The sequence below is a fragment of the Vigna unguiculata genome, chromosome 2 (genome assembly GCF_004118075.2).
Source record: "Vigna unguiculata cultivar IT97K-499-35 chromosome 2, ASM411807v1, whole genome shotgun sequence".
NCBI lineage: Eukaryota > Viridiplantae > Streptophyta > Magnoliopsida > Fabales > Fabaceae > Vigna > Vigna unguiculata.
In genome coordinates, this window is record NC_040280.1 from 4723865 (window position 1) to 4868043 (window position 144179).

At 33.0% G+C, this 144179-nt stretch overlaps 7 protein-coding genes and 1 long non-coding RNA gene across 10 annotated transcripts in view; 5 read left to right on the plus strand and 3 right to left on the minus strand.

The window, feature by feature from the left end:
* The first annotated feature begins 11190 nt into the window (after nucleotides 1-11190).
* On the plus strand, nucleotides 11191-17294 carry LOC114168743 (probable 2-oxoglutarate-dependent dioxygenase At5g05600). Its single transcript, XM_028053659.1, has 3 exons — nucleotides 11191-11744; nucleotides 16464-16791; nucleotides 16916-17294. Exons 1-3 carry the CDS (start codon nucleotides 11284-11286, stop codon nucleotides 17171-17173), a joined length of 1047 nt encoding a protein of 348 aa, XP_027909460.1. The 5' UTR covers nucleotides 11191-11283; the 3' UTR covers nucleotides 17174-17294.
* A 31467-nt stretch (nucleotides 17295-48761) lies between these two features.
* LOC114169090 (probable N-acetyl-gamma-glutamyl-phosphate reductase, chloroplastic) lies at nucleotides 48762-59078 on the plus strand. Its single transcript, XM_028054114.1, has 13 exons — nucleotides 48762-48998; nucleotides 49221-49352; nucleotides 49799-49906; nucleotides 50170-50256; nucleotides 50367-50417; nucleotides 50526-50597; nucleotides 50954-51073; nucleotides 51811-51871; nucleotides 51983-52063; nucleotides 57968-58047; nucleotides 58126-58215; nucleotides 58428-58556; nucleotides 58673-59078. Exons 1-13 carry the CDS (start codon nucleotides 48936-48938, stop codon nucleotides 58778-58780), a joined length of 1182 nt encoding a protein of 393 aa, XP_027909915.1. The 5' UTR covers nucleotides 48762-48935; the 3' UTR covers nucleotides 58781-59078.
* An 8468-nt stretch (nucleotides 59079-67546) lies between these two features.
* Nucleotides 67547-71641, plus strand: LOC114168208. The gene is made up of 4 exons (XM_028052950.1): nucleotides 67547-67856; nucleotides 68667-69095; nucleotides 69707-69946; nucleotides 71167-71641. The coding sequence occupies exons 1-3, from the start codon at nucleotides 67746-67748 to the stop codon at nucleotides 69899-69901; spliced, it is 735 nt and encodes a 244-aa protein (XP_027908751.1). The 5' UTR covers nucleotides 67547-67745; the 3' UTR covers nucleotides 69902-69946; nucleotides 71167-71641.
* Nucleotides 71642-72874: 1233 nt separating this feature from the next.
* LOC114173338 (probable mediator of RNA polymerase II transcription subunit 37c) lies at nucleotides 72875-75254 on the plus strand. 2 transcript variants are annotated; one of them, XM_028057658.1, is made up of 3 exons: nucleotides 72875-73094; nucleotides 73532-74471; nucleotides 74856-75254. In XM_028057658.1, exons 1-3 carry the CDS (start codon nucleotides 72875-72877, stop codon nucleotides 75166-75168), a joined length of 1473 nt encoding a protein of 490 aa, XP_027913459.1. In that variant the 3' UTR covers nucleotides 75169-75254. The 2 variants fall into 2 exon arrangements, with proteins under 2 accessions (XP_027913459.1, XP_027913458.1); XM_028057657.1 differs by having other exon boundaries at nucleotides 73532-75254.
* An 8221-nt stretch (nucleotides 75255-83475) lies between these two features.
* Nucleotides 83476-86022, minus strand: LOC114173340. The gene is made up of 3 exons (XR_003602494.1): nucleotides 85950-86022; nucleotides 85437-85873; nucleotides 83476-85293 (listed from the first exon to the last, which is right to left on the minus strand). It is a non-coding gene; the product is annotated as an uncharacterized LOC114173340 (long non-coding RNA).
* A 1065-nt stretch (nucleotides 86023-87087) lies between these two features.
* Nucleotides 87088-92148, minus strand: LOC114173339 (serine/threonine-protein kinase SRK2E-like). The gene is made up of 9 exons (XM_028057659.1): nucleotides 91317-92148; nucleotides 90460-90534; nucleotides 90260-90361; nucleotides 90122-90175; nucleotides 89918-90010; nucleotides 89613-89705; nucleotides 88620-88724; nucleotides 88447-88545; nucleotides 87088-87609 (listed from the first exon to the last, which is right to left on the minus strand). Exons 1-9 carry the CDS (start codon nucleotides 91491-91493, stop codon nucleotides 87313-87315), a joined length of 1095 nt encoding a protein of 364 aa, XP_027913460.1. The 5' UTR covers nucleotides 91494-92148; the 3' UTR covers nucleotides 87088-87312.
* A 23331-nt stretch (nucleotides 92149-115479) lies between these two features.
* Nucleotides 115480-117194, minus strand: LOC114174397. The gene is made up of 9 exons (XM_028059237.1): nucleotides 117036-117194; nucleotides 116928-116944; nucleotides 116678-116739; nucleotides 116504-116594; nucleotides 116308-116429; nucleotides 116148-116232; nucleotides 116017-116077; nucleotides 115773-115861; nucleotides 115480-115618 (listed from the first exon to the last, which is right to left on the minus strand). The coding sequence occupies exons 1-9, from the start codon at nucleotides 117192-117194 to the stop codon at nucleotides 115480-115482; spliced, it is 825 nt and encodes a 274-aa protein (XP_027915038.1).
* Nucleotides 117195-141294: 24100 nt separating this feature from the next.
* LOC114168217 (myb family transcription factor EFM-like) overlaps nucleotides 141295-144179 on the plus strand; it is a 2970-nt gene continuing 85 nt past the window's right edge. Inside the window, exons 1-6 of one of the 2 annotated variants that reach the window (XM_028052961.1) lie at nucleotides 141295-141746; nucleotides 142082-142323; nucleotides 142416-142746; nucleotides 143101-143177; nucleotides 143404-143584; nucleotides 143701-144179. The exon at nucleotides 143701-144179 is cut by the window's right edge and continues 85 nt beyond it. In XM_028052961.1, coding sequence (XP_027908762.1) covers nucleotides 141530-141746; nucleotides 142082-142323; nucleotides 142416-142746; nucleotides 143101-143177; nucleotides 143404-143584; nucleotides 143701-143744 — 1092 coding nt within the window. In that variant the 5' untranslated portion in view covers nucleotides 141295-141529 and the 3' untranslated portion in view covers nucleotides 143745-144179. The remainder of the gene's footprint in view (nucleotides 141747-142081; nucleotides 142324-142415; nucleotides 142747-143100; nucleotides 143178-143403; nucleotides 143585-143700) is intronic. The other variant, XM_028052969.1, reaches the window with a different exon arrangement.

The window sequence follows — 144179 nt, forward strand, 5'->3', positions numbered from 1 at the left end:
ATTTTAATTTATTCCAAAAATCATGAAGAACATGAGAGACATTTGAGGATTGTGTTACAAATTCTAAGAGAGAGACAATTGTATGGAAAATGGTCAAAGTGTGAATTCTGGTTGAGAGAAGTTCAATTTTTGGGTCATGTGATATCACAAAATGGCATTGCAGTTGACCCCTCAAAGGTTCAAGCGGTATTGCTTTGGGAACAACCAAAGAATATCACAGAAATACGTAGTTTCTTAGGATTAGCAGGCGACTATAGAAAATTCATTGAAGGATTTTCTAAATTAGCAATGCCTTTGACTAAGTTAACACGTAAGGGACAACCTTTCGAATGGAATGAAGCATGAGAGTTTAGTTTTCAAGAATTGAAGAAAAAATTAACATTTGCACCTGTTTTAATCCTTCCCGACCCTACAAAAAATTTTGAGGTATATTGTGATGCATGCGGACAAGGATTAGGATGTGTGTTGATGCAAGAAAGAAAAGTTGCAGCTTATGCTTCACGACAACTCAAGCAACATGAGCTTAATTATCCTACACATGATTTGGAATTAGCTGCAGTGGTGTTTGCATTGAAAGTATGGAGACATTACTTGTATGGAGCAAGGTTTGAAGTTTTCAGTGACCATAAAAGTTTAAAATACCTTTTTGATCAAAAAGAGCTAAACATGAGACAACGTAGATGGATGAAATTTCTTAAGGATTACGACTTTGAGCTGCAATATCACCCTGGGAAAGCAAATGTTGTTGCAGATGCTTTGAGTCGAAAGTCTATACATGCATCCATGATGATGGTGAAAGAATTGGATTTGATAGAATCATTCAGAGACTTGAACTTAGCTGTAAAGCTTAGACCCAATAGCATATGCTTAGGAATGTTAAAAATATCAAGTGAATTCTTAGAAGAAATAAAGAGAGCTCAAGAAAGAGATCAATTATTGCAAGAAAAGTTGATAGCAAAAGTTGAAGGAAAGGAATCTGAATTCCACAAGGATTCAAATGGAATCATCAAATTTAGAGATAGAATTTGCATACCCGCAAAAGAAGAGTTGAGAAAGTTGATAATGGAGGAAGCTCATAAGAGTAGCTTAAGTATTCATCCGGGTACTACAAAGATGTATCAAGACTTGAAGAAAATGTTTTGGTGGTCTGGGATGAAGAAAGAAATGGTGGAGTTTGTTGCACGTTGTCTAGTGTGTCAGAAAACAAAAGTTGAACATAGAAAGCCTTATGGGGAACTACAATCCTTAGATGTACCAGAATGGAAATGGGAAAGCATATCCATGGATTTTGTGACAGGGTTACCAAAGACTGTGTCAGGTCATGATGCAATTTGGGTCATTGTAGATAGATTAACAAAATCTGCTCACTTTCTACCTATTAACATTAGATTTTCCTTTGAAAAGTTAGCTCATTTGTACATAAAAGAAATTATCAAGCTACATGGAGTACCTTCTAGTATAATTTCTGATAGAGACCCTCGTTTCACATCTAGATTTTGGGATAGCTTACAAAAAGCCTTGGGAACAAAAGTTAGGCTTAGTTCAGCTTATCACCCCCAAACTGATGGACAATCAGAAAGTACTATCCAATCTTTAGAAGACTTGTTGAGAGCCTGTGTTTTAGAACAAACTGAAAGTTGGGAGAAATTTCTACCACTTATAGAGTTCACTTATAACAACAGTTTCCACTCAAGCATAGGAATGGCCCCATATGAGGCTTTATATGGGAGAAGATGTAGAACCCCGTTGTGTTGGTATGAGAATGGAAATTCCTTAGTTTTGGGTCCAGAGATAATTCAACAAGCAACTGAGAAGATTAAAATGATTAGGGAAAAGATGAAAACTTCTCAAGATAGGCAGAAAAGTTACTATGACAAACGAAGAAAACCCCTTGAGTTTGAAGAAGGAGATCATGTTTTCTTGAAAGTTACACCTGTAAATGGGGTTGGTAGAGCTCTCAAATCTAGAAAACTTACACCCAAATTCATAGGTCCTTATCAAATTCTTAAAAGAATTGGTTCTGTCGCATACCAAATTGCTTTACCTCCAAACCTTTCAAAACTTCACAATGATTTTCATGTGTCTCAACTTCGTAAATATATTCATGACCCTTTTCATGTGATAGAACCTGATGTAGTACAAATACGAGAAAACCTTACTTATGATGGGCTTCCTGTAAGGATTAGAGATCGAAGGATTAAACAACTTCGGGGAAAGGACATACCTTTGGTAAAGGTATTGTGGAATCAACAAGATGAAGGTGATGCAACTTGGGAATTAGAAAGTAATATGAGAGAGATGTATCCCCATCTTTTTGCAACCACGTGAATTTCGGGGACGAAATTCTTAAAAGGAGGGGAGAAATGTAACATTCCTTTTTTTTAATAAACTGTATTATTTATTTTAAATAAAGCAATTAGAAAATCTTATGTTTTTACTAATGTTTCATATATTATTATGATGTAGTTTAAACAGTAAAAAAATATATTTTATCATGTTTTTACTTATTGAAAATAACAACAACAAAAAAACAACTAATAAAATATATATACATATATATATATATATATATATATATTTAAAAAAAAAAGTTTTAGGTAAAAAACAAAATATATATATATATATATATATATATATATAAATTAAAATATTATTAATAGGTGTGTGTAAAAAAAAATGAATGAGATAAGAAGAAGATAAGAAGATTATGAGAAAAGATAAGAAGGAAAGAAAAAAAAAAAGAGATAAACATTATCTCTTAATTAATGAAAGTCATGATGATTTGGATAAAAACAACCACATGCACATGATTTGGCTTTTATATATATATATATATATATATATATATATATATATATATATATATATATATATATATATGTATGGAGTGAGGTTACGTGAAAGTGAAAGAGAAAGGAGAAAGAAGGAGAAAGAAAAAGAGAAAGAGAAAGGAAGGAGAGAGAGAAAGAAGAGAGAGAAAGAGAAAGAAGAAAGAGAAAGAGAAAGAGAAAGTAGAGAGGGAAAGAGAAAAATAGGAAAAGAAAGTTTAGAGCAAAGATTCAAAGAGATTTTAGTCCTCTTCAAATATTATTAGTGTGCTCTTCAATCAATAAGGTAAGGGGGAGTGAGGTTAAGCTCTTATATATTAATCTTGATAAGCTCATGGGTTTTATATTAATCTTTTATTTATTTTGACTCATATATTATTCTATTTACTTTTATTTAACTTATTTTCATTTATTATCCTCTTATTTTTATTTTATTTAATCTCTAATTATACACGGATCTTGTTTACTTATTTATTTTATTTAATCTCCAAATATGTATTGATCCTATTTATTTATTTTATTTTATTTATCTTCAATTACGCACTGGTCCTATTTATTTATTTTATTTTATTTATCTTCAGTTACGCATTGGTCCTATTTATTTATTTTATTTTATTTATCTCCAGTTACACACTGGTCCTATTTATTTATTTTATTTTATTTACCTCCAGTTACGCACTGGTCCTATTTATTTATTTTATTTTATTTACCTCCAGTTACGCACCGGTCCTGTTTATTTATTTTATTTTATTTATCTCCATTTACGCACTGGTCCTGTTTATTTAGTTTATTTTATTTATCTCCAGTTACGCACTGGTCCTATTTATTTATTTAATTTAATTTAATTTATCTCCAGTTATGCACTGGTCCTGTTTATTTATAACGTTCTTACCCTTATCTAATTATTTATTTAAAGTTCTTGCTTTGATTCTTATTTTATCATTATTTTTACAATTAAAAATAAATAAATGTGAAGTGAAAGTATATATTATTTTATTCAGTGAGCTTGGATATAAGAAAATTGTATGTACATTTTATCGTTGTTTTATATTCTTTGTATAGTTTATACAATGACATGAATTGATAGTCATCACATTTAATGACCTTTGAAAATATCCAAGAGTATGTCAGTTAAGTAAGAGTTAAGTCTGGTTTCAATAAGTTGAGATTAAACCAGTGTCAAAGTGTTTGTATTTGGGAAGTCACAGTTTGGTACACTGCGGGATGAAAGGCAAGGACCATGGTAGGGTCTAAGGAAGTTTTACCAAGTAGGTGAATATCTGGATAGTTCAGAATAGCGCCCTGGACTAGGATATTCATAGGCCAAACTTGGGACTATCCGATACCTGCTCGGCATCGCCAAGGTTAGGTAGTAAGTATATATCTCTTTTGTGAGCCGATGAATGGCTAATATTCTCGAGAAAGAAATAATTATGATTGTACCAATGTTTTATGGGAAATACTCAACTACCTAATCACTTTCCAAAGTAACTTTTGATGTTCAGATTGGATCATCAAAAGTGAAATATGGATCCATATGTCTGGTAAAACAAGATCAAGTTTTGTGGTTGTAGGTCCAAATCTAGGCCCCCAGTGTCTGCATTGTTTGTTGAGTTTATTAAGATTGATATTTAAGGCTTATAAAGACCTCACTCCTTTCATATTTTTCTTTCATATGTACCTGTTGCATGAGCAGAAGAGGAACCTGCTCAGTGAGAGTTGTTCGGGATATTATTGGTGGATCTTCTGAAGATTGACTCATGGATAATTTCTATTAATATCTTTAGGAGATGTTAAAAATATAGAAAATCTTCTATTCTGATGTAGGACTCTTAATATTTAACAAATATATATTTTTGTAATATTTTATGAACAATTACATAGATGCAAACTACATATATGAATATGAAGTTATGTTATTATTAATGTTCTCTCAAGGATAATCTCTAAAAAAAAAAATTAATTCCATATCTTTTTATCCAATAATAATTATTTAGTATAGCAGTCGGGGTGCCACACACACGAACCTGCCCGCTCGTGGTCCTGCCTCTACGAACCTCCCCGCTCGTAGTCCTGCTCTACGGACCTACCCGCCCGTAGTCCAACACACGTGATCCACCAGCTACGTACCTCCCCGCACACAGCATCTCTCAAGTGTGAGCACGGAACATACGAACCTACCTCGCTCGTATCCCCACACGAGAGTAACATGATATGAACCTCCCCGCTCATATCATCACGTGTTCACCACCATCCATAAACCTACCCGCTCATGGCACAGCATTCCCTGATCCAAGTTTCACAACACAACATGATAAAGAAAACAAGGAAAGCACACCACCCTACATAAGGTATATAATCAAGCTAGTCTTAGGGATTCTAATGCTTCCACGAACCTGCCCGCTCGTGGTCCAACTCTACGAACCTCCCCGCTCGTAGTCCAACACACGTGATCTACCAGCTACGTACCTCCTCGCACGCAGCATCTCTCAAGTGTGAGCACGGAACATACGAACCTACCTCGCTTGTATCCCCACACGAGAGTAATAGAATATGAACCTCCCCGCTCATATCATCACGTGTTCATCACCAGTCATGAACCTACCCGCTCATGACAACATCAAGCATATCCCAGACCAGGACCCACACCACAAACCATGCAAAACATATCACAATGCACCCTACCACTACACCATCGCCTAGCGTAGCCTAAGCGCCGCTAGGCGAAATGGCAGTACAGACCGCCTGGCGGTACCACATCACCGTCGGGCACCACAACTTATAAAACATTCCTGTTTCATACTATCGCCTAGCGGTTCAGTCTACACCGCTAGGCGCTACACCAGTAATGTGACACTACTGGTTTTAGGTACTCTAATTCATTTCCTACAATTCAACCATTTAATTCTCAAACATCCAGAAATCAACATACACATTCATATATTCCAAATTACAACATCACAACACATATGCATCTTTCAAGTATAAGCACACATTCCTCTCTTTTATAATTCATATATACTTACCTCTTAAATCAATTCCAGCACACATTTTATTTTCCCCTTCTCATTTTTCCCAACCCTTTGCATGCTTACAATTCCATTACATTTAAAGTATGATTATCATGTTCCCATACTTTTCCAAAACCCTTCATGATCATGCAACACTCGGTCATAGTGATATCATCAATTGTGGCATTATTCCCACACTTATAACATCTTATGTTCGAGCTAACATATATAGGTTCATATATTCAACATGTCTCAACAAGCACTACCAAAAACATACTCATCAATCATGCATCAATATATTTATATATATACATTCACCAATCAAGGCCATACCAGCACTTGATCACACTTAATCATCCATTAGTAATCATACTATTAGGGAATTCAACAACCAATCATGAGTGACGTATATCTCCCTCTTGAGGCATCCAATTTGAATCTCCACCGTTCAAAGTGAAGAACAACATGTTGTTAAACACCTTACAAAATTTCACCCAAATCGGACAGTTAACGAAGCGAGAAATACAGTTTTACGAAACCTGCGCAAACCAGAAAAATCGGTGGCGCCTGACGGCATGAACAAGCGCCGGGCGGTTCCTGTTTCACGAAAAGTACGAAAAACAGCGTTTTTCATGAATCAGACACCACGCTTCACTGATATGGCGCCTGGCGGTAACCAACGTGCCGCCAGGCGGTTCCTGCTGTTCCAGGGACCCCAACATTTTTTTCTTTGCACCTGCGAATCTCAACCCTTTCAGAACAACTCTGAGTTCAACCAATTTATAACTCTATAGGATACGATTCCATCTTTTAGGATTACAATTCATTCTCTAACACTTCCCATACCCGAATTCATTCACCTTTTCCATTTAGATTAGTGTCGTTTTCTAAATCCCCAATTCATCAACCCTAAGATAACCTTCATGCAATCTTCTTCTCAATTAAACCCCAATTCCACGAATTTACAATGAAATACTATGTTTAATCATTCATAAATATTAGAAAGCAATTTCTCCTTGATTACAAACCTCCCAAAACCTGTGAAACATCAAAATCGAGCCAAAAGTGGCTCGCGTCGCCTAGCGGGTATTCGTCACCGCTAGGCTCTTCATAAAACCTAGAAAACTGGGTACTCTAACATGCACCGCCTAGCGGTTAAGCCCGTGCCGCCAGGCGGTTCCGTCTCCAAAACCCCCAATTACCCAAAAATAAGATGAGTTGCCTGGCGGTGATTCATCACCCGCCAGGCGATTTCTGGAAAATTGCAGAAAATACGAAAATACATGAAATAGCAGAGTACATGCATTCAAATTCTCATACATTTCATACAAATAAAAACAAGAAATAAAAGATTCGGTTCCAGCTCCCCTAACCTCTGATCCTCGCTCCAAACACGGATTGCACGTGACTTTTAATTCAAACTCACCCTTGCTCTTGCCTCACTCTTCCACAACGGTTTCCCACTCCAATTCTCCTCTACAATTCGTGCCAATCGCCCAGAAGTCTGTGATTCCGCATGCACTCCCCTGTCTCAGACCCTTAATCCCTTAATTATCCTCTCTCACTCAATTCATTCCACCTTTAATTTCACTTAACCTTTTAAAACGAAAATTACAATAAAAGTGTGTGTTAATGTCTGCTCAATATCCCTCACAGTGTATTTTTCCAGCACTCACGACTGCCTTCTTGGCTACTAGGTTTTCCAAACCTTTTCACATTCATGCCAAAGGAAAAATTGGCAAAAAGAAATTATTTAGTTCTTAACAAGGTTTGAACCCACACCCATGCACATACCAAACCAAGACCAAACCATTCAACCAATCCAGATTTCATGATAACTCCTACAATTCTAGGAATTTATCATCACCCCATGCATTCAATATATAAACACACAAAAACGCATAATTTAAATAACACCCAAGTGGCACACATAGGACTCGAACCCAAGTCCTCACACACAATAAAGTACTCTCAACCACTTGAGCTAGTACTTTTCCATGTCATAGTTCCTCACATTAATTGCTTTAAATGTTTCTATTACCCGCCATAATTAAATAATTATTTAAATAACTATTTAATTTTCTCGGGTCTTACATGAGCGACCGATGATTGAGCCTTTTAGTCGAGGGTAATATTTGATTATCTTAAATACTAATTTGTATGCCATGACTTGTTATTTGCCTTGCCTTCTTTTTGATGACTTTTATGCATTTATATTTAGGTTTGTTCCTTCTAGAGTTGCTTCTCAGGCCATCACAAGATATATTAAGCAACAGTTCCTTTCGCCTTGGCCATCATGGGGAGCTATACCTCCAGAAGAGAAAGGACCTTTCTGGCAACGATTTAAGGTAAAACGTCATGAAACTTATTTTCATTCCGTATTTATGTATATATTTCAAATGAAAAATAGATGTTAACTGTTATTAGACTTTAAATACCATGCATATTGTGTTTTCAAGATCATATGTACTTGATTTATTATTACAAAGGTCGGTTCAGTGGAGACCTAAGCACGAAGGTCAAATTAAAAAAAATTTCCACACCAGAGTATCTCATAGGCTATGTGAGATGTTTAGAGATGCCCGGATTGTAGAAGAGTGCCCTTATGGGATTGGGGACCATATCTGGAATTGATTGCTAGAACATTTAAATTCTCTTTCTTATCGCAATAAATGTATTACAGCCCAGAGGAATAAAGCTTCAAAAAAGGGTGGGACCCTACACACATGTGGTTCCATTACCACTCATGAGCATGCCATTCGTATGGTATAAACCTTAATGCTTTTTATTTTCATATTATGATATAATTAACTTCTTTTACAACTGATGTATATATATAACTCTTTATGTTGTTAAAGGCAAAAGAGCTAGGGAGAGAGGCATATATTGATGAGGTATTTTACCAAACTCATCTTCGCAAGGGGTCTGGCCAGTTTGTTGATGAAAGGTCTCGAAGAACACATGTAAGGAAATCCTTTTACTGTTTATTATTTCCTTTAAACTTAAATGATGTACCTTATTTAACTAATTTGTCATTGTTTTCTTTAACAACAAGAATTTTCAACTAGACTCTCACAGGTCAGATATGAGCAAGGGTCATGTGCTGATGCGTCAAAGCATAATGATGATATTGATAAGGAAGACGTCATTAGGACACAATGCTGGGTTGATGTTGTCGGTGGAAAAAATAAAGGAAGACTTTATGGCACTAGAGAACTTGGCAAAGGTTTCACTACTGGAAGTGGTATCCATAAACAACAAGTATCAACTTCCAGCAATGTTGAGGAGGTCGTGAACCGACTCACACAACGACTAAAAGAACGTGATCAGGCTTATGAAAATTTGAGAAGTCAGTTTCAAAACTTCCAAAATCTAGTCATGGCCTTTCTACCTGTTGAATGCCACAACCGTCTTCAACAACAGTAGTCCGACCCAACACCGCCCCAGCAACAACCCACTACAGTCCAGCCCACTCTGGTCTAGTCCACTCCAATCCAACCCACTCGAGTCCAGTCCACTCTAGTCTAGTCCACCGCAGTCCAGCCACAAACTGAGCAACAAGAAGACCCACAGAAGAAAATCATTCAGATGATTATATAGATTATTAGGAATTTTTTCTATATTGAGTTTTTTACTTATGTCTGCTTTTACATTAGTTAAACATAACCTATGAGATTGTGATTAATAGATGTTTACCTTTATTTCACTTTCATATGCAACCTCTTAGAATATATGCGTGTGATGTCTGTATAAGATACCTGTTTGGATTGGCTAGGGATATAATTATAAGACTGGCAAGTCTGATTGTATTTGTGAAATTGTAGGTCTGATAAATTTTGGAAGCTGTGCGAAAACAAAATGCACTTTAAAATGCAAATGAAATTACCGACAGATTATTCCGTCGCCAAATTCGTCGGAAAATGATGCGCCAAACTCATGAAATTTCTAACAGATAATGCCCGTCAGTAATTACCGACGGTATTATCTGTCGGTAATTACAGACGGATAATGCCGTCAATAATTACTGATGAATGCAGGTCCTCAAAAATTACCGATGGATAAGACCGTCGGTAATTACCGAAAGACGTTATTTGTCGGTAAATATTAGCTACACCTCTTTTACTGACGAATTTTGGCTCGTCGAAAATCTGTCAGAAAAATTAGATTACTAACGGATATGTGTTGATATCGACGGATCTAGACCGCCGGTAATAGCTATTTTTTTAAAATTGGGATGTTACATATAAAATATGTTTGAGATAATTTTTTTTGAAAAAGGTTAATATTTCATAAGGTGGTAGAGAAGTTAATTTTAATATGTAACACATTTGAAAGATGCCTTCTAATTACAAGAAGCAAGATGTTTTTTAGACAACTCTTATATGATATATGTTACATATTAGGGTTAAATATGTTTTTGGTCGTTCAACTTTTAGTGAAAATTGGAATTAGTCCCTCTTGAAAACCTTGAACTAATTTAGTCTCTCAGTTTCAGAAAAATGTGAATTTAGTTTTTTAAACCAATTTTTTTTAAGTTTATTTGATATTTCAAACGTGTTTCTCAGCTAATATTGAAGTGAAAATGTGTCAAACGATGTAAACAAACTAAAATACTATAATGAAATGTGTTTGAAGCGTCAAATAAACTTAATAAAATTTGGTTAAAAATACTAAATCCACATATTTATAGAGTTCGGGAACTAGATTAGTTCAAAAATTCCAAAAAGGACTAATTTCAATTTTTACTAAAAATTAAAGAACCAAAAACATATTTAACCCTAACAAACTCATTCCTCTGAATGGAGTTCAAACACCATATACATCAATACACTCTGACGAAGACTATATACAAGTATAACAGGAGACAAAAAAGAACATTATTATTTTGGTACTCATAAAATTTTTACAACCACTTCACATACATTATTTTGCCCCTCACTCTTTTTTTCTCTGTTTCTTTCTTTACAAGTATAAAACTTTACTTTCTAATGACTATTTTATTCCTAAAAGTGGGTCGTCTGGGTGTCAAAAATCATTTTCCAGACAAAAAAAAAAAAAAACACAAAACACTAGTGCTGTCATACGAGTCTCAAACGCACAATATGCAAGAATGTGAGCATTTTCAAATGATGTTTCACAGGAGTTGATGGGTCTTAAAAGCAAAAGCGAAATACATGTGTTAGGCAAAGACCAATCCATAAGACTTAATTTATTATTTTAATAATATATCATATAAAATAGTGTTAAACTATGAGGTCTTGAATCTGGACTAGTTCTTAGGCATAGTGAAATTAATCTCATCTCATTGAACCAGATACCAACAAAAAACATGTCAAATTCATTGTCTGTATGTATTTATATTATAAATAAGCCGAACAGATACAAATGCGATATCTCCAACTGTTCCACACCATTGAATTGCAACAGCAAAAAAGTGAAAGGGCATGGGAGAGATAGATCCAGCGTTCATTCAAACAGCAGAGAACAGGCCAAAGCTTGGTATCATTGAAGAAGAGAGCATCCCTGTGATAGACCTCTCCCCTTTGTTTTGTGCCTCTTGTTCTTCTTTTGAAGAGGTTGTGAGGCAAATAGGAAGCGCATGCAGAGAGTGGGGATTCTTCCAAGTGATCAACCATGGAATCCCAGTTGAGAGCAGGCAGAAGATGGAAGCAGAAGCAAGGAAGTTCTTTCATCAGAGCAAGGAGCAGAAGAATGAGGTGAGAAGAGATAGCGTGCATGTTATAGGCTACTTTGACTCTGAGCTTACCAGGAATGTTAGGGACTGGAAAGAGGTGTTTGATTACACTGTAGAGGAACCTACCTTGGTGCCTGCTTCACCTCATCCTCATCACCACACAATCACTCATTGGTACAACAAGTGGCCTCACTACCCACCACATTTAAGGTATTTTAATCTTCCTAATCACTTTACCCACATACTTTACGTATCTCACTTGTTTTATATTCTTCCTCTGCTCTATCTTTTAAATATATTGATTTTCATATATTAAAAAGGCCTTTAATATATTTTAAAATATTAAAATCAGTTTGTTTTAAGAATATAACATAAATGTAACACTACAAATTTAACTGAAAAAATCAAATTTCAAAAAGTTTAAAAAGCCCATCATGTTTCATGATTTCTTGTGTAGTGAGGATAGAAAACAAATTTCCTGTTGTGTGGAAATCATATATTCTATAGGTTTAATAGGTTTTTTCTTTATATATTTATAAGATTTATTCAATATGAACTCTTAATTTTTTAATTTTTATTTGTTCTCAACTTTTTATTTTATTTAACATGAGTCAATGTGATTTATATGTTAAATATGACATGGATATTTTTTGAAAAAATTTATATTTCTCCGATCTTCATTCTCTCGGTTTCTACTCACTTCATCTAAATAAAAAAGAGACTGAATTAAAAAAAAAAATTAAGAGGTCACATTAAATAAATTTATGAAATATTAGGATGAAAAACCTATCAAGCCTATTCTATGATACATCATGTAAGGGAAGAAAATATTATGATGTGAAATTGTCATAATTTAGGGTAATTTTGGTGCGATGTATAGTTAGATATTATTTGTTATGAATGAAAATTTAACAAAAAATAGTGAGAATCGCATAAAAGGGAAAAAAGAGTGGATACTAGAGTTTCTCAATAATATCAAACACTACGTTTTCAAAATATAGCAGAGTTTACTTTAAGTGAGATATCTAAAACAAATAGGATTAAGCTCATTTATGTCATTTTGGACACACCTTTCGTATGGAATTACTTTTATTTCTTATTTAACATAAAGTATGGCTGAGTAAGAAATAAGAATTTTTGGAAATCTGAATAGCAATTTGTTAAGACTCCAAATCGAATAAACTAATGCATTATGTATATATAATTTTATACAATTTTACAGAAAAAGAATAATAAAATTAGAGTGTCGATAAGTGTTTACTTAATTATTTATTGTGCATGTCGTTCTCCCTTGCGTATGTATAATTATGTATTAATGTATTAATTAATTAATTACTGAAATATCAGAAGATTTAAAATTGACAGTGTTAACACTCCATACTAACTTTCACCACACTGACAGATAAAAGTAAAAAAAATAAAAATAAGAGAAATTAAATTATGATTGAAAAATCATTTCAGAAATATTACAAAGAAGATAGAGAAAAGAAAGAGCTGTAGAGGAAAAAAAAAGTTAGAAAAAAAAAGGCACATGGGTTTCCCAAAGAACATGTAGCAGGGGCGAATATTAATTACTTAAACTATCTCTGAATTATGCTATGTGAATTTGAAAATAAAGTATCGTAATTAGTTATATATTTTTATAAGTATAATGAAAATATATTAGAAAGTTTTAATTAAGATAAAACTAACGATATAAAAAATTATTTAATTATTGACAGAATTTTATCAATAAAAATAAAAATTATCGGAAAAGTAAGATTTATTGATGAATTTTATTGATAAAAATAAATTCGTGAATAAAATTCATCGATAAATTACAATTTGAATTATCAAGAAATATTTTGTTGATAAATGTTTGTTGGTAAATTTTATCGGTAAAATCCATATATAATTTACTATTGTTATTATCGAAAGATTTTCTGTCGATAAATTCTGTCAATAAAATAATGCTACATTTCTTATTTTTTGTTTTAACTATTTTGTTATAAAATCCATCGATAAAGAAATTATGTTTGTTAATGAAAAAAATTTCATCGGTAAATCAGTTGATAAATTATTATCAAATTTTTTACTTAATCTGACAAAATATATTTATAAATTAATTAGAGAAGTGTTAGAGAAAAAAAGATAAGTAGTATAGAAGAAGGAAGAGGAAAAGAAAGTGGAAGAAGAGGAGAAGGAGAGAAGCCAAAGGCACTACAACGACAAAGTGGTGACAGTAAAACATCGATAGTGGAAAAGGTGGTGTTGGCAACAGAGGAGAAAAACAAATAGTGGGAAAAGGAGAAGGAAAAGGAAAAGTAGGAGTCAATGGAGACGTCAAAAGCAGGGGCGGAACTAGCATAGGAGGGGGAGCCGCGGCTCCCTTTTTTTTTTATTTTTTTATATATATTTATATATTTTTTAAAATTATATTCTATATTATTTATATTAAAATTATATTATAGAAAATTATAATAAAAGATAAAATAAAATAAATTAATAGAGACATTAATTTATAAAAGAGATTAGAATTTTTTTTCTGATTATAAGATCTTTCCACCGTGTAAATTATCATGAAAATGTATGAAGAGAGATAAATACAAATAGATAGGTTGGAAACACATAGATTGAGATTCATGTATACATTCTTGCATGATCTCTCACAAATCAATGTTAGTATCTTATTATGATGTATGTATGTTAGTTTATGATTCTTTTTAGGATGTTTCTTCCAAATTAAGTTTATCCCAAATTAATATAAACCCTAATTATAATTTTAGGGATTCTTTTATGAAATTGGTATGAACCCTAATTATAATTTTTCTTAAATTATTATAACCCTTAATTATGAAATTTAGGAATTTTGTATTTTTCGCTACCTATGGTAAATTTTTTTTTAAGTTTTGAATTTATACAATATAGCTTATTTAATTAAAGTAGTATGAGTTTTGTTATGTTTTGCATTGTGATAATTGTGATTTGTGAATATAAAATTTATTTTTTTTAAATAGGTAAGAGGTGATAAATTTATATTAGAAAGATTATGATAAAAAGTAAAAAAATTGATTCCTTTTTTTCAAAGAGAAAGGTTTGTGATGAAGATGAAAAAGAAATGCATTTACCTTAACTAAACTTGAGAAATTTAATAAGAACCAAGAATTTAAGACAATATAAAACAAATATCTAAAGTTCTTAGAGTTACATATAATGAATTTAACAATTCATTATAACGTGATCTGGGAAAAACGACATCAAATTTGACAATACCACCAAATCAAATTGATGAGATACGAATGACTTGTCTAAAATAGTATTCATGAATTGGTATCATGATATAATAGCATGATATAATAGCGAATGATAGTAATATTTTTTTGAATTCTACTATTATGTGTGTTTGTTTTAAGAAGAGGAAATGAAGAGAAAAAAATGAATAATTTTTCTTCTAAAAAAAAATTATATATAACAAATCTAATTTGGCCCCCCTACAATTTTAGTCCAAGTTCCGCCACTGGTCAAAAGATCCAGAGGAGCCATTGGCGAGAGGAAGAAGGAAAAAGAGATAAATAGATAAAAGGAACAAGAAGAAAGGAGGAGAATGAAGAAGAATCTCTTCACAATATTTACTGATAAAAAATATTTGTCGATAATTATCGACGAATATTTACTGATATTTTTTTTCTGTCAGTAATTACCGACGATTTATCGAATTTTTCAATCTATTAGTTAAATTTATCAACAAACATTTTATTGATGAATTTTTCAACCATCGGTAGACCATGAGTAATTTCTATTTATCGACGAATTTTAAGCATTACCACCAAATTTTGATTGTCAATAATATCAATTTTTCTTGTAGTTTTTTTTTATCATGAAAGAAATTTTAAATTTATAGTAGAGCACTTGGTGTACTCTAACTTATTTACACAATTTACATACAACAAACTCCACACTTTAGTTCTAACTACTATTAATTCATATTGCTATTTACCCTACTAAAATAACATGTAACTATTATGAAGTCCCGTAGCATAAAATCCCAAAATTTGTAGCATGATTGATAGTACAAACCCCAACATGATATTTATAGAAAAACTCTGAAATTGCAATATCTCTGATGACATATGGCTTTTAATTCCATGTAGCTTGTCATGTTTCCTTATTCATATTAGGTGCTTCAAGTCATTGTGTGTATATGTATCTTTTTAGTTCCTCCCTTTGGAGTACACCTTATATGTCTTCTTTTATGATTATTCCCACCTTGATAGTTGTCTACACATGCACAAAAAGAAAACATCACCAAGTTGCCCTACATATCTTATTTTGCTACAATCCTTTCTACATAACCATACGCTTCTCAATCTTTACTTAAGTGTACACTTATTTATAGGACACTTGTCATATGAAACAATCTCTTACATGGCCTGACACCATTTTGTGTATAAAAATGCTTTAGTTGACATTTTGTTTTTATCCATAGCCAGACGTTTAGTTGTATCATTGTAAAATTGTCCTCTGTGTCAATTATATCTTGCTTAAATAGTACCCCATTTCTATGATTTTAAATGGCCCAATTATTGCTACTCATACTACTTTCCAAGCTTTGTTTTGTTTTCCATTTAATTTCAATAAGTAAAAGTGTTGAAAATGTGTCTAATGATGGTTATGATGCGAAAGCTTATACTCACCCACCTATCACACAATTGTTACACTAGGTTAGATATAAGTAACAAAATAGGTGCTCAGTGTTCTTGTAGTGTAATATGCATTTATTTAATTTTTATATTTTTATAAAGCTTTATTTATGAAATATATAAATTTAACAAATTTTGTCATCTAAATTTCAAAATGATAACCTTTTTATTTGTGATAAATATAAGGTTTTAGTGAAGATATTTGAATAACAAAATCCAAAGCATTGTATGATTAGAAGTTGTTGTGCAGGGAGGCATTGGAAGAGTACGGTGAGCAGATGGAAGAGCTAGCACTGAAGTTAATGGAGCTTATTGCTTTGAGCTTAGGTTTGGCACCAAAACGTTTTCATGGTTTCTTCAAAGACCAAACAAGTTGGATAAGGGTGAACTTTTATCCACCTTGTCCTTCACCTCACCTTGTTTTGGGATGTGGTCGTCACAAGGATAGTGGTGCTTTGACCGTGCTTGCTCAAGATGATGTTAGTGGCTTAGAAGTAAAGAGAAAATCTGATGGCCAATGGGTTAGGGTTAAACCACCACCTAATTCTTATATTATCAATGTTGGAGCTGTAATCGAGGTACTCTCTGCTTTCTATTTATCAATTAAAACTTTAACTCTAAAAAATTGTATTCCAATCCGATCGAGTTAATTAGTTTTGATATATTGATGACAATTATTAATTATAGATTATTATTTTGCAGGTTTGGAGCAATGAAACTTATGAAAGTGTTGAGCACAGGGTTGTATTGAACACCGAGAAGGAAAGGCTCTCGTATCCATTCTTTCTCACGCCTGCACATTACACCATGGTGCAGCCCTTGGAAGAGCTCGTAAATGACCAAAACCCTCCCAAATATAGGCCCTACAATTGGGGCAAGTTCTTTGTTACAAGGAAACGTAGTAATTTCGTCAATCTTAATGTAGAAAACATTCAAATTGATGATTTCAAGATTAATTAGATGTTTTTTCGATAATGTTGTAATCAGGATCCTAAAGGAACTTTGTCCATCTATTATGATAATGTATTATTCTTAATAAGCCGCCTTTGGCACATAATAAAATTCAATTTCAGAACCCAAAGTTCATCTGATCTTTTATTATTCTTTTTTCATTACTACATGTTTTATTCAGGTGAACGAAACAAATTTTAACCAAATTTACCAAAAACTATTAAGTGATACAACATGCAAAATTAAACTAATTTTTAAATTAAAGTTATTCAAAACAATATATATATATATATATATATATATATATATATATATAATTTTGAGTTTATAGAAGTTTGGTAATTCTTTTTATCGTCAAAATTGGATATGTTTCTTAAATAATGTAGTATTACAACGACTTCGAATAATATTGCCGACAAACAAATATTTTAAATATTTTATTTTTTTTATTTGAATCAAATTTATAACATATAAATACTTGTAAATATCATAAGACTATTGTAAAACCCATTTTTTTTAAAACTTATCTCAGCTACCAAAGTTTCTAAGAGAAAGCATGTCTCTCTTTTTCTTTCAAACTCATAAACATTCTTTGTTTAACTCAACCTTGTTCTTCCTCTTTCTCATCTTAATCTTCATCCTTTCTTGAATCAAAGGGTTGATTTGGTTTCGTGGCGAATTTCTCTTTGAATCCACCCAAACAAATTCTTCCTTCGAGTTGAATTGGGGTTTACAATTCAAAACTCATCTTTGGAGTTCTTCGTTGTCTCAGTTTTTGTCTACGTTTGAGACGAGGGAAGCTATTCTCTTTTGATGGGAATAAATTTGTCTTGCATGTTATAATTTGGTAAATTGAATTGCTTGAAACTGTTGTGTTTGATGGTTTGAGGTTCTAGTTTTTGCATGTTAAGAATAGTGAAAATCTGCTATTTTAGCTTAAGCGAGAGCCTTCTAGCTTAAGCGAGAAAACCACTGAAACTCTTTTTGTTTCTGTTTAATTTTAGCTTAAGTGATAATCTTTAGCTTAAGCGAGAGTCCCTTTTGCTTAAACGAGAATCTCTATCTTAAGCAAGAGTACTATCGCTTAAGCGAGAATTGTTGCCGAATTTTAAATTCCTTATTTTTAACCTATGATTGATTGAGTTAATTTTAAAAATATAATTTATGAAGCTATCCATGAATGATGTGGTATTTTTTAGACTTGACTTGGTATGTTGTTGCAAAATATGTGATTGTTTGATATTTGGAATTTGAGATGGAATTATTGATATGTAAATATGAAAATATGATTAAGAATGTATATAATTGTTAAAGTATTATTGTGAAACTATGATGATAATGGGTTTGTGAATATATATATATATATATATATATATATATATATATATATATATATATATATATATATATATATATATATATATATATATATATATACGAGCATTGTATGTGTTTAACGTAATTCCATAGGTCTCGTGAGGAGATTTTATGGTGGTGTTATTTTAGTGTATGCATTGGACTATTGATTCAAGTAAGGTAATATCTTGAAACTCTAATGATCATTTACACTCAAATAGAGTAGAATGGTTCATGTGGTGAGAGTAGTAGGAGGTCCTAGTCTAAGGCAAGATAATGACCTTAGATGATCATGGATTTTCCTTGTGTGTGATAGGGTGAAACCCATTGGCAATGACTTTGTAGAGCAGTAGAGGCCACCACAAGTGCAAGTCTCTAGTGATTCTAATTCCAATTGGATGTATCTGAATAATCGAGTTTAATGTCAATTGTTTGTGTGTAGTTATGTGAATTAATTGTAGTTACCCATGTATGAATTATAATTGATATGATTTAATGGTCTTAGGACAACTCTTTTGTAAACTAGCTTACCATTACACTTTGTGGTCTTGTGTTGTGTTCTTCTTTTGTGATGATCACCATCCTGGTGGGAGCAGATGAAGATGCAGGTTTAGAGGCACCTTTGAAAGATGAGGAGTTCGTAGTTAGAGTAGTGAGATTGTGGCAGAGGTATGAGTGGTTAGTACGTTCGATATAGGGTTACCTTTAAAGTTTTGTTGTTGTTGTTGTATAAATATTATATTTTTATCGTTTGAACTCTTAAAGGACTATATTAATATACATTTTATTCTAAAAAATCTGCCTTTGAATATTATTATGAAATGTCTTATTTTATTAGTTTTACACTACTAAAATGGGATGTTACAATTATAATAGAAAATATTTTGAATTGTTTGGTTATAATAAATAACTTATATTGGTATATAGCGTTAACTATGTTTTTGGTTTTTAAACTATAAAGCGATATTGACTTTCGTTCCTATTTCAAATTTGATCTTGTTAGGTCTCCATACTTAATAAATGTATGAATACAATCTTCCTTGCTCAACAACATGAAAAGAATTATTCTTCCATCTTATCTTATGTTTCTCTCTTTTCTCCTTAGTTTCTCCTTCACAACTTAGGACACCCTCACTCTTCCATCATGGGTGACCTAGCAAAGCTTCCGTTCAACTACCGCCACTCATCGTGCCTGCAATTATGGTCATTGTCGGTGTGAGGAGGAAGAACAAGGGAGAGGATTTGAGAATCAATAGTGATTGTAGTCTGCTATTCACGAGACAACCAACTCTTTTCTCTCTCTTTTTTTAATTTCTTCTTTCTCATTTTATTCTCTTTATGGAGGAATAATTGGGGGATGGAGGTACTTGGATGAGTTTTGTGTGGCGTTGTTGATGGATTAAGTTCTGATTTATGGGGATTAAAGGGACGGATCTCGATTTTTGATGAATTGGGGCAATTGGGTGCATAGAGATGATAAATGTTATATATTGTAGGAATTTTTTTACATTATTTTATTTATTATTATTATGCATTTATTATGCTTTACTTATGTGTATTTTATTTTTGTTTCTAAAATTGTTCGGTAGGATTCCAAAATTGTTCAAAAAGATTTGTGTATATATTCAATGTGTATAATGAGCAGAAGTGAGAATGGTATCATAGCTTTTGATCCTTGGAAGCCTTTAACTATGATAAATTGAGCAACCTTAATTGATGTCTAAACCTAATTGCAGCCTTCATTGTTGCTCATTCAACCTCTGATCTATGTTGTGTGTTTTGGGGTCCATTATCGTATACAATTACAACTTTCATTGTTGTATTTTTATTTTATTCAAGTGTATCAACTTTTTTGTTACGGTCGAAATCGAAAATGGAGACAAGCCTCAGGTTAGAAGAGAGCTACATAATGTGCATTCAGCCTATCAATTGGATGGAAAAAATTATCTCAAATGGTCTCAATCTGCTCATGTTTTTGTTGATCCTGAAAATAAAAAAGGGTCTATCCCACAACTCAACCATGAGGGGTTAGAAAGAGTAAAATCATTCCTTAGTAACATCAAAAAACCAATAAGTATAGGTTCATTGACATATTCTGATAAGTTACCATATTTTGTTAGATTTAATGTCTCAAGATACCCCTTTTACCAATCATTGGATTTTAGACTTTAGATCACCAATCACATGACACCATTTTGTGAATTCTTTTCCACATATTTTTCATGTCCTAATAATGAAAAAATCTTCGTAGCTGATGGAAACATGATAACTATAGTGGGTCAAGGACATATATAAGTAAACCCAACCATACTTTTGAAAAATGCCCTTCATGTTCCTAAATTATCCATAAACTTGATATTTATCAATAAACTTAGAAATGACCTCTCTTATTATGTGATTTTTATAGTAATTCTTGTATATGGAGGACAAGAAATTAGGGAGGACAACTGGACATGTTAGAGGGTGGAATGGCCTTTACTATTTTGGATTGAACCAGCATGTTATGAGTCACTCTTTGATGATTGAATCTTCAATACACAACCAGGAAAATTTTCAATTGTATCATTGTCGTCTTGGACATCAATCATTTCATGTTATAATAAAACTTTTGTTTCCTTCTTTGTTTAAGGATTGAATTTGAATATGCATAATCATCATTGTGAGGTTTGTGAATTGGCAAAACACAAATGTGTTATGTTTCCTCCCACTTGCAATTAAATGAGTTGTAATCTTTTTTATGTGGTGCATACTAATGTGTGGGGTCCTTCTAATGTTTCAAATATTTCAAGAGGTAAATGGTTTATTACTTTTATTGATGATTGTATGGAGAAACTTGGCCTTTTCTCCTTAAAAGAAAATATGAGGTTAGTTCTGTTGTTATAAAATTTGTGGCATTGAGTAAAAATCAATTTGGGGTGATTATCGAGAAATTTAGGTATGATAATGCTAAAGATTATTTTAATCATTAAACTTTCTTTTTTTCAAAATGAAGAGATTATTCATGAATCCTCATGTGTTTATACACCCCCAACAAAATGTAATTGTTGAACAGAAAAAAGAATATCTTTTAGCACAAACAAGAGCACTTCTATTTCAAAATAATACTACTGAAAGATGACAAGTTTGTAGATGAGTTTATATTTCCAAATCTATTTTCTGAAAGAAAAATAATACTACTGAAATTAAACTTGTTTAGAGAGAAAAAATGGTAAATCAAAATCTTCCTAAAACTGAATAAGGTAAAAATTCCACTCATACAAAAAGGCTATTCCAAGATTTGCTCGTGTTCAAGAGTTCAACCCGTTACCATTACAAGAAGTAAATATATCTAAACCGGTAAATCCTAACTCTATTAACCATGATGAATCTCCTTGTGATGAGTTTGTTACATAGAATTTATACCTTACAATTGGCCTTGGAAAATGAACTTGAGTTGTGACTAAACCTTCATATCCTTTAGTAAATTATTTATGCTTTGAAAAATTCTCTCTTACACATAAAACCTTTCTCACAAGCCTAAACACTACAACCACACCTTCTTCTATATCTGAGGCATTAATTGACAAAAAATGGAAACAAGTCATGGATTTGGAAATGAAGGCTTTAGAGAAGAATAATTCTTGGAAGCTAGTCACTCTACCACCTCAAAGAAAACTTATTGGGTACAAATGGATTTATACAGTAAAATGCAAGACTAATGGAACCATTGAGAGGTACAAGGCTAGGTTGGTGCTAGAAGGATTCACTCAAACACATGAAGTAGATTACTTGGAGACTTTTGCACTAGTTGCAAAAATGAACATGATTAGAGTTATATTATTATTGATAGCAAACCGTGATTGAATTTGTTGCAATTTGATGTGAAAAATGTTTTTCTACATGAAGATCTTGAAGAAGAACTATACATGGAGGTACCACCTGGATATATAGGATAGGTTAAGGCAAACACAATATGCAAACTAAAAAAGGCATTGTATATGCTAAAATAGTCACCTAGAGCATGGTTTGTGAGGTTCACCAAAGTCATAATGAGTCTCCAATATAAATAGAGTCAAGGAGATCATACCTTGTTTATTAAGCATTCTAATTCAAAAGGGTGACAATTTTGTTCATCTATGTAGATGATATTATTGTGAATGCTAATGATGAACATGAAAAATAAAGATTAAATTGATATCTGGCTAGAGAATTTGAAATTAAGACATTGGGGAAATTGAAATGCTTCCTAGGAATTGAAGTTGCTCACTTCAAGAAAGGGATTTGTATATCTCAACAAAAGTATATTACTGATCTATTGTAAGAAACTGGTAAAATGGCCTACCAACCAACGAACACGCTTGTTGATCCAAATGTAAGGTTGGGAAATTAAGAGGATGGTGTGGTTGTTGATAAAAAAAAGTATCAAAGGTTTGTAGGAAGACTTATTTATTAATCTAACACTAGACCTTATATTACTTTTGATATGAGTTTAGTAAGTCATTTTATGCATCAACCAAAGGAAAACCATTTACAAGCTATTATTAAGATTGTTAAGTATTTGAAAGGGACACCAAGAAGAGGAATTTTATTTAAAAGAAACAAGAATGTCAGTCTTGAAGCATATATTGGTGTTGATTTTGCAAGTTTAGTTGTCGATAGAAGATCGACTACTGGTTATTGCACTTTCCTTGGTGAAAACTTGGTAACTTGGAAGAGTAAAAAGCAAAGTGTGGTAATCATGTCTAGTGTTAAAGTAGAATTTCAAGCAATGGCTCAAGGGATATGTGAGCTATTGTGTTCAAAATTTATATTAAAAGACTTGAATATAAAATGGGATGGACCTATGAAGCTATACTATGATAAAAAGTCTACAATTAGCCTAGCCCATAATCTAATTTAACATGATAAAACCAAACAGATTGAACTGGACAAATATCTTATTAAAGAAAAACTTAATAGCGACATGATTTGCACATCATATGTTTCTTTTCAAGGACAACTTGCAAATATATTTACCAAAGGGTTGAACAATAATAATTTTGAAAGAGTTATATCTAAGAAAGGAATGAAGAAAAAAAATTATTCACCATCTTAAGGAAGAGTTTTGAGATATTTTAGGAAATTTCTAAAGTTATTTTTATGTATATAATTTTTTTTATTTCTAAAGTTGTCCAGAAGGATATATATATACATATATATATATATATATATATATATATATATATATATATATATAATGTGTATAATGAGAAAAATTAAGTGAGAATAATTTTTATTCTTGAGATCTATCCTTTGAAGTGAGTGCAAACCTCACCTTATAAGTTGTTTTTATAAGGTTGAATTAATTTTAAAGTCCACTTCTTAACATGGTATCAGAGTCATGAGTTAGAGTCTATCCTAGCGAAGTTGTTTGTTGGGTCTATTGTTCCACTCGTTATCGGACCACCCATTAATATCTAGTCCCACGCTTGAGATGTATATGTCTCGATGTGAAGGGTTATGTTAGAAGTTTCACAATGTCTAGAGATAAGGTCAATATTTTTAGTATATAACTGGATGCAAACCTCTCATTATAAGTCAGTTTCGTAAGGTTGAGTTAGGATCCACTTCTTAACAATAACAAATATTCAAACCATGCTTTTGACCTTATTTTCGCTCAAGTGGAAATATAGCTAAAAATAATCGTATTCTTGGTAATATTTTCGCTCAAGTGAAGAATTTTTCAATTAGACAAAAGTGACATGCAACTCAACTCCTGGATCTACTAAATTTTCACTCAAGCTATTTTTTTTTTGTAATTTTTCTCTTCTTGCCTATTTGATGAATTGTATTTGAATATATATTATAAATGTAAAATGAATATTAGTCTGTATATTAAATTGATTTGTGATTTTGTTTAAGTGAAATAATGTTGTATGAAAATGATTATGGAGAATTATATAAGACTTGTATGTATAAGTGATCACATATTTGGGATGATGTGTGAATTATCATTTGATTTGGGTATTAAGTATTGACATCTATGTTGAGAGAATTCTCATACTTCACTAATGATTTAAGTCATATAGACAAAGATATCATGTAGTGAGAATTTCATAGGAGAGTTTTTTGTACATTGTACATGTGTAAAAGTGCGACTTGAGTTGTAATAAACTTATCCTAATCCTTTTTCCTAAATTCACTTGTAAATATAAGTTTTAGTTATTTGATCATATGTTAATCTCTATTAAGACATACTTAGTAAAATCTTTCAAAAGGTGTCAATATATAGATTCAGTAGTTGTTATATATTGAATTTTTAATGAAAATATATTTTTTATTTGTTTTGTAAATTGTAGTATCACTACTAAAAAAACTCATATTTCCTGCCAATTTTGTTTTGAAATTTTTTTTGTAGGAAATACTTATAAATTTTGTTATGAAAAAAAAATTGCAGAAAATTACTGCCAATTTTTTTGCAAAATATTTTTTATAAAACACTTTTTGCAACAAATTTTGTAAGAAATACTTGCGAATTTTATAATTTTGTAGGAAATAATTACCCACGAAGAAATTACCTGTCAATTAAAATTCTTAGAAAAAATAGCAGGAAAAAGCCTTTTCTTGCAAATTTTTTTAACAAATTTGCAAGAAAATTACCATGTAATATGAGAATTTGTAGTAGTGTATATTTAATACAACAAAAGCATATATAAGTATAGATGTAGGTAGCGAAAATAATATAGATATTTTTTTTTATTTTAAACTACTCATATATAAATATTTCATATTTGTATATATTTTGTATTTTATATCATATTACCTATTAATATAAGGAAAATGATTGAATGACTAATGCATTTTGACTCCCACCATACTCCCTGACGTGGAAAATGAATTTTCAATTTTTTTATTTGCAAAAGTGGGAGTGGCACGTGAGGGAAGGAGAATGTTAATGAAAGGGAACATTTGAAAATGGTGAGAGAACAAAAAATAGAAAGCCAGTTTTGCTCTAAAACCACTCTCACACCATTGAAAGAAAGGCCTGAATCCTTGGAAACTCTCCAACCCTACCTGCGAAATCCACCATGCTGGTCAGAAAATCTCCAACCTCCTTGTGAAAGGCAAAAGTGAGAAGAGTGAGAGAAAAGAAAGGCAAAAGGGAAAACAAGTGAGAGAAGAGAAAAACAGTTTTCATAAAACACTCCCAAGCATCAAAAGGAAGGGTTTCTCGTGTAGGGGTAGGGAGAAGTGGTGAAGACGAAAGTGAGAGGAAGAAGACGACATTTTATGGAAATCCTCTTTTCCAAGTTTTGTCATTATTGTTGAACCCTAAGGGCAACCCATTTTGTTCAAAGATTTGTGTTGTCGCTCCTCTCCGTTAGTTGGAAACTCGTGGCAGGTTCGATATCTTATTCTTTCTAAATTCATTTATGTAGGTATTTGCCATGAAATTGCACGATTGAGATATGTTGTATGTATTAAATTTGAATGTGTTTTGTGGTATTTGGTTTGTCTCAAATGGATTCATGTGACATTTTGCCATTAAGTGAGAAGTTGTTTTGGTTCATATTTTAGTACTGTAACAAGGTTGATTTTGTCATTGAGGGAAGGTTTATACCGTTGTTCTTCAATTAGGCTACCTAGAAATTTAGTGACCTAAAAGGCCCCCAAATTCATAGGTTATGTTATGTTGAATATAGTCAATGATTTTTCAGTTGTTGTGATTAATTGTTTTGAGTTAAGTTTAGTTGTGATACCATTTGTGAAGTCATGAAGTTTTTATAGAGGAGTGTGGACATATGTCTGACATTGTTGCAGTAGCTTTTAAGGTTGACATAAGTTTTTCATTAATTTTTTATCCAAAAATTGTTATGTGTGGAGTTTTTAAAGAGGTTGTGAAACTAAATAAGAAGTAATTCATGTTTTTTTTTTCTGTGTGAAGAATAGTTAAAAGTGATAACAATTGCATTAATGTAAGTTTCACTTATAAATTTGTGGTGACCTCAATTATGTATTCAGGTGAGAATTATGAGTGAAGTCAATGAGGGAAGCGATTTTAGTGGTGACGAGAAGGTATGACACATTTTTTAATTGATTTGATTTTGAATGTGGTTTTGATTACAATTGCCATAAGTTTTTTTTTTTGTTCGTTGTTCCATATTTGTTTCAGGCATTCATGTCGGACCAAATTTATTGGTAGTTTGAATAAGAAGTTAACAAAGGATGAAAAGTCATTTATTCAAGCAACATCATTTGGATGGTTGGTTAAGTTGAAAGGGTGTCAAGATATCTAGGAATCTTTTGAGTCTCTTAGTTAGTAGGTGGGTTGAAAGGTTGGGGGGTTTGACATGGGTACAGAAGTTGTTGCATTTAGCTTATTAAACATATGTCTTGGTCTTGGTTTGAGGGGGTCAGAAAATTGATTTAATCCAAGAAGGGTTAGATAGTGATTGCAAGAAGTTATTTGGACCTAACAAAGTTGTTGATTTTGAAATGGTATATGATTACCTATTAAAACATAGTAAACATCTTCAAGTTAATGATTTTTGTAAGCTTTATCTTTTGTTAGGAATTTCTAAGTTTTTGTTGCCCAATCGTAATGGCATAGTTTTTTTCTATTTTGTTTGACATTGTTGATGACGTTTGTAATATTGGGAAATATAATTGGGGTGGTGTGGTGTATGAGTATTTGGTTGGAAGCATTTTTAAAGTTAAAATGTTGTTGAAGGAGAAACCAAGTTTGAAACACTTCCATGTAATTGGATGTATTTACTTGTTACAGGTACCGTATGTTTAATTTAGTTGATTTTCCATTTCATGAGTTAAAAGTACGTGCTCATGAGTTGTGACTAATTTTCCTTTCAAATGTTTCAACTTAAAGGAACGACATCCGACCACCAAGTTCTCTAGAATCTTTCATTGGATGGAAGTGAAAGTAAGGGACCGTGTGTAAGACCCGGGAAAATTAATTAATTAAATAATTAATAAATTAATAAATGCGGGTAGAAGACGCCTTTATGACATTAATTGTTGTTTAATGTGACGTGGAAAAGGGCTAGCTCATGTGGTTGAGAGTATTTTGATTGCGTGAGAGGACTTGGGTTCGAGTCCTAAGTATGCCAATTATGTGTGATTGTTTTGTTATTAATTTTTAAGAATATGTATGAGTAGGTGATTGGTATTGTAAACTTATGCTGATTGTGTATATCACCAAATGGAATTTGGTATAGTGGTTGTACTATGGTCTTGTGAGTGGAAGGTCCCGGGTTTACACCTTAGTAGACAGAACTTAACCTTTATTTTTATTAAACTTGGATTGGAGTAAATGTGGAAAGGTAGAGAACCTAGCAGAGGCAGCCAAGAGGGTTGGAAAAACTATTAAATAATTGACATATGGGGGCAGCCAAGAGGGTTGGAAAAACTATTAAATAATTGACATTAAGAGGAATTAAAACCCACCCTAAGCCCAAACTCGTTTTATTTTTTTACCCATCTTAAAGGCACCTATAAAAGCCAAAAATTAGGTAAAGGGAAGGGTTTTGGCATTGCTGGGAATTGACTTTTGAGAGGAGCACGGGTTTGAGAGTGTGAACTGAGTTTTGAGGTGCAAGGGTTGAAGCAAGAAAGGAAATCGTGAATCAAGGGGGGGTCCTGTCTTCATAATTTGATCGCACATTCCAGGTTAGGGGAGTTGTCTTTGCGCATGTGATTTATTGATGTGTGTGCTATGAGTATTGACTTATGTGTTTGCTCACATGAATTCTGGATGGTGTATATTTTCGTATTCCATGTACTATGAATGCAAATTGGTTGGTTGGACATTTGGGTACAAAGTCTTATGTGAATATATTGGGTATATTGAGGGTTTTGGTATGGAATTTGGTAAAGATTATTCAATTTCGAATTGGGGTAATGTGAATGGATGAAGTAACCTGTTTGATGTGTGCCAACTATTGTTTTATGTTGGGTAATGTTTGAATGTTGTTTTGGAATGTGTTGGTATGCGAATTGGGCAAGGTTGGGGAAATTTCGTGCGCGATCAAAATTGAAACTCTACAAGTCTCGCCCAAGCGAGTCCATCTTGCCTAAGCGAGAGTTGCAGAGTCTCATGTGTAGTTCTGGTACGCGTATCTCGCCTAGGCGACTCTGGACGAATTGAGCGACTTGGTCTCTCACTCAGGCGAGAGACACTCACCCAAGCGAGATCGCGAAGTGACTTGGGAATTTTGAGCGCGATATCTCGCCCAAGCGAGAGGTTTTTGGGTTTTGAGCGATGGACACTCTCGCCCAAGCGAGAGTGACTCGCCTAAGCGAGTTTTCGAAGTGCATTGGTGTTGTTTTGTCGAGACTTCGTCTAAGCGAGGTCTGTGTGTTGTTTTGGGCGAAGATGTGACTCGACCAGGCGACAGGATCTCGCCTAAGCGAGATAACTTGATGTGATTGTTGTTTTAAGCTCGCTCAAGCGAGGCGAGCTAGCTTAAGCGAGGCTGAGGGCTAAGCTTGGGCGAGAGGTCCCTAGCTTAAGCGAGTTTGTGTGAATTACTATGTTTTATGTGCTTGTGAGTGTGGCTTGGTTGTTTATACCAAGTTTAGATTGTATATGCATGTGGTGTGATGTTTGGGCTTGAAGGACTAAGTCCAATAGGGGTCTGGGATGTGCTCGGTGGTTGGACACATGATGGGCATGGAACTGGTTGAGTTCCCGTCGGCTACTAATCGGCGAGGAGTCCTTAGTATGGTGATTGCATGTGTCGGGCGCACGATGGGCAAGGAACTGTGATGTTCCCGTCGGCTACTATCGGACGAGAAGTCAATAGTATGGTGATTGCGTGCGTGCCAAGGTCCAAGTGTGAGACTTGGATGTTTTTACTATAGACGAGGAGTCTGTAGGGCAGGACTATGAGCGGGATAGGCTCATAGGGTTGGACCACGAATGAGTCAATTTCGTGGGAGCACAGGGAAGTCCCAAGACCTAGTTCATGCATATGACTCATGAAGGACTATGAGGTCATGGTTGGGTGATTATGAAATATGAAATTAGTTATGTTCTTGTGGGTTGGGAAACATATTTATACTCATGTTTTTCTTTCTATATGTTGTGCATAGCTCACCCTTTCTCTGTGTGTGTGGCGATGATCGGGTAACTTGTTATCCAGGAGCAGATGATGTGACAGGTGGGCCAGGAGATGCTTAGACTTGGAGCGAGGGCTAGCATGAGATATTTTGTAGATATACATGTATTATATTTATCATTTTATCTTTGAGAACATTATGTAAACTTGGCAGGAGCCATTGACTTTTATTTCAGTTTTATGAATTATGGACTCCTGGTTTTTATGACTCGTATATTTTAAGTTTTAAATTTCCCGTGTTTTGGGAAATAGTTCATATTAAATGTGACCCTTATTATATTTTGAATTTTATTTATTTTATATCAGTAATATTCCATAGGGATGTTACACCGTGTAATTAAAGGAGTTTGCATAGAAACATGGTAGGTTGTCTTACATGTAAGATATTAAGTTTTGCTGAATAATGTCATTTGTAGTTATTGATGGTGTTTGTGAAATCTTGCAGGTTGTTTCAAATGTTCTTGTCTATGCAAAGGAGCGTAGCAATTCCGTCGTGAAAGAAGATTTTGAGGAATATGGACATGGAAGTATGGGTCTCAAAGAAGGTGACCTAATGGAAGTTGTTCAACTTCAAGAAGAAATGTTGGGTGAAATGCAAAAATAACTTTTTGACTTGAAAGCAAAGATGAGTGATAGGAAGAAGCAAGGTCATAAGGATGAGGTTGAAGATAATTTTGGTCAGTGGGACGAACCTAGTCTTGGTCACAAAGGTGAAGAAAAATTTAGTGAAAGTGTTGAACAGAATATTGGTCAGACTGGTGAACAAAAAGTTGGGGACATTGATGAACAAAATTTTGGGCAGTGGGCTTCAGATGTGCATACACCTCATTCCACCGTCCCCAAGGATTTACCTAATTTTTGTTCTTTTGGTTAAACTGGTGTTGTTGGTTACAATGTTGATTTTGCTGACACATCCTTGAATCAATTTGGCAAAGAAAAAGATAGTCTACATGAGGAAGACAAGGAAATCCAACAAAGCAATATGTATGTAAGACACAGGATGGTCCACGGAAGCGTTTCAAGAGTTTTTCAATAAGAACTCCTTTTGCAATGTATAGCAAGAGGAAACGCCATAAATAATTTATTTAGATGAATTTTGTTTTGTGTAGTTAGGATTTTTATGGTTCAGTTTGGACTTTCTTAAGTTGATATTTACTTATGTTAGTTTTAAAACAATTGTATTCATTACAACTTTTATGAAATTGTCACTGACTTATGGACAATTGTAGTTACTGTTATTGAATTTTTTTTCTTGGGATACAACTTTTAGTTTATGAAAGTATATTGGAGTGGATATAGCATATTGTGTTCCATAATTGTTTGTCATGGATTGGATCCATTGCAGAATACTATTGTTGTCAGCAATCCACTAAAAATGATTTAGAGGATCAGTACCCTAATAGCAAACCATAATTGATATTGTTGTGTAAAAATTAATGGGTAGGTCACCATGTAATACATCAGGGATCACTAGTTAATGCATTCATTGTTATCATGTGTGTGAGGTGGAAGTTATGGACCAATTATTCCAGACCAATTTTTCTTAGGAGTAAATATACCTTTCATACATGTTATTCAGGTCTTCTAATAAACTATAAATGTTTTAGGTGTGGACTTCCTTAAAACAAGGTAGTGGTTATACTATTGTGCAAAAAGTTCAAAGCCGTTCACAAGTTAATATTTTAGTGTTTAATAGTTATTCCATCCAGAGTTATTATATATGTGAGCTAAACTTTGTGGACCAATTCTCTCACACCAATATTTATTAGCTTCAATATATCTTTCATACATGTTGTGAAGGTCATCTGATTCACTGTAAATGGTTTACATGTTTAGTACCCTAACAATAGAACACATTTGATATTGTTATGCAAAAAATAATGGGTAGATCACCATGTAATACATCAGGGGTCTTCAGTTAATGCATCAACTATTATCATGTGTGTGAGGTCGGAGTTGTGGACATATTATTCCAAACCAATTTTTCTTAGGAGTAAATATATCTTTCATACATGTTATTCAGGTTTTCTAATACACTATAAATGTTTTACTTCTAGACTTCCTTAAAATAGAGTAGTGGTTATATTATTGTGCAAAAAGTTTAAGGGCGGTCACTAATTAATATGTTAGTGTTTAACAGTTATTCCATCCAAAGTTATCATATATAATACAATTTTATCAGTGAGTGTAGGTTAGGTGAATAAAAAAGTGCACATAATAACAGCAATGTCATATTGTCATATAAATCAAAGTACAAATGAAAAGCTTAAACCCTTAAGTAAAATTTAAATACCATAGAAATAAAACACATTAAATAGTTATGGGTTACATAAGTGAAATATTATCCAAAGTAGATGATCCATCCTTGAAGCTCCCCCCAACTTCATAACAAGGAGTTTGAGTGTAGGGAGGAACCATCCTCTATAGTATTTCCTCCACATTGAGAGACACTGGTGGTGGGTTTTTGTTGTCGACATTTGGCGGCACATTAGGATCCATATTTGTGTTTTGATTTCAGTTTACATTAGGCTGCATATTTGTCTTTAGATTGGCGTCCATAGTTTGTTTCACAACATAGTTAAGTCGCATTACAGGCATAGAAGCCTTCACTTCTTCAATTGGAGGACTAATGTCATATTTAAAAACCTATTAATCACAAAAATCATGAAATTGTATCAAATTCAACCAACAATACAAGTAAAGAAAAGAGATAATTATGTGTAGTTATTTTATTTGCCTTCACAATGTTCCTAAGTGTGATGTTGAAATATTGAATCCATCAATCAACTTTAAAGAAGCCTACCTAGACAATCAATATGCATGCACTGTTAGGATAAGTAGTTTGTGATCATGACAAACAATAATTAAAAAAATGTGTGTCTTGTTTTGGTACTTCTTTCAATCATAGGGCAAATCCAACAACCACATATGAACCAAATTATGCATCCTTTAGCACTTCATTATGGATGGTAGCCTTCGAGGTATCAGATTGGTCCTGATACAGTCTTTTTCGACGTCAATGTATGGCAAAGTGGGATTGCAGCATAATGGCTTAATCAAAACTAACCTTCAGAGTGATGAGCATGTCACCAAGGTCGTTTGGCTTACATTCTTTGACTACACAAACCATAATAGGGCATTCTTTTCAATGATTTCCTCTTTGAAAATGGAGTTATATTTTTAATGTCTCCATCCTTAACTAGAGCTATGGGTTATACGATGAATTATTTCATTAAAATTATATCATGAATATATATATATATATATATATATATATATATATATATATATATATATATATTTATATTGGAAATTCATTTAATAGTAATAAAAGAAGGCTAACCATGGTGTTTGATGAACTTCTTTACCCACTTCCAAGCATATGAATAAAAATCACGTGCATGACTCGCAGCAACCATTTTCTTCATAAAATCTTGTGTATTGTGTGCTTCATCTAACTGTCTATTAAGGATAACAACTTGGCGTTTCCAGTTGTTCTAGGGATGAAATTTGTGGCTGAGTTGTAGCATTCCAAAAATTCTTTGAGAACTTTGTCATCTATTACCAATGCCTCCCACAGATTCATTACTGAAACAAAAATGGACTTCCCTTCACAAGTGGGTTGAGAAAACTCCAAAGTATACCTTGATACTTGGAGTTCTAGTTACCAAGTAGTGAATTCATTAGTCAGGTCATCTTACTTTTATATGACGCAAGAGATAAGCTGAAATGACAAGTATGCCTTTCACTTGCTTTTTATACACGCTAGAATTAATGCATTTCATTCAACCTGTCTTCAGTTTCATTGCATTTACGCATCCCCCACCCACCACCCTAAAATCATTTTCGTAACATTAAATGGATATTATTCCATTGCATTCAGCCTCCGTCTTAAAAAATAGGGTTTCATTGGAGCTCAATCTAACCATGGGAACGAGCAATAAATGTTGAAGGCATATCTGCCACCTGCACAAACAATATTGGTAGAAACCCTCTAACAAGGTAAGTGTTTCCTTTTATTTTTTCATTGCAAATGGCATTTCGTACCAAAGTTGATTTTATAAGACTAAAGCACTAAATGAAGCAAATGATCGTAGTCCTTGGGTTTTTTTATATACTTATTTCAATGGATGTCATGTGATGGAACTTTTCACAGTTCTGAATGACCTACTAAAGCTCATCGTTAAGATCAAATCTTTCTTCTAGAAAAAAAGGAATCCATTGAATACATTCAGTTTTAAGCAACGTATGTGGTCATGTTTTATAAGATAACTAACCTCATTGGGCACATGATGAAACCTTTTACACCTAAGTATGCTCTGATGCATTCACAACCCAAAGTTAATTTTTGTACAATTAGTATTGCGTTCATCATCATAATCGATGTATTAATTATAGAAGGAGGACGTCAAAGAAAGCAACATCATGGGTTTGGAGTACACAACTTTATTAGACGTAGATGGGGTTATAGGAAGTGTGAATGAGGACCACTACATTGATAACTATGACAATGGAAAGCACTGTGATGAAGTTCTTTGTCCATATGTCGGGATGATTTTCAAAACTGTTAATGAACTCAAGAATTATTATAGAGACTATGCAATCAAATATGGTTTTGGAATGTCTCTTAACCTACACAACGACGGGACGACGAACTAAAAATAAATTGATTTGGAAAAAGAGATGAGAAGTCGCCACAAAAAGTTTTATTCTGGAAAACTTTGGAAAACCATAAAAATAATATAAAGTCTGCGAAAATCAAATTTAGGGTCTGGGAGTCGGTTACGCGTAGGGAAGGTATTAGCACCCTACATCGCACCTTTAATTAAATTTGCAAAAGAGATGTATTTATTTTAAATATTTATTTTTCCCATAAATAAGAAAATATTAAACAAAATTATTTTTGGAGTAAAAAGGACCCAACAAGAGATTAACCTTGGTCCTACGTATTCTCATTAAAAAAATGAGAAATCAAGCTAAGTAGTTCTTTATAAAATTATTTGAAACAGATTTGGAAAACCTTTTAATTTTTTGAAAGTGAACTTGACAAGGACTTGCCCTGCTCCTACGTATCTCCATTCACAATGGAGAATCAAGGATAACGTAGTTCTTGATAAAAAAAGTCTAATTAAAATATTTAATTTTTAAAGTTCTCTTTTGACATTTTTAAAATTAAGTGTCATGCAACGCGTGTGGTCGGATTGACACAAAAACATTTTTTATATTTTGTATTTTTGAAAAAGAGTGTCGTGTGACGCGAGCGGTCAATTAGACACCCAAAACATTTATATGATTTTTTATATTTTTGAAAAGAAGTGTCGTGTGATGCGAACGGTCGATTAGACACCAAAACTATTTATATGATTTTTTATATTTTTGAAACGAAGTGTCGTGCGACGCGAGCAGTCGATTAGACACCAAAACTATTTTTATAATTTTTTTATTTTTAAAAAGGAGTGTCGTGCGACGCGAACGGTAGATTAGACACTAAAAGAAAGAAAAAAATAATTTAAAATTTTTTATTTATTCTTATTTTTATCATTTTTGAAAACTATGTTAATTTTTATTTCAATTTAAAATATTTTTGTTATTTTGAAAAAATGATGTGATTGAAATGTGAGATTTAATTAAAAAAATGGTAAAATTAGAAATAGAAAATGAGGGTGCATAAGTGAATATGTGGGTGCAATGAGAAAAACTACACATATGAGAATGTGGTTCACATAGAGAAACATGTGGTTCTTAAAGTAAACGCATTCTAGACTAAAAAAGAAATTAAAGGAGTGGGGTGTGTGCTTAGTGAAAATACAGGTACATAAGTTAAAATAAAACTTAATGTAAGGGGTGTGGGGTTATTACACCGGCGGCGACGAGGCCACCAACGGCGCTGGCCGCCACCGTCAAACCATCACGAATGGCAGCGCTTGCCACCACCTCTTCTCGTGCTAGGGTTATGTTTTTCAAGATCAAACATCAAGGGTTTCTTCTCCAATTCTCTTCACGGTGCCATTCCAGCAACAGAGGAAAGAAATACCCCAATTCTTCTGTTTCCAATCTCCTTTGAACCCAATCCTCTTGTTATTTTAATTTCTATATTTGGATGATTTATTATCTCATGTAAACCATAATCTTCAATTTTATTCTTTTCTTATAAATTCATATTGCAATTAACGTACACTATCAAAACAAACAACAACATCGTAACATTTGACTAGAAACTATGCACCTTATGTATGCTTCAAATTTGTCTTTGCATTTACTGTTCTTGATTCTTAACATATCCTTTGTTGCAATTCTGGTTCTCGTTGCACTTATTGTGTTTGCTTTCTATTTTCCACTTCCTTTGCCAATGTGTCTTTGTGAATGAGTGTAAAGGAAGAATGATAAATTAACGTGTTAGTAAGAAGATCCTTCTCTAAGGTGTAAGTGTTTTCCTTTTCCAAGAATGAATATCTCCCCTGTAAATGAATTTCAATGTAAATTAAAAGATGGCTTGAGCAGTAGTTGGAAGAAGTTGAAACTAGTAGTTGGAGGAAGTTGAGGCCAATGAGAAACAGTTCTTTCAAAAACTATTTTTATATTTTTTTAATTTTTGAATTTTGAATTTTGAATTTCTGATTTTTATTTTAATTAAACAAAACGAAAATAATTAATAATATTTTTTTATCTTACAAATAAAAACCTTATTTTACTTAAAAAAAACATAAATTAAACAAACATTTTTTAATTCCTTTTTATTATAATTAATTTTTTTTAAGAAAATTTATTTTTATTCTTTTTATTTAACATTTATTTTTGGATTTTTTTTTAAATAATTTTATTTGCCCGAACGAAATTGAGTGTTGAAAATAGACCTACATAGCAACGAAATGTGAATCATAACATCTAGAAAAAGACGATGACAACCAAATGTGTTACTTGAAGTTAGTTTGTTCCCGTGAAGGAAAGTCCATGTCTTCCATTCCACTTGAAATGATTACTTTACCTACACAAAGTAAGCAATGTCCTGTAAGCATCACAACGGTTAGAAAGCAAGATAGATTGATCATTAGCAGTGTGGTAGATGAACATAATCATGACGTAAGTCCTACCAAATCTAGGCTTATTCGTAAGAATATAAAGCTCAATATGAAAGTCAAAAGAACCATTGCCTTAAAAGACTAAGCCGGTGTGCGCATTAACAAGAACTTTCGGTCCTTGGTGTGTGATGTAGGGGGATTTGAAAACTTACAATTTGTCAAATGAGACACTAAAAACTACATCGGTAAGTAGAGACGTGCATTAGGGAATGAAGGTGACAGACAAGCTTTGTTAAACCACTTTTCTGCTATGAGCGGCTTGAACAAAGATTTCTTTTTCGAAATTGGTATGGATTCAGATAATCAAATAAGCAACGTATTTTTGGCAGATGCCAGGAGTAGGGTTGCATGTGTGGAGTTTGGGGATGTTGTCTCGTTTGATACAACGTACTTAACCAATAAGTACGACATGCCTTTTACACCATTTGTTGGGGTTAATCGTCATAGCCAATCAATCTTACTAGGATGTGGACTCCTGTATGTAAAAGATAGTAGTACATTTGTGTGGCTATTTCGATGTCGGTTGCGATGCATGGGAAATAAATCCTCTAAAGGCATTGTCATTTATCGGGGCAAGGCGATGCAAAATGTCATCCAAATGGTCTTCCCCGACACACGACATTGTTGATGCCTTTGGCACATCATGAATAAACTTTTGAAAAAATTGATTGGATATAGAAACTACAAAGAAATCAAGTATAATATGAAGCAATTGGTGTATGAATCATCTACTGCTGAGGATTTTGAGAGTGGATGGGGAAAGTTCATTGAAATGTATCAACTACAACTAAAAGAATAACTTTACACCCTATTTGAAGAAAGGCATCGATGGATACCATGTTATTTGAAATGTGATTTTTACGTTGGCATATCAACAGCACAAAGAAGTGAGGGGTGAATGCTTTTCTTTGATGGGTTCATCAACTCTACAACCACACTCCAACAATTTGTGGTTCAATATGACAATGTCCTTCGTTCTAAAGCAGAGAAGGAGTACGAGGCGGACTTCAGTTCTCTTAATACTACCATTCCTTGTGGATCTCAATCATTTATTGAGAGACAATTTCAAGAGAAATACACTCATGCAAAATTTGGGGAAGTGCAAAACGACTTTAGGTGCAAAATGAATTGTAACGTGAAAAATGTTGCATTTGATGGGATTAGGACAACATATTTTGTCAAAGAAGCTTTGATATGGAAAGACAAAAGTGCAGACAAAATGCAGGAAGTTTTATTTCATCCTTTGACAAAAGACATTGAATGCTCTTGTAAGTTGTTTGAGTTTAAAGGTATTCTTTGTCGACACAACCTAATGGTCCTTGCATAGGAAGATGTGGAATATGTTTCACAAAAGTATATTTTGGGTCGGTGGAGCAAACGCATACGCAGAAGGCATACTTTGATACGAGCATCATACAACACTAAGAAAGACAAACCAAATGTTAAGAGGTATGACTTATTTTGTAAGAAATTTTATGAAATTGTTCAGGTTGCATGTGAAAGTGAAAGTGGAACAGAATTCATATTTGACTAATTGGAGTCAATGTCAAAAAATTCATCCATAACATGCTCCAATCTAGGGGCTACTTGCCTAGAGCCTCAGAAGCACATGTCTTCCACACCTAATACGGTGGTTCAACACAACAATATACTAAGCATAGTTCATGTGAAAAGAAAGGGTCAACCACGAGCATCAAGGATGCAATCAATCGTTGAAAAGGTTTGCAAAAAAAAAAATATAAGGCTGTAAGGAACAAAGCATCTACGGATGGGAACTCACTCCACGACAGTGACCTTGGTACTTTAACTTCATAACCTAATCATGGAGGAAAACATGAAAGAGAGAACACAAACAACATGGTTAATATTCTTTTAATAATTAGGTATTCTTACGTTATAGAAAATCATTAATTATTTTAAATTATGCCATGGGCAGGTTTATAATGTGCAGTGCACATGCTTCTGAAAGTCAAGATATATTTAGGTAAACTTAGCAATTGACATCTTTAATTGCACTTACACTTCATGACTTCTACCTATTTTGACCGTAAGTTTTGTTATGTGCAGGAACTACTTTGCAAAGAACACCTACTTTTGGATTGATTGGTATGATGAACATGGCATAACCAAACACCTTTTGATATTAGATTATGTGTTTGTGAATGACATGTTTAGTTATGGATGTAATGGTTGCACTTTAAATTTTCATGTGGGTGAAGTTCACTAAAGTGATTTTTTGTACAAAAATATTGTCATGGGTCACCACTTATTTCATCAGAAGGCATCACATTCTATAAATAGTGACAAATGTTATTAAAATAGTTTAGCCTTCAAACTTTTTCATGCACGTATTTTATTGCAGTCAAAGTGCATCTCAAAGCAAGCACAACATGTTATTTAGTAACATCTATGTGGGGTGATAGCTTCCCTCATTGCTCTCACTTACACAACATGGAAATTTGTATTCTAATAATTATTGATACTCATATTTTATTTAAATAAATGGAATAATTAATTAAAATGATTTCACTTCAATTTATTAATACTCATTATTAATACTCACTTTATTTAAACGTCCTGACCATTGACATTGCATAACTGGTTCAAAATGATGTCACTTCAATTTAGTTAAAATGAGAATGTCCTAGTGATTGTATGGTTGGTTTAATTTATTTCCCTAACTAAATTAACTATCTCTTAGGTAAGAACTTTTTAAAGAACCACAAAATAATTAATGTTAACAAGGTCATTATGATTTCACTAACGTTAGTGAAGCTAAGAAAACAACACAAATAAAGGTCATGTGATTTTAATCATTCCACATGAAATAAATGATTGAATTGGGTATGAGAACGCCCTCTAACATGTTAACTGAACATCATGTTATTCATAGTCATCATAATACACCCTACAAGAGCACTTTTAACAAGTTTGGTCATAAAACTAACCTTCATTTAAATTTATAACACAACAAAATCATTTTCAAGCAACACAATATTAAGATAGAAAGTTGGACTTCAATTTAATATGCCCATAAAATTACATAAATAATTGTTCTCAAAGCATTTAAAATGTTTCATATCAATACTTATAAACCTTAGCAATTTACAACCTATTCAAACAACCAGTGCGCACCCTTCCCAATGACTGATCTAATTACACAAAACTAGGGATTTCAGATTTAATATGTTAAGTGATATGAACTTGTAAAGCCTACTTCAACTACATATATGGACCAACTTCCATATACCACTAATTCCTAAGGTATGGTTGAAATCTTTGAAGAACACAAGATCTGTCGTTAATATTTCTTGAATGGAACACAAATCACGAGGAAGGTAATGCATATAGTTGTCCACACACCACACATGTCTATTGATCTTTCTCTTGTTACAATCGATGATACATTCAGCAGTAAAAAACATATTAGATATTTGAAACTAAGATCATCATAAATATTAAACATATACACTTACCATATAAAGGACTGAATATAACTATATTTACTCTCCTAGTCTGACTTTTCTCTTTGTATATGAAGTTACTTGCAGCAAACAAAACAGACTACACACACTCACACACGTACACACACAATTAATGATCATTATATTCCATTCCTTTCAAAAAGTAGATAAATTTGTAACAATTTGAACTGACAGAAGTTATCGTGTTATCAATCCAACCCCGAGAATGAAAGCCATGACACTCATTGCTTCTTAATAATTTCCCTTTGATTTTAGCGTAAACAATTCTAAGAAGTCAAATTAAACAAGTCAGAATATATCCTATTCAATTTAACTATATTTGTAGAAAGTAAATGAATTCCCTACCTACTACTAACAACAACGGTGACATCCCTATATAATTTACACATATCAATAACCGTTGTACTAGTTTGCCCTTCAATGTAAGGGACAATGGTGTTGCAATCACGACGGTCATAAAAATTTGATGATTCTCTATTTTGAAGGCTCTTTTCCTGACTAGGAGTAAAGATGTCAAACTCTACACACTCCTTCTTTTCATGTTCATCACACTTCTCAGGTTGGTCACACTTTTTCTACTATGAAGGGAAGCCTTAGCTTTGTCAGACTCCTACTGGTGTTTCGGAGAACCCATACCTGAATTCAAAACATTTCCTTCACCAACACAATCCTGAGGTTCACCAGTAGAAAATAAATGACCATGGAAGTTATTTTCTTGTGTCGATTCAGATTTCTTCTGTTGAGAAAGGGGACACTAATCTTCATTAAAGTCATTTGCTTCACTAACACAAGTAAGTGTCAGTTGCAACACTTCCAAGGTATTTAGCACACATCTTTTTCATTTATGCCTTCATCTCCTTAATTAGCATTTCATACTTTTGTATTTTCTCTTCTAATTCCACTTTAGCTTTAGAACGACGTTAACATCCATTGTCATCGTTTTTGGTAGTGGCTTCATGCAGAACACTGAGTGCACTTTGAACAATTGGGTTCTTCTTCTCATCCTCACTTAGGGACCAATAAAAAACAACCTACACAAAAATACCAAATAATTTTCAAAAACTTTAAATAGAAAAACAGAGTAACAAGCACAACCTACAAACACTATGTACATCATCATCATCATCATCATCATCATTACTACTAACATAGTTCTTAATCTTGTTAATTATATCTTATACTGTAATAGGTTTGTTCTCAAAAAGTGAACCTACTAACCGACTAACTTCATTATCAAATGGAACAGATTTACCAACCATACTAAGACCTAAGCATATACAAACATCATATACTGATAAGAGAACTAAGTGTTGGCTAACACGAAGGAATTCCCAATCTACAACCCATTGATTCAAAACTTCCCTTACCAAGGGGCAATTTATTTCCAACACCTTGTCCATCTCCAAACACCATCTAAATGGTGTTCCTTCAATTCGCTTACGGTGGCTCACTTTGACTATATTGTTCACTTCAACAATGTATTTTATTTCACAACGATGCACGATTCTCACCTATAATACACAACAAAAAAAATTTAGCTGAACTATTAATAAACAAATTTCATTTAAATGGTCACAAGGCCTGAAAATTGACCTATTGATCCTTATTCTCCATTTTGGTCTTGTTGCTCTTATTGCATGAATTCGGAGAAGATTTCACTTCACGTTTACCAGCAATCTAACTATTTCAACTAATGAACAATTGTAATCACCTAAGAACAAAATAAATAAGTCACCACAAACAAATCTTACACAATACTTTTACATCTCCATATTGTGCAACTAGTGAACTCATTAAAGCAATTAAATGGGCAAAAAACTTAATCCACGAACATCCTTCAAATCTAATAATTCAAGCATCTATCAAAAAATTTTATTCCTGTAATTATCCAATCCATATTATAACAATTCCTAAATCACAGACAAAGTTTATTGAATTCCATGAAATTAATAAAGGATCACATATGCATCAAACTTGTACGCATGCATATCAGGAAATCATAACATTTTAAACTTACACCAATATAGTTGAAATTGAAATATAGATAACTTTCATTATGGTTGAATTTTTAACCATCAAATTTTATTTTTATATTTGTGTTGGTACATCCTAAGAATCAAGACCAAACATGAAGAGTGTGCTAAGAATGCTCCTAAATGCTAGATGAATTCAGATTCTTCAAGGTTGGAATGCATATGTGAGGGATATTTCTTTTAAGGTGATGCTTTTAAGTCTATAAGATATGAGAGGTAGAATACATAATTCAACAGGATTTTCTAAATATTCGTATGGTCTATGAACAATGTATAGTGAATCAGTTTACTAGTGATAGAAATATAGTTTATCCAACAACATTGAATGTCTTATTGGTTGGTTTCTCGAATGGATATAGTAAGGACAGTTGGTATCTAAGTTGAGAAATGTTGATTTGATGAGCCTCGACTCATGAACCAATCCATAATCACTTATTCTTTTGTGTGGAGAGTTAGTGAAGTGTTAGCTCAAGTTTTAATGTTTGTATTCACTTATTTTAGAATAATACTTGGCTCAAGAAAATTAAATCAAACACCACAACCAATACCCAACATCGAAAGTGCAACAATTTAAATCTTAGAGAAGTAAATTCCTTTGGTAAACAGAAGACTAATTATAGTTGCAAAATTAGCATCAAACACAACCCTTTTGGCGCTGCTATTGTTTTTGTAAACACAAACTTCATAATCAAAACGATGCATGGAAATATATTTCTACATTAGGAACAAAGATTACATAGAAGATAAAGCAAACCAGTAAGCTCAAATCCCACAAGCATTCGATTAAATGTCAATATGAGCTCATCTAAAATCATATTTTAACATTTAGTATGAAAATTTGGTAAGCTGACCCCTTAAGTTTTAAAAAATGAGTTCAGTACTATTATCCATGATTATTAATAGATTACAATACATTCCTAAAAACTTCAACACCTTTGATTTTGATTGTGTTTCTATAATATTTGCCAAAATGCCAGTCAACGAAACTCATTGCCTAAAAGAACCACAACTCATTTACCTAGTGCAAGTAGCATTGTTAATGTTTATTTCATTGTTTGGAAGGGGACACTCCTTATCTTATGTCAATTACAGCGAGGCTTGACATTGAAAAAAGCATTTAAAGTTAAATAATAAAACCATTCAAATTCTTGTCGAAAGAAAAATCCTTCTAAGTCAACCACAAATGGAAAGCCACAAACATTATAATCTAAATCAAGCAACTTATAAAGTAATAAAGAATAAACAATTAATGATCATCCACAACATAAGCTCTCACATTTCTAATTGTCTCACCCTTCATTTCCTTCACTACAGCTAAAGGGGATAACTATTGATACTTTTTATATACTCGTGTTAAAATCCTTTCATTCTTTATTAATGACAACTACAACAACCACCATCTGTATATACTTCTTGAGCAAATCAAATGAAATATCAGAAGCCAAAGCGTAATGATGGAATATTCTAAAAGACATTTTTTTAAGGAGAAAATTGGATTAGTTGTAGCACGAGAGAATAATAAAAAATTAACGTGCAATTATAAGTGAAACATATATTCTTTTCACTTAACCTTTACATGTTTTGTCATCTCTTACACTTAGTTATTCTTTTGTGCAAAAAAGAGGAGCTCACCCTTGGAGATTTCATATAATTCTTTACTACATGAGTTTGAACTGCTAAGTCTTAAGTAAATTCCTACATCAAGACTTAAAGCATTATTTGAGATGGATATTATGGTCCAAAGCAGTCACATAATTCTATAATCTTTACATACAAGTGGCTCTATCCTGTGATGAATTTTAAAAATAGAAATGATTTGCAAATTAATGTTTGAAGCAGTGTCTATCATTCCATGTGCTAATGTTAGGGAAAAGAAAAGAAAGCCAGCAAACAATAACAAGATATTATACAAGCAATACCTTAACCTAAAACTTCTATTTATTCTAATAATTATTAATTAAATCAGGTACTATAGCAATTTTGAAAATCCCTAGTTCACTAATAGATTGAAACCCACTAAAATAAGGAAACAAATATAAAACGATACTTAAATGTTTCTATTGTTTGTAATATACTAATTTACTTGTTTTGATTTCCATTACACTTTATTTTATGGTTTTAGTCCTTGTAATTAATAATTTTGATGTGGCAACCATCTACTACAAAACACACTTGATGTTTCTTAAATAGTAAAGACTAAAACACACCACATACACTAAAACTCACAATATACAAAACCTTACAATTTTCACGCAACATATGAAATTGCAATACAAAATTAGTTTTAACAAATTGAAAAGGAGGAAAACCCAAGTTATAATAACGAAAATAAAATCAATGGTTAAAACCTCAAGTCGCGCCCAAAACGTTTGTCGTTTTGCCAAAAACATCGCTTCAATGCCACACCAAAACGAAACAACCACGACCACCAATATTTACACTTCAAAAGAATAAACGCAAACATTCACCATTTTTTGCTTCACCACACCACAATGACATTGGTTGGGGAAAAGAAAAAAGATTTTACCTTTAACAAAACGGAACAAAAGCCTTGGCCTTGATAAAGAGGAAACACAGTGATAACGTCCAAGCAAAACAAATGCAGAGTTCGAGCCGAGAAGAATGGATGCAGAGACCAAATGTTGCACCCCTCCCCACGTGTTCAAAACCCCCTTTTAGTGGATTTCGCAGGGATCACTTACCATTTATGGAACAGAACAAACACCGTCGATTTTGCATGGAGGTTGGAGATTTTCCAAGGAAGATGATTGACACGGTGGATTTCGCAGGGAAGGGTGGAGAGTTTCCAAGGATTTGGGCCTTTCTCTCAATGGTGTGGGAGTGGTTTTAGAACAAAACAACCTTTATGTTTTGTGTTCTCTCACCACTTTCAAATGTTCCCTCTCATTAATGTTCTCCTTCTCTTACTTGCTACTCCCACTTTTGCAAATAAAGAAAAATTAAAATTCATTTTCCACGAGGTGTAGGAAGAAGTGTTGACTTCCACTTAGTCCACCTTGGCTCTTTTGATAGCTCATGGCCAAATCTCCTATTGGGCTTAGTCAAGCCCAATTTTATCAATTGAACTACTCATTGTTTGACTTATTATTCTAGAAAGCAAAGCCTAAACCATGGGCCAATATTATTGCTATTCTATTGCTCTTTGAGACACCTCTTCAAATCTTCACATCTTCTTTGGCCCATGTGAAGAGTATGAGAAGCCCATGTGGGTTTGGGCCATCTTGAATGAAGCCTAATTGGATCTTTTTGAGCATGCTCCTTGTTATTGGGCCTCTTGATGGGCTTGGGCTTAAAGGTGCATATGGGTCATGTATTGGGCCTTAAACATGATTTGGGCTTAGGCGTTGAGTCAAGCTATAAGCCTTGTTGGGATCACATCATCCCCTCCCACTTAAAGAGGATATGACCTCAGATCAAGAGGGTAATTTAAGGCTCACAGCAACTAAAGTTGGGTTCCACCAGGATCAAAAACATATCTGCAATAGTCATCAAACAGAATTGGATTAAAATCATGAAGACCATGCAGTATAATTGATTGGGGAATATGTGAAAGTGGGCTTATAAATTTGGAAAAAGTTGGTATTAGGCCCACTTCACAAAAAGAGTGTTTCACACTTTGACTTGGATGATTTTTGAAAAGAATTTTAAAGTCAAAGTGTATTTTGGCACTATATTTTGAAGAGGATGAAATAAGGGAATGAGATAAAGAACAAAATTTTTGAGAAGGAAACAAAACAAGAGATTTAATGAAAAAGTGAGAAGAGTTTAAAGATGGGAAAACTCCCTTTGGAACTTGGGTATTCATGAAAGGAATTGGTGAAGGATTACACACCAAATCCCTAACAATGAGTTTCCTTGAGGTTGAATTACTCTTTAACTCGACCACTTTTGATTTTCTTTCAAACTCACTCTCTTTTTTTAATTTCTCTCTTGCTTCAAAGTCTTTTCTCTCATTCTCTTCTTTGGCTTTTCTAATATTATCCTCTTTTGCCTTTTCTTCTTCATCTCTTTTCTTCTTCTCAATTCTTTCATTTTCTTTTCTCAACTTCTTTTCATACTCTCGAAGCTTTCCAAGTTTTGCTTGCTCTCTCTTATATTGTTCTCTCTTTCTTTGTTCACTCAAGAGCAAGTCCAAATTGTGCTTAAAATCCTTTTCTAGTCTAGAAAACTTAGCAATGTTTTGGATGAATGCATCCCCAATGTTAATGAAGTCTTCTATCCTAGCTTGTTGGGCTTTAGTGATCTTGAAAGAAGGGGGAATGAAATGTTTCCACATGCATGTTTTTAATTCATAAAATGTATTGATGCATGATGTTCTCCCCTTTTTGACTCTATATTGTCTCTCTTGCCACCACTCGGATGCACGTCCTATAAACCTAGAAGTAACATGCCTAAGAATGTCAAATTGACTATATTTACTAAACAATGGTTGCACCAATTTCTCTGTATCCCATATCCAATCTCTAAATGATATTGGTCCTATATCCTCCCCAAAGAATGGAATGTCACTATGAAATGTATGATGCAACTCATGACTACCATGCTTATGCAACCTAGGACTATATGTAGAATATGTACTCATGGTGATTGAATGAACTTATGCAACTTGAACAAAGTGTGGTAGAGGAAATCAATCACAAGTGGACCTCCAGGTTAGGCGAGGTGAGTCTTTAAGACTTCTTAAATACCAAGGCCAATCCTTGCCAATATACACTTGTAAAAGGTGTCAAAGATCACACAATTGTCTAAGTGCTAAGTAAATAGAATCACTTGAGTCACTAAGCACAAAACAAGCAAAAAAGACTCAAAGAAATGTAACACTAAAAACGGACCCCTAAATGGCAAAAGATTAGAAACTTTGGTCTCACAAATCAAGTCACTATGCAACGTGAAAACTTGAATATAAGCTAGGCGGCCTAATGTAAGGTGAGAAAGCACTTAGAACTTTCAACACACTTATAACTAAAAGCGAATTACTAATGGATGAGAAAGGTTCTACCTAGGAGATGGGATTGAACACCTTGTGGTTCCCCAAGACACCTAAGTAGGCCAAAATACAAGTTCAAAGAGAGTTAAAATTGGTACACAAAATTTAGGCAAAGAGGAGCAACCCGAGAGCACCAAACTTTTAGAGAACTTTGAGTAGAAAATAAGGCACAAAGGATGCTCCAAATTGACCAAAATAAGTGACCAAATTGTAGAAAAACTAATAAACTAAAAAGATGCAACAATTAGAAGCCACAATGACCAACAAAAATGCTTGAAATCGGTGTTAGAAGCTACTCCCGAGGCCAACTTGAACACCACAATTTTGGAAAGTTTTGAGCCATCAATTTCTTGCTTGAGTGAGAGCTAACCAATGCCTTTGGCATAGTTTATTTGCTATTTTTGTTCATTATTTTGGCCAGGTTTTGTTGCTGTTTGGTGTTGCATTTTGCATCTACAAGGGGTCCAAATATTCCTCCAATTGGTGTATACTTCAAAGCCATCAACTAAGGCTTCATTTGGCACCAAAGTGCTCTTGGGAGTGCATCACTTTGTTGTCCAAAATAGTGGTATTCAAAGCCACTCGTTCGTGGACCACCGTGAGATAAGTATTCTTTGTCTTATCTCTACTACTTCTTCTTTTCTGTTCGATTCCGTTTTGTTCATGATTGATTGCGTTTTTTGAGTTTGCCTCTCTGTTGAATATGTGTCGTGGTGAACTTTGTGCTGAAATTGATTCACTGTCTTGTTCTAATTGTCTTGAATCAATACAGCTGAGATGAATGATAAACTTAGGTTGAGAACACTCCCCTTTCGTCTCTGCTTAAACCCTAAACCCTAGATTAGGTTTCACCTCGTCGGGTTTACCAATCCAGTGAGAAGCTTGAGAGAATCGAGCGTTAACTTCCATTTCCGATCTTCCGCTGCGTTTTCCAATCGTTTCCACTGAGCGAACGACTACTGGAGACCGTTTCTATCGAACGAAGTCCATTTTCCGCCGATCAACGGCGCCGATGGTCTCATCAAGTGATATAAACCTTGTTGGGATCACATCAACAACTTGATAATAGTTATAATAATAATAAACTAATGATTATTTATCTATTATTATGATAAGTTTATTATTTTATATACACTTTATATATCAGAATATTATAATGACAAAAAACTAATAAATACATTATCATAATTTAATATTTTATTTACATTTTTATATTTTATTAAAAGTTGATTTTTCGTTAGAGATTATTATTTAAGTCCAAATATGGTAACATCTGACAATTTAATAATTGATTTTTTAAATAATTTATTAGAATGTGATAAAAGTTTTATAAACTCATGCAATAATAAATTTTTAAATGATTTAATATAAATAATATTTCATAAAAACTATTTATTTTAATTTTATAATGTTCTTTATTTTCTGTTCTTTAAACTTTTATAATATTAAAGCAATAAAGTTTTAAAAGAATAATTATTCTTAGATAAACAACAAAATAAAATCCAATTCAATTTAATTAGAATATTTTTTCAGCAGACGGTGCCAGTTTTTCGTACTTAAGCTCTACTACATAGTAGAGTTAAACCCCAAGGCTGTATTCGGTTATTGTTTCAGCCCGAACCGAATGTAAGAAGGAAGAAATTCGCAGTTTCACAAATTGTGAACACCCAATTCTCTGATCCCCTACCCTTGTTTGCTTCTTCGCTGTCTAGAGAAAATGAGCGCAGTCTCTTCCAGTTCTCTTTGTATTCACACTGGCCATTCTTGGAACAACCCCAAGGTATCCTTTTTATTTTTATTTTTTTGTTTTTTGTTTTGTAAAATGTTGTCTTTGTTACCGTACAATGTTTTGTTTGTATTTATTAGAATACGGAGCACAATTTTGTTTTGATTCTGTCACTTTTTCTTTTGTGGGTAAATGTGCTTGATTCTCAAGAGTTTATGTTGTTACTTTTGTGGGTAAATGTGTTTGATTCTCGGTGTTTATGTTGGTGTTGTTCAGGAGTTTGGAAGGGGGAGAAAGCAACAAGATAGGAAGCTACTTGTGAAGTGTTCCAGCAAGAGTGGGAATCCATCTTCACAAAATGCGGTTCGTGTTGGTGTTCTTGGAGCTAGTGGCTACACTGGTTCTGAGGTGAGCCTGCATGACGCACAGTGGTTCTAACTGTGTTTGGTTTAGTGTGAGGAGAGGTTGGAACATGGAAAATTAATAAATAAATATTTAAATAAATAAAACAAGTAACAGTGATTTTCAACACAAGTTATGGCTTAGAGTGAGATGGGTATAATCAAGAATTTGAAAAAAATGATTTTTTGTCACAATGTCAAGGTTTCTCGGATCACTGCAACTACAATTGCGACCACTTCAGCAGCATTGTGGTGACAATTTCCCGCAATATCAAGAATCTTGACGTAACTGTGATCACAATTTTAAACCTTAGTTAGAATTAATTTATTCTGTTTTTTTTTTTCTTTTGCTTGTGCTTTTAGTGTATCCAACTTAGGTGTAAACTGTGAAGTGGCTTTCGTTCCAACTTAGGTGTTACTGTTTTTGTGAGATTGTGAAGATTTTTTGGTTAGGTTTTGCGACTCTTGGCGAATCATCCACAATTTGGGATTGCACTGATGACTGCCGATAGGAAAGCTGGGCAGCCGATCTCTTCTGTATTCCCACATTTGAGCACTCGGGTATGGCTGGTTTTAGGAATGATGATATGTACTTTAAAGAGATATTTTTGTTCATTTTTTGTTATTTTTTATGGAGGGTGTCGTGAGCTATCTGTTTTGCTTCTTCTTAGTGAAATTAGTATACCATTTTTATGATGATCATGTAGGTTGTTGTTATTCTTAATCATCATTTTCTTGAACAATCCTCTGGGCGTGATTTGAAATATGCATATTGATGTACTGTTATGTAAATTACATAATTTGAACTTAACCCATGTTTACAGGACTTACCAGATTTGATTGCAGTAAAGGATGCAAACTTTTCTGATGTGGATGCTGTATTCTGTTGTTTGCCTCATGGGACTACTCAGGTTCTTTATTACGTGTTTTGACATTTGTAATTTCCATATTGGCCAAGAGAGCACTGGATAAAGTATATCGGTGTTTAAAATTATTCCTTAGATTATCTTCTTGTTAACAGGAAATAATTAAAGGTCTACCCAATCACTTGAAGATTGTTGATCTTTCAGCAGTATGTTTTAAATAACTATTTTCTCTCTTTTTTTTTTTTTTGAAAAATAAATCATTATGAACAAAGCTTTGCTTCATATCAAAATTGTAAACAAGAGGGATTTTGTAGGATTTTCGTCTAAAAGATCTTTCTGAGTACGAAGAGTGGTATGGTCAGCCACATAGAGCACCAGATTTACAGGTGGGAAATCTTGTCCTCTTTGATTACAAAAGGGTCTAAATTATCTAGGTCTACCATCTGTTTTCTAAATCAGTATAGCACATTATCAACTTATACTATAGGCTTCTATGCTGTCTTTCATTTCATTGAACTTTGCTTAGCAAACTGTTGAACCCCTTATAAATTATAATTTCAAAATGAATATATTTTATGAAGTACAATGCCTTCACTGTTTATGAATTTGACCTGTCAACATTTATTTCTTTTCAAGTGTTCATATATGTAATATATGAGAAGATTGAGTGTCAGGTTGAAACCTCTTCCTTGTTTTATAATTTGATTTTAATGCATGAGTTAATCTAGTTACTTCTATCCAGAAAGAAGCTGTATATGGATTGACAGAGGTTTTAAGGGAGGAAATAAAGAATGCACGTCTAGTTGCCAATCCTGGTTGTTATCCAACTTCTGTTCAACTTCCCCTTGTCCCACTGATAAAGGTCAGGATGTTTACATTACAGTGTACAATGCATATGTTCAAAAAGTGAATTTTCCTTTCAAGAAAACAGTCTCATCAAAATGCAAATAATGGTATTAATTTGTGTTCTAAGGATTTTGTTCTGTGAGTTTTATCTAGTCTTTTCTTTGCCTAGTGGTTTGAAATTTATGGTCTAGGATATTAAGCTTGATAGGTACCATTCACTTTAAGCATATTTCTATGGTGCTTAGTTCATGGTCTTCTTTTAAGCTTATTTTCAGATATGCGGAGGAACTGGATAGCTCTTTATTATTACTAGTTTTTAGGAGCTCCTTTCTAATTTATTTTTTTCTTTTACCCCTTTGTTTTTACTCCTTGTTGATTTCTTCTCCTTCAACCTTTTGTATTTCTATCCTTTTCTCTAAATAAATTTATTCTTTTATCAATTAAAAAAATGTGCATATTGGCATTTATTCAATAACATGAACTATAGACCATAATATATATGAATTGTTCTTTTGGATGTCCTCTTGTCGTAAACTCACTTATCAAGTTTTTCTACCTTGACTTGACTGGACTACTCAAGATGTCAAATCAAGAGGTGTATTCAGGGGTGGAAGCATTTTAGGCTCAGCTTTATGCTTACTATTTTAAAAACTGATTTTTCTGTATTTATTGATTTTATCATGCTTGAAGTGTTTCATATCCCCTTTAACGTTAAGTTTATTCTTTCTTTCTGAGTTTTCTTTATTTTTTCAGGCTGGTCTAGTTGAGATAAAAAATATTATCATTGATGCTAAATCTGGTGTCAGCGGAGCAGGTTAGAATTTTGATGCATCTCTTTTGTATTTTATTACGATTATTCCACAAAAATATTCTCAGCTGTAACTTCTCATTTCTATGTGGTTCTATTACTTGATTCTTGTTGCAGGGCGTAGTGCCAAAGAAAATTTATTGTTCACTGAAGTAACCGAAGGTCTCAATTCTTATGGTGTTACTCGTCATCGCCATGGTAAGTTTAGTTTGGTTGTTATAATTAGATTTCTGTATTTCTATCTGACAACTCCAGCTTAACTAATAAAAACCCTGTCATCTTGTTACACTTTTGTATGTGACAATGAAGTATTGAGGGATTAGTTTTTTGTAAGAGGTATGCAATTGTAAAATAACCAGTAAAGGCAGAACCAACCAATAATACATTTTACATATGAAGGTCAAATATGCCTCTTCAATGGCGTGTCCCCATATCCTACATGTAGCCTACACGTATCCACACCATGTGTATGACACTTCTACAACACATTTTAGACACTATTAAATTGTAGCTTCAAAAACATCTTTTTTGTCTCCGACACAACTCTAACATTACTTTTGCATTAAAATTGTTGAATATAGAGAAAATAGGGATTGAGGTAACTTGGTGGGGAAAAGATGTAAGGACTATTTTGCAAAAAACTATCATATAAGTTTTTTTTGTTATAGTCAAATTGTACTAACTCATAAGTTAAATATATGCTAATATATTTATGACACTCACCTAACTAAGGGACTTCATTTTTCCTTTTAAAAAAATTGTTGAAAACGCAGACTTTGACTCGTGAGAAATCACAAGTCTTTTTTATCTTTTCTATGTGGTTTCTGCAATTGATTGCAAAAGTAAACAATACAAATAAGAAGTGTTAGCATAAACTAAAAAAGGCACTCAACTTGGTTTGTTAAAAATAACAGCTAAGAAAACAAAATGGCAAGTGTGTTGCTCCTCCAACGTGATTGTGTATTGATGAAGCTATTGCTAATGCTTATTCTTATAAGAAGTGGCCGCGCTCATAACGAGTGCTATGAGAATTTGTCTTGTTACACTCAAGCTGGAGCATACAAATCGTATGTGCCAAACTTGTTACAAATATAATCAATTCTAAGTCATCGTAAAGACTTAGTAAAAATATCTGCTAACTGATTAATTGAGTTAACAAATTCAGTCTTGATGTCTCTAGACATAATCTTTTCCCGAATGAAATGACAGTCAATCTTAATGTGTTTGGTCCTCTCGTGAAAGACAAGATTAGTGCTAATATGAAGAGCAACGTGATTGTCACACACAAGTGTCATTTGAGTGATATCTCCAAATTGTAACTCTAAGCAATTGCTTGAGCCAAACAAGTTCATAGGTAGTTGAGGTCATAGCTCTATATTCTGCTTCTGCACTAGATCTTGCCACAACACTCTGTTTCTTACTTTTCCATGAGATCAAGTTACCACTAATGGAGACACAATACTCAGATGTAGATCTTCTATCAGAAGGTGATCCTGCCCAATCAGCATCTGAATAACAAACAACTCTTGTATGGTTATTAGAACCATATAACAATCCTTTTCCATGAGATCCTTTAATATATTTCAAGATACGAATGACTACACTCCAATGATCTTCACATGGAGAATTAAGAAATTGGCTTACCACACTGACTGTAAAGAAAATGTCAGGACGAATAACTATAAGATAATTCAATTTCCCAACCAATTTTCTATATTGCTCAGAATCAGATATAAGCTCTCCCTGATTTGGTAGAAGTTTAGTATTGGGATCCATGGGTGTATTAACAGACTTTGCACTCACCAACCCAGTTTCTTCCAAAATATCCATGACATTCTTCCTCTGAGATATAACAATACCATCATTGGACTATGTCACCTCAATACCCAAAACATATTTGAGTTTGTCAAGATCTTTGGTCTGAAAATGGTGACAAAGATGTTGTTTCAACTAAGAGATGTCATGGTTGTCACTACCTGTAAGAACGATGTCATCAACATATACTATCAAGTAAACACATCCAGCACTCGAATGTTAATAAAAAATAAAATGATCTGCTTCACACCGAGTCATATCAAATTGTTGAATAACATTGCTAAACTTTCTAAATCAGGTCCTAGGAGATTGTTTTAGGCCATATAGGGATTTGCGAAGACGACATACCATCCCAGAAGAGTCCCCCTAAGCAACAAACCCAGGAGGTTGCCCCATATAGATTTCTTCTTGCAAATCACCATTGAAGAAAACATTTTTAACATCTAATTGATGAAGAGGATATTGTTAAACAGCAGCCATGGCGATAAATAAACGAACAGAAGTCATCTTCGCCACGGGGGAAAAAGGTATCTCCATAATCCAATCCAAAAATTTGAGTATAATCTTTGGCCACAAGATGAGCTTTGAGATGATCAATAGTACCATCAGTTCCAACTTTGATAGCAAACACCCACCTGCAACCAACAATAGATTTCCCAAACGGTAACGGGACCAGTTCCCAAGCTCCACTCTTGTGAAGAGCACTTAGTTCATCTGTCATGGCCTGACGCCAACCGGGATGGGCTAAAGCTTTACGGATAGTTTTTGGAATGGTCACAGAAGAAATAGAGGAAAGACAAGTATAAAAAAGGTAATGACATCGATGATAACTCAAAGCAATATAATGGGGAGAGGGATTATGTGTAGAACGCATACCTTTTCGGAGGGCAATAGGAAGGTCGGACTCAAGTGTCAAAGCCGAAAGAGACAAAGTAGTTGACACTTGAGTGGAGTCACGTGGTGGTGGTTAACTGTGGAGTAGGAACTGATGGTAAAGAAGACACATTAAGAAGGTCACAAACAACAGGAACATTAAATGTACTAGTAGTGTTGACAGGATTGGATGGAGACAGAGGTGAAGACTGACTCTTAAAATAAATGGAGAACTCATCAAAGGTGACATCTGTAGACACAAAATACGGTTAAGACAAGGAGAAAAACATTTGTATCCTTTTTGTGATCTTGTAAACCCTAAGAAAACACACTGATGTAATTTAGGATAAAGCTTGTCAAAACCAGGACTGAAATTATGAACAAAATATGTAGACTCGAAAACTCTTAGAGGTAAGGGATGAAGAGGTTCATGAGGGAATAAAATGAAATGAGGTATGTTATTATCTAAAACCGAAAAAAGCATGTGATTAACGAGATAACATGCAGTAAGAATAGCATCACCCCAAAAATGTTCAGGAACCTCTCCATAAATTAAAAGAGTGTGAGTTGTTTCAATAAGATGTCTATTTTTACATTCAGCTACACCATTTTGTTGAGGTGTATAAGCACAGGTTTGATGCAGAATACCGTGAGAAGCCATAAATTGTTTAAAAGAATGAGAAAGATATTCACAACCATTATCACTGCGCAAAACTTTAATAGAAACACCGAAGTGAGTTTTAATTTCATTAAAAAAAGATTGAAAGATATGAAATAATTCAGAACGATTTTTCATCAAAAATAACCAAGTACATATGGAATAATCATCAATGAAAGTAACAAAGTATTGAAAACCTAAAATAGACTTAACGCGGCTAGGTCCCCAAATGTTAGAGTGAACCACGACAAAAGGGGACGAAGCACCACATGTGACACTACGAGGAAAGGAAGTATGACTATGCTTGCCTAATTGGCACGACTCACTCCAAATGATACAACTTGGACAAGGTAGGGACAAGTTGCTGTAACTTGGCAAGGCTTGGATGACCTAACTGAGCATGAAGAAGAGAGGGAGACTCCATAATTGCACCAACATGTGTAGATGGGCGGAGATGATAAAGACCATGAGACTCACATCCTGTGCCAATCACTTATTTCGAACTCCGATCCTGTAAACACATAATTGTTGGTAAAAGAAATAACACAATCAAGAGAATGAGTTAGACGACTGATGGACAACACATTAAAAGAAAACCCAGGGACATAAGGAACATTATGAATGGTTAAAGAAGGAAAAATTTTTATAGTGCCAACACCATGAGATGATACTCTAGAGCCATCAACCAATGTAACAGAAGGTAAAGGATTAGGAGAGGATAAGGAAGAGAACAAATATTTGTTACTAGTAATATGATCAGTGGCTCCTGAATCAAAAACCCAAGGACCAGGAGAAGAAGATTGCGTTAGACCAGCAAAAGATGTACCTGTGTGTGCAACAGACGCAGTGAAACTAGAAGATTGTTGATCCTTATACTACCATTTGAGAAATTTGTTGAACATAGCAGGTGTATCAGATGAAACAGAAGGAGGATCCCCAACAGATGAAGGTGTGGAAAGATCGGTCTGAACAACTACAGTAGATCGAGGAGGACGACCATGTATGCATAACACTTGTCAATCTTGTGACCTGGCTTGCCACAATGTTCATACTCATGTAATGCATAACAATTGTCAATCTTGTGACCTAGCTTGCCACAATGTTCACACTTAGGATGCTCTTTTCCCTGTTTGTTGTTATAATGGTAAGATGCCAATGCAGAAGAATCATCAACAGAAGCAGGTGTATCAATGTTGGGTTTTTCTAGTACACGCTAAAGAGTAGAGCAGGTTGAAGTCAAGGTTGGGACAACTGGGGAACCCAAAATTTGATCACAAATATGTGAATATTTATCAGCAAGTCCGTGTAATGCCCATAGCATGAAGAACTTTCATCGTTGTGCGATCTCTGGGACAAGGTCAGGGGAAGGAGGCAATAACTCATTGAACTCATGAAAAAGAGCATGAATTTTGCCTATATAATCAGTCATAGAGGCTTGATGTTTAGAGGCAATAAGATCTGCAAATTGAGAACAGACACTATAGAGACGTTGAGTATCATTGGTGTCTAATAACTTGGCATGCTCCCAGATTTGAGCACACGTTTCGTAGGAACAAAAAATCTGCTTTAGCAAAGGATCAAGAGTACCCTTGAGAACCACACATAATTGAGCATCAACTGTATCCCAACGATCGTCCTCAACAGGAGTGAGAGAAGGTGCTTTCGGGACAAGATAATCAAGATACCTCTGACTCTTAAGCCATAACCTAACGTCTGATGACCATGTGGCATAATTAGGGCCGGTTAACTTGTCAATGGATAAGTGCACATTAACATAGTTAGTGTACACGGAAAGATCAGACGCAGCACTAGCAAAAGTGGAAGTAGTAGAAGAAGCGGTAGAAGTGGAAGAAGTCATGAAGGGAGGTAGAACAAACCCTAAAAAAAAAACAATGCCTCAAACTAGAAAACAAAGTTGCAATCAGGTGAAATCTGAAAAAAAAAATTGCGAAAGAGGCTTAGGACTTAGGGCTAAAGGCTAAGGGTATAGGAAAGAAGAACTACTGCAAGGATCCCTTCTCAGTCATGGATCGTTTAGAGCTCTTGATACCATGTTAAATATAGAGAAAATAGGGATTGAGATTAATCTCCCTTGTGTATAAAGTACACATAGGGTAATCTGTTTATAATGGAGAGAGGTATAACTAAAAAGAGTAACTAAAAATAAATACAGTAAGTAGAAGATATTGTTTGATATTGTGATTAACAATATCTTAACAATATCTAAACAATATCTTAACAATATCAAACAATATTAACAAAAATTATATATGGTGGTATTATATTTCTTTTGACCGCAATGTTTCCGTCATAACCCGTTATAATTTCCATTATAACTTTACAAAGGAGTTTTGGATCATATAATTTCCATTATAACTTTACAAAGGAATTTTGGATCACTGATATTTTTCATTATCTGATATCGATAACAATGCTTTGAGTATATAAATCTAGATTGTCAATTTAAATAATTCATAATGATCCCCTCCGGGTAACACACCAGTGTGAAGAAGAACCGAGAGTGATTTCTGCTAATTAGCCTTGTATTCCTCCATTAGGAAAAAAGAGATGTGGGGATTGGCTTGTTGTGGCCTTATGGGGCTTCATAACGAAAATTAACCATAACTTGATTGTGGGCTACTAAACTCTTACCCTATTTTTGTTGCATATAGCTACTTAGCTAGTGATTTTATCTATTGGGAACAAATGGCATCTGAATTTGAATAGATCTAATAATCATATTTTGCTGTCTGCAGTCCCTGAAATAGAACAGGGACTTGCTGATGCTGCAGGTTCAGAAGTCACCGTTAGTTTTACACCACACCTAATTCCAATGGTAAGTAAAGCTTAGAGTTCTGATCTATTTTCTTGCTTTTCAAGAAAATTAACAAAAATCTACTTTGCCATTTATCAGAGTCGTGGAATGCAGTCAACTATTTATGTGGAAATGGCTCCAGGAGTGAGAACTGAGGACCTGCACCGACAACTGAAGCTCTCATATCAGGTTAAAATTTTTGTCAGTGCTTGTCACCTCCTCACTATACATGTCATTACCACTACTTTACAAAAATGTAATGTATGAATTGCTTATATGCCTACAAATACGAAGAATGCAGGTCTGAAAATGGTACTTGATGGTTATTCTTCATTGTTGTGGAAAATGTTTTCTCGATTTGTCCCTTTCTCAACTTCTCTTTCTAATTTTTGGTGGTTCAGGAAGAAGAATTTGTTGTGGTGTTGGAAAATGGCGCCATTCCTCGAACTCACAGTGTGAAGGGGACTAATTACTGTTTAATCAATGTCTTTCCGGATCGAATTCCTGGAAGAGCAATAATTATATCTGTTGTATGTTATATAAGTTTTTTTCCCTCTTATATACACTTTACTTTAGCTAAAATTTTATGCATTTAACGGTATTATGATATTATAGTTGGCATGACTATTTTGATGTGTTGTTGCAGATTGATAATTTAGTGAAGGGAGCTTCAGGCCAAGCTTTACAAAACCTTAACTTGATAATGGGATTTCCAGAAAATTTGGGACTTCATTACCTGCCTCTGTTTCCTTAGAGTACTTCTTTTGTCCTGCTAGAGCTCCAACACTGTCGTTACAGTTTCACCTATTTTTTTTCCTTTGTGTTGTTGCTCTGTAATCTTAAAATAAGTCATTGAGTTTAAGGTGGTTGTTTTTTCAAGCATGAATTTTGGCCTTTCTGTAATGCCTATGTTTAAGTGGACTATGAATTCTCTATCTCACGTTTCGTTTATGAGATTTTATTTTATTTTATTTTTTGACTCGCTGCCTTTCTGGTTTTCTCTAAAATCACAGGACAGTGGACTGGTTGGTCCAGTTCCTTTGTTTGGATTATATACTTGCATTGAACGAAATTGATGTAAAAATAGGTTAATTCATTCTCTTGGTATATAGTTAAACAGGTTTTACCTTTTCGGTCTTTATATGCAAAAGGTATTCTTCAGTTTTTATACATATTGTTTTTAATTTCTTTTAGTTTATTAGTAATTAAAACCAAATGTTTAGTATTTGCATTGGCTCAAAGCTCTTTAAAAATCTTAACCAAATCGGTGATATTAAATCTCGGTCATGGAAGTGCTATTAAATATCGGTCATGGAAGTGCCAGGGTAGAAATTGGTAACGGTTTTCCAGCTTGTTGTCACAATAAGGTGGAGACGAATTAGGTGGAAGAGAAGAGATGTGCAGATTGAACGACAACGTGGTGGGAGAAGGGGGGAAATAAGATAACCTGAAACCCTAGTTTGATTCTTTTGTCTTCTAGTCTATAACCACTTAAATATTTATTTAAACATACCAACCTGAAACCCTAATTTGATTCTTTTGTCTTCTACTCTATAACAAATTTTGCCCGACCCACTTAAATATTTATTTAAACATACCAACGTGCATATTGGTCTCCACTCATTCTTTTATCTAATTTTATTCTTTTACCTAAGTTACTACAATAGTCACAGTAGTAAAGTTTTCTTCGACCTTAAGTTTTTTATATTATAAAAAAGTAAAGCATGTTATGTTATTCTTCCCATTCCTTCACCATGTTACTACACCATGTTACCTGCCGTGGTTGTTGCCAATTGTCGCTAGTTTCCATTGGCGGCCACCACCGCCAGCAGTCACTCGTCGCAAGCCACCACCAAGTTTTTTTTTCTACTTCTTTACTTTCACTATAATTATTTTACAAAAAAATATATCTATTTTCCAACAACAATAATGGCCAATGATTAAGATACTTCAAAAACATTTCATAGAAGTGACCTAAGTTGGAAATATTGTCATCCAATGGATAAATCGAATTTAAATAAAATTGTTTACAATTATTAAGAGAAAGTTATGAAAGTAGGAGTTATTAGAGCAAAAGAACATTTAATGGCAAAGAAGGACAATGTTGTTGCTTGCACCAAGACTCCGAAAAATGTGAGAGAAGAACTTTTGAAATTATATAAAGAAAGAACAAATAGTTCCTCTTTCAATCTTGGATATAGTGCAGCCAATGATAACCATGAGAGTGAAGATAAAGTTGAAATTTCCACGACTAACAATGATAAAGGGAGAAATAGTGGTGGTAGGAAAGGACCAATGTATATGTTCTGTAGAAATCTAGTTGTTGCAATAGAGAAGAGAAAAAAAGGAAAAACTAAGGCAAACTAACATCAAAGAGGTATGTGACAAAATAAAGACCTTGGTTCATTGATATATTGCTCGATTTTGGTACAAATCAGGCTTGTCATTTAACCTTGTGAAGTTGAAAAGTTTTCAAGATATGATTGATGTCATAGGTGCTTATGAACCTAATTTACCCGCTCCTAGTTATCATGAAATCAGAGTTCCACTTCTCAAAAGGAAGTTGAGTATATTGAGAAGTTGTTGTAAGATCATAAATTACAGTGCAACAAACATGGTTTTTCTGTTATGTTAGATGCATGGAATGACCGAAAGCAACGATGCTTGATTAACTTTTTGGTGAGCTCCCTAAGATACAATGTTTGTCAAGTCCATTGATGGTTCAAACTTTGTGAAGACAAGAGAAAAACTATTTGAGATGCTTGATTCCTTTGTGGAGGAAATTGGAGAAGAAAATGTTGTTCAAGTTATAACTGATAACAGGAGCAATTATGTGTTGGCTGATAAGTTGCTAGAAGAGAAAAACCTATCTCTATTGGACTCCTTGTGTTGCCCATTGTATAGATTTGATGCTTGAAGATATTGGATAGCTTCCTTTGATAAAGAAGACAATTGATAAAGGAGTTAGTCTTGTTGGCTTTATCTATAGTCATTCTACTACCTTGAGTTTGTTGAGACAATTTACAAATAAGAGGGAATTAGTAAGACATGATGTTACAAGGTTTGCTACCTCTTATTTACCATTACAAAGGTTGCATCAAGAGAAGGGGAATTTGAGAAAGATATTCACTTATGATGAATGGAGCAATAACAAGCTATCTAAGGAAGCCAAGGGGAGGGAGGCTACAAAAATTGTTCTTATGTCTTCCTTTTGGAATCAAATCGTATTTACTCTCAAGGTCATGGCTCATCTTGTTCAAATCATATATGGGTTATATATATGAAGCAATGGAGAAAGCAAAAGAAATAATAATGAAGTCATTCAACAACGATGAAAGTAAATACAATTATTTATTTACAATAATTGATAATAGATGGACATGTCAACTTAATCGTCCCTTGCATGCTGCTAGTCACTTTTTGAACCTAGAGTTTTTTTATTCCAACCCAGACATGGAATATAATTTGGAAGTTACAAATGGATTATATGATTGCATCAAAAGGTTGGTGCCAAGTAAAGATGCGCAACATTTTTTTTTAACTAAGTTGCCTCTTTATAAGAGTGCAAATGTACTCTTTGGTGATGATTTTGCCAAAGAATCAAGGAAAACCACAACCTCAGGTGAGACACTTAAACACTTTTTAAATTGTGCTAAGATATAATGGTTACATTCTAAGTTACTTTCTTTGCTTGTGTAACTCAATGGTGGAAGAATTATGGGCATGCAGCTCCCAACTTACAAAAGCTAACAATCAAGATTTTAAGTTTGACATGTAGTTCATCGGGATGTGAGCGAAATTGGAGTGTTTTTGAGCAAGTAATAAGACATGACTCATTTCATTATTATCTTATTTTTAGAGAGTAGAAAGAAATCAATTCACATATTACTTATTTATAATGCATATTCATTCAAAGAAAATGAATAGGTTGGACCACAAAAGGTTGCATGATTTGGTTTACATAAAGTATAATCAACAACTTGCTCAAAGATACGATATTAGGGATGAAATAAACCCTATTCTATTAAATGACATTGATGAATGTAATGAGTGGTCAGTGAAAGAAGTTGATGACGATAACAATAATGAAGATAGGGGCAATGAGTTGGTTTTTTATGATGATCCCACCCTTAATTGGGCAACTGTTTATGAAGCTTCAGGTATTGGAGAACTAGTAGTTTATACAAGGAGACAAGCAAATAATAAAAGAAAGCAACCATCAAGTGGTGGTATTGTTATTGGATTTTCACATGCTTCTTTGAAAGGTCCAGGTTCAACTCCAACTCCAACACAAACTAAGAAGGGTAAGTAAAAGACTCAAAGTCAAGTTCAAAATGAATTGCATAATAGTTCTGATTTCGAGTTTGAAAGATTATTTAACTTTGAGAAAAGTCTCTCAGAAGGGGAAGAGGAGGAGGGATATGTCCCATTAGATGATGACATTGAAAACAATTACGTTGGAATTGAAGAAGAATCTCATGATTAGAAAGAAACTCAATACATTTATTTTATGATTTGTTGTTATTTTATCTTTTGAACTTTAAATTTGTGGTGTTTTGATATTATGTCATTATTAATTGAATTTTTAGACATAGTATCATTACTTTTTCATTAAAATTATATGCGGTGGTATTATATTCTTTTATCGTAATATTTTCTCCATAACTTGTTATAGTTTTCGTTATAACTTCACAAAACAATTTTGAATTGTCGATATTTTCCGTTATCTGATATCAATAATATTGAACCAAATGGATTTTGATGGTTGGTACGGTATTCACAAGATGTTCTCAATCATACAATAGTTGGATTTTGATGGTTGGTACGGTATTCACAAGATGTTCTCAATCATACAATAATTGATTTCTTTTGTTAATGATTTTCTATTCTTGTGTAGGTTAGACACGTAAAAACTTATTTGTTTTGTAATTTTTTTCTCATTTATAGCATATAAAATATCAGGATATAAAATTTTAGTAATCTTATTTTTATTAAATTAAATTAGTAGAAATAATAAATTTTATAAATTTATTTATTAAAATAAGTAGTATTTTCAGTTTTATAATTTATATCTTTTAAGTACAAGTATGTTAAAAGTTTCATGTCAAATATATATAACTAAAGCAACAACATAAACTAATTTTTAAGTAACTAAAGCGGTTAAAGAGAAATGGGAATTGATGAAAGACTCTCCCAAAAACAAATTTAATTAATGGCAAATTCACACTAAGTGTTAAATATATTTTTAATCCCTAACCTTAGACACAAAAATAGAATTATTTTTGTCCTAAACTTTAATATATTTTTGTCTTCAAACTTTAAAAATTAATCGATATAATCCTTTTAATCCAACGATGTTAATTTATTTGGGTTTGTTAAAAGATATTATAAACTAGCATTTGAGCTGAAATGTGTCAAAATGGTATAAACAACTCAAACATCATCCTAAAACGCATTTGACACGTTAAAAAAATTAACATAGTTGGGTTAAATGGACTATATCCATTAAATTTTAATGTTTGAGGACTAAAATGTATCAAAATTTGAGAGAGGAACGAATTTCAATTTTGAATACAAGTTTAGAAACTAAAAACATAGTTAACCCTTCATACAATCCAGGCTATATGGGTCACTTCGTCCTATCCACCACATCGCATTGTTATCCCACATGGACTTTAGGTATATTGGCCATCGGGTCAAAATATCCCCGCACTTTTATTTCTAAACCAAATTTTTATTAAAATCTTATTGATTTTGTTGAAGACTTTCTATATTGATTGATCCATAAAATTTTTGAATTATTCAATTCAAAACATTATAGATGAAGTAAAAAAATAGTGAGTTTCATAATTTAGAGATCTATTTCAGATTGGTCGGCTCAAGGATAAACTAGGTAAAACATTCGGTTTAGACCTCCAAAAAATAAGACTTCAAATTTTTTTTAGTACTAATATTCCTCTACTAAGTTAATTATAAAAGTATGTTTAAGAAAAAAAGGTCTCAAATTTTTTAAGTACCAATATACCTATACTAAATTAATTATAGAATTATGTTTAAGATAAAAAGGCCTAAAAAAATTTGATACTATCTCTATTAAATTAATTATAAGTTTATGTTTGAGAATAAAATTTAATTTAGTTATTATTAGTATCTGCTAATTTTTATTGGTATTAAAAATAATATTTAATGAGTTAAAACCTTTTTTCAATAAATTATAATTTTGTTTAGAAAAATATATTAGTTATCTTTATTCTCTTATGGTCAATTTTGATTCTATTTTCTTCTTTTATCTTTATGTAACTTTAATTTTTGTTCTATTTTTTTCTTTTATTTCTATGTGACTTCAATTCTGATTTTATTTCCTTGTTTTATCTCTATGTAACTTCAATTTTGATTCCATTTTCTTCTTTTATCTTTTTATGACTTCAATTGTGATTTTTCTTTTCTTATTTTATTGCTTTGTGACCTCTCATCTATTGATTTCACTCCATGTCTCTCATTGCTTTCTTCTATTATATATAAAGTTATTCTTTTAAGGGTTTGATATATTCCCTTGATTCTCATATTGTCTTGTGTACCAATTTTTTGTATTTTCAATTTTTGTTAGTATGTATTTCTTTTTATTTTTGTTGATGTTGTTTTTATTCTATTTGTTGAATTTATATTATGATTAGAAATATGTTTTTCTTGTCTGAATTTGTTTAGGGATTAGGGTTTATGATTATAGCCGAGAAGAACAATCATTTTTTAATTGTTTTTAGTAATAATTAATCTCAAAATAAATTTTGTAGGTTTATGAAAAAGTTGAGACTTGAGAAAGAGAAAGAGACTTGAGACTTTAAGATACTACAAGTCTACTATCAAGATTACTTTTTGACCGCCATAACCAAGTTCTATTGTTTTAACTCATTTTTTTTGTATACTTATTTTTAGTAGTGTTTTATATATTATAATTTTTTTTATTTCATATAAAAATATATAGATATGTCAAGTATAAAATTTGAATCAAGCTATTCAAAAATCCAAAAGTAAAGAAAAGTTGAAACTTTAATTGCATCATAGAAAGAAACTATGAATAAATTTATAAAAATAGATAAAAAAATGAATTAGAAAATACAAGTGGGTCTTTTTGAATGAATAAGATAATAACAATATAAATATCGGTAAAAACAACTATAAAGAGAGAAGTAGTTAGTGATTAGGTTAAGTATGATTCTCAAAACTCATGTTAACTATTAAAAATATATAAAAAGATGAAACAAATTAATCTTATTATCTATTTAAAAAAATATAAATAAAATTAATTTTGATAATTTAATAAATAATTTTGCATAAAAAAACTTGAAAAATAAATTTTAAATAAGAATGAACCAAATTATGCTATTTAGACATTTTCAAATTCCATTTTTAAACTAAACCATTTGAAATTCATTTTAGGTTAAATCATTCCAGAGGTCCTCATTTTTGTAACGAAATTTCAAGTAGGTCCCTTTATTTTTATTTAACTAAATTGGGTCCCTATTTTGGAAAATTCATTGCAAGTAGGTCTTTTCCGTTAGTAGTACTCTAACTGTGTTAACTATGTGGCACACACATGGTTTTTTATTTTAATTTTTTAATTTTTTAATTTTTTTAATTTATAATTTTTTTAATAATTTAAAAAATAAAATAAAAATTACCACATGTTAATCTGATATTGTGCCACGTGACAGAGACAACGTGATGTGATAGTGGTAGTGTCACGTGTCATGATTGAATGTAAAAAGTGTCAATGCAGTCCTTGTATTTGTTATTTTGTCTCAATTTAATTCCATTTTTTTTAAAACTGAATCAATTTCATCACATATCAAAATTAATTTTTATATAAATTTTACAATGGTATTTTTATTATAATTGATATTTTTAACAAAATTAATTGATATCCTATCTATGAGGCACCATCATGAGCTCTCACCAAGAGGGTCATGGAATTATGTCCTAACTATGAGGCACCACCATGAGCTCTCACCAAGAGGGTCATGAAATTACGTCCTAATCATGAGACACCACCATGAGATCTCACCGTGAGATTCATGGAATTACGTCTTAAACCATACCAAAATCATGTCGCACAACCAACCATAGAATTATCATGCATACCAATCTCATGCCAATATTTATAACCAACCATCATATCATGTTCCATACGAAAGATCATACCAAACTCATCAATTCCAGCCCATAAACCATTTAACACATGCATATTCACTCAGTTCATGCTTTAGCGGAGTAACTCAATCAAACATATGACCATTAACAAAAAACAAAGGAAAGAACAATTATAGAGCCATTTCTACACCAGTTCTCGCTCAGGCTAGAAGACATTGCTCAAGCGAGAGAGGTTCTTTCGCTCAGGTGAGCTCCTTTCACCTAGACGAGAGCTCGAATAGTGGAACAATGGCACTTTTGCGTTTTCTCGCTTAGGTGAGACCTCCTCGCCTGAGCGAGATGAACTCTCGCTCAAAACTGGAGCTCGTCGCCTGAGCGACAGCTTGCGCAAGCACCTGAGTTTCTGACACTCTCGCTTAGGCGAGACCCACTCGCTTGGGCGAGAATATCAGATTTCCTCCACTGTTCACGCATGCCAGCACAGAGATGCATCAACAACAATGCACAATACATGTTCATATCATTTTAAACACCATACAATCACCAAAAGCCCGAAACAGAGCTGAAAAACAAGCAAGATACATTAAAAGCGCGAAACCCTAGCTTTCCTTACCTAGACAGATATTAACGGAAGGATGCACTCAATAGACAAGCACAACAACTCTGTGAGCCGATTCGTGAGCTGGAAATACTGACCCAGAAAGAGAAACGAGGTTATCCAGATGAACCTCTACTAGACCATGAAAAATAGAGCTAAAGAGAAGAAGTTAGGGGTTGAAGATTAACTTACGTAGAGTGGAAATGGGGTTGAGCTAGCTTGAGGAGAACTAGAAGCCAAACCCTAGTAGAGCGTTGTTGTTGCATGCTAAGAGAGTGTGGGGGGCTGTTTTCTAAAAGTGATAGAATAAGAGTATTAGGACTAGTTTAGGAGTTTTGGGCACCCTATAGGTCATCTTTAGACCCAACAGATTAAGGCAGACCCTTAAACTTTGGACAGAAAAATAAGTGAGGCTTATAAAATCCAATTTCGAAAATAAAAGTTCGCAAATTAAAATCACACCAAAGGTCAACATTATAGGTTTTTAGAGGATGAATGCGTTATAAAATAGTAAGGGTAAAATTGACGTTTTAAAAAAGTGCTGTAAGCAAAAGCTTTGTAATTTATATATTTTTCGGCCAAGATGCTATGCTGGTAAAAATATGTAAGAGTTCAATAAAGATAAAATTTAATAATTGAACTCAAATAACAATACACGTAATATTACAAAATACTGTATGCAATAAACCAGTTAATAAAGTATAAATTAATATAGAAAAATCAACATTGTTTTATGTACATATTTTTAATCATTTTCACACATTTCCTAAAAATTAATTTTGCTGCATGTATGTTATCTCTAGTTTTCAGTTTTCACTGGAACAGACCTAGAAATGTTCCTTTTATGGTTACTCTCCACTATGCTGCTATTATCGTAGTTGACACCACCGCAAAACCCACTTGTTGAATTGCAATCCCTTTCAAAAGGGTATTCGGATTTGGTTTCAAGTTTTCATCTTTCATCTACGCGAACATGTCTCTCCCCTCTTCCCCTCACCTCCTATCTACTACTGCTTCTTCTCGTTTCCAACCCTTGATCCTCAACAGCACCGTCTCTATCGAACCTCCCTTTCTGGGTTTCAAGGTACTCTTTTCAACATTTTCTCTTACAACATGCTCTTTCTTTCTCTTAGGCAATTGTTCGTATTCTGTTGTTATCTGAAGCCAAAATGTTAGTCAAGGATATTTTAAAATAATATAATAGTAATTTGTGCAAAGTGACAAATCAAATGTTAAATGTAAGAAGTATTATTCATTTATTAAGTTATTACAGTTTCTAGGGCAGGAAATTTTGGATTTTACTACTTGTGGATAATGCATTACTCAATCTGTAAATTGCCTGTTATCATTTGTTTTTGGAGTTTTTGAATTGAATGAGTGTCTGATTGGGTAAATAGCTTAATTAAGGCGTCATTGAATGAGTGTTTATCGTAGAGGCATGTGTGTATTAGTTGTTTCTACAATTGAAAAAGAAATTAGATTGAAATATTCCATATAAATTGTAAGCTGTTTTCACAAGTTGTCTTAGAAATCTTATTGGAAAATGTTGAAAATGTCATAAGGACTTCCAAATGTTTGCACAAGTTCTTATACCTTGAGATAGTTCAAATAAGTTGTAAACAAGATATTCCAAATGGACCCTAAATAATATGTGTACTCTCAGTGTAAAGGTCTTTTACACTATCATCCAATTACAGACCACCATGTATGGCAAGTGCATTGACTTTTATAATAACTCCTTTAAAAATGATTCAATGGATAACTTGTTTTTTTGTTTGATTGTGTAAAAACTTCTATATTGGCAGTGCATGCCTGTTAAAAACTTTTGAATATTTGACTAAGGTCTGGTTACTGGCTTCATAAGTTAAAATTTCCCCTATCTGCTGTTGCACAGGGTACACCATGTTTTGTTGAGAAGCATAATTGCTGCTTAAGTGTTAAACCATTTGGTGTATCTCAGAAGAGAGTTACCAAGATCTCCTGTTCTATGAATATGTCTGCACAACAATCAGATGATCATGGGAAAATGAAGCTTGACCACTTAATAGACAAAGCACGAAAGCTTTGGGACAATTCTCCTGAGTCAGTGAAGATTTTCCCGTGGAACAAAGCTTTGGACAACTTCATTCAACTTATTCTTGATCTCATTTTGGTTGTTGTCAAATACCTAGCTGTGCCTGTATTCGCGGTTACCTCACTGAGTGAAATGTCCTACTGTGCACATGAAAGGAAGCTACGTCTGGTTCCTATTCCAGTTCTCTTTGGCGTTGCTGTTGCTGGGATTCTTAAGGCGACTGCCCTTGAGTTATCTCCACATCTAAAGGTATGGTCATTGGTTATTCACCATTTTATAATCTAGATATCAGAGAGATTTGTTGGATGTAGTATTAAGCTGTTGTTTTTTCAATAATTACTTTCCCTCATTCAGAATGAAACAGTTGTGATGCTTGATCTCTATAGACTCTTTTTTTCTTCCATTCACTCCGTAAAACATTTTCAACTGCCTCATTATCTCCATATTTTGAACTTCTAACAACAGGGCATGGTCATTTTGGATTAGTTAATCTCACTGCACTTGAAGACTTTTCTTTGGGAATTTATTACAGTGTATGGACAAAATGGTGACTACCTTAGATGTTGACTAATTTGAAAATTCCAGTTTAGCAATCCAGCTTGCAAAAAGAAGTCAGATGAATGCATAATATATTTCAAAACTAGATGTCTTGTTTTCCAGACGTTTGCCTTGTTTTTTAGGTGCCAATCTCTTAGGGACTCTTCTGGTATTTATATTTTGACATCATTTTTATTGATCATAATAAAGCAAGATATGAGAAACTTAGTCTGGTTGTCCACCCTTCCTATTTACTGTCTTGGAGTCTATGTCTTGTTTGATTTCACCCTTTTACCATAGCTTATTACTGGTCTTATTTTCAGGATGCAGAAGTTCCGTGGCATTTAATTGCCATTGCAATTTTTTTCACGTTAATCAAATTGCCAGGGCCATATTACCCTTACTGGGGACGTATAATCATTCCTCATTTTGCAAATGGGGTTCTTTTGAGGACTCTATGGTTTGCAATATTGTGGTATAGAAGACCAAAAACAGTGAATATGCCGGGTTCTAGTTAGTTATCCTCAAGTTATGGTACTAGCTCGCAGAGTTACTCAGTTTTTGTAAGTATTAATAAATCCTACAACTTACTATGCTAAATCCAATACATATGTGAAATGTGATTCTTGGGAATTCGAATGAGGGTATAATGTGTTTCTTTGCTTTATGAGCAAATGCTATATTATGGGAATTTAACCATGTGGAAATGCTCGAGTCTAATTCAAGTTTAGTTTTATCAAAACTACAGCTCCATTTTAATAACTATTTTTGAGTTTTTGCTCTTTTTTTCTTGGTTAAATCATTTTTTAAGTTCCTATAGTTTCACTAATTTTTTAAACTGGTTATTATAATTTAAAATTATGTAATTGGCCCCCATCCCACCAAATATTGTCAAATAAGTCTTCACCTCACCAACAGTCATTAGATTTTTCTAAACTACAATGATCTATTTGAAAACATGTAGATAAACCTTGTTACCTATTCAATTTGTATTTGTCAAATATAGTTTTTGAGTTTTCAAATGTGTCCCTATGGTTCAGCAAAAGTTAGCAGCTTTTAGTGAGGACTAATTTGAAAAAAATTGAAAGCATAGGACCCTAAGTTAGTTCAAATTTAATGTAACTATAGGTATTATTGAGTAAGTTGATCTTTTTCTTCCCTTTACAACTTTTAAATGTTAACTTATGTAATGAGAGTTGCCATAACTTTATAAGCATTTTGATACCACTTTGACATCAAAATAATAGTCCAAAAGATTCGCCAAAAATAATACACCAAAAGCTTCTGTGTACCAGTATATGTGAGCAAATGGATGAAAACAATTATTTAAGGACCAATCTTGTGCAGCTAATGGGTAATTTAAGGACCAAAAATCTTTTATTGAGCAATATATAAAATTTTATTTATGTATTTATATAAATAGTCCCCTATCAGATTGTAGTTTGCAGTTGTTTCATTTCACATGCTTTAGTCGAGATCTAATCATTCAACATTTGTAACATTTTCTTTCAAGAGTAAAACTGATTTCCCAGTACATGTTACTGTTAGTAGATTGTTTAGTAAATCAGACCCAGTGAAAATGTTTTGTGAAATAATAGTCCTAGTAACAGCAATTAACCAATATATTCAAGTTTGCTTATATTAGTCCTGCAATTCAATATGGGAGTACTTTGATAGTTTAATATCTTGTGCAAGCTGGCTTCAGTTGTTAATTCAACAATATTTTGTATTAAAATGCTCTTATTCATGAATCAATCATTTACTTTTTCTTACTCTTATACAGGATACCAGATTTTTACTAGTGAAGACCCGAGTGGCGTTAAGCACTGCATTTAGATTTTTACTGAATTTAGATTTCACTTTGTTGAGAAATAATGTAAGTGCTGTAGTTAGTCACTATAGTTTGTCTTGGGAATGGAAGATATGGTTGTGTTGGATACCCCATATGAATAGTTGTAGCTGATACATATGAAGAAATAGATGGCAATGGTGACTTCACTTTTGGTATAAGAAAAATAATTCTTAAACCTTTGCAAGAGAAATATCAAAAGGATTGGTTGAGTGGAATGACACATGGTTTATATTTGATGGGGATTTCTTGTAGGTGACATGGTCTACACGTCTTTCCGGAGTTCATAAATGTTGCTCCCGAAAATCATTTCACCATCAAATTTTATGTAGCAAAAACCTATGTGAAATGCTGTGATATGTTCAGATTGGAGCATCTATGCACTTTTTTAACTGAATTCATGCATAAACTAGTGAATAAACTGTTTTACATTTATTTTTCCTTAAAAATATTCATTTCTTAGGATGACATGACGACTCTAATCCTTTGGTTAGAGACTGATATAACTTATGGTATTGAAATTACAGTTGACTTGTACAAATTGTCATACAGTGATCAAATGCAATTTTTTCTATTATAAGGATCTTTGTTACGACATGTGAGCACAATGTGTTAAAGTAATGTGAATTTTGTCTACACTATTTTTTTTTTTTAAATGACAAGAATACGTTCTTTCAGACACTTTTTTATTGGTTTCACATCTTTTTTAATGGTCTTTTCTTGATTTTGTAATTTTTAATAAATTTTAATCAATAAAAAAGTAGTATTAAAATAATGTATTATGAATAATCTTTTCGAAGATTTTCTTTCTTACTATTATCTCAACGTGCATGGTTAATTATTAGTTTCGGATATGCATAACCATTTTTATAATAAATTTTAAATGTTAATAGAGGTTTAAAAATTCAATCAACCCTTTAAATACCGAAAGTAATATATAAGTATTTAAGCTATTTATTGCTAGCATTACAACGGTAGAAAAAATGGAAAATATCTAAACAATATGTTCAACCATATACCACCATAAAACTGTTCATTTATATTTAAAAAAAAAGTATAACATTTTATTTTTTACTGTATATTTTGAAATATAAAAAAAAGACTATGAATTGGTAAATATAATTCACGGAAATTACTATTTTGGTCTTATATCACAGAAGTCATAAACGAACTTGCTATTCATTTGCGTTGGGATTTTAAATGGTTAATTCCAAGCATGATTGAAGTTACAAAACTGTAGACTAATAAAAGATTACCTCACTTTATTGGATGATAATTTTCCAACTATACCTAATGGATATTAGGAGGAGAATTTAATGAAACAAACTTTTCAGTTATCACAGTATGACTCAAAAGCTTCCAGTCTTTTGGTTTTCCAAACGAGTTATGGTAGGTTAACAAAATGTTTTTAACAACATACAAATGCACAGTGCACGAAGAGACCCTATTAATGGGAATAATTAAGTTGTGATTTCTGGTTGCTAAGCAGGTTGTGAAAACAAGATGGATACATGTATATAGTTTAAGTATTTCAGTTACTGTCATTTTTGTATTTTCCATAGTATAAATATTAAACTCTAACATTCATCCAAGTGTTTGAATTCGGTTTTGTGTATTATACTCTTCATTCAGCTGAGACAGAATGGCCAAAGAAGACCAGAAATTTGCCATAGGAATCGACCTTGGTACAACGTATTCGTGCGTTGCAGTGTGGCTGGAGCAACACAGCAGGGTGGAGATAATCCACAACCAGCAAGGCAATAAAACCACACCTTCTTTTGTTGCCTTCACAGACAAGCATAGATTTATTGGTGATGCTGCTAAGAATCAGACTGTCACCAATCCTGAAAACACTGTTTTTGGTATGATTTCATTCTCTACAGCATTGAGTTGTTTTCTCTCATGATACATAGTTGTTTCAACGAATAAATTTACAATTGTTTGTTGTTATGAAATTCTAAATAACTAAACTCAAATTAAGCCGTGCCAATGTAAACAATGCTAACTGATGTTCCAATGTTGAAACCAGTTTAAGACCGTTGCTTAATTCTAAGAAATTGCTGTCAGAGGAATGTTTGTTAGAAACACACTGTTCTTTTTATTGATTGAATTTTATTGAATACTGAAATTAGTAGAGAGATTCATTTAATATAAAACAAAGCTTTTAAAAAAATACTTTAGAGAATGTTGTTAACATTCTTTTGTTGAGATAAACAACTCGGTTAGAGTTGCTCTTAACAATTGCCTTCCATTTTATTATCTGTCTATTGACTTTTTCAGACGAAAATTCTTTTTGCAGATGCTAAGAGGTTAATCGGTAGGAAATTCAGTGATCCCATTATTCAAAAAGAGAAAATGTTATGGCCATTCAAGGTTGTTGCAGGTGTTAATGACAAGCCTATGATCGTGGTTAAATACAAGGGTCAGGAGAAGTCCCTGTGTGCTGAAGAAATCTCATCTATGGTTCTCATGCAGATGCGGGAGGTTGCTGAGGCGTATTTGGAAACACCTGTGAAGAATGTTGTTGTCACAGTGCCTGCTTATTTCAATGACTCTCAACGTAAAGCCACTAAAGATGCGGGTGCCATTGCTGGCCTCAATGTTATGAGGATAATCAACGAGCCTACTGCTGCAGCTATTGCATATGGCCTTGACAAGAAGACTAACTGTGTTGGGGAACGAAATGTTTTCATTTTTGATCTTGGTGGTGGTACTTTTGATGTGTCTCTCCTTACAATTAAGGACAAAGTCTTCCAAGTTAAGGCTACCGCCGGAAACACTCATCTAGGAGGAGAGGATTTTGACAATGAAATGGTGAACTACTTTGTGAAGGAGTTCAATAGTAAGAACAAAGTAGATATTAGTGGAGACCCAAGAGCCCTGAGGAGGTTGAGAACTGCATGTGAGAAGGCAAAAAGGATACTGTCATATGATATCACCACGGACATTGAGTTAGATGCTTTATTTAAGGGCTTTGACTTCTGCTTCTCAATCAGTCGCGCAAAGTTTGAGGGAATTAATATGGAGCTCTTTGAACAATGTATGGAGACAGTTGAAAGATGTTTTACTTATGCTAAGATGGACAAGAGCATTGTAGATGATGTTGTGCTTGTTGGTGGTTCCTCTAGGATCCCAAAAGTGCAGGAACTATTGCGAGACTTTTTTGATGGAAAGGATCTGTGCAAGAGCATCAACCCTGATGAGGCTATTGCTTATGGTGCAGCTGTTCAGGCTGCTTTGCTGAATGAAGGCATGAAGAATGTTCCAAAGTTGGAGCTACTGGATGTTACATCTCTATCCCTTGGTGAAGTTACAAAATCAGATATCATGAGTGTGGTCATCCCCAGGAACACTACCATTCCTGTGAGCAAGACAAAAGAATTCGTGACAACAAGAGATAACCAATCTGAAGTCTTGATTGGAGTTTACGAGGGTGAGAGAGCCCGAGCCAGTGATAACAATTTGTTAGGTTCTTTTGTTCTTTCTGGAGTTCCTCCTGCTCCTCGTGGCCATCCTGTGTATGTATGCTTTGTCATAGATTCAAATGGTATGTTATCAGTTTCTGCTGAGGAAAAAACGACTGGAAACAAGAATGAGATTATCATAACCAACGACAAAGAAAGACTGTCTCCTGAAGAAATTATGAGAATGATTCAAGAAGCTGAGAAGTTTCAGGCTGAAGATAAGAAATTCCTTAGAAAGTCCAAAGCAATCAATTCTTTGGATATGTACGTTTACAAGATGAATAATGCTTTGGAAAAGAAAGATATCATTTCTAAACTTGGCTTACTGACAAGGGAGATGATTAACTTGGAAATTAAGATGGGTACAAAATTGCTGGATGGTAAAAATGAGCATGACGAAGCATATGTATATGAGGATTATCTGAAGGAGCTTGAGAGCTTCTATGAAAACACAATAGGCAAGATTGGTTAATAGCTTTTCCAATTACCTTTTTGCTGTGCTGATTTGTTATCTTAACATTGTTCAAGTTTCACTATTTTATAGGCGATATGTTTAAATTGATGCTTTCGTTGATTTTGCACTCAACCATGCATTCAGATTGCTTGTTTTTCCACCATGTTTGTTGCCCTCAGTTGCTTCTCTTCCTACCTGTTCATCTATTCTTTCTGGACACGTACGTGAAAGTAGAAAACAATTCTATGTAAATTTTAATTTGACTGTTTGAAAAATAAAATTTTTGACTAAAATATGAAAATATTTAATATTTATTGAGATAGTAATATTTTTTTTCTCTTTCATGTTTTCTTTTCATTTTTTTTGGACAAAAAAATAGCAAGTAGTTATCTTGATAAAAATAATTGCTTTTACAAATTATTAATTTTTTAAACAATTAATTATTTTTAAAAATTATTATAATATTTATTATTCAAAAGGCAATAATTTAAATTAAATATTTTTTTTACCATTTATTGAAATTTTATCTTTTTCTATAGTGAATGCATATTAGTATCACAGTACACTTGTGGCATTGAACCATTCATGTCATTCAAAATTACAAAAATAAATTGCATCAAATTTATAAAAGTTAACTTTGCTAATAAATTTTTCTTATTTACATGTTTTAAATTATTATAAATATTTTGTTTAATTACTATGTTTTATATGATTTTTTTCCAAAATACTTTTTATCAAATTATTTTCCAAAAACAAATTCTTAAAATAATTACATTTTAAAATCAAAATTACAAATATCTTTACCTTAATTTTTAGACGAAGAAACAAAAAATTTAAAACTCAATTCGTAATTTGATTTTCCGATGACGGAATCCTAAACTGATTTTTTGAACTGTGCTTTTTTGATTAAAATTTCTATAAAAATATATTTTGCCCTTAAAATATTTATTGAGTTTCTGTTTTAACATGAATATGAATATGATCCTTTTGAAAAAAAAAAGTTTCGGCTATAAGAACATTTCTATCCCGTCATTGATAATATGAGTCATACACTCATTATATAATTTAAGGTTTAAGATCTTAAATAAGACATTTGTTTAAATGTATCTCTTCTCTAAAAAAAATGAGAAAAATATTATTAGAATTTTGTATATGAATAAGAATTATCATGAAGCCTTAAAATTGACGTGACATAGACTTCATTCAACGATTTTTGCAGTGAAGATTATTTTATATACTAAAATAAGTATTATTAAAAATTATCTTAATAAAAGTAGTTTATCATATTTTTCAATAAAAAATAATAATTTAATAAAAAATATGAATACTTTTTTATGTACTAACAATTAAAAACTTTATAACGGGTTAGATAGAGAATTTTGAGTGAGTATCTTATTTATTTTTATTAATATATGAAAAAAATTTCATTAAAAGTATAAAAATAAATTAAAAAGACAATTAAAATATTTTTAAATTTGGATATTTGTTTGTTTGTTTTATAACTTTACAAAAAAATTTTAATTTTCTAATTTTATCAACTTTGTTTTGTTTGATTAATAATGGTTGTAAAATTAATAAATGCTTGAAAATTTATTTAATATTCAAATTTGAAATTTATATTATTTGAATTTTAAAACATTTGATATTAAAGTAATGTGAATACACCATTTTGGTATTAAAAAATTGATTATATTTATTATCCACAAGTCAGTAATTTAAATTAAATAAAACATTTTTAACCATTTTTTGAATTTTTTAATTTATTTTTATGAAATTTTCCAAACCAAAATTGTTGGATTGAATGCATGTTAGACCAAAATTTACGGTGAATAGGGAGGGCACAACTTTTACTTAACCTTGTGTTTGGATTGAGCATTTCAACAATGTTTAGAAATTGAAATGTTTTGCATTTTGTAACGTCCCATTTAATTAATAAACGTGATTAAAGAAACGCCACACACAAATGATACTAAATAGCAGTCTTTGAGTCCTTAACCCAACCCCTACAAACTAGGCACACCACGATGCCGAAAGATTTTAGTTGAAAAGTCTAATCCCTACTGATAGAGAAAGTAAAGCATAACGTGATACATGGGACAAAGCCCTAAAGGAAAAACCAAGATCCAGTCCATGCAGATCATGCAGCGAAACCATCACCTCCCTACTGTCCGCGGTTGTTCCTCGCATTTGCTCACACCAATAAGTTGGCGATCATCGCAAGGGAGAGTGCCACACGGCAGAACACACAACAACAAAAGTAGGGTAAGCTAAAGCACAAGAGATTTCATTCATCAAGTCCGATATAATTTCACAGTATCAAACATTCACTTCAACCAAGCATGTTATGACTCATCAGGCAATACACTACGACTCGACTCGACTCATCCGGATACATATAACTTGGTCGGATTCAGCGGACGCTTGCACTTGTGGTGGATACCTCTGCTCACCCCCGAGCTACTCACCCCCGAGCTATGTGTTACAAGTGTTTCAATGAATAAATTTCCCTCACCACAAGGTTAGCCCTTAATGAGTTTCAGGCCTCCTGCTACTCTCACCACAGGAGTCAGTCCGCTCTAGGTGAGACTAATTGACCCCTTAAAGTGTCAGGATGCAATCCTTACCTAGTTATACAGATGGGGCACCACCACGGACACCCACTAACAGGGGCCATGGAATTACGTCCCGACCACTGAAGCGCAATCCTTACCTAGTTATACAGATGGGGCACCACCACGGACACCCACTAACAGGGGCCATGGAATTACGTCCCGACCACTGAAGCGCAACCCGGAGGTCTCACCTAGAGGCCCCAAGGAATTACACGCTGACATGGACCAACATTCATAAATCAACAATACGAGAACATTAAATCATGTTTACCATTTCATACCAACCCCTGGAATTAATTCCTCATACGTATCACATTTTGGATCCATACCACTGGTCATCACCACCTCATGAGTCTAGGGCCTCATCTCATATCAATACCATGTTACTTTAGTTCCAATCTACTCATTCATTTCACATGCCAAGTTCCCACCACACCCATCATTCACCATTCATGAATCATATCACACATGCATAGCAATCCATTAGGCATATATCCATACATAAGTACATGTATCTCATCATAGCAATCATACCCAAACAATTCCATTCATCCAAGATTAAACACACAACCAAACACAGCATTGTCTTGCCCAACCCCTCGCTCAGGCTAAAGGGCCTCGCTCAGGCGAGACATTCTCGCTCAGGCGAGTCCCCTTCGCCTAGGCGACGGCTAAACAGAAACACCAAGAGAGCAACGCGGGATCTCGCTTAGGCGAGACCCCTCTCGCCTGGGCGAGATGCTCGCTCGCTCAAATTAAAGAGCGAGTCGCCTGGGCGACCTCTCACGTAATAGGGTTTGGGCGAGTCCCTGTTCATCTCGCCTAGGCGAGACTGGCTCGCTTGGGCGAGATTAGCAGGTCTCGCCACTGTTTTCCTGCAACAGTGATCCACACCAGCCCATCCCACATATATTCACGCATTCACAGCTTATCACAACATCATTCCAGCCCCATAACCTCAAAACGACAGTTCATAACAAAACAGAAACGAAACGTGAGAGTGAGCTAGAGCTCCCCTACCTGGAAATGGGTTCGTACAGGACTTTCGGCACAGAACCAAGGAGCACAGCAGCCCTAAAACCCGACTCGCAAGTGAGCAGAACAAAGACCTAGCTAACGTGACCCTGAACGTTGGAACCCTAGCAGAAAACGGCAACGGCAGCAACTCTAGGAAGTGGGATTTCTGTTTTACGAAAAGTGAGTTTAAGTTAGGGTTTGGGGCTGACTAAGTCTGTTTTCCCTTTCTGGCCAACCCTAAGGCCCAATGGCTAAGGCAGCCCTAAGAAAAGGGGCAGAAAGGAAAGCGAGCCTTACACATTTGAATTACTTGCAATTAAATTCCATTCATTTTTTAAATAATTTGTTTGGATAAGAAAATTAAAATAACTTACATTTCAAATTTTTGTTTGGAAAAAAAAATTGAATTTATTGTGAGATAAAATTTAATTTTAACAATATTTATTTTAGGCTTAATTATGTTTTGAGTTCATGATAAATTTGGAAACCCGACGATCAAGAAGGGCTCGACGACACGGACGGGTCTGACAACACGGACGGGTCTGACGACCCGGACGGGCCAGACGACCTAGACGAGCCGACGACCTGGACGGGTTCGACAACTCGGTCTAGATTGTTGGGCCCGTTAGATAATTGGTCTTGTCCGGATAGTCTGCCCCGTCTGAGTCGTTGGGCCATTCTGGGTCGTCGGGCCCGTTCTGGTCATAAGGCCCGTTCGGATTGTCGGGCCCGTCTGGGTCGTCGGGCTCGTCTGGGTGGACGGACGGGCCCGTCTTGATCATCGAGCCCATTCAGGTCGTCGGACCCGTTTGGGTCGTCGAACCCGTCTAGATCGTCGAGCCCATTTGAGTCGTTGGACCCGTATGGGTCGTCGGGCCCGTCTAGGTCATCGGACCCGTTTGGATCGTCAAGCCCATTCGGGTCGCCAGACCCGTCTGAATCGTCGTCCCCATTTCTGTCATCCGGCCTACCAAAGAGTCTAGAATGTGAGGTTGAGTGAAGAATTTCAAATTCCACCTATTTTAAAGGTATGTGAAATTCTATTAATTTAGCTAATTGAAATCCTTCAAAAAAATGCTTGCATTTGAAATGCTTTTTAATTTTTGTATCCAAACAAAGCATTTCATTACAAAGAAATCTAAATTCTTCAAAAAAATGAATTATTTTATTAAAATACTGTATCCAAACACACTCTAAGAGTATCACAATTTACTTATGTCACTGAACCATTCATATTATTTAAAATTACAAAAAATAAAATTCTTCAAAATTTATAAAGTTAATTTTGTTAATATTTTTTTTTGTTATTTACTTGTTTTGAATTATTACTTAAAAGATGTGTAATGCCTCAAATTAATAGGATTTATAAGATCTAGAAATTTTTAATTTAGTAAAATAACAAAAATAATGATTTAAGTTCAAATTATAACTTTTAGAACGAGTAATATGATCATATAAGTTATATCGTTCATTTAGTTAAAGTACTTGGATAATATATGGCAGATATTAGATTTAATTCCTATCAATACATTTTTTGTTTTAGATAATTTCCAAAAATGAGTAGTGAAACACTAGTCCTCCACAAGCATTCAATCGAGCATGTACGTTATGAAAGTGTTATTGGTTGTAAGTTGATGGTTGTTTATTTGGTTTGGATATAAGATGGTTTCATTTCTGTTGTACTTTAGGAAGGTGGTATCATAGGAAGGACAACAGATGTCATTGTTGCTGCAAAGGTCAATGTAGCTCTGCTGCTGCGCACAAGCAGAGATGGTGAATGACTCATAGCACCAAGTTGTTTAAGTCTAACTTCCTCTATCTACTCATAGCACCAAGTTATTGCCTCCTTTCTCATTCTTTTTTTTTGGATTTGTTTGTATTTATAACATCATATTTTATATCGGTAGAAAGTTATGGAATTGACTGTGGTTAGATTAAAATTATTAAAAAATAATTAATAATTAGAATTTCAATAAATATAAAAAAATATTTTAAATAATTTATGGCGATTCCAAATCTTTAATAAGTGTTAATCAATAATAAAATATATAATATATTTTGTGATCATTTTTAATTGTTAGGATGATAAAACTACAATTATCTATCTCACAAAATCAAACAATGTAATTTCAGGGCAAAAGAACTTCAGATAGTATGGTATTCAATAATCCAACAAATGAAATTTAATTTATACTGCAACAAGCAACTAAAAAAACTGTAATATAAAGGAATGATCTATGCTCAAGACGTCAGAGTCGCTTCCCTGGCATTGCACCTGATAAGCAAGGAAAAACTCAGAGAGGATTCTAGAAACAGAGGAGGAAGAATAAGATTCTAAAAAGATAGAGAATTACCACAAATTGCCTAACTGACAAAATCTTATAGCATGGTATTTTATATTCTTTTTTTCTTACTCCTCATTGGCTCCATGATTTGCAATTTCGTTGCCACTTGTCCCTCCTTTATAACTAATTTGGAATTTGGCTCTTTGTGCATGCCACCTTCCATGTCACCCGTCATATTTTTCTTCATTACATTAGCCGCCCCATATGAAACAACCTTGTCCTCAAGGTTGAATTTCGGGTAGGCCTTGTAGAATTCTACAGCATCCTCCCACGTGAAGATAGAATTTGGTTCGTCATCCTATTGCACTTGTAATTGTTTAACTTTTGTTCCGCCTAACAAAATGATTCAACTATCGCTCACTACAGTAGGAGACAGGATTGGCCTATATGCATCAGTATGCAATGGCAACGACAAGTACTGTTGGTTGGTTTCCCCTCTAAACTTCTTCAATAGAGAAATGTGGAAAACATTACGAATTTTTGCCTCTACTAGTAATTCCAGTTTATAAGCTACCAGACTGAGTTTCAGATTGATTTTGAAGGGGCCAAAGTACGTAAGACCAATTTTCTGATGCTTTCGAAGTGCCACTGAGTGTTGCCGATAGGGCTGCAACTTGACTAACACTAAATTTCCTTCCTGAAATTCGGCATTTCTTCGATGTCTATCAACATAGTATTTCATGAATAGTCATATTAGCCCGCAATTGGTCCATTGGTTTATCTCTTTCAAGCAACATTTCTTATAGTGACAATTCATCCTTGTGGGAGATTTCGTATCTAATTAAGGATGGAGGGTTCCTTCCATACAAAGCCTTATAAGGTGGCATCTTAATGCTAGTGTGATATGATGTGTTATACTAGTATTGGGCCCAAGGTAACATTTTCACCCAATGCTTGGGGTTGTCAAAGCAATAGCACCTGAAATACATTTCCAAAGTCTTGTTCAAGACTTCACTTTGACCATCTGTTTGGGGATGATAAGCTGAACTTAAAGCAAGAGTGGTTCCTTAAAGCTTACAAAGATGTTTCCAAAATTTGCTAATGAAGATTTTGTCTTTGTCTGAGATAACAACTTTAGGGAAACCATGAAGCTTTATAATGTTTTGGACAAAGATTTGAGCAATTTGTTGACTAGATAAATCATTCTTCAATGGAATAAAATGTGAAAATTTGGAGAGGCGATCAACCACAACCATTATAACAGAATACCCATGTGCTAGAGGCAAGGCAGTAATAAAATCCATACAAATTTCTTCCCAAACCTGTGATGGGATTGGCAACGGCTGTAACAAACCTGCGGATAGCTTTGTGTCAATTTTAGCTTGTTGGCAAATGAGACAATTCAACACATATTGTCTGATTTGTTTTTGCATGTTTGGCCAATAAAATTGAGAACAAATGTGTTCCACTGTATTAGCAATCCCAGAGTGTCCTCTCGCTACATCGTCATGGTATTCTATGAAAATTAAAGGAATCAAACTACTGTTTTAGGGAATAACCAATTGTTCCCTCCATAATAATAACCCATTCCGATAGTTGTAATTATGGTCCTCTTGGCTTGAGCTAGCACACTGCTGGATGATTTGTTGTGATTTTTCCTCTTGAAGCAATTATGCTTTTAATATGCACAACTATTCTAATTGCGGAGTTGACCATGCCACAAAGAAACACCTTGAAAGAACATTAGCTGTAGCATTTTACATCCCTGGTTTGTACTTTATCTTGAAATCATAGCCCAAAAACTTGTGCAGCCATTTGTGTTGTTCAGGAGTGGAAAGTTGTTGATCCAACAATGATTTAAGACTTTGTTGATCTGTGTGAATGATAAACTTCTGGCCCAACAAATAATGTTTGAATTTGGAAATGGCTTTTGTTATAGCAAAGAATTCACGGGTGTACACTGATTGTCGCTGCATTTGTGGAGACATTTTCTTAGAAAAATAGGCAATGGGATGTTTATCTTGCATAAGGACAACACCAATGCCATTGCTGGAAGCATATGTTTCAATTTCAAAGGGCAATTCAAAATTAGGGAGAGCCAACACAAGTTCTGACGTAATGGCTTCTTTCAATTTCAAGAAAGCTACTTCAGCCTTGAAGGATCATTTGAAAGCCTCTTTTCTTAGCAAATCTGTGAGTGGAGCTGCCAAGGAAGCATAACCTTTAATGAATCTGCGATAGTACCCATTCAAGCCTAGGAAACCACTTAATTGTTTAATGTTTTTAGGTTGTGGCCATTCTAAAACTACTTGCACCTTATCTTTATCCATGTGAACACCTCCAATTGTAATTGTATGGCCCAAATAATTGATCAAGGTGGTTCCAAAAGAATATTTGGAAAGCTTGACGGACAACCTTGTGTTTAGTAACAATTGTAGTACTTGTTCTAAATGAGATAAGTGAGTATGCCAAGAATCACTGAAAACTAGAATATCATAAAAAAAAACCAACACAAATTTCCGCAAAAAAAAGTCGAAACACATCATTCATTAAACCTTGAACGGTGGCCGGGGCATTTGTTAAACCAAATGGCATTACCAACCATTCATAATGTCCTTGGTGTGTCTAAAATGTTGTTTTGTACCTATCCTCGGTTTGGACGAGGATTTGGTGATAGCCGGAGCGCAAGTTCAACTTTGAAAAATATTTAGAGCCATGCAACTCGTCAAATAATTCATCAACAATAGGTATAGGAAATCGTCCTTCACCGTCATGGCATTTAATGCTTGATAGTTAGTGCAAAACAAGTTCCATCCTTTTTTTAGGAGTAAAATTAGAGAGGAGAAAGGACTCTTGCTTGATTGATGATGTCGTCCTCTAACATTTGTTATATCATGAGCTCAATTTTCTCCTTTTGGCTATGTGGATAACGATATGGCTTTAGTTTGACAGGTTGAGCTTCAGAGTATACAGTGATCATGGTCTCGTTATGGAGGGAGATCGGATGGTGGGTCAAAAATTGGTGCATATTTATGTAATAATAACACCAATTTAGGATGCATGTCCTACGGTAGCTCAAGAGGGTAACTGGCATTACCTTCTGGTTGTGTGAGTTTTATAGAGAAGGCTTCTGCTACAACTTCTGTATGAAAAAGCCTTTTCATGTGGTTAAATTGAGCTTGTTGCGGCCCAATTGCCTCTTCGCCTTTAATAGTGATAAATTTCCCTTCATGCAAAAACTTAATCAACAAAGCATCATAATCGACACTTGTAAGAACATAAACATTTGGAAATCTAATAGAATGTCCTTGCATTGAGATGTCTAGAAAGGGAAGATGACCCTCAACAATCATAACATGAAAATTTCCTACCATGACTCGAAAAGCAGGAGTAGGTTGGACCGGCAGGTTCAAAAATTTAGCAATTCGTGGTTGAATAAAACTGTCAGAGCTACCTCTATCAATCAATACCTGAATACCCGAGCTTGGTGTCCCCTTCATTGCATTGAGGGAGAGGTGGTGCTCCAAGACCTCTTGTTCTCACTGGTGCAGATTATGAGCATTTGGGTCACTATTCACGAGCAATTCTGGAGGCATGGCGGGGCCCTCTTTTACTTCTTCCAATTGGTAAAGCATAAAATGCTTATTAGGGCACTTGTGGGAGGGAGTAAATTTCTCATCACACCAAAAACAGAGCCCTTTCTCTCGTCGCATCTGTGAGGTCGAGTTGCTACGACGGAGTGGGAAGGAGTGGTGGTAATGTAGATCGTGGGGGTGGTTTGATTTGTGGGTTTATATGTGGTTTGTATGTTGTGTTACGAGACGTATTGGGTCCTAGAGTGGTGCAGAAGAGAATTTATCCTCATAAAGTTTAGCTAGACTCATCCCACGCATCAAAGAGTAGGGGCATTGAGCCTTTACTTCTCATCGAATCTTCGTGTGTAACCCACTAATAAAACAATCGTGTAACGCCTCCACTGGTTCAATTTGGGTGCGATTTGCAAGTGTGATGAATTCTGAATAGTAATCTAAAATTGTGCCTTGTTGGTGGAGTTTGAAGAGTGATTCTCGAGGTAATTTGAACAATGAAGATCCAAACTCTAACTCAATGGAGCGTTTCAAGTGTGTCCAAGAAATCGACGACAACGCACATTATGTCATTTGAAACCATGGAATGGCGGAACCAGTCATGTGCATCCCAACAATAGCAACTTGTTCTGCTTCTGGAATCTGGTAGAAAGTGAAATATTGATCAATGCTAAATTGCCAACCCAAAGCATTTGAACCATCAAATCGAGGAAGATTGAAATTCATGCATCGATGGGGGAGCAGGGTTTGATGTTGATTGTGAGAGGCAATGTGCAAGTTCGTACCATGGGTGTGCTCATTAGGGATGAAGAAGCATGGTTGGATTGATGAAGTTGCACAACTTGAGTTAAAGACTGTTGAACTGCATCGAAGCGACACTGGTTGGCCTCATTAATTCGAGCAATTTCATTTTGATGGGTCTCGACAATTTCTTCCATAAGCTTGTAAAGTTTTTTTACCTCAGCGTCCATTGTCTTCATCCGTGTATTATCGGCCATGGTCAATGAAAGCACTAAATGATAGAACTACAATTATCTATCTCACAAAATCAAACAATGTAAAGGAAACCTTTAACTATTTTAGGGCAAAAGAACTACAGATAATATGGTATTAAGTAACCAACAAATGAAATTTAGTTTAACTTCAACATTCAACTAAAAGAACTGTAATATAAGAAATGGTCTATGCTCAAGATGTCAGAGTCACTTCCCTGTCATTGCACCTGATAAGCAAGAAAAAACTCAGAGAGGATTCTACAAACAAAAGAAGAATAAGATTCTGAGAAGATAGAGAAGTACCACAAATTGCCTATAACTGACAAAATCTTGTAGTATGGTATTTGATATTCTCTTTCTATTACTCCTCCTTGACTACATGATTTGCAATTTGGTTGCCACTTATCCCTCCTTTATAACTAATTTGGAATTTGGCTCTTTGTGTATGCCACCTTCTACGTCACCCGTCATACTTTTCTTCAGTGCATATGATATACGATAAAAGATTATAAAATAAAAATAAGTTTTGCGACAATTTTTAATGGTTAGATTTTTTTTCTAACATAAATATCAACTATTAAGATATTTCTGTCATAAATTGTTTTTGATATATATAATTCTTCATATGACATTTTTTAATCACTAAAATTTAAAATTTTAACCATTATAAATATTATGTTTTCTAGTACATGTTTTATTACAAAATATATTGTATATATAGTTATTTTAAAAATATCAAAATTTAGAATTTTATGAGAATAATTAGATTATTTAAAATTGAGAATTTTATTTTCATGTAAAAGGAAAAAAATTAAAATTTGAACTTTTAAATTTGTGGATATGATGTTTAAATGCTGCTTTTGTTGATTTTGCAATCAATCTGCGCCTGATTGATCTTTGACTCATACCACGCATACAGATTGCTTGTTTTTCCACCATGTGTGTTGCCCTCAGGTGGTGCATCTCTTATGTTGTTCATGTGGCTGTTGTGCCTTTTAGATACATTTGTGAAAATAGAAAACAATTTTCTCTAATTTTTTGTTCACTTAGAAAAAAGTATTTTTCCCTTGATAAGAATTAAGCTTCCATTTTAACATCGATCTAAATAGGATCCTTTTAAGTAACTCTCATCCGGATTCTAGTCTTAAAAGATATGATTGAAAATACCTTATCAAATTTAGTTAATCAAAGTTTTTCAATAAAGAATAATCACTGACAAATTAAGCACAAGAAAGCAGTTTGAGTCCATATCTGTCTATGAACAAATTAAGCACAAATTCATGAAATTTCCAACCATAAACACCAAACGTAAAATAAACATCGAATTTTTTTTTACTATTTTACAATATGATCCCATTAATGAAGTATAGTAATATAGTGATAAAGTAAATTTGTATTAGATGTTTGTGTAAAAATATTTCATATTTAACAATATATAAAGTTAACTGAGAAAACTGAAACCTGAATAGATGCCAGAAATGAAAGATAGCATAGGATCATTAAAGATCATAAAATACAAGCAGAGTGGATCCTGATAATATAAGATTTTGATCATAGAATCCTTTCCCTCCATATGTGAAATACTTTTCTTCCACGCACTCTAACAATTCCACTGGATCTCTTATAAATTGATGAGAGAATTGAGTTTACAGTGTCTGGCAGGAACTTACATTGCATAAACTATTTCTCCACTGCTATCAATATCGAGATCAGAATCTGTCTCTGGGTCCTCGTCCATGTCATCATCATCCATGTCCAAGCTACCAGTGAGATACTGGTTGAGAGACTGAGTTTTGGCTCCAGGAATTGTAGCTTCTCTAATTATCTGCATGATCTCTTCAATGCTCTGCATTGGTTGATGAGCCTCCTCAAATTGGTTGCTCATTGTGTTGTCCACCATCAGATCTGCCGGAAGGTTCGTCAAAAACCACTCGTGACTTCGAATATCAGGCATAGTTATTCTCTGCATAAAACGATATTAGTCTCCATTTTAAGGTAAGAAAAAAACAAACAAGGGGGGCTTAACTTGAAATGGAATATTAATTTGATGATTCATCTCACTTCAACTCTTCACATGGAAAGTGTTAGCTTTATGTAACACAGTTTTAAATGTCCAAACTGATTGGAAATCACAAATTTGGAAGATTCTGCTTCTTCTTCAACAAACCTCACTCATGATTTTGTAGTTCTCAACAAATTTTAACTGATAGTTAATAGCATGCTAGAGAATTAAAAAGAGTGTTTGAAAGTCTCTAGCTATCAATATTTTAGGAGAGAGTTAGAAGGGTAATTGAAAGTGTGTGTAACAAACCCAACACTGATAAATGCCAATGGGACCGTGAGCTGGAAAATTTGGAGGCAGGGAAAAATTGTAAAGTGATGGTTAACAGAAGAATAAACAGCGGGCACAAGATCCTATGCACATGAAAGTGCACAAGAGTGAGAAAGAGAATAACAAATTATTTGTTGCAAGATTTTGTAGTACCATTCTAGAAATAGAACAGCAAGAGAGGGAGAGAGGGGTGGCTGATGTAATACTTTCTCTCTCTGTCGTTTCTTCCTTCTGGAGGATTCCTTTCTTCTCTGTCTTTTGGTTTCATCTGTACTAGCTAGTAGCTGATGTAATACTTTCTTATCCATTGTAAGAAACTCATCATCATAATACCAATACAGATTTATAATCCTGAGTTGCTCCCTTCTAGATACATAACAGTGTGTTGCTAGCACATTTTTAAGATTCAATCGTATAAACGAAGCACAAAATTTTCAGATCGAAAAATTAGAAAAATTATAAGCTGACCTGTGCAGGATCTGCGACGAAGATCCTTGAGATTAGATGACGGCATTCCGGAGATATATGAACATAATCAGGAATTGAGTACTGGACTTTCAAAATCCTCTGCAAACAAAATCCAACTGTTTAAACAAAATCGAATTGCAGTGACCTAAACACGGGTCCAGTAAGTAAGCTACCTGAATTGTCTTTCGGAAATTTGCAGGTTCCTCTGGATCCTCGAAAGGATATGCACCTACCAACATGACATATAAGGTCACCCCACAGGACCACACATCTGCAATCTGAGTCACAGTTGAATGCAAAGTATATTACAGAAAATGCATAGCTGTACTGAAAGTAGTGCTTTCAGATTATAATCTAAAATTTAGTTTCATGTGTAGGAGATCAAGCATAACATTAGTCACAACCCGATCTAACCATAAATGAAAAGTAAACAATTTGAAGATCCACGATATATTAGTCTCACAATTATCAAACTTCTCTTCAAGTTCCACAACCACTGATAAGAAACATGCATAGAGAAAGTGACAAGAAAACAATGGAGGACCGTTTTGATATTCAGTTTGGAGAACTATAAGTGATGGGGTTGATCTTGATCGTCACTGGGATTCTTATTACTCAGAACACCACAAGGCTCTCAGAAAAAACTCCATTTTCTGAAAGAATTCACACTTCACACTGGGAAACCATGAAAGAGATTGCAATGAGTCTTAAATAGAAAAAAATATTTTTCATTTCTCACTCTTGGTTATGTTCTATTGTTCGGGGAGAAAGAGCTCAATGTACTAGTTAAGGTGAAAAGTATTACACTATTGTCCTTGTAAGTTGTAGGTCTTGTATGCTGTTGACATGCCAACAAAATACAACTCCAGATATCAACCAAAGTCTACTACTCACTGAATTAGATTTAACAAGCAGGATGATGCTAAAACAGTGACAATCCAATTAAACCTGTAGTGATTACGGAACATATCATTATATGTTTTTCCATGCAACACCTAGATAGTGTCATAGTGTCTTTACTGACATTAAGATGGTAGATTCTATACTGCATGGAACAAATTAACAGGTTGTTGTGGTCACCAACATATAATTGCAAACTATAAGAACCAAATAAGCCAATACAACAGTTCTATGAATTTTCTTCGGGGATGGAAGTTACATAATACCTTGCCATCATATTCTTTCTTAAGCAAAACTTCAGGAGCAATGTATGCAGGGGTTCCGACTGTAGATTTTGGTTGTGAATGTAGTACAGAGGACTGCAAAAGTAAGACAATCAGGATTTATGTCACAGATAGTACAAACTGATCCACAAAGCCAAAGTACAGAGGAAGAAAATTCTTGATCTTGGGGTACAATAAAATTGCAATGAACTTCCTAAACAGTACCCGGTTCCAATGTCAATCTGGAATGCAAGTATTGTAAATGCGAAGGTATCAACAAATAAAACAGTATGAAGAAAGAAAATTACCTTCGAATACCCAAAATCACAAATCTTCAAACGAGGAGCTGGACTGCCATCCAACAATGTGTTCTCCAACTTTAAGTCACGATGGCATACTTGCTTTATTAAAGAAGAGAAATGGAGACATTCAAGTCAGACAATTTACTATATCTTTCAGGCAGAAAATGCACTAACGAGAAAGTAAAGACTAAAGTTGCCAAACTCATGTACCATTGCATGACAGAAGCTAACCCCTGATATAAGTTGTTGGAAGAAGAACCGTGCCTGCAGCAAAACATAATAGACATTAAGGGTAAACGGTAACTGCAACAACACTGGAAAGAATGCTTGATTGGAAAAGATAAGAACCTCATCTTCACCAAATCTTCCTGCTTTGCAAATCCGTTCAAATAACTCTCCTCCAGAAGCATATTCCATCACAATAGCCAAATGTGTAGGTGTTAGTATGACCTATACTTTCAGAGAATGAGAACTGATTAAAATACGCCTTAGGTATATGTAGGAAGAAATCGGCTAAGACTTTGGATGTGTACAGAAAGAGAACAAACCTCCTTGAACCTAACAATATTGGGATGCCTCAATGATCTGTGATTTATAATTTCCCTTCGTACATTTTCATCTATCTGTTAAGAAAAAAACATGACTAAGCTTAATGTAATGCAGGGAAAACCACATGCATGCAACACAATACCTTTCAAACTTCATTTAACTCTACAGCATAGCTTAGCATGTAAAATCCAACGAAATTGATTCACATAAACTCTAGATAAGCTTCACCATAAGGGGGAATGCTGGTGTACATGTGACTTCACAAACAAGTGTCAAGGGTTTAAGGCAGATATAACATTAGTTAAGAAAGTCTGCTATCAAGCACACTGTAGCATTTGCACTTTCAATTGAATCACCGCAGCCAACATTTAGAACCAAAAACAACACTTATCATTATGCTTTGAAAACAGTAAGAGTTCAAGGGTCTTCCACTGTCTACTAATTCCAATATTGAGCTTAATTTTTATAGGTAGAAGAGGAAAGCAAAATCTAGGTTCATATTCCCAAAGGCCGGAAATTCCATCCAAACATAAGAACAGCAAAACCAGTGCATACAATTAGATTAGGCAGCACGTACACATCTCAATTCTAAACAGACTGAAATCCAGATGCACACCCCTATTAATCACCTACACCTCTTTTAGCACCGTCCAACTGAAAACCAAAGCACCCACCACCACTAGTAGAACCATTTCCAACAAAGAACCCAACCAATCAAATCATAACCTACAGACTTCAGTTGCCAAAATCCCCCACCCAAACTAAAACTTTACGAGCACGATAAAGAGAAAAGGAGAGCTTAATTCACGAAAGAAGAACAAAAACAGAAAAAATTGAGCTAAAATGGGAAACAAACCTTTTCACCTCTCTCAATATACTTCACAGCAACAAGCTCCTCAGTGTGCTTGTCCCTCATGAGCCTAGCCACACCAAAATTCCCCGACCCAATATCACGGACCAGCTCATACCTATCACTGTCATGCATGATTGGCATATCCATTCCTGGCCCAACAGTCATCGCAGAACGATCCATCTCCACCCCTTTACAAATCCCACCTTTACTTTTTCTATCACTATGAACCAAAACAACAAAACCCCAACAGCAAAATCTTAACTCTCACATTGAATCATCCAAAACCCAGATCAGATCTTTGAAAAACAAAACCAGGGTCGCTGCTGACAAAAATAAAACAAGGGAAAGCTGGTACTTGAGCCCGTGTGAAAAGGTTTCAACTTTCACCAACCAAACTAAATGGGGATATTTTATTCTTTCTTTCAGAGTTCGCAGTGGTTGAAGGAGGAAGTTGCAGGAGCAGAGGGTCGGTGATAGGCTCGTGAAAGTGAAACTGAACCTGAAAGTGAAACCTCTCTTTCTTTTCTTTTTCCTTTATTTTTCCTCACCCTCTCTTCTCTTTCTGTGTGCCTTCTTTCACCAAAGTTTATCTTTTTGATTTTATCCAAAACTCTGAGAATCTGAGATGCATGAGGCTACCATGTTTTTAATTTCTTAATTTTTCTTTTCTTTTCTTTTTCTTTGGATTTTCTATTTTGTGCTTTCAGCAACTCCAATGATGATCGGATCAGTTTACATCTGTTTGTCACTAAATCAGTGAAACGTGTCAACCACAGACTGAGAAATTAAGGAACACCTTTACCATTTTTCTAGTTCAACTCAGTTGCAACCTTTTTCGTTGGGAAAAAAATGAGTGACATGATTCAAGTAATGCTAAAAATCATTTTATTCTTAGTATTTTAATGGAATTGGAATCTATTTCGTTTTAGTACTTCAATGGAATTGGATTGTAATGTTTTATTTTACAAAAACATCTTAAAATATTTAAAAAGAAAATATATTTAAGTTATGCTGAATTTTTAAATGATATGATATTATTAAATATATCAAAACAAATATTTCAATCATGAAAATTTTAGTACTAATATTCCAACCTTAAATTTGTTATAATAACATCATTAAGGTCAATTAACAATTGGCTCGATCAATCATAATTTTACTCCATATATTTTTTTTTATTTCTTCAATGATATACAATTGTCAAGAGTTTGTTCATGACTCAGAGCTAGACATAACTAGAAGGGAGCACCCATAATTGAGCAAAGATATAAAGGTGACAGAATGGTGTCAGTAACAGTGGCAACAAAGAATATTTAAAAAATGGAACAATAATGTATGCAAATAAAAAGAAATAGGCATTAGAAGACAAATAAAAGTAGATGGATAAGTTAATAGAAATGCAGAATGTGCATCCTCTTTGTTTGGTTGATAGTAAAGGCAGTATATTAAAGTTGTCGAAACTTCATGTCGAAGCAAAAGGAAAACGATATATTGGACAAATATATATATTTAGACAATGTATATAAAGTTTTATTTGGATACATAACTTCATAAAATATTTTATTTAAAAATTATTGGACAATGACTTGTATCATAAAATTAATGAGGATGTTTTCAAAATAAATAAGAACGATGAAACTGTAAGATTGCTCTTAAATAATGAGTCTACTTATTTATAGATATTTTCTTTCATAGAGAAAGAAATAAGAAAGGAAAAGTAAAATTAATTTTTTTTTTCACGAGTTAAAATTAGTTTAATTTATAAAAGATATTTCCTATTAATTTTTCCAAAAAAACGAGTTTCTTATTGTATTATTTAAATTTAGTTTTAAGGAGAAACTAATTTTATTTTCTACTTTTTTCTTTTGTTTTTAAATCTTATAAAGAATTTTCCTCCAAACAAACATAATATTTTCTAACAAATTTTATAGTACTTTTCATAACCTTGTTTATAAATATGATCTACAAGAAACGAGTATAATATTTTTTTTCTATTTTGAAAACATTGAGAGTGCATTGTTGTTTTATTTTTCTAGAACATCTCATAAATGAAGTATTTTTCTAAGCTAATATTACTCATCTTCCCTAAGTTAATTAATACTTTCTATTATTTCATTATAGTTGTTAGTTTAGGTCACTATATATAGTGTGGTCTTTTTAATATTTTAGAGGTTGGGAAAAGAGAAAAAAAATTAAACTTTGTATTGTGCAATTCGTTATTGTTTGTTTGGGCATGTGATTCGTTATAATATTTGTGAATTATTGTATTTCTTTTTGGTACGTGTTCATTAAAAACTAATTAATAGATATATCATTGTTTCTTGTAATTTTATTGAGTGAAAATAATTTTTTTCTTCTAATTTTACTTTACTTATTATTTTTTTCTCTCTCATTTTTCAACCAAGATATGAGAAGAAAAATGCTCTCTGTTTACCCTATAAACATGGGATTGTATTGTATTTGTCAACTTTCTACTCACTCTCATGAAAGTTAGAACACTCTTTGCATTATTTTGTTAGAAATCAAATAGTATTTTGAAATGTAAGAATGCGTTTTTCCTACAAGAATAAAAAATAATTGAAAAGAACATAAATTGGGAATGTAGAATTTTCATGTTTGCTTGGTATTCAAAATATATTTTTGGTATTGGCCATTTGAGAAAGTGAATTACAAAGTGATTTGCTTCAATTTTATTGTCATGATAAGGAATGAGTGAGTTGTATTCTGTCGAGAATGAGAAAATTGATATTTTAGCCACCTTATAACTTCTGCTTTAACTCTATTTATTATTTTATAATTTAAAAATATCCCTAGAAATGTTAAAATTCATCCAAACATTAATTTCAAATTTCTTAGAAAATAACATTAATAAAAAAAGGAGGTGCACTTTATTCGGTCCAAACAATTAACAAGACATGCACGTAATTTGGGCCGAGAGAGAGCCTAAATATTTATAAAAAGAATCTTACTTCATGAACTCCATAATTGTTACCTGCACCATAGTAAAAAGATCCAAAGACAAAAATACCCTTGACCTATAACTTTACTTGAAACCTAATTCTTCTTCCTTTCTCTTTGTCCCTAGGTTTTGGTTTGCATGAGACAACTGCTGTACACGACACTTGTGCTACTCTTATAGTTGATATTATCATTACTGCATTAGTGCATTTCGTCACACTTCATTGTTATTTTTGCAAAAGAACATGTAAGTGCGTCCTTTTTTTTCTTTTACATTATGAAATTGTAACTTTTTTTTATTGATTATTTTGGGAGATTTTTAGATTGTTTTTTCAGGATTGGATTGCATAATGTTGGGAATAGTCCAAGTGTGAGTCAAAAAGTCCCACATTGGATAGAAAAGACAAAGTTAAACACTATATAAGAATAAAGACCCATAACAACATTGCCTTAAGGTTTTGGGGTTAAAGTGGTGTCTAAGGTCTTATATGTGTAAGACTAATGTCATATAACCATATAGAACCATAATCTCCCAATAACCATATGCCATAACCATGCCCATAACCGTATATGAAAAATATATATAACTTATCAGTGGTATCAGAGCCGATGGTTCGGAGTGACTGACTGCATAACCATAACCAAAGGGGTCACTCATACACACCTGAAGGGAAATATACCATATGAAAAAAAGAAAAAAACAAGGGACTCACCCTTGAGAAGAGATGTTGGGAATAGTCCAAGTGTGAGTCAAAAAGTCCCACATTGGATAGAAAAGACAAAGTTAAACACTATATAAGAATAAAGACCCATAACAACATTGCCTTAAGGTTTTGGTGTAAAAGTGGTGTCTAAGGTCTTATATGTGTAAGACTAATGTCATATAACCATATAGAACCACAATCTCTCAATGACCATAACTATGCCATGACCATGACCATAACCTATATGAAATATATATAACCTATCACATAATTAGTGTTTTGGCTTCATCATTCATGAACATCATTTTGGAATCATTCCGAAATATTTTTCTAGAGTAAATATTCTAGAAGCATGTTGTAAATAAATATTCTAGAAAGGTGTTTCAAGATGACCGATCTTGGAACATATTTCAAAATATAATTAAACATAATATATTGTATGATAGACATGCATAAGATATCATTAATTACCTCTAAATAGATTTGTTCATAATGTCATCGATTAAGTTCTTTAAGTAAGTTCAAGTCAAAAACAACTCATAACTCCTATCACATGCCTAGCAATGTTGCAATACCACAATGACCATCAATCTTTACATCAACAATAAATATATATATATATATATATATATATATATATATATATATATATATATATATATATTTTTTTTTTTGGATGAACCTCAACATCAAATGGATCCATAAATGAAATTAATTTTCATACCAAATTCTTACCAAAGTATCATTTATTTTTCCATTGTTAGATTGTCAAGTAAATGAACTACCATGCTAAGAATGCATGACATCAACCTACTAAAAATAAGATAAGTTAGACTTATTTGATCTTGTAAGCTTATTAACACACCCCATTTTTTGCCCCTTTGTTTTGACCTTGTGCACACAATGATGTCATATATAGATGTACACTGCCAAACTCTTTAAATTTATTCAAGATGATATCAAATTCCTTTTAGATATACCAATGTATGAACACTTCATCATATGAAACATCATAAAAACTTAATTGTGGACATCCACTAAATGTAGTGACATGGTACCAATATCATATGAAGTTAATTCACAAAATACCTTATCTAACTCAACATATTTTACTCGATCATTTTTTTTTCGCAATATGTTGCAATGCATATTTTGACACAAAAATCGTGTAGTTTTTTTATGTTGTGATGTCACATGATTAACCATATGAAGACTTTTCTTAAATGAAACTTTAATTATATTATGTTGTAAGGTTATCATGTTGTTAATTAGTTCCCAATAAAAACACAAGTCTCTCATGTTAGGCTTCAACCCTACATAAGAAAACAATTATAAACAAAGATAAGTTTGACAAAACACATAACAAATTATATAGTGAAAATAGTCATACCTATTTGACAAATGAGTTAAAAACATATATATTTTTTAAAATCCAAAGCATCCAATGCTCTTATGTGTGCTCCATCAAATAAGGAATACTTTAAGATGCATGCCTATAATGGAGAAAAGGAAATGTAGGAGACTCTTATCATTACATATTAGGGTTCCATATAGGTAAGAGTGACAAACTCATTCTACTTACTTAATAACACAAGTTGTACTATGGAAGAAAATGAGAGCATATCAAGTATGCTCAATAAATTTTAGATAGTATAAGCTTTGTTTTGTAGGTAAGTACTATAATTTATATGATGATATTGACAAAACATTGTCCAACTTACCTAAGCCATGAAGACCACAAGTAATAACCTTGAGGATCTCGGAAGGGTTAGATGAAGTGTTTGCTGAAGAGCTTATTTAAATCCTTAAATCTCATGAGCTAAAATTATAATAAGATTAAATGATAATAAAGGAAAGAAAAACTAATTCACTTTAAAGACACAAAATAAGAGATATACACCTACTAAAGCTTTGAAGGTTGAAAAACTAATAGGTGAACCTTCAAAGAATGAAGACTTTGAAGTTAAAGATGAAATTTCCTTCATCTTAAGGAAAATCCATCACATGTGGAGGAATAAAGTAGGTTTCAAAGGAAAAAAGTTTCAACCCATCAAAGAAAAGACTCAAGGGAAAAGAAGCAAATAATAATTAAAAAAGGACAAATTGTCTCTTCAAGAAAGACATAAAGAAAGTCCTTATGTCCATGTGGGAGAGCCTAAACGATTTTGAATATAAAGAAGAAGAAGAAGTAGCCAACATGTGCTACATGACAGACATATGTTTGATCTCTCATCAAATGAGTCTGACAAAGAGATTATACTATATAATAGAAACAATCATGAGCTTCTCTCCATATCATCTCTTCTTTCTAAAGCTTACACGAAATCGAAAATAAAGATAAAGTCCTTATCAAATCAAATATCAACTTCTCACTTTTCACACGGTTCAAGTCATGTATACATACTTGTTGCATAAGGCTTATGTGAATCTTAATTTATAACATAAGTGTCTCATAATATTTTTGTTGGTCTTCAATTATATATGCTTTAAAGTATATATTTCCTTTAATGATATATTTGTTATGAATATGTATTGTCTTTGATATGCATATTATATATAAACCAACTCTAAAAATGATATCTTTGATTATAATAAATAATACTTATTGTGCAGAAGTTTATAATACCTTGGTGTGGTGCAAAGAAATACCAAGTGCACATACAACTTAAACAAAGATGTTGCAAAGAGCAATAAATATTTTTTATTCAAAAAGTAGACAAAGTATACTAAGAAGTGTTAGATGCACAAGGACTATATACAATTTTGTTAAAGTACTATACCATAAATGAAATTTGATGAAATATCAAACACAATTAACAAAAATAAGACACACTTCAAATAACTTGATGATAATATTGTAATTTTTTGTTGTGATAGAATTAGGTATGGCTAGGACATAATCTTAAAATTATAAATGTTTTAGTATCGTAATTTGACACATTTTTTATGTATAATATAGTAAATGTAATGCAAAGAAAGTTTGGATGCATATAAACAACAAAGACAATTGTTTGATGAATCTGAACTGATGTGTATGATTTGGTGTAAGTTTGTGTGTTGTATATTTGACTTTATGCTTGTTTGATATGGTTGAAATTTATGTTGATTGGGAAACTTCGAAACTGATCATTTGCATGAATGGGTACTCCTTTTCATGTGCTAAAACTGTTTTGAACCAAATCACTAAGAAAGGAATACCAATTTGGGTGATTAATCAGGTTTGAGTTCACTCAATTGCAGAAAATCTTCTACTGCGGATTTATATGTCATTGAGTGGCAGCCCCCACTGTTGAGCTCCACTTTTTGCACATTGTTAGGCGTTGAGCGACATCCAGGTGGCATTAAGCGCCAATAATCATCGCAGGTCTAGGAGCATTTTAGCTCTAGGGCATTGACCGAAAGTTCTCCACTGTTGAGTCCTTTTGTGAATGCTTGGATGCTAAGTGACGCCTATGTGGCGTTGAGCGCCACTTACTGTTAGGGGAATGGCGTTCAACGCCACCCCTAAGCGTCAATTTCTTATACTAGCTTTGTTTCTGTGCACTGTTATCCTTGGTGATGCTTTTTATTGTTTGAGCTACTTTGTTTATTGTTTATGATTAATAATGAATATGGGAATGATGTTGTGATGGTGTTGTTAGTATATGCCTTGATATAAGAGATGTCAAGAAAGAGGTATTCTGAACTCTAATAATCATTCAAACTCAAATAGAGTATAATGATTTATGTGGTAAGAGTCGTAGGAGATCCTAGTCTTTGAACTTGTTTTTGGGACCTAGGCGTGAAGGAGATTAACCTTGTGCGTGGTTGGGTGATAACCCCTTGAGGCTAGACTCTGCAGAGTCTAGGAACCATCATATGTGCACACTTCCAATGAATTCTAAATCAAAGACATGTATCTGGATAATTGAGTTTAGTGTCAACTGTTATGTGTGCATAAACATGTATTATATATATATATATATATATATATATATATATATATATTTATATTTTTGAAAGTGATATGACTTACTTTCTTTTGAATAACTTTATTTGTATGCTAGCTTAATCTGTGGTGTGTTTATGTTGTTTGATTTTCTTTTGTTTTCTTTTGGAATGATCACTTAATTGTGTGGAGGACACAAGTAAGAAAGCTCCTCTGGTGGACAATAGAGAGGTTGTTGAGTAGTGTTTAGCGTTCTTGAAGTTATTGTACAAAAATACATAAATCTTTTGAAAAACTCTTGGTGATTTTAAGTATATATATATATATATATATATATATATATATATATATATATATATATATATATATATATATATATATATATATATATATATATATACTAGTTTTTTGACCCGTGGAATGCACAAGATTATTTTTATTATTGATTATAAATTATAAATGTGTAACAAAATATTTTAAGAATTTAATGAAGTATAAATTAATATATAAAATGTTAAACTTAGATAATAATATTATTGACATGATAATAATAACAAATTTCATTCCAATAAAATGAGATATTACTTTCAATCAAATATTTTGTTATTAGTATATTATATTGTGAAGCACACATAATTTTTGTTTGCAATTGAAGCCATATTCAGGAAGTGTCAAAAAAGATATGTCATATAACCAAGTTAAATAAACATAAGTCATGAAATACACCATTTTGAACAACAACATTATAGAATTATGCTTAATCTAATCACAACAACAACCATTAACAAACACTTCAATATTTGGTTCGATAAAATCATTGTCTGGTTGAAAGACAACAATATCACCTTCTTTTAACTCATTTTCAGAACAAAATACCCTCCCACCTTGATCCATCTTTGTTGAACTTCTACTTTTATTCGATATTAGGATTTTGCAATTGACTATAGTTTTAGGCCCTATAAGAAATACATCTTGTACATTCTCGTCCCGAATGAAGTTGGCAAACTTTGATGGCAAGTCCTGTATGATTCAAATGTTATTGTTAGTGCATTAATTATTTTCATTTAATTATATGTAAATTGATATTAAATAATACTTGAAATGATAAAAAGAATTCATAAGGCATATACCAAGTGACTTGCTTTGCTTTGATACTTTGCCAATTTGACTAAAAATATAGATCTTGTTTCTTGATGACTGATACGACACATAAATGTTGACAAACTCCTTGGTGTACAACCACCTTTAAACATGATTACGTGAGATAAAGAATTTCCCAAATACTGAAACTGCATGTGAGAGTCACTTTTGATGTCATACAAATCTCTCATATTACTCCAACCTTCTATGATTTTTGGGTTATTTGAATCCATGTTATAGGTAACTGTCGTGCTCTTACTATTTACATCTACCAAGTGCCATTGTGGACCTAATTCGTGTTCATAAGCAACAACAAAGTGTCGATCGACAAATCCAAATGGCTACAAATTAATAAAGACAGTAAAAACATGAATATATTTATCTCTGCAACGAAATGAAAACATAAAGAAAAACATATATATATATATATATATATATATATATGTACAAATTGTTTTTGTTCAAAAGTCTTATGTATTTATTACAAATGAAAAATAAATTTAAACTTTATAAAGTAATAAAAAACATTACACCCAATAAATAACAACTAAAATAAGAATAAATTTTAAATATTTAAAATACTTGAAAAAAAAAGAAAATTCAAATTTTTGTTAACGGATGGTTTTATCTCCTATATAATGGTACTATATATCGATATCTTTGTTTACCATTGTGGGAAAAATCTGAACGTCTTAATGTGGCTGATACAGTGGAAATCAGGATGATAGAGTTGACAGTAGAAAACACATACAACAACAAATATCAATGCTTTCCAAACATGTATTTCTGTGGTTAAATTTACAACATACCTGACAACATATGTAGATTGTGTTGAAGTTCCAAAGTATTGTTCTGTTGTTTGCTCCATCTGTACTGGTTTGCTCCATCTCCATTCCTCTAATTGCATAACAAAGTCACGGTTGAAATATATGGGTAAGTGAAAATTATGGATGGAATGGTAAAGGGGAAGTTGGGAATGGAAGGGCAAAGAGCATCACGTGGAAAAGGAATCTTACCTGAAACTGGCAGCACAATTTCAGTTTCACGTGCAAATAGTGGCTTTAATTGTAAAGTAATTGAAATATATGTTGTATGTGTTTTTTGCACATACTTTAATATATAAAGTAACTGAAACATAAAACATTTACAAACTATAACATATTATATTTTATATTTGTTATACATATAAGAGTTATAACAGTAAAGCCATATGTACTGCAGTAACGAATAAGAAGATGTAGGTAGATATTTTTTCTACACAATACAGTAAAGCCATAAACATAAATTAAAATAACAACAATTGAGAATCTTTATAACAATTATAATATTTGTACTGCAACAACCATGGTGTTCAAAACATCAATCCATGAGTGGACGACAAATAATGCAATTCAAACATGTATCAATGACCATGTACTTTTCAATATCGCTGTAGCTATAAAAAAAAAATATCCTCAAAGCGTATACTATACACTTGCATATTATAATCTGCAACAAAAGAAAGGAATTATAGTTAAAGATACAATAATTGACAAATTATAAGAATGTTGTTAAAGTAAGTTGTATACCTCTTATCAAAGATTTTCAAATATTTCTTTGTAAACCACATTTGTAGTTGTATTGCTTACTTTTCCATCTTCATCCAGAATTAAAATTTTGAGTCCTTTCTTTGTTGTCACTCTAGAAATTGCTACGTACAATTGTCCATGAGTAAAAACTAGGCGAGGAAGATAAAGTCCAACTTTAGAAAGAGTTTGTCATTGACTTTTGTTTATTGTCATTGCAAAGCATAAGGATATTGAAAATTTCCTCCTTTGAAATTTAAACGGGATGCTAGAATCAGAAGGTGTCAAGTTCATTCTTGGAATGAAAATTTTGTCACCAACATTTTGATGGGCAAAACAACAACAAACAATATACCAGAGAATGCAGTGGATATAATTTCCCCTAACTTGCAAGAATCTATGAGGAGCAATAATCAAAGAGTAGCAATAATAAATCACCAAAAGCACAAATAAAGGCACCAAGATTTTTAACGTGGAAAACCCCTCAAATCAAGGGTAAAAACCACGAGTCGTCCAGAACAAAGAAATAGCTCCACTATGATCAACAAGAGTACAAAAGAGTCTCAATCAATAGCACAAATTAGTGCCAACACCCAACCAAATAACAAAGCAACAAAGCTTTCAAAATAGAGAAGAACAAGAGAGGAAAACCTCTACAAATCACTGCTGCAGTGCGAAATTAATATCTCCCAACTCAGACCTCGTATCAAAGATCCGATCGGTCAGAATGAAGAGCAATGAGTTGCGAACCTGCTGTAAATTTTAGCCCGATCCAACGGTGAACGAATTCGCAGTGCCGATTCTACTGTGACAGCTCTGTGAAAAACGTGAACAGAATTTTCCCTCTACCTCTCCCTCTATGTGTTAGGGCTTTCAGTGTGTTCTGACTCTATTGTTCTGCCTCTCTCTTTATTTTATAGCCCCCTCTCCACTAGGTTAAATGAGACATGGACTTCTCAAGTTTTGGGCCTTTTCTCCACAGAGGAAGGGAGCCCAATACCCAACAAATCTCCCCCTCACAACTATGTGGAGATAACTGTCAAACTGACGATCTCACAACAAACTTCAAACTTCCCTCTTGGCAATGCTTTAGTCATCATATCAGCACCATTATCATCTGTATGAACTTTTTCCAACTCCAACAACTTACCATCCAAAGCATCATGTATCCAATGATACCTCACATCAATATGTTTGGATCTAGAATGAAAAGTTGAATTTTTACCAAGATGGATAGCACTTTGACTATCCACAAATAATGGATAGTTGTTCTGCACAAAACCAAGCTCCTGCAAGAATTTCTTCAACCATAGCAACTCCTTGCATGCTTCAGTAATAGCAATGAACTCTGCCTCTGTAGTAGACAACGCTACATACCTTTGTAGTCTTGATTGCCAAGCCACAGCTCCTCCTGCAAACTTTATCAAATAGCCTGAAGTGGACTTTCTAGAATCAATGTCCCCAGCCATATCTGAGTCTGAGTAACCCATCAAAGTAGGTTTATCACCTCCAAAATAAAGCTTCATATCAATTGTACCATGAAGATACCTCAAAATCCATTTCACAGCATTCCAATGCTCTCTACCTGGGTTTGACAAAAATCGACTAACTGTACCAATAGCATGTGCAATATCTGGTCTTGTACACACCATCGCATACATCAAACTGCCCACCACAGATGCATAAGGAACTCTACTCATATTGGTCTTTTCAATTTCATTTGAAGGACTCTGTTTAACACTCAGTTTAAAATGAGTAGCAAGAGGAGTACTCACAGCTTTAGCATTTTCCATCTGGAATCTCTGCAACACCTTCCTAATGTATTGCTCTTGTGATAGATAAATCTTCTTTTCTCTCCTATCACGTGAGATATGTATGCCAAGAATCCTTTTAGCAGCTCCCAAGTCTTTCATGGCAAAAGACTCACCAAGTGTCTTCTTTAACCTGTTAATTTTGGAAATATTTTTCCCAACAATAAGCATGTCATCAACATATAATAACAAGATAATAAAGTCATCATTAGAAAAGCTTTTAACAAATACACAATGATCAGAAGTAGTCTTCTTGTAACCTTGCTCACACATAAAAGACTCAAACTTCTTATACCACTGCCTTGGGGCCTGCTTCAAACCGTATAGACTCTTCCTTAGTCTACACACATAATCTTCCTTGCCTTTAACAAGAAAACCATCAGGTTGCTTCATGTATATCTCTTCCTCCAAATTACCATGAAGGAAAGTTGTCTTCACATCCATCTGCTCAACCTCCAAATCAAGAGTAGCAGCTAAACTTAGCACAGTTCTAATGGATGACATTTTCACCACAGGTGAGAAAATCTCATTGAAATCAACACCCTTTTTCTGTCTGAAACCTTTCACCACTAATCTGGCCTTGTACCTTGGAAGCGTAGAATTTGAATCTTGTTTCACCCTGAAAATCCACCTAGTTTCCAATGCCCTTTTGCCCTTAGGCAATTTCACCAAGTCGTAAGTGTGATTATCATGCAAAGATTTCATCTCATCTTGCATTGCATCCAGCCACTGTTTCTTCTCTTCACTATCCAAAGCCTCTTCAAAACACTTAGGTTCTCCACCGTCAGTCAAGGTTATGTACTCATCACAAGAATACCTTGTAGAAGGTTGTTTCTGTCTATTAGACCTCCTGAGTTGGACTTGAGGTGATTCAGGTATATCACCAAGATCATCATCAACATCATGTTCCTCTTGAGCATCATCAATTGGAACCTCTACTCCACTTCCAAACTGTTGATCATCAACATCACCATGTTGCTCATTGTCTTGAGCTTCCGTTTCACCATTCTCCAAATTGTGAGCAGGCAACCTCATCGGATTACCATCAGTGAGATTACTATCTTTCTCGGGTGTGGTCTTCTCCACCTTATCAATGTCTTCAATGGTCTGGTCTTCCATGAATTGTACATCACGACTTCTAACAAGCTTCTTCTCAACAGGATCATAAAACCTGTAGCCAAATTCATCCTCACCATAGCCAATAAAGATACATTGCCTTGTCTTTTTATCTAACTTGGATCTTTCATCCTTAGGAACATGAACAAATGCCCTACAACCAAAGACATGCAAATGATCATAGCTAACATTCTTACCAAACCAAATTTTGTCTGGCACCTCAGTATTCAAAGCAACTACGGGACTGAGATTAATAACATGCACAGTTGCAAGCAATGCCTCTCCCCAAAAGTGCTTAGGCAACTTTGCTTCTGAAAGCATACATGTAACCCTTTCAACCAAGGTCCTATTCATCCTCTCCGCTAGGCCATTCAACTGAGGAGTTTTAGGAGGAATCTTCTCGTGTCTAATACCATGCTGCCTGCAATAAACATCAAAAGGTCCACAGTACTCACCACCATTATCACTACGGATGCATTTCAGCTTCTTTCCTGATTGTCTCTCAACCATAGCATGAAATTCCTTGAACTTTTCAAGTACTTGACCTTTCCGTTGAAGAGCATAGACCCATAGCTTCCTGGAACAATCATCAATAAAAGTAACAAAGTAAAGTGCACCACTAAATGACTTTACCTTTAATGGGCCGCAAACATCAGAATGCACAAATTCAAGCAATTCTGACTTCCTTGAGGGAAGATGCTTCTTAAAAGATACTCTGGTTTGTTTACCAGCCATGCAATGAGAACATTTCTCCAATTCTGCATTCCTCAATCCCATAAGCACATCCTTTTTAGCTAAGCAGTTAAGCCCTTTCTCACTTATATGACCAAGCCTCCGGTGCCACAAAGATGCCTCCATATACATAGCATTCACATTGTCTTTAGCAACCAAAGCTTTAGTCTAGTACAATTTAGATTGTTTCTCCCCTCTGGCCATAACCAAGTTACCTTTAGTGAGCTTCCATTTACTAGAACCAAAGTAATTGTCATAACCACAATCATCAAGCAACTACACAGAGATTAAATTAAAACGGACATCCGGAGAATGTTGACTCCTTTAAGCAACAATTGCACTCCCATGTTGGTTTGCAGGCAAACATCACCAACACCAATCACTTTAGACTCACCATCATTACCCATCTTCAACACTCCAAAATCACCAGAAGTGTAAGATGTGAAGAACTCCTTCCTAGGTGTAACATGCAGTGTAGCACCACTATCAATAATCCACATGCTCTCATCAGATACAAGATTAACGGACTCAAAGTCACGAAGAAGAACAAGATCACCATCTGTAGCAGTAGTGACACGACCATCATCATCATCATCATGGTCATTCTCTCTCTGTTTGCCCTTCTTGTCTTTGTTCTCATTTTTCCACTTAAAACAATATTTCTGAATGTGCCCAGTTTTATGACAAAAATGACACTCTAAATTCTTGTATCTTGACTTGGACTTGCTCCTACTCTTCTCTCTACCACCTTTATGTTCCTTTTTCTGACTTCTCCCCCTAGCTTCTGTAACAAGCATCTCAGACTGAGATGGAGAACCATGTGCCTTCCTTCTCATCTCTTCATTAAGAGCAACACTTTTTGCCATCTGAAAAGAAACAACACCATTCGAGGCAGAGTTCGTAATTGAAACCCGAAATACCTCCCAAGACTCTGGTAGAGTATTAAGTAACCATAATCCCATAACTTCGTCATCAAACTTTATGCCCATTCCTGACAATTGATCTAGGAGCCCTTGAAACTCATTTAAGTGATCAGAAATAGAAGAATTCTCCCTGTACCTCAAATTCATCAAGCAATTTAACAAATACAATTTATTATTGCCCGACTTAGAAGCATACAAAGACTCAATCTTCTCCCACAAAGCTCTGGCATGTGTCTCATTAGCAATATGATTATAAACATTATCTTTAACATATTGCCGAATAAAACCACATACTTGTTGGTGCTCAAAGTCCCATTCTTCTTCAGACATAGAATCTGGCTTCTGTGTAGTAAAGATCGGAAGATGCAATTTCTTGACAAATAATAAATCTTTCATCTTGCCCTTCCACAAATGATAATTTGTACCATTCAAAGCAACCATCTTTGCATTTGCCTCCATCATTCAAGCAAGTAAATATAGCCCAACCAAGAGCTCTGATGCCACTCTGATGGGGAAAACAACAACAAACAATATACCAGAGAATGCAGCGGATATAATTTTCCCTAACTTGCAAGAATCTATGAGGAGCAATAATCAAAGAGTAGCAATAATAAATCACCAAAAGCACAAATAAAGGCACCAAGATGATTTTAACGTGGAAAACCCCTCAAATCAAGGGTAAAAACCATGAGCTGTCCAGACCAAAGAAATAGCTCCATTATGATCAACAAGAGTACAAAAGAGTCTCAATCAATAGCACAAATTAGTGCCAACACCCAACCAAATAACAAAGCAACAAAGCTTTCAAAATAGAGAAGAACAAGAGAGGAAAACCTCTACAAATCAATGCTGCAGTGTGAAATTAATATCTCCCAACTCAGACCTCGTATCAAAGATCCGACCGGTCAGAATGAAGAGCAATGAGTGCCGAACCTGCTGTAAAAATTTCAGCCCGATCCAACGGTGAACGAATCCGCAGCGCCGATTCTACTGTGATAGCTATGTGAAAAACGTGAACAGAATTTTCCCTCTACCTCTCCCTCTATGTGTTAGGGCTTTCAATGTGTTCTGACTCTATTGTTCTGCCTCTCTCTTTATTTTATAGCCCCCTCTCCACTAGGTTAAATGAGACATGAACTTCTCAAGTTTCGGGCCTTTTCTCCACATAGGAAGGGAGCCCAATACCCAACACATTTTTGCCTGTTATGACAGTAGCAGAGATAACATTCTTTCCCAAATCATTAACTTGCAACCTTGTACCATTGCAAAGACCATTTGCTTGATCAATGTTTCTTAAAAGCATAATTGGTACGCCAACTTTCAATTTAATCCTATGATTTGGAATTCCTGAACATTTGATATCATTCAAAATCTCTTGAGTAAACCACTCACCTTAAATTTCTTGATCATCATCAGATTGGCAAGGAGTGTCTGAACTTAAATAAATTTGTTCTTCACCAGGAATCAAAGATAAAATGAAGTTATTTACTTGTTCAACACTATCAATTGTAGGACAAAATATAGCGCCGTCATCAAAGAAGCCAGGAATCATGAGGTATCCATGGAGGGTTAAGGGAAGTGACCGTTCTGTTTCCTTGATGGATAATAAACAACACTTGATGGATACTCAACTGTTATATACATATGAAAACACTGTTTCAAATTCTAATTACTTTAGATAATATATATATATATATATATATATATATATATATATATATATATTTAATGATTTCCATAAAATATATATTTAATATATATATATATATATATATCTTTAATGATTTCCAAAATATATATTTAAATTCGTATATATTTATTACAAATTACAAATATTACAAAAATTTAAAATTAAGAATAAAAATACAAATTAAAAGTTTATTAAAAATAAAAATACAAATTAGAAGTTCAAAGAGTAATAAAAAATATTTTAAAAAATAAAATAATCAAATAATATAATGTAAATTTTTTAAAAATTAAAACATATTACAAATATTATAAATATTATAAATTATTAGAAATAAAAATACAAATTAATATTTGAAAGACTAATACGAAAAATTTAATCACATAAAATAATAAAAAAATGATATTTATTACAAATTACAAATATTACAGATTATTAAAAATGAAAAATAATTTTTTTTACAAATTACAAATATTATAAATCATTTAAAATAAAAATACAAATTAGAATTTCAACTACTAATACAAAATATTTATAGAAATAAAATAATTATAAAATGTAAATGAATGTCATCTTTTCTCTTGGTTAATTAAAATTCAAGATTCAAAATTCAAATTCAAAACTGAAAATAAAAGTAAAAGTTAGAAGTTCAAACAACAATACAAAATATTAAAACAACAAAAATAATCAATAAATGAAAATGAATGTCAGTTTTTGTCTTAATTGATTAAAAAGAATTTATTACAAATAAATTTCTTTCAAAACATGAAATAAATTAATTGATGGTATAAATTTTTAATGAATGTCTTTTGGTTAATTAGAATTCAAAACTTATTTGTGTTTAGAAAATTATTTTTAAAAATTAAAAGATAAATTCAAAATAGATGATTAGATGAATTAATTTTAAAAGTAAATACATACATTGAAAGGTTAATTGATTAAAAATAATTTGTGTACATGCGTAGGGAACCCATAATAGAATATATTTTAAAATAGAAATATTATGATTTTATTACAATGTTAATAAAAAGAACAAGTTATATATGAGTTACAATATATAACTATCATGATTTTGAAAACACGAAATAAGTTATATATGTTGTGAAACAAACAATGTAGTTAAAAATTGTACGATAAATCAAAACTTACTCTCTTTGATGTAGCTAGCATGATAGTGTAGTTGAAAAAATAAATAATATCAACACATTCAAATTCAGCTAGCAACATATAACGATGTTTACAAATCAACACATACAACAAAAGATAATACTACATGTATGTAACCTGAACTATATTTTTATGAATTATTGATTGCTAAGATTAAAATGTAAACAAATGTTGAAAGACAAAAATCTTTAAAACAAAAATACACATACAATACACTTCCTTTGATATAGCTAGCACGATTATGGTGTTGACAATATAAAATAATATCAACACAGTTTGACTTTGCTAGCAAATTGTCACTGCAAAAATAATTAGGGATTCAAGTTGAGCAATAAGTAATATACTTCATAAATAAATAAACAGAAACTTGAAATGAATGTTTTCAACAATAAAACAACTAAAGAACAACAAAACATATTGTAGTTAGCATGATAGTGTAGTTGACAAAAAAAATAATATCAACACTTTCAGATTCAGCTAGCAACATATAACGATGTTTAGAAATCAACACAGACAACAAAAGATAAATACTATATGTATGTAACCTGAAATATATTTTTACGAATAATTGATTGATAAAATTGAAATGTAAACAAATGCTGAAAGACTAAAATCTTGTAAAACAAAATATAAATACAATACACTTCTTTTGATGTAGCTAGCATGATTATGGTGTTGATAATAGAAAATAATATCAACACAGTCTGACTCTGCTAGCAAATTGTCAATGCAAAAATACTTAGGGATTCTTGTTGAGCAATAAGTAATATAGTTCATAAATAAATAAACAGAAACTTCAAATGAATGTTTTCAAAATTATAACAACTTAAGAACAACAAAACATATTGGTCATGAGTATCAGCAAATGTTTTCCAAAAAAAAACCAAGATAAAAACACAAATAAAGTCTAGTACAATTTTCAGATTGAAATAACACAAATCACTTTTCAATCTTGATGTTCTTCTTCAACATCTTCACTGGGATCTTCTTGTTTTCTTGAACCACAGATCGATTATGCCTTTTAATTGCCAGGACACGTGCTTTGGTAGCCAAATCAAAGTTAAGATTCTCCAGATGAGATGATTCTTTTTGGGTTAACTCATCATTTTCAACATCAATTACTGGTTTATTGACCAACGCTTCCTCTGTAGAAACAAGGCTTGATCCTATAGTGTTCAAATGATCACCTAGAGTCTCATCATCATTTGATTCTTTAGTGAATTTGATATGCAAATTCTAAAAATAAACTTGAAAAAGTTAGCATATAAAAAGTTTTAGAAAAAGAAGTATAGTTGTAATCTTAACATACCTCTGCAATGGTATCAGATGCCATCTCATTTGTAATCTGCTTAAGTTTACTTTCTTCTTCATTTCCAGAGTATACATCCTAACAAAGATATTCAAGTACAAAAAGAGTAAAATTAAAATTATATATATGAAAAGACCTAAACAGAAACAAATCAGATCTTACCAAAGACTTAACTTCAACATCACTAAAGCTTTCAATGATTTTTTTCATCCATGCAGACTTCTTTAACTCCGAATGATTGCTCAAATTTGCTACTATAATCATTCTTGCACTCAACTTTGAACAGATAGGTCTTATCAACGAGGACTTCAAACTCTTTAGGCAAGTTCACAACAACAGTGTTTTATGAAAAGAAGTAGAAATACAAATGATCTAACTTAATCAAATATAATTTGTGTATATAACAATCATGATTTAAATAATTCGAAAAGATGTCCATAATATAGAATATGAAAATATTGATTAAGAATTTCTTTGACTAGATAGGATACTTAACCTTGTCTTGTAAGTCAAGAATATCAGAGCATGATTTCTTCAACATTGCACTTGCATCATGTAACATCCCTAGGGATTATTACTTAAAAATAATTATTAAAATAAATAAATGCTTTAATAGCCATCTCGATAAAAATCCCAACGCGGGAAAATTTCAATTTATTAAGATAGCGCGCCAAAACTCATAAATAAATTCATAAAAGGTTACAAGTTCCCAAAATTTGCATTTAAAATATAAATTACAATTTATCAAAACCCTAGCACTACTCCCATGCTAGCCCTCACTCCGCCATCTGAGCATCCTCAGCACCATCTGTATCAACATCTGCTCCCGTGTAACGAATTACACGATCATCGCCACACACAAACAGAAAGGGTGAGCTGAGAAAATAAAATAACAAGAATGTAAACACAAGATAGATCATTTACCCATCTTAATCATTATCTATAAATCTTGGCCAAGACCCTAACCCCAAGACTTGACAGTCTTCAAGTCATACAATTGGTTAGCCTTGGACTCGGGAATCTGATGCTCACACGAACCTGCCCGCTCGTGGTCCTGCCTCTACGAACCTCCCCACTCGTAGTCCTGCTCTACGGACCTACCCGCCCGTAGTCCAACACATGTGATCCACCAGCTCCCGTACCTCCCCGCACGTGGCATCTCTCAACGTGAGCACGGAACATACGAACCTCCCCGCTCGTATCCCCACGTGAGAGTAACTTGATATGAACCTCCCCGCTCATATCATCACATGTCACACCATCCATGAACCTACCCGCTCATGGCACAGCATCTCCCGATCCAAGCAAAGCACCGTGGTCAGTTAAAAACAACACACCAAGTAAAGAACAACAACGTTTCCGCCTGGCCCGACCCTACTCGCCGCCAGGCGAAACTGTCCCAGACCGCCTAGCGGTATTCACCCACCGCCAGGCGCCAGCGATGTTCCAGTGCTCCCTGTTTCCTCGTAACCGCCTGGCGGAGCTCAATGTGCCGCCAGGCGCACCTCAGTGCTAAGCGCTCTCCTATTGCGTCTATCGCCTGGCGGGTATCAGTATACCGCCAGGCACCATACCAGAACATCACCTCTCTACTTTATGATACCTCAGTTAGTCTAATTTACTGGATAACTCATTTTCATGACTAAATAGGAATTCTCATATCAACGGCTCTTTGTAGTTAATCCATCCACTAGTACACACAATCAAGTACTTATACTTTTAAAACGATTAATCCATCTAATCACTTTTGTTCGAGTAACAAGAATAATGTCATATCATAATGATTCCATCCCTCCTATGAACTTGATAGCATCCAATTTCTTAACACACTGAATTGACTAGGCTTTCACCTCCTGTTGGACAGCAATAACTTATAATTTCGCTCTTCCCTTCGACTCACTATATGTAAATAGGTAAGTCTATGACTTTTCCACCTAATCTCCTCCACTCAAGCTACACCGTTCTCCCAACCCCTAAATCATAATTTTCTAGTTTTCACCATACTAACTACTCCATCACCAAATACCCATTTCCCCTCTCGCACTGTCCATGGCACAGCATTCAAACTGGACTGCTACACGCCCTCGCCTGGCGGTCAGCATGGAGCCGCCAAGCGGCATACCAGGCACAGACCTCCTCACGCATTTTCTGTATACTCCGCGATCTCAACTCTCTACTCTTCTCCCACGATCACCACCATACACTCATTCACAACAATTTTTAACACCGTCCTGATCAATCTCATTTTACTCGTATTCCATGTTTCCAATTACATCTCAATTAGTCAAACAACTCAAGGTTTTCATTCATTCCTAGGGTTTCCACCCAAACTACCCATACACGAAAATCCAATACAATCACAAGCATTCCAACATATCAATTCAATACAACAACTATTCCATATATATATTTGTATACAATCACTGAACCTCAGCAATCGATTACATTCACCCAAAATAGCATCAAAACCATCAAACAGAACTCGAACAGCGGGGTGCCGCCTGGCAGGAACCCATTGCCGCCAGGCGATTCAACCCAAAATAAGAACAGTGCTCATCTTTGATGAGCCACCTGGCGGTAGGGATTAAACCGCCAAGCGGTTTCTGGGAAAAACCCAGAAACCCAATCAAACAGTGCGGAAAAATAGGTGGAAAGCATACAGTTTCAATCATCAAAGCACAGTACAATGCAATTGTATCTAAAACACCGAAAACAACTCCCCTTACCTGGATTCCTTGCCCAAATTCGAATAGGTGTGCTTATCCCTTCACCAAGCCTCCTTAGCCCTTGCTTTCCACTCCAACCTTTACGTTTTCAGCCTCACTACCTTACTTTATCAGTCCCAATTCTCAGAAAGTCTTTTGCTTATGAGTACCACGACCCTAAATGCTATTTTCCCCCTCTTTTAACCTTTTCTCCCACTTCCACTCTCACTTAATTGTCCCTTTAATGACTTGCACGAATTTTCAAATAAAAATGATGCAAAACTAACCAAATGCTTATTTAACCCTCTGTTTTCCAGCCCTTAAATTACCCCTCCCTTGGCTGCTAAGTTTCTAACCCTTCCAGATTCATGCACAAGAAAAAATTTGGCAAAAAGGAATTATTTAGTTCTCAACAAGGTTTGAACTCACACCCATGCACATACCAAACCAAGGCCAAACCACTCAACCAACACATGTTTCATGATGACTCCCACAATTTTAAGGATTTATCATCATCCATACGCATTCAATATATACACACAAAAAAATGCATAATTTAAATAATATCCAAGTGACACATATAGAACTCGAACCCAAGTCCTCACACACAATAAAAGTACTCTCAACCACTTGAGCTAGTACCTTTCCACGTTATAGATCTCCACATTTATTACTTTGAATATTCTCATTACCCGTCCTAATTAAATAATTAATTAAATAACTATTTAATTTTCCCTGGTCTTACACATCACGATCAAATACAACAAAAGTTGTAGAATCAGTAGCATCAATTACACGAAGTCTAAGTTTAAACCTAAAAAAAATGGAACATTATTCATTTATTCAAATTTGTCTATTAGTAAAATTAGTAAAATAAGAATTATGAAGATTAATTATATTACCTAGGTGTAACCTTAATGATATGTTTGTTACATTTTTCACAAAAAAAAAACATTTTGGAATCAGGATACACAACTTTGTTTTTAGGATTTTCATGATTTTCAAAATAACATAACTAAAATTTCATGATTTTCAAATTACCCAACCATGACCTCATAGTCCTTCATGAGTCATATACATGAACTAGGTCTTGGGACTTCACTGTTCTCCCACGAAACTAACTCATTCGTGGTCCAACCCTATGAGCCTATCCCGCTCATAGTCCTGCCCTACAAACTCCTCATCTGTAGTAAATCATCCAAGCCTTCTCGACTTGGACCTTGGCACGCACGCAACCACCATACTATGGACTCCTCGCCCAATAGTAGCCGACGGGAACATCACAGTTCCTTGCCCGTCGTGCGTCCAACGCATGTAATCATCATTTTAAGGACTCCTCACCCAATAGTAGTCGACAGGAACTCAACCAGTGTCATGCCCATCATGCGTTCAACCATTCAAGCACATCCCAAACCCTTATTGGACTTAGTCCTTCAAGCCCAAACATCACAAACACAAGCATATACTTCCTATCCTTTAGGAAATAACAAGCAAACCATCCAAATAGTACACAAACACATGGCAATTCGCCTAAACTCGTTTAAGCTAGGGACCCTCGCCCAAGCTAAACCCTCAGCCTCGCTTACGCTAGTTCACCTTACCTGAGCGAGCTTAAAACAGTGGCTTCTCCACTTTATCTCGCTTAGGCGAGATCCTCTCGCCTGGGCGAGCCATACCATCGCTCAAAAACAACACACACCTCGCCTAAACGAGGATTCAATCAAACATCCATCAACTCTCATCAAGACCTCGCTTAGGCGAGCCATTCTCGCCTAAGCGAGCATACCTGTCGCTCAGAACCCCAAAACCTCTCGCCTGGGCGAGAAGTCGCGCTCAAAACATCCAGGTTTCCTCATGACCTCGCTTGGGCGAGTGTCTCTCGCCTGAGCGAGAGACCAAGTCGCTCAACCCCGTCCAGAGTCGGCTAGGCGAGATACGCGTACCAGAACCAAAAATAAGACTCTGCAACTCTCGCTTAGGCGAGATGGACTCGCTTGGGCGAGATGGACTCGCTTGGGCGAGACTTGCAGGGTTTCAACTCTGATCACGCACTCAATTCACCCAACCTTGTCCAAAGACCTAAACAAAAACAAATCAGATCTTACCAAAGACTTAACTTCAACATCACTAAAGCTTTCAATGATTTTTTTCATCCATGCAGACTTTTTTAACTCCGAATGATTGTTAAAATTTGCTATTATAATCATTCTTGCACTCAACTTTGAATAGATAGGTCTTATCAACGAGGACTTCAACCTTTTTAGACAAGTTCCCAGCAGTAGTGTTTTATGAAAAGAAGTAGAAATACAAATGATTTAACTTAATCAAAAATAATTTGTGTATATAACAATCATGATTTAAATAATTCGAAAAGATGTCCATAATATAGAATACGAAAATATTGATTAAGAATTTCTTTGACTACATAGGATACTTAACCTTGTCTTGTAAGTTAAGAATATCATAGCATGATTTCTTCAACATTGCACTTGCATCACGATCAAATACAACAAAAGTTGTAGAATCAGTAGCATCAATTACACGAAGTCTAAGTTTAAACCTAAAAAAAATGGAACATTATTCATTTATTCAAATTTGTCTATTAGTAAAATTAGTAAAATAAGAATTATGAAGATTAATAATACTACCTAGGTGTAACCTTAATGACATGTTTGTTACATTTTTCACAAAAAAACATTTTGGAATCAAGATACACAACTTTGTTGCAGATACATGCTGTGTACCACCAATCATCATGATCTAGAACATGTTTGATAGTAGCCTTCACTACAAAAGTACTTTCCTGGAACATAAATAATGCAACAATATAAAGCACAATATTCGAACTAAACAATTTAAATGAAAGATAAAGGAAAAGAATTCAACCTGTTTTTAATCTTTGAGACCTTCAATTGAGCATCTAGGATGCAGCTTAGTGAAATCTTCTTCTAAGCTAACTTTTGAAGACTGACCAAGTTGGGTAAGAGGTTGAGAAGGAGATTCAGTACTATCCCACATCCTACAAAAAAAAAACATGCAAATTAAACGAAAATAATGAACGAAAATAAAAAAATGCAAAATGTACTTACATTTTTTTCAACTTCATAGCATCTTCACCATCACAGTTAAAAATTATCCTCGTACAATTCATACAGTTTTGAATAGAAACTTTATCTATAAAATATATCAACATGTCAAACAGTTTTAAAAAATTACTACAACTATACAAAATGTCAAAAAGTTAGTTACCTTGGAAGATCTTCACTTTGCAATAACTTAAAGCAATGACAACATATTGATCCTCTCCAGAGGCAATAAATGCATTTAACATATCAACATATTGACCAAATAAAGAACACTCCAGTCGATAACTATTGCATGATGTAAAATTTCGTTAGATAAGACTAATGTTAAACATCAAATAAAAGAAGAACAATCCTCTTACCCATCAGATTCAATAAGGATGACATTCATCTTGGTCTTTTTACCACCTTTCTCTAACTCTCTCTCTGTTCCAGTAAACATTCCAATGACATCTACAGAAAAATAAAACAATAAAAAATAAAACATGAATAAAAATTTAAATGCAAAGAAGAAAAAAAGAAAATAATATACTTACTAACTAAGTAATCTGTGTCAAAACCAGGTGCTTTGATGGTTGAAAAAAGGGTGTATGCAGTACTAATTTCGGGAACTAAGGTAGATTCTACAAATTGACCTTGGTTCCAAATTGGAAGTTGATCTTATAGGTGTGATTTGTAGTTCTATAAGAACCACCATTACATAAAAGACTAAAAGACTGAATGGAGTAAACCTTATCCTCTTTGATTTTAGATTAAAATTTGTATATTAGTGTGCGTCTAACAGACGCATGGATTAGGACACCCTGCACAAACAATTTCATATATCACATTATAATATAACATGGTAACTAAAAAAATAACGAAAAGTAACAAAATGACAGACATTTATAGTACCTCTTTGTCTTGAAGAACAATCTCCATGAAAAATGGAGATTTTCCTTTTGTGTAATCTTTAACAAACCATAACCTTACCACTCTTGCAACAATATTCCAGCTTTCCTTCTCTGGATTCAGTTCTTGTAATGACTGGGTTTGTTTTTGCAAACCAGACATGGTGTAAGGAAAACGGAAAATTAGACAATAGTGAACAAAGGAAGGTGTGGATAAATGTATTTGTAGAGAACATAAAAAAATAAGAATAGTCTGATGTATTTGTAGAGATAATACATCAAAACTAAACCATACGCATGCTGTGGTTTTGGTTACACAAATTCAGTAAAAATCGGGAAAAGCAATTGTCAAACATATGAAGAGGACAGAAGAAAGCAAAACACCTTTTTTGAAATGCCTACTATGGTTCATTCAAACCAAAACTATACGCATACTCTGTTTTTGGTTTCCCAAAGTGAGTAAAATGTGGGAAAAGTAATTGGTCAAACATATCAAGACCAGAGAGAAAAACAAAAGCTCTTTTTCACACGACTCAATGTTGTGGAATAAAAGGAAAATATGGCAGAGAGCAAAAGAAAAATAAAAGTTGCAGGACATTTAAAAGGAAATAAAGATATTGTTTGAAGGTTTGAAGAAAAGGAAATATGAAGACAACAAAGAAGAAAAACAAAAGTATGAAGAGAACAGAAAGCCGAAAAAGGAAAGAAGTAACATGATGTAGTCATGTAGCTACATCGAAGATAAAGGAAAGAAGTGACCTGATGTCAATTAATTGAGGACTCCAACATAAAATATGGGTAAACCTACATAAAAAAATGAATAATAAGGTTACAAATAAATTATAAGGTTAAAAATATAATTGTTCGAAATTCATATCAATGCATTTTTCAAAACTTCTACATTATTAGTTCTCATATACAATCCCAGGGACAACAACTTTGGTTCTGGCTTTGAGATCCTCAAGACAGAGCATGAGCAAAGCAGCTGGCCATCTTTTTTGCATAAAATTACAGCCATCATTTTATCTTTTGCATAAAAACATTACTTCCTCTGCATTGAATTCAAACACTACCTGAGAAAACATATCCACCTTGGGTTCCAATCAAGAAATCTTAGTAAGTCCCTTTTAAAAAATCAGAAAAAAAAACAGAAATCAAACATATAAAATTGTGTCGATTTAAGTGTATAACTTGGATTTCCTCTGATACAATTAAAAATGGTTTTAAAATTAATACTGTTAGATCTGATACCATACAATAACATTAACAACCAAGAAATCAACAACCACTAGCAATAAAAGATGAACATAATGAATTGAGATGAACATAATGAATTGAAACAAAATTAAAATGATATCAATGCATATCAAAATTAAAAAGAATAATCATTGTTCCAACTTCAACTCAATGCATTTTAACAGAACTCAATGAGTTCCAATGAGTTCCAACTTCAGACTAAACTCATGACTGTCATTTTGAGACATCCTGTATATAAATCTCCAAAACCTACAGAATAGGTAATCACTAACAATGTAAAATAATCCTATAAAAACAAATTATCATATAAACAAAAAAAATAAAAAATGACCAAGTAGTGGTCGAATATGATGGAAAACAGAAAAAGCTAGAAATAAACCCTATAAAATGTGAAATCATCCGGTAAAAACAAAGAAATTATCATGTAGTGGTCGAATATGAGATAAAACAAAAAAAAAATAAGAAGTAGTGGTCGAATATGATGGAAAACAGAAAAAGATACAAACAAACCATAAAAACCAAAACTAAAACTTAATTGGAGATGATCGAAGATGATAGAAAAAACATAAAGGGTAAACGGTGAAGGCAAAACCAAAACCTGATCGGAGAAACCCTAAAAAGTGTGAAATCAGCCTGTAAAAATAAAGAAATTATCATGTAAACATAAAACAACAAAAACTTATGAAGTAGTGGTCGAATATGATGGAAAACAGAAAAAGATACAAATAAACCCTAAAAACAAAAACCAAATCCTGATCAGAGATGATCGGAGATGATAGAAAAAACATAAAGGGTAAGCGGTGAAGGCAAAACCAAAAACTGATAGAAAAAACCTAAAAAATGTGAAATTAGCCTGTAAAAACAAAGAAATTATCATGTAAACATAAGACAACAAAAAATTACGAAGTAGTGGTCGAATATGATGGAAAACAGAAAAAGATACAAATAAACCGTAAAAACCAAAACCAAAACCTGATCGGAGATGATAAAAAAAAAGGGTAAACGGTGAAGGCAAAACCAAAACCTGATCGGAGATGAATATGGTGTGGGTGAGAAGAGTTGAGTGTGAAAAGAGTGAAAGAAATTAGGGTGACGATAAAGAGTGAGAGAAGAGTTGTTAGGGTGATGGCAGAGAGTGAGAAAAGAGTTGAGTGTGAAGCGAGTGAAACGAATTAGGGTGATGGTAGAGAGTGAGAGAAGAGTTCAGTGTGAAGGAATTAGGGTTTAGAAAAAGAGTTGACACGTGTCATCGTCAGGCTTTGTCACTTGTCAAAAAAATAGAGTGTTAGAAAATGCTATTTTGAGTTAATTCTCTGTATTTTGCTTTTTGTAGGTCATTGAAAAGGTTGACGTGCTACCTTGAATTGTATTATTAATATATATATATATATATATATATATATTATTTTATATTTTATAATTTATGATTATTCGTTATAAATAACTGTATGAATATTATATATCTTAGTAATTATTTGTTTTTTTTTATCAAAGTTTAAATGTTTTATTTAATAATTTTATACTATTAAGTAGATGTTTTATTTGTATAATAATGAAATTTACAAATAAAAGTTCCCCTTATAGAAGTTATTGGTGTCTAATGTATTACTCATTCTTTATTTGTTATAATTATAAAATTTTAGTTTAAGTGTGTGAAAATTATTTTTTTTTCTATTGGTTTTTTTAACTTATCCTGAAATATTTTTAAATTTTTATTTGAGCCTCTCTAATCCAGTTTTATCAAAAAATATATATGTGTATCATTGTTTAAGATACATGTTTTACCTTAATTAACATACGAAGAGTAAAAATAATACAAGTAGCTAAAATGACTTTAATAAAAAATTTTAATTTATTCAGTATCCAATTTTAAAAAATATTAGATTTATTTAAAATAAAAATCGATGATATATTAAAGATATGAAATTTATTTAAATGTAAAAGTTATTTGATAATATAAAGTATTGAGAAAATAAAATGTTGTTCATTCTAAAGATTCTATATCCTTTACAAAGGATTAAAATAACCCATAAACTGTATTATTTTTTTTTCCTATGATGGTGGATTGGAAACAAATAGATGCCTTCATGAGGAGGGAGGTGGTGGGGGAGTGACACAAATGCCTTGTACCCATGAACAAGAGCAGGTCTTCACGTGAAGGAATTTTCTTTAGTCTTCATCTAAAGCTTAGATAAGGTATATATCTTATGTTCTTTGCTTTCAACCAAGTTTGGTGTTGTAACTTTTCTGAAAGTGAGGGAAAATCATCTTCACTTCATCACATGAAATTTTAGCAGTAGCTCTTCCGATGTTTAGAAAATGAAACATCAATAAATCATCAAACTTATATAATACGAAGTATGATAGATATGCGTTGAACTCCAATTTGAGTCTATGTTCCATTGGTCATAAATAAAAAAGTAGAATACCTTATAATATATATATATATATATATATATATATATATATAAATTTATTATTTTTAGGTTTTAAATTAAAGGTGATGTTAATTTTTAGATAACTTTTTATGTATTGAAATTCGAACATGAACCTATATTTTAGATTGATTAGAAATGAAAAATTGAATACCTTATGTTCATAAATTTATTATTTTGAGATTTTACAGTGAAATGATGTCATTATTTTATATAGCTTTAATTCAGATCTATTATTATGTCTTTTTGACGATTTTCTCTTAAAATCTATCTTTAATAATTGAGTCAAAGTTACAAAATATTCAAAATCATAATTTCAACTTTTCAATAAATTATACTGTGCTAAAAATCAAATTAACTAAATAAAAATAAAACATTGATTTTTGAGTATGATGATGCATCTAACCTCCATTCTTTTTGTTTGGTCATCAAAATTTAGAGGATTTGTTGGCAACTAACAAACCATTGGGTCAAGTTGCAAACCAATTTGTCTTTGTCAATGTCAGCCAAACCAAAGTTTCATGTCTTCCACTTCTGGTTCTGTGTTGTTTTCTTATTCTTTCAATTTAGTCAATAAAATTCTGTTTTGAGTATACTTGTTTTGGGAAAATGGCCCATATCATGCCTCTTTCAATTCAATGCAATAATTTCTACCGGATAGAAAAAGAGCCTTTCCACATCTTAAAAATAAAAGTCCACAACTATGCTCTTATTATTATTATAGGCTAAAATAAAGACGCCTCTTTTAATTTTTCTATAAACTTTTTAAGACGTGAAACATCTCTATAATAATTTATACAATATTATTATTATTATTATTATTATTATTATTATTCGGTGTATCTGCTTATCATTATAGGTATCATAAAGGGTGTATAAAATATAATACAGCATTTTATAAATAATACTTTTTTAATCTGTTCCTAACATGGTAACATTCCTAGAAGCATTGAATACTGAAGAATATTGCACCCCCATTCCAGTTGTGTTTGATGGAAGGAACTTTCATTTGCTTTTTAGCCAACTTTCATTTATTGTGCATATATCTAAGTCAAATCAAATACAAGTTTCTAGGCTGCATGATTTACTTTTATTTTTGTTAATATATAGTTAAATATGTTTTTGTCCCTTAACTTTCAGTGAATTTTGGAATTAGTCCATTTTGAAACTTTAGACTAATTTAGTCCTTCATCTTTCGGAATCTGTGGATTTAGTCCTTTTAATCAAATTTTGTTAGGTTTATTTGATGTTTCGTACACATTTTAAGATTGTATTTGAGTTGTTTATACTGTTTGACACATTTTTGCTTTAATGTTAAGTCAAATACTATTGTGAAACGCGTTTGAAATGTTAAATAAACTTAACAAAATTTGATTAAAAGGACTAAATCCACGTATTTCAAAAGATGAAAGACTAAATTGATTCAAAGTTTCAAAATGGACTAATTCCAAAATTTACTTAAAGTTAAGGGACCAAAAATATATTTAACCCATATATATATATATATATATATATATATATATATATATATATATATATATATATATATATATATATATATATATATATATATATTAATTTCTGTAAATTTAGTCATATTCCGTTTCTAATTCTGAAAAAAGAAACTCTTTTCTTATAAATATTAAAATTTTGAAAATAATTTCCTTCTTCAAGGATGTAACAAGTATTTAGTATCATATATTGAACTAATGCATCACGTATATTGATAACACTAAATGAATCTCATGTCATTATTAAATGAGAATTTTTTTTTCTTTTTTTCTTGCCTTAAGTATTAGGTTTAGGTCTCCATTTTGTAGGTAAAATCTCAATTTGGTACCCTTATTTATAAAAGTCTCAATTTAATCCTATTTTTTGTTAAAATGTCCCAAATGTGTTCTTTCTGTTAAGTTGGGCTAGACGACGTTAACTGAATAGTAATATGACAAGGCTGACCAATGGTGGAACTGTGACAAGGAACAGAGCACAATGACGTGAAAGGGGAATTTAAAAAAAATAATAATAATAGTAAAATTAAATTAGGATTAGGATTTTTAAACGAAGAAGAAATTGGGGATAAGGTGCTTCTAGCTGGTTTTTGAATTCCTATACTATCTAAATTCTGCTCATCTTGACCGCAATTTTCCAATGGAGTCACACCAGTTGTGTAGTTAATGATTTATATTTAGTATTTAAATAGTAGAAAATTCAACGTGTGGTTGTGACATGGATTCTAATTGGTAATTATATAATTGGACTATGTGATGTGTGGCTGTTAATAATTTCATTCTCCCTCTCCATGTATACTAGTTTACTAGTTTACACTCTAAAGGTGAAGCTTCAAATGACAGAATCTCCAATTTCCCTTACGTTTAAAAACCCTAATCCTAATTTAATTTTACTATTATTTTTTTAAGAAAAGATTTCCCCTTCCACGTTACTGTGCTTTGTTCCTTGTCACAGTTCATCACTGGTCAACCTTGCCATGTCATTGTTCAGTTAACGCCGTCTAACCCAATTTAACAAAAATGGTACATTTGGGACATTTTAACAAAAAAAAGATTAAATTGAGCCTTTTATAAATAAGGGTACCAAATTGAGATTTTACCTCTAAAATGGAGACCAAGGAGATGATTAAAGCTAAGTATTAAGTCTAAAAGGTTTCTAGTAATTTTATATGGTTAGTTAGTTTAGATAGCTTTTCTATTTTACGTAGTGATGTATTTATACATCATTTGTCCTTTCTTTAGAATATAACACAATTACGTTTTTATGCAAAAGCTTTGTTATTCTCTCTTTTCTCTCTCTTCCTTTTGTCATTTTCAAAGCCTGATCAAGTCATCTCACGTTCCTGCAACATGATAAACATGAAATAATATGGTATCAGAGCGGGTCAATCCCGCTCTGCTGTGCCATCTCTGATTTCTTGTTACTCTTCCTTTTCTTTTCTTGTTTCCATAATCTGTATTTCTTGTTTCTTTCTTTTCCTTGGTCCACCATGACAACAAGCAACGCTGATAAGTCACAAAACCCGTCGAGCCCTTACTACTTGCACCCAAGAGAAAACCCAGGAATGGTTTTGGTTACTCCTGCCCTTAATTGAGGAAATTACCATTCATCGATGGAGGAATCAAACAACCTGAGAAGAACGATGTTGTTTTTGATGCTTGGGAGCATTGCAATGTAATGATAATTTCATGGATAACACACACTCTCTCCTCTCAGATAGCGTAAAGTGTCATTTATATCGACAACGTAAGAGATCTATGGGAAGAACTAAAGGAACAATGCTCTAAGGGGGACCACTTCTGAATATCATACATGCTGCAAGATATACATTATATGAACCAAGGGGAAAGACGTGTGACTGAATACTACACTGATCTCAAGGTTCTTTAGGAAGAATTGGCATTTTTTAGGCCCATTCTCTCTTGCAGTTGCAAGAATACTTGTATTTGCAATCCTACGTCTACCTTCACAAGGTATAGGGATTTGGAAAACATAATTTGTTTCTTGAAAGGATTAGGCGATGTCTTTGGTACGGTGAGAACGCAAATTCTTTTGATGGAGTCGTTACCAAGCATTAATCGTGTTTTTTCCATGGTTATTCAACAAGAACGAAACCTAAGTGGGGTTACACAAAATGACAGCAAGGTTCTTCTCAACAACGTAAAACAACAAAATGGAAAAGAACAAGTGCATGGTGAAAGAAAACCAGGTAGAGGAAGAAGGCGCAACTATAGCAAACAATGCAGTTTCTAGCATAAAATGAACCATACAATCAAAGAGTGTTATTCAAAGCATGGATACCCTTCATGGATGAAACAAAAGAATAAGCATGCTGCAAACTCTTTCTCTGCCAACGTTGATACAGAAAGTGAAATTAACCAAGATCATGAAGTATCTCAAACCAGTGGTAGGAAAAACCAAAACTCTGATTCTTTTACTCCTAATCAGATTGAGCAACTAACCAAACTCATACAAACTGTTAATGCATAAAGTAAATTAAACCAACTCAAGCTTTATGAGATCCAGGAAATTTATGAAAATTAATAATTAATAGAATATAAGAAATGAGGGGTTGAGACTACCACCAGTAGTATGATTGGATTATCGCGAGAAAAGTTTTAAATTTTCCTGCGCTTGGAAACTTTAAATAATGTCTGAATTTCCAAAAAAAATTTTATGAAATATGCTTTATCTATTAATATCCATCTGGGGTGTTACAAGCTTCATCCAAGTGAGTCTTCTAACACCCAAGACACAAAAGGTAATTGGATCGTAGATATAAGGGCTACAGACCATGTAACACATACCAAATCTTTATACACCAGTTTTTAAAAAATAAATCCTTTACATGTTTCTTTGCCTAATAACCATCGTGTGATTGCCCATTATGTTAGGAATGTTAATCTAACTGATGAGCTTATTCTTTATAATGTTCTTTATGTGCCCGAGTTCACATTAAATATTATATCTACACAAAAAGCTTATAGTTATGTCCCACTATAACTTGTTTTCTCTTGTTCCTTATGCCAGATACAGGACAAGAGATCCTTGAAGACGATTGGTCTTGTTGAGCTACAACAAGGGCTTTATGAAATAAGGCAGTGAATTTATCCATGCAAGACCAAATACAACCAGATAAGCAATATCGGTGTTAGCCATGCTGAACAAAGATACAACCTCTAGGATTACAGACTCGGGCACCCGTTTAATAAGGTTCTTCATAACATTTGTAAAGACCATATAGATATACCTTTCAATAATAACAATGATACTTGTGAATATTGTTGTCTTGGTAAACAACGAAAATTAAAGTTTCCTCATAGTATATCTCGTGCTCAAAACATCTTTGATCTTCTTCATATGGACATTTAGGGGCCTATCAATAAACCATCCATACACGATCAGAGGTACTTTCTTACCATAGTTGATGATCACAGTAGGCACACTTGGTTGTATCTCATGAAAAAAAAAGGTGAAGCTAAAATCCTTATCTTTAATTTCCTTGTCTTGGTTAACAATCAATTTAATAAATCTTTTAAGATTATAAGAACAGATAATGCCCAAGAGTTTAATCAAAAGGCTTTTTATGAATCTAAAGGAATCAAACCACGTGTGTGGATACTCCTGAACAAAATGCTATGGTTAAACGTAAACATCAACACATTTTAAATGTTGCTCGTTGCCTCATTTTTCAATCAAATATCCCCTAGACCTTTTGGTCATATGTTGTTAGTCATGCCATATATTTGATAAATAGGTTACCCTCTCCTGTTATAAGTAACAAAAATCCTTATGAGTTTTTACATGGCACTAAACCCAATATCTCATATTTAAGAATATTTGGTTGTGTATGCTACGTTCATGTCAATGAGAATAAGTGCACTAAACTTGATCCCAGATCTCGAAAATGTGTTTTTCTTGGGTATAAAAATGGCACCAAAGGCTACATTGTTTTTGACATTAAAAGAAGGGAAATAGCTATATCTCAGAATATAATTTTTAATGAAACTAAGTTTGTCAATTTTAATGTCTCCACTGCCAAAGACATCGATGAACAAGTACAAGAGGAAGGATACAATGTCTTCTTTGACGTACCCTCTTCTGACCAAAGCGAAACCAATGAAGACAATCATGAAGTCATTGAAGATAACTTTGATGAAGTACATGAAGACAACCATCAATCTAGTGAAGGTAGCGTTAATGAGAGTCAAGAACCCAGGAGGTCAAGTAGACAACGTAAAACTCCTGCCTTCCTTAATGACTATCATCATCAAATTTACAAGGCTTCATGCAACAAAAACAACAAGGTCAAGTATCCAATGAATTTTTTCATTTCATATCAGAATCTATCTTTAAAACACTTACGTTTTACTCTTTCCATTTCTTCAAACTCAAAACCAAAAAACTATGAAGAGGTTGTTTTGTTCCCTGAATGGAATGAAGTCATGCAAGCAGAAATCAAAGCTCGTGAAACCAACAACACATGGATTATTATTGATCTTCCACCAGACAAAAAATCCATAGGATGTAAATGGGTTTTCAAGATCAAATATAAGGCCAACGGAGATATAGAAAGACATAAAGCAAGACTCATGGCAAAGGGATTTACTCAACGTGAAGTCATTGACTATCTAGAAAAGTATTCTCCTGTGGCAAAGCTCACTTGTGTCAGACTTCTCCTAGCTCTAACTGCTACAAAAGGATGGCATATTGAACAGATTGATGTTAACAACGCCTTCCTACATAGCGAACTGGAGGAGGAGGTATACATGATGCTTCCACAAGGCTTAACTTCCACCAAGCCCAACCAGGTTTGTCAGCTAACTAAATCCTTATGTGGATTGAAATAGGCAAGTAGGCAATGGTTTGCCAAATTAAGCACCCATTTACAAAGCATAGGTTTCACACAAACCAACTATGACCACTCTTTCTTTATTAAAAAAAAGTGAAAATTCCTTTTTGGCTTTACTCTTTTATGTTGACGATATCCTCCTTATTGGTAATGACTTGAATGACATAAACTCTGTGAAGGAATCTTTAGACAAAACCTTCAAAATAAAGGCTCTCGGGCAAGCTAAATTCTTCCTTGGCCTTGAGATAGCTAGGTCCCAGAAAGGCATTCATGTTTGCCAGAGAAAATATACTATTGATTTGCTAGCAAATACAGGAATGACAACTTCCAAATCGAGTCCTACACCCATGGTCAAGAATGTGAAAACTATGCTCGTGGACAATCCTAACATCTACAACATAGAAGCTTACAGATGCATGATAGGAAAACTCCTCTATCTCACTAACACTGGGCCGAATATCACCTACGTGTCACCTTTTTGAGCTAGTTTCTTCATAAACACACCAAGCGCCATCACCAAGCGGTTCACAAAGTCTTGTGTTACCTTAAGACTGCTCCTTCATCGGGCACATTCTTCCCTTCTGACAACAACATTCATCTCAAGGCATTTAGCAATTCAGACTAGGCCTCTTGCCTAGAGACTCGAAGATCTACCATCGGTTTCTGCATCTTCCTTGGAGCATCATTGATATCTTGGAAGACTAAAAAACAAAGCACAGTTTCGCGCTCTTCATCTGAAGTAGAATATAGAGCCCTTGCTGCCACAACTTGCGAATTACAATGGCTAACATACTTGCTTCATGACCTACATATAGATGATTTTCTTCCTTCCATTCTTTGCTGTGACAACCAAACAGCCAGACACATTACTCAAAATCCAAGGTTTCATGAACGGACCAAGCATGTTGATCTAGATTTCCATGTCGTAAGAGAAAAATTGAAAGCAAACCTTTTCCATCTTCTGTCCATCAAAACCATTGAGCAACTAGCAAATATGTTCACAAAACCTTTTGGATTTAGTAGCTTTAAAACATGAATTTACAAGCTTGGAATGTTAAAGATTCACATTCCAGCTTGAGGGAGGCTATTGAGTCTAAAAGGGTTTCTAGTAGTTTAATATGATTAGTTAGCTTAGATAGCTTTTTTGTTTTACTTATGTGATGTATTTATACATCATTTGTCCTTTCTTTAGAATATAACACAATTATGTTTTCATGCAAAAGTTCTATTATTCTCTTTTTTCTCTATCTTCCTTTTGTCATTTCCAAAGCTTGATCAAGCTGTCTCATGTTCCTGCAACATGATAAACCATGAAATATAATAAGTTTGAATAGCTTTTATGTCTTCAATATATTAGTATAATATTTTTTTTATTGTTGGAGTGTTTGACTAATTTTGTTAATTAACTTTTATACGGAAATAGTTCATATATTGTTGAGTAATTGTTCTTTAAGAGTGATTTGTTATTTAAGTGTGTAACATCTCATTTCAATTGCATAATATTATTAAAATAAAACCTTTTATTATGAATATTCAGAAAAAGATAATTTAATGTATATGGTATATTTGCATAGTCATATCATATATGACTACAATAGTATCACGCACGTACATATTCAAGCTACTATACTATGCTTTTATTGCCAAATTATACCTAATACGATTTAATATCGCTTGACTACAGAAAACCGATGGCGCCTTAACCATAAGAGGTACCACTACACTTGCATCTTCATCTACTCACACCAATAAGGTAATCATTGTAAAAGAAAACAAATAACACAAAGAATGAACACAAAAAGAAGGGTGAACTAGCTGAATAAATGATACAAATGTATTTTAAAACATTCCATATACATATAAGTTTTTATTTCAAAATATACTACACAATCACTCAACATTTCATATTATTAACCAAACTCTTCTAAACTCAACATTACCCGGATACGTGCACTTCTGTCAAAGACTAGTGAAGCCATGCACATGTGGTGATATAACCTGCTATAATGAGTTATCATGCACATGTGGTGATATAACCTGTTATACTGATAAGCTTGATAAATACTTGGTATTTAAGCTTATTACCCTCTCTTATTTGTCTTTATTTCATGTGTATTGTGTTTATTTCTTAGGTAGTATTTTATGTTTTGTTTAGTTAGGAGTATTTTTCTTTTCTTAGATTATTGTATAGGTAATTGTATAGGAAAATGGAAGACTACAAAGATGTCTGTCAGGACCATCTCACCCAGCCAGAGCCCCCCACTCGCCCAGCGAGAAGTCTATCTCGCCCAGCGAGACATAGCAGTTGTGTGGCAGTTAAGTGATCTCTCACCCAGCGAGAGATAAGGCTCGCCCAACGAGCAGGTAGTTCTGGTTGGTTAAGTTTCGAGAATCAAAGGAAAGGAGTTAGTTCTTTTGTTGTGGAAAATGCAGAAAAACTCGAAAGCTTCGGTCAAGGGCACCTTGTGGACGAAATTACAGCGAATTATTCCATCTACTCGTGCGAATTCATCAAATCCGTATGTTCTAGATGATTAGGAGTAGCTAATATCTATTTTCATTAGGATTGGATGTAATGAATTCATACACTATGTAACTTTTCCTATGCAATATAATCTCCTTCGTATTCAATTGTTCTATCTTGATTATTAATGTGTATGATAGGAATATCATGTTATTTGTTGTTACTAAATCATTGGAAAATGAATTTGGAACTAGACATGGATAGAACATCCCAAGAGTTATGATCTAGGAATAGACATGATCTCTTGGTCATTCTAGAAATGTGATCTTAATGCAAATTGTATGCTAAAATGGCTAAGGAATTAGAGTTTTAACATATGATTTAGAACTTGCTTCTAAGGGATTAGAGTAAGTATGTTTTTAACATGAATGTGAGTACAGAGAGATGTATATATTGTGTAGCGTTACATTAAGTTGATTCATGAAATCCAATCCTAATGATGCCTTTTACCGAATCACATCTTTATTTTTATAATTTTGCATGCTTCATTGTACTTTGAATAAAAAATGTTGTTCACAATTGCTAAAATCAGTAAATAATCACAAGTAGATTAACAAACACAAATCCCTTGGGAAAATGACACTTGAACTACCATTTTACTACTTGAAAACGAATTGGTACACTTGCCAATAAGTTAACATATACTGAGCTACCATGCACAAGGTAAATCCCTTTAAAAAATGTAAGACCCGTGGAAATAAAATAATTAAATAAATAAATAAATACGGGTATTGGGAGTCTTAAGATAAAATAAGTTCATATTCATAGTGCCCTTAAGATAACAAAGTATATGTTTTATTCCAGACTATTGTCTTCTTGTGGTTGAAGAACTATATCTTGCTAACAAATTTACAAGAAATGCTATATCAGGACGAGTATAACTAACAAGATACATTAATGCTCCTATAACACTAAGATATGGTACTTTTGGACCAAGAAGTTTTTCATCCTTTTCTTGATATCTTTGTCAACATCTAACGATCTTACAACCATTGAAGTGCATAATGAATGTGACTTGTCCATATAGAACCTTTTAAGTACCTTCATTATATAAGTTTCTTGATGTACAAAAAGACCTTTATTTAAATACATAATTCATAATTCCAAACAAAACTTTGTCCTTCCAAAATCCTTCATCTCAAATTCTTTCTTTAAGTAATCAATTGTCTTTATGAGCTCATTAGGAGTCCCAACGATGTTTATGTCATCTACATAAATAAAAATTATGACAAATTCATTTTATAATATTTTCATACAAATAGAAGGACAAATAGGATCATTTATATACCCTTCTTTTAGCAAATATTCACTAAGACGATTATACAACATAAGTCCTAATTGCTTTAATCAAATAAAGGGAATTATTTTAATGTTATTGAATAATCCTCTTTAGAATTTGCCTTGTTGGGTTAATTAAATCCTTTAGGGATTTTCATATAAATATCATTCTTAAGGGAATCGTACAACTAATGAATATGTCTCTTCACATATAAATATCAGATTTTTGTAAAAAACCTTGAGCAATTAACCATGCTTTGTATCTAACAATTTCACCATTCTTATTTTGTTTTTGCGCAAAAATTTATCTGTACCCAACAAGTTTTACACCCTCAAGTGTGCAAACTATATGTCCAAAAACCTTTTATTTAGCAGGTAAACATAATTATGCTTCTATTGCATCTTTTCATTTTGGCCAATCATTTCACCATCGACAATCTTCAATGATCATTGGTTCTTGATCCTTGTTGTCACTCATAACATTCATCGCTATATTATATGCAAAAGTCTTGTCAATGTTGACTTCATTTTTTGTTCCATATTATCTTATTCATGACATAATTTATTTAGATCTCATCATTTTCAACAATTTCATGTACATGAGGTTCTTCTGGAGCTGAATCATTAATTATGTCAAATTAAATGTTTTGGGATTTCCATCTTTTCAATTAGGTCATCTTGAATTTTAGCTCATTTTCTCATCCGAGAGTTTTTATCTTTGGAACTAATAGGCCTACCACACTTCAAGTATGTCTTTGCATCCAACATGCCTACCACGCTTCAAACGTGTTATAAATTAATATCAATTCCATTTAGAGCATTAGCAGTTGGTATATATGATTTAGTTACCCTTTTTTGTAAGTAAAAACACCTTGTAATTGATTGACTAATTTTGTAAATGAATTATCCTTTGAACTTCCAATTCACATTCTTTTATATAAGGATCAAAATGAGATAGTGATAATTAATATATTTTTTTCAATTATTTTCTCTCTCCTTAATGTTGGAAAAATGTATTCATCAAAATGACAATCAACAAAAAATTGTAAATAAGTCTCATGTTGATAATTCAAGATATTTTATTATTCATGGAAAATCACATCCAACATATATTCTCAATCGTTTTTTAGGATCCATCATAATCCCTTTTGGTAGGGAAATCTGAACATATACACCACACCCAAAAATTCTTAAATGTTTTCAAGCATAGAAGTTATATTGCGAAAATTAACTTTGTCATAAGCTTTGAAAAAACCTAGTGTGGGTAGAGTGTGTAAATTTCCCTAAATTCATCTGTTGTGTGATTCAAGAGAGGTATCTTCATCCTTTGTGATTATAGAGAGGTAAGAGAGGTGTCTTCATCATTTGTGGGACTTAAAGGAGATGTTCATCCCTTATGGATTTATGAGAGGTGTCTTTCATCTCTTGTGACTTCAAGAGAGGTGCTTTCTATCCTAAATTGTTCTTACTATGGTTGTAAAATTTAGTTTATTTTAGTGTTTTGTTAATCCCTCCTTAAAGAGTGATCAACAACTTGACATAGGATTTTTTAATCTAAACCAATATAAATAACTTGTATAATTTTATTTTTCCATATTCTCTTTATTTAATTGTCCGACATAAATATTTCGTTGTGCAACGATCCTAATACCATTTTCACGATCATCTAAGCTAATATGCTAGTCACATGATCACCTAACTCTTCTCTACAAAAGGGGAAGTTTACCACCGATTTTCAACACACACTATTCAAACTTCTTCGTTGCTCTCACTTTGCAAAAATTTCAGCTATCTTCAAATCTTCTACTTCCTCAATAAATAATTTAACTTTTTTAAAATATACATTTACTTTGTTTAACTACATTATTATTAACTCCAATATTTTAAATAAAAAATTTACTAAATTATAAATTAACCAATACTTTATTTTTTTTACCCAACCACTATAAAATATACATTTGTCAACTTTAATTCAAATCAATTCTCTTAAATCAATTCAAATTAATAATATTTTTATTAAACAACAATTTTTCACTGAATTATTTATTTATTTATTATTAAACTATACTTTTAATAATCTATAGGTTCAATTTATTTTTCTAATTTTAACTACAATGCTCTAATTATCAATTCCCTACTTTTTAAACTCTAAACAACAAAATAATAATAAAATTGAATTATTTAACCATATACTTATATACTTTTTAGTTCTATTATCTCAAAATTACAACAATTTATAAAATATTAGTAAATTACATTACACTTTTACATTTTCTATTTGTTAAATAATTATTTTTTTCATTCTCCTCTTGTTTATTAATTAAAAAAAAAAACATACATTTCAACAATTTAATTTTACAAAATCCAACCATATATATCAATATTGTTTTATCTTATATACATATAATTTTTCTTTTAAATTCTACTTTTTCTTTTTATAAAAAAATTATATTTAAGAAAAAAACAAAAATTTGCCTGTCGAGAAACAAGTTCTAACTGTGCTATTGGTGTAATTATCATGCATAATATGGTATTTGTGTAATAAAAAAGATAAACAGCGCTGCGGCAGAAAAAACAAAAAAAAAAAATCCAAGGGAGAATGGGCAACGGATTTCCATGAACATCAAGGGAATTTGCAATGCAAAAATAATGGAGGTGAAAAAATAACAAAATAAATCTAACAAAACAAATATATACTTTACTTCCTAATAAATGCAAATAACATTTGTATTTCATTACTAACCAAAGCTGAATTTATTAATTGGGGAAGGTGATTTAAATGCATTACTAAAATTGATTAAATACACACATCTATAATTCCAATGAGAAAATTAAAATAAAAGCAAAGACAACAATATATTAATAACTATATATGTAACCTTTAATGTAACAATTAAAGAATTGTAGAGAAAAGAGGACCAAAATATACTATACTAGAATTAGTCTTGAAATCTCAGCAAACCTAAACATTTCACCTTTGATGGCTTCTTTGCTATATGAGGCAGTTGATTCGTGACTTATTAAGGTGGCTTAGACTTTGAATATTATAATAACATAATTTATCATTATTTGACTCCTTCCTCGTTTTCTATACTTTTTAATAGCAACAAAAAAAATAGCTCTAGATTTGGCACTTATTTTATAGTCGTTTGTAAATCTTGAAAGAAATGGCAACTTTAATTTATTCATAAAATTATTTAGAATTTATCAAAGTGACATTCATTATAAATATATAGGAGACTCTTAACAATGGAGGAACTATAGTTAAATCATATAAGATTCCGATCAGAAAAATTATGACACAGACATTATGAAAATTTGATCAACTCGAAGATAAAGTAATCTCATAGACTATTTTACCAACTCTAGATTTGATAAGGGAACAAAATTAGGTGTAAATAATTTGAACTTTAAGGTTCTATAATCACATTTAATGTAGAAACTCCAAGAAAACAGGATATCCTTTTTGAAATCATAAGCCTTTTATCCTCTTATCATTATAACATTATAATTCTTGCCTAATCTACTATGATCTTATTCTCTCTTTGGGTCAACTTAACCTATTTCATGCTTTATTTTCTCTTGCCTTCTTCATTGGGTTCACATAAACACAAAGGTGTCTTTCATTTCCTCTCATACAAAATTTCATAATTTGTCATCCCAAAACTAGAATTATAGTTATTTTTATAAGTAGGCTCTAATAAAGGTGTGAAGTCATCTTAACTATTGCTTTGCTCTAATGGACAAGTTCTCAACAAATCTTTTAATGATTTGATGATTTTCTTAGTTTTCCCATTTATGTGGGGGTGATAGTCCAAACTTGACCTAAGTTTTTTTTTTCCAAATGTTATGTAGACTTCTCCAAATTCAGGGGGTAAACCAAGAGCATGGTTGGGAAAGTTCACTAAATTTATGAATGTTGTTGGCTATAGAGCAACTCTGATCATACCTTATTTTTTAAGAAAAGAAAAGGTAAAATTACAACTTTAATTATTTATGTAGATGATATGATAGATGAGCATGATGAGATTTCTATTTTTGCAAAAATATCTTACATCTGAATTTGAGATGAAACAACTTGGAAACTTCAAATATTTTTTGGATATTGAAGTTGCTAGATCAAAACATGGTATTTTCATATGCCAAAGAAAGTATATTCTTGATTTACTATCTGAAATTGGGTTGCTTGAGTGTAAACCAGTTGACACTCAAATTGAGCAAAATCATATGCTTTCTTAATGCTCAAATTCGGCTAGCATAGATAGACGAAAATATCAAAGACTAATGGGAAAACTAAAGATAGAAGGGTATATAGATGATAACTGGGCATGTTCAAAAAATGATAGAAGCTCTACCTTTATATACTTTACATTTGTTGGAGGAACATTGTAACTTGGAGAAGTAAAACACAATCAGTACTAGCAAGATCAAGTGCTAAAGTAGAGTTTAGAGGCATGAAATGATCTATCAAATTTGGGTTTTAAATCAAAGGAACCTATGAATTTGTAATGTGACAATACATCGACTATAACAATTGCATATAATCATGAACATGATAGAACAAAACATGTTCAAATTGATAGACATTTCATAAAAGAGAATATTGAAAAAGTGAAAAAAAGACATTTAATGAATCTTTATTCAAGTTAGAAATGTGATATCCATGTACCAACTTGAGTGGAAGTGTTATGATAAACAAATATTGTATTTGATTAACTAGACATTTAAATATTATAATTATTTAAAATCAAGAATTTATGCATATATAATTATGTTATGAGATTATGAATTATAAGGATTATTGTATATATTATATTATAATGCTCCATAAATAAAAATATATCAAAATTATTCTCTTAAACTTTCTATATTATTATCTATATGTAATAATAGATAACAAAAGTAGATATATTTATACCTGTATATACATGTAATTCCCATTTTGTGTTCACATTTGTTTTCCAAATTTATCTATAAAAATAATTTTCTTAAAATTAAAAAATTTATTTTCTTAATTTTACCATTTTTGTAAATTTAAGTGTTTTTTTTTTTTAATTTGACATTTTTTTTGAACTGAACTAATTCTTTTTAGTTATGAAACTACCTATAAAATAAATAAAAAATATTTATAATAAAGTTACAAGAATTATTTATATTTAATTTTATAATTATAATAATAATAAAAATGTATTAGTTTTTGTTATCTTTTTACATATACTTTTACTAATTTTGATTAATGTAAATTTAAAAAGTGCATAACATATTATAGCATATTATGATGAAGAGCCTTGAGTATTTTTATTAATCATTTAATCAAATTTAAGAGTGAAATACTTCATTTGAGCCACAGCTAACCCGAGGCAAATTTTTTATAAAACAAAAAATTACATTAATATTAATATTTCACTAAATTACACAATATCATCTATTAAATGCTTAAAGGTGTTAATTACATAAGATGGAACAAAATGTGTAAAAGATTGTCAGGCTGAATATTTTTTAACTAAGGAATATAAAAACGGAAATAAAAAAAAAAGAAAAGAAAATAGTTGCATAATTTTACAAAACGCCAAGGATAATTAATATAACTTAAGTAAAAAATATAATTTGTTTTTGTAACATCCAAAATTTTTACAATACAATACTTTTAATATACAGTATACGACAGTCACATTCTTTATAAATATTTTATTGTATAATATATAAAATTATTATTATTATTAGAAATAATAGTGGTCATAAGAAATAAAAAAATAAATTATAAATGATAAAAATGATAGTAATAATAATAAATAATAAGTATTAGTGTAATAATGATAGCAAATATTTAAATAGAAAATAGAATAATGTAAATACGTTAACAGAATAATATAAATATTTAAAATATAATATAACGTATCTATTATAATACATTATGAATACATAAATATAAAATTATAAATAAAAAAGTTAAAACTAATTAACTAATAACAATATAATAATGATTTATAAAATATGCATGTATTATAAATATACATATATAAGTTTTATATATATATATATATATATATATATATATATATATATATATAAAATTACATTGTCGTTAAATAAAATAAGATGAATATACTTGTATGAAGGAGGTAAGACTTTAAATACCATTTAAATACCATAAAATAAGACGCTAATCTATTGTATAAGTAAATATTAAAATAAAACACTAAGAAAATACGTAAAATTGAAGTTAAATTATTATATATATATATATATATATATATATATATATAGATAATGTTGCAAGTTTTATGTCTTCTCTTAATGGTTGAGGTAAGGGAAGTATTTCATCATTTTATCTTTTTATTATTTATCATATATTTATAATTTTTATTTATTTATATATTTAAATTATTTTTATATTTATTTTAAAGTGAGGTGCTTTTAAATCTATATTTCTTTTTAGTTATGCTCATTTATTATTTAATTTATATTTATTGTAATGGTCCTCTTATTTTATTTATATTTAAATTTAGTTATCCACGAATCTTATTTATTTATTTTTATTTATCTCTATTTACACACTGCTTCTACTATAACGTCCTATTTAATAAAGAAATTTATTAAAATGAAACATCATACAAAATGATGAAAAGACATTGTCATGGAGTAGAAATATCACTCCCTACGGTTGTCCATAATACTTAGAAGAAAACTAAGACACACCACGATGTCATTAACAAAACGAGATAAAAGTTTAACAGTATTCCAAATACACGCTTAAGAAGCAAGATAGTACATAGGCCACAGTGCCTTAAAAGAAAACTTGGAGCAAGGGGATCCAACCCAAGATAAGCTACGTAGCGGAGTTTCCATCACCTTGAGGACCACGAGGAGTTCCCACATCTGCTCACATCAATAAATTGGTGATCATCACAAAAGGAGAAAGCCACACACAAGACACACAAACAAACAGAAAGGGTAAGCTAGAGTGAAAAGAGTTTTATCATACAATTTAGCATACAGTTTACAAGTCAAAGATACATAAATCAACCAAACATGTGATAGCAGACAATACAAGACTCTAAGACTCCATTATCTGGATACATATAATCAGTCAGATTCACTAGATGTTTGCACTTATGGTGGCCTCTACTGCTCTACAGAGCCATTGCCAATGGGTTTCACCCTACCACGCACAAGGTTAGCCTTCAAACATCTAAGGCCATTATCCTGCCAAAGACTAGGGCCTCTTGCTACTCTCACCACTTGAGTCAGTATACTCTACATGAGACTAACTGAGTCTTTAGAGTTTTAGCATGCAATCCTTACTTGAATCCTTACTAATTATATAATGAGGCACCACTACGAACCTTCGTGGAATTACGTCTTAAACCATAAGGCATCACCATGAGATCTCACCAAGAGATTCATGGAATTACGTCCTAAACCATGAGGCACCACCATGAATCTCACCAAGAGATTCATGGAATTACGTCCTAAATTATACCATAATCATGTCTCACCAACCAAGCATAGATTTATCATGCATACCAATCTCATGCCAATATACAACCAACATCCAATCAGATTTCATACGCATAGTCATACCAAACTCTTCAATTCCAGCCCATAAATCATTTAACACATGCATATTCACCCAATTCATGCTTTAACAGAGTAACTCAATCATACATATGACCATCAACCAAAAATAGAGGAAAGAACAGTCATAGAGCAAATACCTGTACCAGTCTCGCTCAGGCGAAATGGGTCTTTCGCTCAAGCTACACACCCTCGCTTAGGTGAGACTACCAACAGAGAGCTCTGCAAGATTTCGCGAGTTCTCGCTAGGGCGAGCACTCCTCGCCTGAGCGAGACAACCCGTCGCCCAAAGGTGAGGTTCCTCACTTGAGCTACAACTACAGCGAAACGCACCAGGCTCCCACTAGTTCTTGCTTAGGCGAGCCTCTCTCGACTGATCGAGATAGTACCTCGCTCAAAACGAAAGCTCTCTGCCTGAGCGAGAGTTCGAGCAAGAACCAGGGTGAGGTTCTGCTATTCTCGCCTAGGCAAAACAAGCTCGTTTGGACGAAAATATCAGATCTCGCCACTGTTCAAGCACGCATCAACATACTTTTCATACCAAACCACATTTTCCAAGCATTTCATACAACCAAAGCAGCACTCAACTCATATGGATACGAAATAAAGCTGAAACAAACAAGACATAGTAAAAAGCACGTAAACCCTAGCTTCCCTTACCTTAACAGAAGCTACTGCGAAGGGGGTGTAGGCATAAATAGAAGGCACACAGCTCCAAGAACAGTTTTGTGAGCTGGAAACAGTAACACCAAAGCAAAGATAGGTTACTACGGTAAGCCCTGGTTGGAACCACGAAAATCGAGTTGGAAAAGAAAGAATATGAGTTGGAAAATAACTTACATGGAGCAGAAAAAGGTTAAGCTAGCTTGACAAAGGATGGGGTCAAACCCTAACAAAGCTCGTTGCTGTAGCGTTAGAAGGGAGGAGGGAAGTTATTTTTTGAAAGTGGGCAAAAATGAGAGGGTTAGGGCTGGTTTAGGGGTTTTAGGCACTCTATGGGCCAGCCTTAGGTCCAACAGACCAAGGTAGGCCCTTAAACTTTAGGGCATAATTTAAGTGGGCCTTACACCTACTATTTATTTTATATTTATATCCAGTTTTTTTCACTCAAATAATTTTGTTTTTATTTAAATCTACGTAATTTCTAATTTCTATCTTGAATAGCGGATATTACTAAAGATGAGATGTTCTTTGGTTATTTTTGTTGGCCATTTTGAGACTCATTTATCCTGACTAGCCACTATAAAATATAATACATTTATTATAGTTGGAGTTGTAAACCTTGGGAATTTAAATGAGTTGTTAGCCCATTTATCCTCATTAACCACTGTAAAATATAATACATTTATTATAGTTGGAGGTGTAAGCCTTGAGAATTTAAATGAGTTGTTATCTCATTTATCCTAACTAGCCACTACAAACTATAATACATTTGAGTTTACATAAATTTTGTAAAATAATTACAAAAGGTTAATTATGAATGATTTACTGCATAGAATCCGTATGTGACATTATTTGAGTATGATTTGGGTTAATACTATGTGAAGAACTTTTATTTGCTTTATTTGTTCCAGTAAAATTATAAGTTCACTAGCTTACCTTGAGTGTTTTATGGATGTGGTTTTCACCTATGATGATCATATATCTATATCGATATACGTGAGTAGATTGTCATGCAGGTAGTATTGAGTTGGTGAATATGAATGGACGCATGTATATATATGTATATGTTTAGTATCAGTGGTGCCTCATTGATGTTAAATGTTTTATTTTTGAAAAAATCAACTTATAATGTTGAAGGATTGTGACTATGAATACTTAATATATAACTTTACACTTATGTACCAATGATTATTATTTATATAATTATTTAAATTGGTATGATTATAAATAGTAAACATTCGCTTAAGTTTGCATTTATTTAAGTTCGCATCTCACTTAAATCTGTATTTGGAAGAGAAAATTTTCAGATCAATAATTTGTGACTTTATTTTCAAAATATTTTGTTGCATTTTGTTATATATATATATATATATATATATATATATATATATATATATATATATATGAATAAAAAAAGAAGTTTGTCTTATAACATATCTCTTATATCTATCATGGTATCTTTCTTATATTTTTCACAATCTCTACAAATTCTCAGAACTCATAATATTTGATAGTGTGATTATATGACTTATCATTTTATAGTGTAATATCACTCTTAAAGTTTCATAAATTCATATCCCAATTAAGTTCACATTAAACATTTAAGATTAACTTAAGGCAATGTTTATTATACTACGGGATTAGTTACTGTTATTCTTTTAATTATGTATTTTATATGACTGAATATTCGTTGATTTTTTCAACAATTAATATTTTAAAAATATTTTAGTTCGTTATTTTCAGTATATTTTTCCGCGCTATTTTTTTTTTGTTAACGATATTTAAACTCGAACTGTTACTTAAAAAAAAAGTCAAATTGAATCCAATTTTTATAGGAACAATACTTTCGAAATTAAAATTTGAAAAATTAGGAATTATTCACTAATAATAATTAATAAAACTAGATTTAAGGAAATAAACTTTATATATATAATTCTTATTTCACTATTGTAAATACTACTGTTACTAATTTTAACTTTCCAAATCACTAAGATACTCCATCGTGACATCATAATCTTATACAATAAAACATTTATTATTTATTATATAACCAAATTTTCTTTTCTTTTCTTTTTTTCCGATGTATTATTATTTGATTTGAAATTGCTCTTTCACACTTACCTGATTAGCAAATCACAATCAAAGTCTCTTCCATATTCCAATTCCAAAGTCCAAACCCTCCAATTCTGCAACTATAAATTCCCTTTCTTTAATTCTTCTTCTCTTCACTATTTCACTTCTCTTCTTCTTTCATTCCTTTCCCACTTTTTTGACTCCAAAAAACAAAAGACAAAATCAGAAGAATAATCTCGTAGCCACTGCAACTCACCAAACAAAAGAGAAAGAACAAAAAGACACCCTTTTTTTATCATAAGAAGTTGCACTGTGACACCATCATCATCATGAGTCCCGTTCCTCGAGAAGAACCAAGCTTAGATTTCAGACCCTCTTTTGTTCCTAAAATCGTCAATGAGTTTCTCTGCCATCTTTCCTCCACCCCAAATCCCTGCAACAGGATGTCCCTCCTCCAGGAATTTCTCACCAGATTGGAACTTGAATTGGTCAAGATTCAAGCCTTCAAACGCGAACTTCCTCTCTGCATGTTCCTCTTAAACGATGGTTCGTTTTTTATTCAATTATAAACCACTTTTTGGACGTCAAACCAATGTTGGTTTGGATTAGTTCGTAAAGATAACACTTATATATCACATGAACGTGATTTTCAGTTCTGTTTTCGATGGCGGGCTCTGTTAGTGAGAAATTTGAAGTGTTTTTTTTTAATGAACTCTTGTACCTGTGACGATGATGATGAGTATTCGGGACATGACTAACTCGCTGAAACTTTTCTTTTACGCTGATAAAGATTATGTTTTGATGGATTTTGACAGATGGGTTGTGTTTATTTTCTCTTCAATACATTAATATCAGCACTGTTCTTGCTTTTATGGTAACAGCAATTTCAGCTTTGAACGAAGAGTTAGCGAAAATCAGAACTTTCAAGTCTGAGCCTGTTTTGGAGGAGTTCATTCCTCTGAAGACTCTGAAGAGAGAGTACGAGGAGAAAGAGGATAGTGAGAAGGAAGAGAAATACAGGGACAAGAATGATTGGGTGAGTTCTTTCCAGCTTTGGAACACAGAAGATGAAGCTCATTGTAATAGGAACAATGCATATAGATCGGAGCAGAAACAAAAGAAGGTAGTGTTACAGAGAGATTGTTATGTTTGGGGTGGGTGCTGTAAAGTTAATGATTTTAATTTTGTTTGTTTTGTGTTATTTGGCCATGGCAGAGTAAGGAAGAAGAAAGACAATCCATGGAAAAGGACTATTTCCAACATGGTAGAAATAGAAATGTAGAGAGGGGATTTGCCATGCCTTTGTCCACTTATCTTTCAACAGAGGAAGAAGGTGTTGTGGATGGACTGTCTCTTAGGACACCTGCAACTGCAGTGAAAAACACAAGGGAGGGACGTGGTTCCAGAATCAGCTCTTGCAGGGTGGTTTCCTCCGCCACTTCGCCCCTGCTTCTGCCGCAAAGTGGCAGGAAACAAAGGAGGTGCTGGTCGCCGGAGTTGCATCACCGCTTTGTTAAGGCATTAGAAGAGCTTGGAGGCTCTCAAGGTAGGAGATTAAAACTAACATAACATCAATCTTATTCAGGCACCTAACTAGTACAATACAACTATTTTTGCTTCTTAGAATAGGAGTTAGCATTTTGATTCATGGAAACTGTGGGTGGGTTATTAAATGGATGAATTAGGTATTTGATGCTTGAATTGTGTGGATATGAAAATAAATATTTTATTTTTTCAGTTTGGATCAGCCAAGAGACATAGGAAACTGTACATATTGCATTGCATATATATGTTATATGGTCACAGTGAAAGTTTTTTTTACAAACAGAGTTGGATTTGGATCATAATCATGTGACATCTTAGTTCATAATTGTCTAATCTTTTTGTTATTTCATTGAAGCAGCTACTCCAAAGCAAATTAGGGAACTCATGAGGGTTGATGGCCTGACCAACGATGAAGTAAAGAGTCATTTACAAGTGCGTTCATGTTGTTCCATTTTGTTCTTTTGTTTTTTTATCATCAAATGTTAGTCGTTAATATTTTGTTGACGGAGAACTGAACCTAGAATCTCTCACGCCCTCCCTTCCAAAGCCTCCAACCAATCTTATAGTTCCTGAATGTTAATGGAGGAGTTGAACCAACAACAACCTTGACCTTTCTTTCAACTTATAACTCGTAACACATTGTTGTTTGTTATTGCAGAAATATAGACTTCATACAAGGAGAGCTCCAGCTGCTACAGCTGCAAATTCTAGCAACTCTGGTGCAGATCTTGGAGGCTTGTGGATGCACAAAGAAGCATTGAAGGGTACAAGTTCTTGTTCTCCTCAAGGGCCTCTCCAATTCGCTACACAATCTGGGGAAGCGACATCCACAACAGAAGGTGACAACATGATAGATGATGATGTAAAATCGGACTTATAACTCTGGAATGTCACATTCAAAACAAAAACATGGAAAAGGTGATGTGTACATGTTTTCTCACCGTGAATTTTGCAGATAAAATTAGAGGAGTTTCACATCTGCTCAAGAACAACACATGATTTCATAAAAGATGATGGATCTTGGGAGAGAGGCTTTTGAAATTTTGAAGGACCAGTTTTCCTTCCATCCCATGAGTTTTGATATGATACTCTGAGGAAAGAATAAGCTTTTGCACATAAAGAAGCAGGAAAAGTTCCATTTTCCAATATCACAATGATCATTCATTTCTTCTTTTTCCACGAAATCATTATAGAGCTGAAGGAGAAAACTCCGACATGTCTCTGAAGGGATTTCTGCAGTTATAGGTGGATTTTGAGTTTCATGATTTCATGGTTAACTTAATTAGCTTAGATTATCCATGTCTGAAAACGTGTACTGATTGTAGCAGAGTCAAAATAAGCTTATGCTGTAACTCCCAGTTTTGTTCTCTATCTTGTGTATTGTAATAATAGTGGTAGGATTGTTCAGCTTTTAACTTGGAATACCTTGATTGA

What these genes read in the sequence shown, in the direction of transcription:
- LOC114168743 (XM_028053659.1), top strand. Translation starts at nt 11,284, where the DNA reads ATGGGAGAGATAGATCCAGCGTTCATTCAAACAGCAGAGAACAGGCCA. An exon ending in CACTACCCACCACATTTAAG is followed by an intron (nt 11,745 to 16,463) that starts GTATTTTAATCT and finishes GTTGTTGTGCAG; the next exon opens with GGAGGCATTGGAAGAGTACG. An exon ending in ATGTTGGAGCTGTAATCGAG is followed by an intron (nt 16,792 to 16,915) that starts GTACTCTCTGCT and finishes ATTATTTTGCAG; the next exon opens with GTTTGGAGCAATGAAACTTA.
- LOC114169090 (XM_028054114.1), top strand. Translation starts at nt 48,936, where the DNA reads ATGAGCGCAGTCTCTTCCAGTTCTCTTTGTATTCACACTGGCCATTCT. An exon ending in AACTGAAGCTCTCATATCAG is followed by an intron (nt 58,216 to 58,427) that starts GTTAAAATTTTT and finishes TTGGTGGTTCAG; the next exon opens with GAAGAAGAATTTGTTGTGGT. An exon ending in GAGCAATAATTATATCTGTT is followed by an intron (nt 58,557 to 58,672) that starts GTATGTTATATA and finishes GTGTTGTTGCAG; the next exon opens with ATTGATAATTTAGTGAAGGG.
- LOC114168208 (XM_028052950.1), top strand. Translation starts at nt 67,746, where the DNA reads ATGTCTCTCCCCTCTTCCCCTCACCTCCTATCTACTACTGCTTCTTCT. An exon ending in CTCCCTTTCTGGGTTTCAAG is followed by an intron (nt 67,857 to 68,666) that starts GTACTCTTTTCA and finishes GCTGTTGCACAG; the next exon opens with GGTACACCATGTTTTGTTGA. An exon ending in AGTTATCTCCACATCTAAAG is followed by an intron (nt 69,096 to 69,706) that starts GTATGGTCATTG and finishes TCTTATTTTCAG; the next exon opens with GATGCAGAAGTTCCGTGGCA.
- LOC114173338 (XM_028057657.1), top strand. Translation starts at nt 72,875, where the DNA reads ATGGCCAAAGAAGACCAGAAATTTGCCATAGGAATCGACCTTGGTACA. An exon ending in TCCTGAAAACACTGTTTTTG is followed by an intron (nt 73,095 to 73,531) that starts GTATGATTTCAT and finishes TTCTTTTTGCAG; the next exon opens with ATGCTAAGAGGTTAATCGGT.
- LOC114173339 (XM_028057659.1), bottom strand. Translation starts at nt 91,493, where the DNA reads ATGGATCGTTCTGCGATGACTGTTGGGCCAGGAATGGATATGCCAATC. An exon ending in ATATTGTTAGGTTCAAGGAG is followed by an intron (nt 90,362 to 90,459) that starts GTTTGTTCTCTT and finishes CTGAAAGTATAG; the next exon opens with GTCATACTAACACCTACACA. An exon ending in TCGTCGCAGATCCTGCACAG is followed by an intron (nt 87,610 to 88,446) that starts GTCAGCTTATAA and finishes CGTTTTATGCAG; the next exon opens with AGAATAACTATGCCTGATAT.
- LOC114174397 (XM_028059237.1), bottom strand. Translation starts at nt 117,194, where the DNA reads ATGTCTGGTTTGCAAAAACAAACCCAGTCATTACAAGAACTGAATCCA. An exon ending in AACTTGGTCAGTCTTCAAAA is followed by an intron (nt 115,862 to 116,016) that starts GTTAGCTTAGAA and finishes TTTATGTTCCAG; the next exon opens with GAAAGTACTTTTGTAGTGAA. An exon ending in TGTATCTGCAACAAAGTTGT is followed by an intron (nt 115,619 to 115,772) that starts GTATCTTGATTC and finishes CATTTTTTTTAG; the next exon opens with GTTTAAACTTAGACTTCGTG.